This window comes from Lutra lutra, chromosome 12 (genome assembly GCF_902655055.1).
Source record: "Lutra lutra chromosome 12, mLutLut1.2, whole genome shotgun sequence".
Taxonomy (NCBI): Eukaryota; Metazoa; Chordata; class Mammalia; order Carnivora; family Mustelidae; genus Lutra; species Lutra lutra.
In genome coordinates, this window is record NC_062289.1 from 37706486 (window position 1) to 37838504 (window position 132019).

The following is a 132019-nucleotide window of genomic DNA, read 5'->3' on the forward strand; positions in this document are numbered from 1 at the left end:
GAATTGAAAATCTTATTCATTTTGTGCCCTCTTGTGGAAAAGAGGGCAAAGAACACTACGTTACCGCTTGGGAAGCTAGGGATTTACTTCTTTCCCTATCACATCCTTCTTCTCTAAATGTAGTTATTATAAGACAGTGTTAATGAATAAAAATATGTTTAAATATAAATGTACTATTCTATGTTTAATTTTAATGTAATATTGTTCTATATTTAAACATAACTACAGTATATCTAAATACAGCCTTATAATACAATATTAATGAATCATGATTACCAAATTATGATTTATGAGTTCAAAAATACTGTTCAGAGATGAACCAGGAAGTACTGTGTAATTATATGTTCTTTCTGGTAACATCCTTGTATGTTTTTGCTCCTGAAAAATCATTACATGGCTTCATTTTTTTTATTTGCTTAGTTTTCTAGGTACTTAACAAAATTAAAGCCCCAATCTATACTGAAGCTATAAGGTCCTTTAATTTTTTTTTTAAAACAAATCTGGAACCTCCAACAATACTACTTTAAAAGTTGTTGGAGCTCTCTTCAGTGCTGCCGCTCCGATGAGATTAATTACTTATCCTCTCCTTGTTGCACAGCAATAATCATCCTGGGATTCCACGCTTGCTTGCCTTTTCAGTCTTTTGAGGAATAGAAGTTCAGAATTTTATTAAGTCAAATTCATAATTTTTCCCTTTGTAACTGTGCTTTTAGTGTCCTATTTTTGTTTTATGGCTTTAAGATTTATTTATTAGAGAGAGAGAGAGCGCACACGCGCGCGCACACACACACACACACACAAACACACACACGAGTGAGGGAAGGGGCAGTGGGAGAGGGACAGAATCTCAAGCAGACTCCTCACTTAGTGAGAAGCGCGATGTGGGGCTGGATCTCACAACCCTGAGGACATCACCTGAGCCAAAATCAAGAGTCAGAAGCACAACCAACTGAGCCACTCAGGCTCCTATTTCTAAAATCACTCCCTATCCCAATACCTTGAAGACATTTTGCCATATTATATTCCAAAATCTTTATTGTTTTGGTTTCCACATTTAGGTCCACAACTGACTTGGAAATGATTTTTGTGTATGGTGAGAGGTAAGAATAAAATTTTATTTTACTTTTTCTATATATTTAATTGGGCCACATAATTTATTGAAAAGACCATCTTTCACCTACTATTCTGCAGTGCTATTCATGTCAATCGTCAAATAACTGTGTATGTGCGAATCTATTCCTGGAATCTTTAATCTCTTCTGCTGATATGTTTATTACCCTTACATTAATATTACACTGTTCTAGTTACTGCAGACTTTTTTTTTAAGATTTTATTTACTTGACAGAGATCACGAATAGGCAGAGAGGCAGGCAGAGAGAGAGGAGGAAGCAGGCTCCCCACTGAGCAGAGAGCCTGATGGGAGGCTCGATTCCAGGACCTGAGCCAAAGGTAGAGGCTTTAACCCACTGAGCCACCCAGGCACCCCTACTGCAGACTTTTTTTTTTTTAAGATTTTTACTTATTTATTTGACACAGAGAGAGAGATCACAAGTAGGCAGAGAGGCAGGCAGAGCGGGAGGGGAAGCAGGCTCCCTGTGGAGCAGAGAGCCTGATGCGGGCTCGATCCCAGGACCCTGGGATCATGACCTGAGCTGAAGGCAGAGGCTCAACCCACTGAGCCACCCAGGTGCCCCTTTACTGCAGACTTTTAATACATCTTGACAACCAATAGGGCAAACCCTTCCAACTCATTCTTCTCCTTCAATGTGTCTTGGCTCTTCTCAACTCTGCATTTCTATATAAATGTTAGTATTAGGCTTTTTTATTTTCCAGAAAAAGTATTTAAATTTTTATTGGGATTGCAATACATCTACAGATAAATCTACAGATGATTTTAGAATAAATTTTCATTTCACAGTACCGGGTTTTCTAATCATCCTAATCATTCCATTTATTTTGGTCCTCTTTAATTTTTCTCAATAATTTTTCACTGGTTCCTGAATAATCTTCTCTATAAATTTCATTTTATAGACTCTGTTGGATTTTTGAAAATTGTGATGAAATATACATAACATAAAATTTACCATCTTAACCATTCAGTGTATAGTTCAGTAGTGTTAAGCATATTCATATTGTGCAACCAATCTTCAGAATTTTTTCCACCTTGCAAAACTGAAACTGTACCCATTAAACAACAACTTCCCCCCACTCCCCCAGTCCCTAGCAATCTCCATTCTATTTTCTGTCTCTATGAATTTCACTGCTCTGTTGATTCCATTCATGTAAGTGGAATTATATAGCATTTGTCTTTTTGTGACTGGCCTATTTCACTGAGCATAATATCCTCGAGATTCATTCATGTTGTAGCATGTGTCAGCATTTCCTTCCTTTCTAAGGCTGAATAATATTACATTGCATGTATAATACCACATTTTGTTTATCCATTCATCTCTCAATGAACACTTGTTTGACTTCCATTTTCTGGCTATTGTAAATAATGCTGCTATGAACAAATACCTCTTCGAGACTGTTTTCAGTTCTTCTCAATTTGTACCCAGAAGTGGAATTATTGGATCACATTTTTAATTTTTTGAGGAACTACAGTATGTCCTTTTAATTCTTCTTACATAATTCTTTTTAAGTAATGGGAAAAGTCATATTAACAAACATTATAGAGTATATTTTTAAAAGAACTTTATGTTAATCCAAAGTAAAATATTTTATATAAATCACTGCTATATACAAAGCAAAAATTGATGAGTTTTTTTTTAATTCCCAAGTGGTTTTGAGACATTGACTTTTTTTTTTTTTGAGACATTGACTATTAATGTCACAAGTATTCGTTAGTTAAATTAGGTTGGGAAACACTGTATTACATGAAAGTGAATTTGCAGCAAGAAGCAGATTAACCAGTGAGGCAAGTGAGTAAGGACAGCTATTTAATTAAGATATATTTATTGAGTGTGTATTCATTTGCGTGTTTTTGATGGATAACAGGAAAAAAGAAAAAGAGATGTAGTCTTAAAAGAACTTAGGATCTGGTGGGTCGGGGCTGGTGGAAAGGCAGCATAACACATCAAATAATTGGAGGAAGATGATATTCAGAGTATAATTAGGTGCTAAAGGTGTGAGGTAGTCAAGTTGTACAGGGAGGAAATCACTGCGGGATGAGGTCATTGGGAGAAACTTCCTAGGGAAATAAGCTTGGGCCTCAAATTTGAGCAAAGAAGAGACATTTAAGACTCAAACAATCGGGGCACCTGGATGGCTCAGTGGGTTAAAGCCTCTGCCTTCAGCTCAGGTCATGGTCCTGGGGTCCTGGGATTAAGGCCCCCATTGGGCTCTCTGCTCGACGGGGAGCCTGCTTCCCCCCTTTCTCTCTGCCTACTTGTGATCTCTGTCACATAAATAAATAAAATCTTTAAAAAAAAACCAAACTCAGAGAACCCCTTTGGCAAAAGCACAGCAATACAACTGAGGACAGCCCTGCGGCTGTTTGGCTACCTCCTCCTACACAGTTATCGACTTCTGTGCATCAATAAAACAACTCCAATTTTTCTTGTAACAAAACACAGCTATCTGTCTTAAAGGTAAAGTTCTCACCTTCTCCTCAAAATACGGAGATACACAGCTCAACAGTCACTGTATTCATCAGTCACTGGTAATCTCAACTACTCCTCAAATTCAGGTGGAGTCCCATTGAATATTGTTAGCTAATGAGTACACTGTGAAGTTAACTTTTGACTCTAGGTACATGAAAGAGAAGAAACTGGTCAGCATATAAAATGAACACATATGTTTAACAGAAAATATACAATGCTAATGCTGTCCTGGTTTCTGCGACTTGCTGGGAGGCTGTCAGTGAGAACTACATCTCCCTTCTTCCACTCCCCAGTCCACATTTCCTTCATCTGGAGTGACCCAAGCCGTCACTCCTAGGCACCTCCAACTAACTCCCTGGGTTTCACAGTCCTTCTTGTCGGCATTTATAGGAGCAACTTGATTTCACCTCACCTAGAGTGACTTTTTTTTTTTGCCAGTTGGTTCAATGGTATAAGAAGTCCAAAATGTCCAGAAGGCATTCTCACTTTCTCGTTCAACTGAATCACTGTGTCTGCTAGTGGAAGCATTCCTCCCTTGGAGACTATGACTTTCATAACAGCATTGCTCAAGGTTTCTGGGGCAGGAAAAATAATTCTGCAAATGGGTATTGAGTTTAAGAGTGAGAAAAGCCACTCCCACTTCTAACCCCGGATGCCCGGATCCATATGTTCTGGCTATGGGGGCAAGAACACCCCGTAACAGTCACTGATTCGAAGCATGTACTGTATCCTGTGAGACAGAATCACATTGTTGGAGGGTATTGTCTCCCAACTGGCACCACAAGTGAGTCTTCAATAAGCCATTTCGTCTCTCAGGTAGGCCATCTGCTCCTAGGTGATGGAATATGTGGGTTAAGACCAGTGGATTCCATAAGCATGAGCCCCATGCTGTATTTCCTTAGCTGTGAAATGGGCGAGAAGCAGTGCTGTGCAGAATACCGGCGGATGGACAAAGTATTCCCTAAGTACACAGACGGTACAGCTGGCTGAAGTATTATGTTGAGGGAAGGCAACTCCACATCCAGAAAACATGTATATTCCAGGGAGGATGAATCTCTGCTCCTCTGTGAAGGAGGAGGCCCAGTGTAATCAGTCTGCCACCAGGTGGCTGCAGGTCCCCAGGAGAGAGGTGCCATAAAGGGGCCTAGTGTCGGCCTCTTCTGCTGCCAGGTCCGCTACTCAGCAGTAATGTTACATCAACACTGAGTAGGGGAAGCCCATGTTTTTGAACCCCAGGCATAGCCTCCAACCCCAGCACTGCAGCCACTTTGTTGAAGGCTCACTGAGCAATCACTGGGGTGACTTGGGCAAGAGACTGATTTAGACCCACGGAATGTCCCCCTGATTATTAGCAGCCTCCTTCACAGTGCACACTGCACAGCAGAGAAGTCTCTATGGTGCCGAGGCAATGGAACTGCTGGAAATCTTTTCTCCAGAGTGCAAGGGAAAGTCATTCACTGGGAGGTGCCTCACTAGTGGCACTCTGCTATGAACCTGCCCAAGAGGGTGTGCAAAGAGTCAGGGGAAACATTCTGCTGGGTCCTGGAGAGCTGCGTGCTGAGCTTGTCAAGCGAGCACACCAGAACCAGGACGGGAAGCCCCTTTCTCTTGTCCTGTCTTTCTGGAGCCTCCTACTGACAAATCTGAACATCACGCTTGTTGGTAAAAGAAAAATATTTAATAGGCCCATTTCAAGTTTACAGACCAGGCAAGGGGTGAATTTCAATAAACTGCTAGCTGGCAAAGGACTGTAATGGGTTGAATAGTGTCCTTCCAAAATTCATGTCCACCTGGAAACTCAGAATGTGACTTTATTTAGAAAAATGTACATTTTTTTGCAGATATAATGAGGTTTTTAAGAAAAGATTTTATTTATTTATTTGACAGAGGGAGACAGTGAGAGAGGGAACACAGCAGAGGGAGTGGGAGCAGGAGAAGCAAGCTTTCTAGTGAGCAAGAAACCTGATGTGGGGCTCGATCCCAGGACCCTGAGAGCACAACCTGAGCCGAAGGCAGGCACTGAACTGAGCCCCCCAGGCATCCCTGCAGATGTAATTAGTTAAGATGAGGTCACACTGGATGAGGGTGGGCCCTAAATCCAATGCTGGTATCCTTTTAAAGGGAGATGAGACACGGAGCCACACTTAAACACAGAGAGAAGGCGGCCACGTGATGACAGAGGCAAAGAATGCCAGCAATCATGACAAGTTGGAAGGATACAAAGAAGGACTCTTCTCTAGAGCTTTCTGAGGGAGCGTGGGCCTGTTAACAACTTGATTTCAGACTTGTAGCCTCCAGAACAATGAGATAATACATTCTTGTCGTTTTAAGCCACCAAGTTTGTTGTAATTTGTTATGGCAGTCCTAGGAAACTAATACAGCACCAAATCATTAGTTCCAGTTTGGGGAGAACCAACTCATACATGAATATCTAAAGCCCTATGCATCGGGAGAAAGGCGAGAAGCAAGACCCTATATGGACAATGTGCTGAACACCCGAGATTATAGCAGATTCCAAAATTCTACCATATAGCTTTCCTCTCATTAGGCTTTACTATCTTACCAGACATGGTTCTTGGTACTGCAGGAAATTTCCAATGTCCGTCTCTTCGCGTGAAAATGTCATGAAGCCATTATTCTTTATTCCAACGTATCCTCCTGCAGCCTCTCTCTGACCCACTGGGCTCTCCTTCTCATGGGTTATCTGTCTTCCCTGGTAACTGCTGTCCCTTGAAATCTATCTGAGCGGTCTATTAAATTTCAGAAACTGTCCCTTTTATCAGTTTGATCCTCTTTTTATTCATGTATTTATGGAGCATGAATTAACTAGAGATCACTGTGCCAGATACCTTAAAGGGAACAAATGACACAGAGAACACAAGGATGAACGGGACACAGACCCTGTATGACCTGCACCTGAGCGACGCAGACACATCTTGGAAGATCCAAGATTTCTACTGGGGAGATGGTGGTGCTCATCCAGGAGATCAGTAGGAAAAAGAGGTGAGTGGAGAGGAAGTGAGAAAGAGCTCATGTTTAGTTTACATTGCCTGTGAAACAAACAAGGAGTGTCTCATAAAGTCATCTCTATGGGGAGGAGGCTCAAGAAAACGCTCGGGCTTAGGATATAAACCGGAACTCATTTGTTTAGAGATGGTATTTGAAAGCATATATGTGGAAATAGAGAAATAGCCCAAAGAGAGCCTAAGCGTGAGAAATGCAGGAACCAAAGGCACAACAACGAAGAACATGAATAATATGCGGGATTGTCAAAGAAGAGGAAGCAGTGTAAGGAGGGCTCAGAAGAAGGAAGAGAACCTGAAGACAAAGGGGTAATGAAGGACAGAATTCAAAGTGGAAGAAGTACTGTAGTTAATAATGTGAAGTGCTGTGCTCCTGGGTGGCTCAGTTGGTTAAGTGTCTGCCTTCGGTTCAGGTCATGATCCTGGAGTTCTGGGATCGAGTCCCACATCGGGCTCCCTGCCTACCAGGGAGTCTGCTTCTCCCCTGACCTCTCTCCTCTCATGCTCACTCTCTTTCTCTCTCTCTCTCTCTCTCTCACAAATAAATAAAATCTTTTTAAAAAATAATGTGAAGTACTGAGAAGATAGGGACTAAAATAAGTGAATTGTATTTGGCAATAGGGAAGACAAGTGAAGGGCGAAGGGTGCAAGCTCCTTACAGAAGGCTTAAAGGGGACAGGAGGTATGATTGTGGTTTATTCCTGTAACTGATGTTGTAATACACATAATGGAAAAGTCAAATTGGTTTATGAGACCTGGAATGGACAAGGGCAGTCCCTTCCCCCATCCCACTACTAAATCCTGCTCTGCAGAACTACATCCAAACTTCTATTCTTATAGCTGTTTCTATGGGGATTTACTTACATGTTCTAAATAACTTAAGACAGCCATCTCTTTTGATATTTTACTTTTATGTGTCATTAAGTTCATATTATGGAATAGAAGGATTTAGCGCTCTTATACAGCCACATTACCTTCATACACAGAATTGTCAAGACCCCCCCAAACCCCCCAATATACTTCTAACTTATTTTGGTTAGATCAGATTTCAGTGTTCACATTATAATGACTACGTACGTATTATTCATAGCTAAGCCTTCCAGTGTACTATAATTAAATTTCTTGCACACCATTTTGTTTGCCTGGACTTAATGATAATTGAGTGTGGTTCCCCCCTTTGCTTACTCTTCTATGTACCCATCACTAACCCTGCCGACATTGCAAACTTTCAGTCCAAAGCATGTGTCAGCGATGGAACATAACAAACACACCAGTACTCTATCTGAAGTACTTTGCCGCTTGGAGGCATGTGCCTTGAGCTCTCCATCTTCTTAGCTCCAAAACTTTCACCTAGGGTCTCCTTTGTCACCCTCTCGAGAATTTCCCTCCTTACCTACTTTGTTGAATCCCCCATCCAGCTTTTCTTACTAGGATTACTCTCTCTTATAGGTAGACCTCCAGTAGCCTCCTGAGAGAGGGTGCATGGGAGATGACTTTTTTTTTAATACTTCACATATCTGAAAATGTCCTTATTCCTACTTTGAATATCATTCATCAGGGCTTAAGTTAGAAATCAATTTTCCTTAAGATTTTGATGGCATTGTCCATCATCCTCTAGACTGAGAAGTCTAATATCATCCCATTTTACAATTTTTATTTTGCAGTTAGTTAGATTCTGGAAGCTCTTAGGATCTCAAATTTGTCCTATATTTTGAGAAATTTCAGAATGATACAGGTCTTCATCCTTTGTGCTATGCATGCAAAAGTCTGGCCCTTTTAATCTGTGAATTCTCATGTTTCAGTTTTGGGACATTTTCTTGGAAAACCTTTACTTAAAACTCTGCCTTTACTCAGCACCACATCACCCACAGTGGGGAATGTGGGTCAGAACTCAGCCTTTATGGGTCATTCAAAGAACCCACACTAGGAAAGTGTATATCATCTTTAGGTTGTTTGATCATCTCCAGAATATTTGATAAAATGGTTTCTACTAAAATCTCAGGCAGACTTCACCTCAGAGACATTGCTGAGTGGGAAGTTAAAAACGTCTCCACCCATATCTGTGCAATAATTAAACTAGTTTAAATAGGAGAGGAAATGGGTGAACTAGCTGATGGGTATGAAGGAGAGCACTTGTGCTGGACAACTGGTGGTGTATGGAAGTGCTGAATCACTATGTTATACACCTGGAACTAATATTACTATTTAACTAACTGGGATCTAAATAATAATGCCCTGAAAAATGAGTGTGGGATAGAGATAAAAATAGAAAGAACAATTGAGTATCTGTTTAAAGATCGTTTAGAGTACCCATTCCCTTCCATGCCTCAGCTCAGTGGATGGCTACCATGTCTACTCACCTATGCAGAAGTCTACGATTTTCTTCTCTGGAAAGGTCTCTGAACTGTAGGACACCTTGCATATATAGTAGCCCTCACCCTCACCCTAACCATCACCCCAACCCAAACCTTACCCATAACTGGAATATCTAAGTATAACTCTTTCCCTAAACCTAACCATAAACCTAACCCTCTAGCAAAATCTCTGAACTACAGGATACCAGGCACAAACCCTTCCCCTAAACTTAACCCTTACTGTAACCCTAACCCTAATGCTAGAATTGAGAAAGTGGGTTCCTGAACACAAAATAAGAAAAGCTGAGAAGCAGCCAAGTTATTCTGGGGAAGATCTCAAACCTTTAAGAATTGGTAATATTTCTGAAAATAGATGGAAAGGTAGATACAAACTGAAGGAACAATTGAATTTCTTTTTAAAGAGTATTTATGGGCAGGTGGGTGGCTCAGTGGTTTAAACATTTGACTCTGCATTTCGGCTCAGGTCATGATCTCACAGTTGTGAGATCGAGCCCTGCCTTGGGCTCTCTGCTCAACAGGGAGTCTGCTTCCCCTCTCTCTCTCCCTCTGCAGCTTCCCCAACTCATACAAACACACACACACACACACACAAATAAAGAAATAAATATTTTTTAAAGAAACAGTATTTAGAGCTCTAAATTCCTTCCATGCCTCAGCTTGGTGGATGGATGCCATGTAAAATCACACTGAAACAGAAGTCTAGAGAGGCCTCTGAACTGCAGGATACCAGGCTCATACCATAACCCTAACCTGAACCCTAACACTACCCCTTTCCTCTAATCCCAACCAAATCCTATGGATAAGTCTCTGAACTGCAGCATACAAGGCACATACCCTCCCCATGGCCCTAAGCCTAACCCTCCCCCTTCCCCTAGCTCTATCCTGAACCCTAACCCTAGAGATGAGGGGGGAAAGAAAAAAAGGTAGGGGTGGCATATATATATATATATACACACAATGGAATATTACTCAGTCATTTAAAAAAGTATGAAATCTTGGCATTTGCAACGATCTAGATGGGGCTAGAAAGTATGATGTGAAGTGAAATAAGCCATTCAGAGAAACACAAATACCATATGATTTCACTTATATGAAATCTAAGAAGCAATACAAATGAGCAAAGGGATAAAAAAGAGAGAGAGAGAGAGATAAACCATAAAAGAGACTCTTAACTATGGAAAACAAATGGGTGGTTACCAGAGGGGAGATGGGTGGTTGGGAGGATGGGGAAAATAGGAGATGGGGATTAAGGAGCGCACTTATGTGATGAGCACTGGGTGTTGTATGGAAGTGTTGAATTACTATATTATACAAACGAAACTAATAGTACTCTATGATAAGTACTATAATACTACTCTATGATAAAAATAAAACCTTCCAAAAAATTTTAAAAAAATAAGTTTTTTTTAAAGATTTTATTTATTTATTTGACAGAGAGAAATCACAAGTAAGCAGAGAGGCAGGCAGAGAGAGAGGAGGAAGCAGGCTCCCTGCTGAGCAGAAAGCCCGATGCGGGGCTCGAACCCAGGACCTGGGATCATGACCTGAGCCGAAGGCAGCGGCTTAACCCACTGAGCCACCCAGGCGCCCCTAAAAAAATAAGTTTTAATTGAGACAAATTCACTATCAAATACCAAAGAAGCCACTCTAAAGATGGGAAAAGAAATTTCATTTACCAATTGTACAGTAACCTGTCTGACATTTGGACCAGGTTTCTAGCAGCTTGAATTTGGCTCTTCATTAAGTTAGTCCAGGAAATAGACATTGCGTTTGTTTCTTTGTTGCTAGATACCATGAACCAGCTCCTAGATTCAGTCAGAGCCTTGCTACTCAAAGCATTATTATCACCTGAGGATGTGCTAGAAATGCAGAACCTTGGGCCCTACCTCAACCTTACTGAATCAGAATTTGCATTTTAACAAGCTCCTCAAGTGATTGCTATGCACATTTAATTTTGGGAAGCAGTGATAATGGGTCATGGACATCTTTGAGAATCAGACAGATGATGCAGACCAGAGGTCTCGGACTAGAAACTAATCAGGTGATGGAACTGGAAAGGGGCAGGTGGGGGGACATTTAGCAACTGAGGAAAGCAGCCTCTAAGTGTCCACAGGTAGCAGCTACTTCGCTCCAAGAAACATTCACCCACAGGGGAGGCAGGATCAGTATTCTTAGATTTTTCAGTTTTCCAAAACTGAGGAGTGTGGATTTTTAAAATGTATTGAATTAAAATTTAAACTTTCAAATTGAATTTACAATCCAATTGCAAAACTGCAGGGCAACTAGAACACATCAACAGGCTAGTCTTTGTCAAGGTCAGTAGCTTGTGTCTTCTGTTAGACCCTGTCCCCAGAGAAGTACACATATACCCCTAGAAACACATAGTTCAGTGGTGTCTGTTAGAGCTCTGTACCATGATGCTTACGCTGTCAGTATGATAGTCATTGGCCCTATGGGGCTACTGAGAACTTGAAATTCGTAAAAGTGACTGAGGTATTGAATTTCTAATTTTATTTAATTTTAGTAAGTTTATACTTAAGTCGCCACATGTATTTAGTGGGAACCACATCAGGCACACAGATACAGAGCCCAAAGACCATGGGTTAAAACTCCTCTCCGGGTGACAGGAGGGGTGAAATAAAGGGGATTACGAGTGCACTTCCCTTGATGAGCACTGAGTAATGTATGCAATTGTTGAATCACTATATTACACACTTGAAACTAATCTAACAGTGGATATTAATTATACTTCAGAAAAACCCAAATAAATAAACCAAAAAACTTTTCCAAACAAGCTTTCCTTTTGAGGCAGCTCTTTATTTAGCTAGTATGGAGGTTCTCAACCTCAGCTGGTGTGGGAGACCAAAAAATGGTCACAAAGACATCAGGTCCTTATTCCTGCAACCTGTAAATGTTACCTTATTTGGGGAAAAGGTCTCTGCAGGAGTGGTTAAAATAGGGATCTTGGGATGAGGGGATTATCCTTGATATTTCGGCTAGGTCTTACATGCATTTACATGCAGCCTTACCAGAGGGAGAAACGGAAGACATGAGGATGCTGGCCTTAAAGACCAGAGTGAGGCAGTCACAAGCCACAGAGTGCTGGCAGCCACCAGAAGCTGTAAGAGGAAAGGACTGGATTCTTCCCTTGAGCCTCCAGAGGGAGTACCGCTCTGCTGACATCTTGATTTTGGCCAGTGCAACTGATTTCAGACTTTTGGCCTCCAAAACTGTTGTTTTAAGGCACCAAATTAGTGGATGTTATAGCAGTCCTAAGGAACTGATACAGCTGCCCACTGGAATTGCCTGGGGAGCTTTACCTACCTACATTAGTTTATTTAACCTTCTTCCAACAAGATGACTATTGTGATCCCTAGTTTATAAATGAGACAAGGATTGGCAAATTTTAGGAACTTACTCACAGTTAGCTTGGGGCAGAGTTGAGGAGAGAGCCCAGGTCTGTCTGCTCACTTCTGGAAACAGTGAACAAAGAAGAGGGAAATATCCAAGATGATTTCTAAGACTTCTGCCTGCAACATGGAGCCAAGAGTAGTTTCACTATCAAAGAAAGGAATCTGAGAAGTATGGCAGTTGAAGGTGTAAGTAGGGAAAGATAAACTCAGTCTGGGATGCTTCCTTAGTTGTTTTCCTAACTCAATACTTCATTCTTGTCTTCATGACAAGAATGGTTTGCATGGTTCGCTCATCCAAACTCCCACAGCTACTCAGTGTGCACCCACAATTGGACTTCCTACACACACTCTCCACCACTCTCTTGGAAACCATAGTTCCACTGCAGGCAAATTGCCTTTTATTTCTAAACCTCTAACTAACTCGGTATCCTTGTAGAAACATGGCAGCTTGTCTCTAACATACCTGCTTCATGAATCTCAAGGCAAGGAAAAAAATGAGTGTGTGTACAGATGGATAACAGATCCACACCCATGATGGTTTCTAACCATATGGAGAGGAAATATGTTGGGATAAAGAAATAGAGTGACTGGGGTGCCTGGCTAGTTCAGTGAATGGAGCATGCAACCCTTGATCTTGGGGTTGTGAGTTCGAGGCCCATGTTGGGTATAGAGATTAATTAAAATCTTTAAAAAAGAAAGAAAGAAAGAAAAATAGTGATGAAGAAGAAAAGTAGAAGAGTGCATATAATATTATTACAGGGATGACTGGGTGGCTCAGTCAGTTAGGCATTTGCCTTTGGCTCAGGTCATGATCCTAGAGACCAGGGATCAAGTCCCACTTCGGGCTCCTTGCTCAGCAGGGAACCTGCTTCTCCCTCTACCTGCTACTCTCACTGCTTGTACTCTCTCTCTCTAACAAATAAATAAATAAAATCTCGGAAAAAAAAAAAAAAAGAATCTCTGGGTGGGTCCAACAACCTGTATCTTGGGCGTACATTTTCCAAAAGTCCCTATGGAAAGTGGGTGGAAGAGGAAGCCAATATGTGGGGTTGTGGCCTTGTAGCTCATTCAGCCCCCAATTTTTTTTATTTTTATTTTTTTAAGATTTTATTTATTTATTTGACAGAGAGAGAGATCACAAGTAGGTGGAGAGGCAGGCAGAGAGAGAGGAGGAAACAGGCTCCCAGCCGAGCAGAAAGCCTAATGCGGGGCTTGATTCCAAGACTCTGAGCCAAAGGCAGAGGCTTTAACCCACTGAGCTACCCAGGCGGCCCCCAAATTTATTTTTAAATTGACTTAAGATTTACCTGAGGGAAAAAAATATATATGCCAAAATACGTGTGCAGGTGGGTTCTCACCTTTCTAAGGGCCATTAGGTTCTCCTGTGAAATCCTGGGGCCGAGGTGGGGGGGGGGGGGTCAAACCCGTTCCTTAAAACAGCACTATTTGGAGCATAACCCCAGGGGAGCGGATGATATTAGGGGAAAGTTGTACTTAAAGGTAGGAAGTGCAGGAGTCTTCCCCCTCTGTGATCGTGGGCGAGTCACGGAACTTTGGGGCTTATTTCTTGTAAACTGGGAATAACCTTACTGGGTTATTGAGTAAATGGAATAACCTAAGTAGAAGCACCTGGAGAAATAACAACGCCGGTTTATGTGAACAGTGACGCCGAGCAGCGCGATTCCTACCCGTCGGGGTTAACCCCTTCCCCTAACTCGCGTCACACTGAAAGCCGGTGGCGGCCGCGGCTCGTCTCCATGGCAACCGCCGCTCCATCTCCGGCTGGCCCCAGTCCGCTAAGGGGACCGGAAGCAGCTTCCAATCGAGCGTTTCCCCTGCGTCTTCCGGATAACGCGGGGTCGCTTTTCCCGGTCGGGAGGTGAGAACCGAGGCCTCTTCTGAGACTCTAGGCCGCGGGGAGAAGCGTCCTCACCCGGGGGTGGGCGGAGGCGGCCGCGGACGTCGGCACCGCAGCCAAGCAGCCCACCCTGCTCCTCCCTCCGCGCACGCCCACTTTATTCCCGCCGCGACTCCTGTCGCCCCCTGGCGCTTCCCGCGGCCCCTACCTGGCCCCGCGCCTCCATGCCCCTCACCTTGTCGGCAAGCTCTTAGCTCCGACCTGCCCGCGCAGCCCCGCGGCACCTCGGCCGCAGCCGAACCCGTTAGGTTCCCAGCCGGCGCGCGCTCACCTGCGCTCGGCGCAGCGTCCTCAGCGGCCGCGTGCTGCCCGCAGTCTCGCGGGGCCGGGACCCACGCGGGAGGGGCGCTGGCTGGGCAGGTGGGCGACGCGTCCGGGGGCCCTAGAGTTTCGGGCCTCAGCGAGCCGGCCCCCAAGGGGTGGGATTTTGGACTGAGAGTCGGTCCTCCGCGGAAGGACCCCGGATTCGGGGCTCTCGGCGAAGCCCCTGCAGGGATCCCGAGGGCTGCTGGCCCGCGTGCGGTGTTGGGGGCTCGGTCTCTCCGTCTCCCGAGTAGCGCTGAGAGCTAGTGTGCAGAAGGCATGTGTCGGCTGCGGGTGCTGAAGAGGCACAGTGCACCGCGGCCGCCCCTCTTCTCCGTGACTTCCCGAGGCTGCTTTAGTTTAGGGTCCCTCAATGTAACGCCCCCAAACGGCTTCCAAACTCATGGCCTCAACCCTCCCCGCCGTTCAGGTCTCCACCCTACATTCTGTCCTGGCCCAGTATATCATCCAGGTCTGCTGCTCCTTCTCTGCCCTGGGACGTCTGGCCTCCTGACCACGCAGCACCGTGGGTAAGTGGATGGCCTGGATTCAGACCCCTTGCCCGTGCTCTCGCTCCCTGAGCTTGCCTTGTTAAGTTCCTCATCTACAACGCGGGCAGGAAAATTACCGAACAGGGCTTTTGAGAGGATTTAAAGAAATTTATATTTAAGGTGCTGAGAAGCGTGCGTCGTAAATTCTCTGTGTGTCATTTGCTACATCGCAATCACTGTCGCATCATTTATTTGGTAACGTTGTTGTCTCTCCTGCTAGAATATAAACTTTAAGGAGCCACAGGCTTTGTTCAGGTCACTGCTGTATCACTGGTGTCCAGAACAACGCTTGATGAAGTCGGAGGGAAATGGTAGACTGCCTAAAGAGGAAAAACGGCACATACAAGATTTTTTAATTAGCCATCAGTTGCCAGTGATGCATATACTAAAATGGTGCTAAAAGTGTCTTTCAACCCCCCTTTCTGCGAACAAGCTAATGACACTTGGGGAAATTGCTGTCCTCATACATCACTAGGCTGCTGTTGACACTGTGGATGGATAAACAGTCTTTTCGGTAATTCACTTGATAATACATAGCGATGCATTTGCCACTCTGCTTAGAGCCGGGTAAGCCAAGTCCTTGGGATATCCTTGAATAACTTGAGGGAAAAAGAATATATTCCTGAAAATGTGCCTCCCAACATTATTTATGATAGTATTTATGCTAGTAATTTATGCTAGTAAAAATTTATGATAGTGAAAATTAGAAACAACTAAATATTCTCTGATAAAGGAAGGTAAGTAATAAAGATAGTACGGATTGGAAGCAGAACATGAATAAATGGAAGCACATTAAGATGGAGGAATATGCAATTATTTTTTAATAGTTCCTTTACGGTCAAAATAGTATTGTTTTAATACTATTTGATAGTATGAAACATGATGTTATATTTAATACTGTTTAATAGTAAATGTGGAAAAAAAATCCACACGAAATGACTTCTCTCATGAGACTATTTCTTAGCACTATTTGCGGCAGGCTAGAAAAAAATTAATTAGCTCCTTGAACCTGCCCCAGAGTCATAATTTTTCTCAAGCTTCCCTTATTTCTGCTCTCTAGGAGTTCCTGCACAATCCTGGCTGATCCCTTATTGTTATACTTAGTCAGCCTCGTGTGCATGATTTGCAGAATAAATTGGGAATTACTCATGCATATGAATTAATGCATCTTAGCTCTTCGATTCTCTTAAGGAAGGATTCTTTGGTGAATTCTTTGGTTTATACTAAGATTAAGGGCAGTACTTTCTGTATAGTCTGTTACTAATCTTAGATGTGTTGTTCTAGGAAACATTTGTCTGTGTCATGTTCCCACTTGTTTCTTTAATCATATTTAAGGAGTGTCCTTAAGGAAAACATCACCTTCTTGGAGATTAAAGCCTAGGTCTCTGTTCCCAGTCCAAATGTCTGCAGAGCTGAGAAAGTTATCACTCCTTCCACACACTTCAGAGGGGTCTGACAGCGCTCTGAGAGTGAAGATGGAAGAGGAAGAGCAGACCTGTGATCTGGACTCCCGCCTCCCCTGGAGCAGCTGCTGCAGCCCAGAGACCTTCCGCCAGTGGTTCAGGCAGTTTGGCTACCAGGAGTCCCCTGGGCCCCGGGAGGCCCTGAGCCAGCTCCGGGAGCTATGCCATCAGTGGCTGAGGCCGGAGGTGAACACCAAGGAGCAGATCCTGGAGCTGCTGGTGCTGGAGCAGTTCCTGGCCATCCTGCCTGACGAGCTGCAGGCCTGGCTGCGAGAGCACCGGCCCGAGAATGGAGAGGAGGCCGTCACTCTGCTGGAGGAGCTGGAGAAGGAGCTTGATGAGCCAGCTGAGCAGGTAAAAAGGCATCTGGTGGGGATGAGTGACCGGGTTAAGTCAGGAGCTCTGGGGCATCACTGGGGATATAACTCTCAAACTGTACTCCTACTTAACACACTAAACATGGAGGGCAGTGAATGTACTTCCACCTATGCCAGAAAACAGACTGTGGCTCCACTTCTTCCCTTTTCCTGAATCCCAGGGTATTTTCCATGTAGTATCTTCTCTATTATTTTTTTTAAAGATTTTATGTATTTATTTGAGAGAGAGAGAGAGAGCGCGCCCAAGCAGGGGAAGTAGACAAGGGAGAGGGAAAAGCAGACTCTCTGCTGAGCAGAGAGCCCAAGGGGGGCTCGATCTCAGGACCCCAGGATCATGATCTGAGCCGAAGGCAGACACTTAAGCCAGAATCACCCAGGCACCCCTTCTTCTCTATTATTTTATCCCAAGTCCCAACAAGATTCCCTTCTTCAGTCTCAGTTATACCTAACTGCTTCCAGGTCCTTTTTGGACAAAACGAGGATACTCTTGCAGAGAAACTGGCATCTTGGGAAATCACTCAGGAGTCACCATGTAGCCAGATCAAGCCCGTAAAGCAGCAGCTGCCATTGGCTTCAAGGGAGTTCTACTCAAGACAAAAAGGTGAGAGACGGGATTCAGTTCATGGGGACAACCCACCATGTGTCAGCCCACCACACACATCCCGGCTGCTTTCGGCAAGAGGTCTCCAATCTCCGCTCCTGCTTCCTCTCACTGTGGGGTCTTCCACCATTAGATGTTGTGCGAATGATCATTCTCAGTGTTTTGTTCTTGTTTCTTTCCCAGAGAGTTTCATAATCTCTTTCAGATTTTTAAATCCTTGACATCATCTCCATGGGGGTTTTCAAACCTTTTATAAAGGAGCATGACCCTTGGGGTTCCTGGGTGGCTCAGTGGTTTTAAGGTCTGCCTCAGTTCAGGTCCTGATCCCCATGTCCTGGGATCAAGCCTTGAGTCAGGGCTCCCTGCTCAGTGGGGGAGTCTGCTGCTCCCTCTCCCTCTGCCCCTCTCTCCATGTGTGCTCATGCTCTCGCTCTAATAAATAAAATCTTTAAAACAAAAAAACAAACATGACCCCTTTCTCAAATGAAATCTTGCACGGAGTTCCAGTACATAAAAAAGATGAAAACACAGCTACCCTCACTGAAGCAGGAGCAAGCAGCGTCCATCCACAAGGGCTCCAACTTGGCCTGTTCCCCCCCATGGTACCTTCGGGCAGCCCCAAGAGACCCCAAAGTTGCAATCTAAAGACCACTGGTCTACCTCCTCATTTTCTGTCTAGCTTCTTGCTTGGTTACTGGTGCCATGTAGTATGAAAATCATCATATTCCTGCTCAGATGACTTTGCCCTCTCATGATGACTTGAATATTTTCCTCTTCTCCCTCACATCCTAAACTGGCCTCGGTGGCTGCTCACATCACTTTTTACAAACGTGCTCCAAAACGGCTTGCACAGCAGTCTGTTCTTTTGTTGCAGATACTCAAAAAAATAAGAGCTGTGGGGAAAAAGCAAAGCAGAAGACGGGAGCGAGGTCTTACTAAATAAAGTAGGGACAGAGCCTTATTAAATAAAGTGGTGGAGAAGGCCTCTTTGGTGAGTGACATTTGAGCAGAGGCCTTTCTTCTAGATGACCGTGCTGGATGAAATGGGAGTCAGAAATGAAGAGGGAAACCCCACTTGAGAGGATCTCCCCTCCTCCCCCTCACACGGCTTCCATATTCCACAGGTTAAGCTAAATAAGGTTAGAGTTTTTCCAAGATACTTTTGGTAAGAAAATCCAGGGGGAAAGAAATACAAAAATTTAGAGACTTAGAAAATAGTTCTCTTAGTTGATAAGTACCTGCTCCCAAGAGGCTTGCACCGGGCACTTAACACCTCCAGTGTAGCGAGTGTCTTGGCTTAACTAGGAGAGAAATGAAAGTCCTTTCACACTCCATCAGTATTGGGAGGGAACCGCCCCTACCCCAGCAGCTTTTTCTGGTAATGACAACAAAAGTAATCAGCCTCAAAGCCAGGTCTTGGGACCCCATTTTTTTTTAATATTTTATTTATTTATTTGTCAGAGAGAGAGAGAGAGAGAGCGAGCACAGGCAGACAGAGTGGCAGGCAGAGGCAGAGGGAGAAGCAGGCTCCCCACAGAACAAGGAGCCCGATGCGGGACTCGATCCGAGGACGCTGGGATCATGACCTGAGCCGAAGGCAGCGGCTTAACCAACTGAGCCACCCAGGCGTCCCGGGACCCCATTTTTGACAAGAACTACATTCTACCTCTGAATTCCCTCACAGAGGCCTTATATTTGTTGTTTGTTTTGTTTGTTTTTAATTTTATTTTTTTCATCATAATAACTGTACTCTTTAATCACCATCCCCTATTTCCCCCATCCTCCCAGTCCCTTACTGTCTGGTAACCATCAGTTTGTTCTCTGTAGTTAAGAATCTGTTTCTTGGTTTGTCTCTCTCTTTTTTTTTTTCCTTTCCTTGTTTTATTTTGTTTCTTAAATTCCACATATGAGTAAAATTATGTGGTATTTGTCTTCCTCTGACTGACTTATTTCACTTCCCATAATACCCATAATACTCTTTAGCTTCATCCATGTCATTGCAATGACAAGATTACATTCTTTCTATGGCTGAGTAATATTCCAGTGTGTGTGAGTGAGTGTGTGTGTGTGTGTGTGTGTGTGTGAGAGAGAGAGACATCACATCTTCTTTCTCCTTTCATCTACAGATGGACACTTGGGCTGCTTCCATAGTTTGGCTACTGGAAATAAATGCTGCTCTAAAATAGGGCGTGCGTGTATCCCTTTGAATTAGTGTTTTTGTATTTGTTGGGTAGATATCCAGTAGTGCAATTCCTGGATTATAGAGTAATCCTATTTTTAACTTTTTGAGGAACCCTCATACTGTTTTCCACAGTGGCTGCACCAATTTGCTTTCCCACCAACAGTGCAAGAGGTTTCCTTTGTCTCCACATTGTCACTACACTTTTTCTTGTGATTTTGATTTTAGCCATTCTCACAGGTGTGAGGTATCTTACTGTAGTTTTGCTTGGCATTTCCCTGATGATGAGGGATGCTAAACATCTTTTCATTTGTGTGCTGTCCATCTATATGTCTTCTTTGGAGAAATGTCTATTCTTGTCTTCTGTTCATTTTTAAATTGGATTATTTGGTTTTTTGGTGTCAAGTTATGTAAGTTCTTTATATATTTTGGATACTAATCCTTTATCAGATATGTCATTTGCAAATATCTTCTGCCATCCAGTAGGTTGCCTTTTAGGTTTATGGATTGTTTCCTTTGCTGTGCAGGAACGGTTTATTTTAATGTACTTCCAAGAATCCATTTTTGGTTTTGTTTCCCTAGCCTCAGGAGACATATCTAGAAAAACGTTGCTTTGGCTGATGTCAGAGAGATTACTGCCTTTGTTCTCTTCAAGTATGTTTATGTTTTCAGGTCTCACATTTGGTCTTTAATGCATTTTTTAGTTTACTTTTATGTATGATGTAAGAAACTGGTCCAGCTTCATTCTTTTGCATATAGCTGTCCAGTTTTCCCAACACTTTGTTCAAGAGATTGTCCTTTTCCCATTGTATATTCATTCCTTCTTCATTGAAGATTAATTGACCATTAAATTATAGGCTTATTTCTGGGTTTTCTATCCTCTTTATTGATATATGTGTTTATTTTTGTGCCAGTACCATACTGTTGTAATTACTGTCACGTTGTACTATAACTTGAAATCTGGAATTGTGATACCTCAAGTTTTGTTTTTCTTTTTCAAGATGGCTTTGGCTATTTAAGGTCTTTTGTGATTCTGTACAAATTTTAGGATTGTTCTAATTCTGTGAAAAATGCTGCTGGTATTTTGATAGGGATTGCAGTAAGTCTGTAGATTGCTTTGAGTTGTATAGACATTTTAACAATATTTGTTCTTCCAACCCATGAGCATGAAACGTCTTTCCATTTCTTTGCATTGTCTTGAATTTCTTTCATCAGTGTTTCATAGTTTTCAGAGTACAGGTCTTCTACCTCTTTGGTTAAATTTATTCCTAGATCTTTTCTTCTTTTTGGTGCAATTATAAATGAGATTGTTTTCTTTTTTTTTTTTTTTAAGATTTTATTTTATTTATTTGACAGACAGAGATCACAAGTAGGCAGAGAGGCAGGCAGAGAGGGAGGGGGAAGCAGGCTCCCTGCTGAGCAGAGAGCCTGATGCGGGGCTTGATCCCAGGACCCTGAGATCATGACCTGAGCTGAAGGCAGAGGCTTAACCCACTGAGCCACCCAGGAGCCCATGAGATTGTTTTTTTTTTTTTTTTTTTTTTTTTTTATATAACGTATTTTTATTTATAACATATTTTTTTTAATTTTTTTATTTTTTTCAGCATATCAGTATTCATTATTTTTGCACCACACCCAGTGCTCCATGCAATCCGTGCCCTCTACAATACCCACCACCTGGTGCCCCCAACCTCCCAGCCCCCACCCCTTCAAAATTCTCAGATCGTTTTTCAGAGTCCATAGTCTCTCATGGTTCACCTCCCCGTCCAATTTCCCTCAACTCCCTTCTCCTCTCCATCTCCCCTTGTCCTCCATGCTATTTGTTATGCTCCACAAATAAGTGAAACCATATGATAATTGACTCTCTCTGCTTGACTTATTTCACTCAGCATAATCTCTTCCAGTCCCGTCCATGTTGCTACAAAACTTGGGGATTCATCCTTTCTTTCTTTTTTTTCTTTTTTTTCTTTTTTTTTTTACAGCTTTATAAACATATATTTTTATCCCCAGGGGTACAGGTCTGCAATCGCCAGGTTTACACACTTCACAACACTCACCATAGCACATACCCTCCCCGATATCGATAACCCCACCCCCTCTCCCAACCCCCTCCCCCCATCAACCCTCAGTTTGTTTTGTGAGATTAAGAGTCACTTATGGTTTGTCTCCCTCCCAATCCCATCTTGTTTCATTTACTCTTCTCCTACCCCCTCGACCATGTTGCATCTCCTCTCCCTCATATCAGGGAGATCATATGATAGTTGTCTTTCTCCGATTGACTTATTTCGCTAAGCATGATACCCTCTAGTTCCATCCACGTCGTCGCAAATGGCAAGATTTCATTTCTTTTGATGGCTGCATAGTATTCCATTGTGTATATATACCACATCTTCTTTATCCATTCGTCTGTAGATGGACATCTAGGTTCTTTCCATAGTTTGGCTATTGTAGACATTGCTGCTATAAACATTCGGGTGCATGTGCCCCTTCGGATCACTATGTTTGTATCTTTAGGGTAAATACCCAGCAGTGCAATTGCAGGGTCATAGGGTAGTTCTATTTTCAACATTTTGAGGAACCTCCATGCTGTTTTCCAGAGTGGTTGCACCAGCTTGCATTCCCACCAACAGTGTAGGAGGGTTCCCCTTTCTCCGCATCCTCGCCAGCATCTGTCATTTCCTGACTTGTTAATTTTAGCCATTCTGACTGGTGTGAGGTGATATCTCATGGTGGTTTTGATTTGTATTTCCCTGATGCCGAGTGATATGGAGCACTTTTTCATGTGTCTGTTGGCCATCTGGATGTCTTCTTTGCAGAAATGTCTGTTCATGTCCTCTGCCCATTTCTTGATTGGATTATTTGTTCTTTGGGTGTTGAGTTTGCTAAGTTCTTTATAGATTTTGGACACTAGCCCTTTATCTGATATGTCATTTGCAAATATCTTCTCCCATTCTGTCAGTTGTCTTTTGGTTTTGTTCACTGTTTCCTTTGCTGTGCAAAAGCTTTTGATCTTGATAAAATCCCAAAAGTTCATTTTTGCCCTTACTTCCCTTGCCTTTGGTGATGTTCCTAGGAAGATGTTGCTGCGGCTGACGTCGAAGAGGTTGCTGCCTGTGTTCTCCTCGAGGATTTTGATGGATTCCTTTCTCACATTGAGATCCTTCATCCATTTTGAGTCTATTTTATGAGATTGTTTTCTTAATTTCACTTTCTGCTGCTTCATTATTAGTGTAGAGGGATGCAACAGATTTCTGTACATTGATGTGTATCCTGTGACTTTACTGAATTCATGTATCAGTTCTAATAGTTTTTTGGTGGAATCTTGAGAGTTTTCTAGATAAAGTATCATGTCATATGCAAATAGTGAGAATTATTCTTCTTCTTTACCAATTTGGAGCCTTTTATTTCTTTGTTGTCTGATTGCTGTGGCTAAGACTTCAGTACTATTTTGAATAAAAGTGGTGAGAGTGGACAGCCTTGGATTTTGAAGGTAGAGATCAGACATTGAAGTCACTTTGGAATTTGAGCTATCAAAAATGAATTTGAGAGAGAATCCTTACCATTTACAAAATGATTTCTATTTACACCAATAATAATGCCATTCACCTAGTACTATAAAATACATATAAGAGTAGAAGTTTTTTGTAAGTGGGTACTCTGTGCTACCCTTGATTCATTTGAGGTGACAGTTATGCTAGTCTATAATCCTCCCCTTTTCCCCCCTAATTTGTATTTCTGACCTTATATTCCATATTCATTCTTGACCCCTTGGCTTTCTTCATTTATCATTATTAAACTTTTATTTATTGACCTTCATACTAAGTCTTGGCTATTACTACCCACTGCCACATCTGGCTCCTCTCCTTTGGTTGCTTCTCTGCTTCTCCCATAATTGCTCATCTTCTAGTCCCTTTTCTTCCAGATTTTTTTTCAGTCTCTGATATATATTCTTACCTCTAGCTTTTGCATGGAGATTTTCATCTTTATAATTGACTGTCTCCTCAGTATATAAATCTTTCCTTTTTGCCTTATGATCTTGTTAATGTTTTGTGACTTACCATCACAATCTTCCACATTGTGGTGCTATTTTATAAACACGCTAGCAATAAATAATTGGTATATATATTTTTTTGATCATTCTATTTGCCTTTCTTTCTTTCTGAACAGAGAACAGTGACATTGCTTTTCTGTGTATTATTTCAGCTAAAGACATGAAAACTACAAATGTGAATTCAGCTTCAACACAAAAGACTTCTCCAGGTATGGAACTGCATTCCACTGTTTCCAACACCCTTCATCTGGACGCTCCCCAGAGTTGCACGTATAGAAGAGCCTGTGAACAAGATGGCAACTTTGAAAGAAGACGGAGAAACCCTTTTGGAAAAAAACAACACAAGTGTGATGAATGTGGCAAAGTCTTCAGTCAGAGCTCAGCCCTCATACTCCATCAGAGAATCCACAGCGGGGAGAAGCCTTATGCGTGTGATGTGTGTGCAAAGGCTTTCAGCCGGAGTGCCGTCCTGATTCAGCATCGAAGAACACACACTGGGGAAAAACCCTACAAGTGTCATGAATGTGGGAAAGCCTTTAGTCAGAGCTCAAATCTTCTCAGACATAAGAAAAGACACACGAAAGAAAAAGCCCCATCGGTGTTGTAAGGGAATCAAAGCATTTGCTCAGAGCTCTTTCAGCGGGAAAAGACACAAAGCACAAACCCTCTTTTAGTATTTCAGTGGTTTTAGTGGGCACTAGTTTGCTTTCAAAAGTCATGAAAGCTGCAGGAGAGCATGTAAAATATCTTCTGTCAACATTGTTTGCTCTTCTGCCTGTCAATACAGTGTCGATTCAGATGTTCGAGATTCGAAAGCTTAATTCATATTTCCATCCCTAGGACAGCTCTTGAACAGACATTCCCAAACATGTTCTATCTCCATTACTAACACAAATCATGAACTAGCACATTTCTCTTTAGGCGAGTTTTCCCTGTTGAGAAGGAATGTGTGAGTTACTCAGTATAAAAATAAGTATCTTCCTCCATTCCATAACGAACATTGGAATTCCCAGACCAAAGATTAGAGCATGTTAAAAATTTTTACCATTTGTTTTTTGTTACCAGACTCAAAATATGAGAATAGGGTTGAGGAGGCCCAAAAGAATATGTATTTTCAGACCAAATTATTGTTAGGGGGTAGATGAATAAAGACATCTACTCTCTTATGAAAATTCACAAAAGCCTACACTATTGATGATACTAAGTAGTTTTTTTTTTTAAGACTTATTTATTTTTAGAGAGAATGTGTGTGTGAGTTAGGGGGAGGTGCAGAGGGAGAGAGAATCTCAAGCAGACTCCCCTGCTGAGCAAGGAGCCCACGACCCTGAGATGATGACCGGAGCCAAAATTAAGAATTAAATGCCTAACCAACTGAGCCACCCAGGGGCCCCTTAAGGAGTTTTCTATGTAGGAAAAAAATAATCTCCTTTACAATGTAATTTGGAAATAATTCAGTGAAAACAGTAGGATGGCTCTACATGTCTTAGGGAATGGCATAGGAATGTTGTAATAAACAGGGCTATCTATGGGTGCTTATATAAAGTTCATGAGCATGTTAAAATGAAAAAAGGGAGATGAAGAAAGACTGCCCAAATAAGACTGACAGAACACGAATATGAGCAAGCGTGGTCTGTAATGGAGACTTGTGCCACAGCTTACGTGGAAAAGGAAACCCTCAGCAGCTGACAGGTCTCCTTTGGTGTTCTTCAAGGCCCCTTTTCTGGCATAAATCAGCTGTGAGCATGTTTCAGGCATCTCAAGACAAGCTTTTCAGAGTCTTATGTACATTCTCAGTAAGGTCTGTTTCTAGACAAACTGTCTAGACACCAGCCCCTGGGTTTTGACGCTCTTCCACAAAATTCTAAAGTTTAATTTTAAGAGTCCACTCAGTTTTGCCCATATTTATGTCAATCAGATTTCCTGTTTAAAATGACTGATTATATGTTATTACAATTTATTCTGACAGTATACAATATGATGTTCCCTTTTCTAGGGAATCTTGATAGAACTGTATTATAAGAATACATGCATTAAAATGTGTTCTATGGGGCACCTGTGTGGCTCAGTGAGTTAAAGCCTCTGCCTTGGGCTCAGGTCATGATCCCGGGGTCCTGGAATCAAGTCCCACATCGGGCTCTCTGCTCAGCAGGGAGCCTGCATCCTTCTCTCTCTCTGCCTGCCTCCCTGCCTACTTGTGATCTGTCCCTCTGTCAAATAAATAAATAAAATCTTGAAAATGTGTTCTATGTTGCCACAGTTATCAATATGAAAGCAGATGTTAGAAATGAAGGTCCTTAGGAGAAGGGAAGAGGGGGCTCATAGTGGACTTTGCAATCTTTGTGATGTATTGTATTATCAGAAAATCCAACCACATCTAGTGCTTAGAGTAACTCCAGAAACAAATATGGGGTTACTGTGCTCTACTTAAAATATTGATAATGTAAGATTGGTAAGGGGAGAAGTGAATGTAAATTGTAATTATAGAATTTTCTGATAGTGATTATACTTTGTAGCTCTAGCAATATGTGAAAGTGTCTTTGGGCTCATTCTCTTTGTAATTAAAGGAACAAGCCATCTATGAAAGCAGCAAATGCCTCAGATATGTGTATTGTGAATTATTACTTAATTATGGAAAGACAGAATTTCTTGTTACTATGAATAAAATGACAGAATGTCAATCAAGTGTGCTGAGGAAAGTTGTCTTCACTTGGTGCTGTCATAAACCTTAAGAGATGACATTCTCTGCCTTGTGAATAATCTGAATTTCTCCCTGAGAAGGTGGTATGAGTCATATCTAAGTACATGACAAGTCTTTAAAGGGTGTTGTTGTGTCCTAGAAGTTACTCATGGACTTACATAGTCTCCTAATGCTAGTTCACTCAAATGGAGGTTTAATATGACTTGGGCTAACCTTGATTTGAAAAATTAGCATGATGTTAGCAACCCCATTAGATTTATTTCTGTAGATAGTAAATACTCCCAAATGAAATTGATAGTTTTATGAATTTCACTTCATCGTGGCCTTTAATATTAGCTATAATTCTATGCTCTCTCTTTACCTCTCTCTCATTCTCTTCAGAGACCAGATCACATGTTGGTCACAGCCCTTAAACCTTCTGGAACTGGGAATGCTTCTGGATGCAAAATCCACGTGTGATGGTTTAAACAAGTAAGGCTTTGTAGCCAGAAATCTGGAGGTGAGTTGCCGCTGGCTGTCAATCAGCAGGTGGACAACAACTGGTCTGGATGTGGTCTCTGTCCTTTTGGCCTTTCCCTCCTGCTTATTTTCTCAGGCAAAAGAGCTGTCCCAGCTCCAAGAATGACATCCTGGGCCAAGCCAGGAAGGAAGAGGAAAAGGAGCTCCAGTCATGGCCATCTCCTTTGCTAAGAAAAGTAAAAGTTTTCCATGAAATCCCAACAAAATACTGCTTACGTTTCCTTGTTGCAAATGTTTGGTAAAGCATGAGTTTTCAACCTCTAGAGGGAAAATGGCAGGGGAGATCGGTTTTGGCAATGACGCTGGGTCAGCCAACAGTGTTTGCCACACTCCTTGGCCACCTTCCTTTTCATGGGAAGATGGCTGTTTTTGCCTCCTGCATTATGGGAAAAAACCCAAAGGTAAGTTACAACCTCCTGCCATCAAATTTGTCAACGTACCTACACCCACCCCTCCTTTCCCCTCCAAATGAAAGGGGTCTCTCTTCTCCCTCACCATTCCTTCTCCCTCTGAAGAAGCTTGGCTGCCATCAGTTATTATCCTTCTATTTCATCATCCTTTCCCCTCTTTGAGGATGCATCTCTCAACATTTAAATATGGTGATGTGACTAGCCCTCCAAATCTATACTTTTCCGGTGTATCTTTACAAAATTTTACAAAATTCTTCCCCCTGAGTGAGGGGGAAGAAAATGGCCCTTAGCTTTGAATTCTTCATATGCATCTATTTCTTTCAACCAGAACAATCTTTCAAAAACAAACATTTGATCATATCCCTTCCTTGCTCAAAACATAGGCTTCCCATTGCTTTTTAAATTTTTTTAAGGTTTTATTTATTTATTACACAGAGATCACAAGTAGGCAGAGAGGCAGGCAGAGAAAGAGAGGAGGAAGCAGTCTCCCCGCTGAGCAGAGAGCCCAACGTGGGGCTCGATCCCAGGACCCTGGGATCATGACCTGAGCCGAAGGCAGAGGCTTTAACCTACTGAGCCACCCAGGCGCCCCCCCCCCCCATTGCTTTTAATATAAAGTTTTTGAGGCTTTTTGTGATCTGACCACAGCCTAGCCCTTCAGCTTTATCCCTTGCCATTGCATCCTTCATACTCTATGCCAAAGCCATTCTGGATTAGCTAAAGTCCTCCTGCCTCCAGGCCTTTGCGTGGGGTCCTTTGGAACTCTTAGGAGCTTCTGCACTTCTGAATACACTTCTCCTGTGTGTATTCTAGCTTAGATGCCAATTCTTCCAGGAAGCCCTCCACCCTAACACACCAACAATAGATTGGGGACCACTCCCACACCCTTCTATTCATTACATAGCAGTCTGTTCTTAACCGGTATTACATTTATCACACAAAATATCAAGCTGCAAATGTGTTCCCAAGAACAGGAAGATGAATGACACTTTGGAAGAAAGAAGTCATGAGATAGCAAAAGAAAAAAGTGAAAAAGCCCTCCCATCTCCTGGAAAGGGTGAGGCAAAGAGAAGGTCAGACACAGGCGTCCCTCTACCTCTGCGTCCAATCCCTGCAGAAATGCCAGAGGGGATTGGGAGAGAACTTGAAAGGGGAGAAGGCTGGGCCCACCTGCTATTGAGTGCATTGGCAGAGCAATTGCTGAACAGACCTCCTGTTCTCCAATACTGGACTACTGTAAAAATGGCAATGCAGTGTCGGGCAAAGGACCTCTCTACCAGCTAACATATGACTTAGAAGATCTATGGCAGTTCTCCATGCTCATTGGGAGCCCTGGAAAAGAGCTGATTGCACCAGCTGGAGAGTTGGGACCATCGCACAAAGGAACTTTGCGGATCTTACAGCGAACAGCTGCAGGACCCAGCTGGGAGTCTCACCCATACTTTAGAGGGTGGCTAGAACCAATGTAGAGATGACAAATGAAGGGAAAGATACTGGCCTCCAGCCTAGCCAAGAGAACAAATCACTGGTTGCTGTAGGTTAGGTGAAAAAGCACCACAGCAGACTACCTGCGAAGGCTAGAGACCAGAAAAGGACAGCAAGCCCATGTGAGACCCAAGCCACAGCATGGCCTTACCTAGGCGAAGGTAAAGCCCCTCCCCAGCTATCCAGATGGCAGAAAAGGGCAGAGGAAGTGGGAGCCATATCAGGGGTTGAACTTAAAATGGACTGAATAATTGAATTCTTTTGCCATCACCCACCCACCCAGTGGGGTGGGAATTCAAGCAGCAAAAGTATCAGTTCTAAGAAATTAGCTTCATTGTCCTCCGCATATTTGAGAAGAATTGTGAGAAGTTTTTACCCCGCCAAATGGGCACTTATATCTGCTTCTGTGTTGGTGCTATTTTATGTTTCTCGAAAACATGCACTGACCCATTCACTGGTGTTTCTGAAGCATTTAGCATAGTACCTGACCCATAACAGACACTTAGATACTTGTGGAATGAGAGGTGCCTGGGCGGCTCAGTCAGCTAAGCGTCTGCCCTCAGCTCAGTTCATGATCCCAGGGTCCTGGGATCGAGCTCCATGTCAAGCTCCCCACTCAAAGGGGAGTCTGCTTTTCCCTTTTCCTTTACCCCTCCTCCCCATCTGTGCTCTCTCTCTCTCTCACTCTTAAATAAATAAATTAGTTTTTAAAAATACTTGTGGAATGAAAATATTTGCAAATTGTATATCTGATAAGGGATCAATATCCAGAATATATAAAGAATTCCTATAGCTCAGCGAGAACAAAAACAGCAAAAACAAACAATTTACTTCAAAAATGGGCAAAGGACATGAATAGATATTTCTCCAAAGAAGACATACAAATGACCAATAAGCACAGGAAAAGATGTTTAATACCACTTATCATTAGGGAAGTACAAATTAAAACCACAATGAGATATACCCATTAGGGTGGCTTTGATTAAAAATAGAAAAAAATAAGGGATACCTTGGTGGCTCAGTGGATTAAGTGTCTGCCTTCGGTTAGGTCATGATCCCAGGGTCCTGGGATCGAGCTCCACATGGGGCTCCCTTCTCCTCAGAAGGTTACTTCTCCCTCTTTATCTGCCTCTCTCCTTGCTCATGCTCTCTCAAATAAATAATAAAGCCTTTTAAAAAAATACAAAACATAACAAATATTGGCAACACTGTAGAGAAATCAAAACACTTGTGCATTGCTGATGGGAATGTAAAATGGCACAGCGGAAACCAGTTTGATGGCTCCTCAAAAAGCTGAACAGAGAATTACCAAATGATCAAGCAACTCCACTCCTAGGCATATTATCCAAAAGAACTAAAAGCAGGGACTCAGATAGATACTTGTATATCCCTGTTCATAGCAGTATTATTCACAAGAGACAAAAGGTGGAAATAACCAAGTGTTCATTAATAGGTCAATGGAGAAGCAAGGTGTGATATGTAAGTACAATGAATGTCATTCTGCCTTAAAAACAATGAAATTCTGATAATGCTACAGATGAAACTTGAAAACATGCTACGTAAAATAAGGCAAACACAAAAAGAAAAATATTTTATGATTCCATTTATATAAGATACCTAGAATGGCAAATTATAGGGACAAAATAGACTAGTAGGTTACCAGGGCTGGGGAAAAGGAACGAAGAGTTATTTAATGAGTACAGAGTTTCTATTTGAGGTGATAAAACGGTTCTGGAAATCGGTAGTGTGATGATTGTACTACATTATGAATGTATTTAATATGACTGAATTATACATTTAAAAATGGGTAAAATGGTATGGGGCACCTGAGTGGTTCAGTCAGTTAAGCATCGGACTCCTGATTTCGGCTTGGGTCGTGATCTCGGGGGCGTGAGATCAAGCCCTGAGTTGGGCTCTTGCTCTCAACGTGGGATCTGCTTTAGATGCTCCCTCTCTCTCTCTCTACCCCTCCCCCTCACTCCTGCTCTCTCTAAATAAATAAATCTTTTTAAAAAATTGGTTAAAATGGTAAATTTTATGTAAATATTGCCACAATTAAAAACAAAAGCACTGGGACGCCTGGGTGGCTCAGTTGGTTAAGCAGCTGCCTTCGGCTCAGGTCATGATCCCAGCGTCCTGGGATCGAGTCCCACATCGGACTCCTTGTTTGGCGGGGAGCCTGCTTCTCCCTCTGCCTGCCATTCTGTCTGCCTGTGCTCGCTCGCTCTCTTCTCTCTCTGACAAATAATAAATAAAATCTTAAAAACAAAACAAAACAAAACAAAAGCACTGAAGGAAACAAAAAGGAAATTACTTTTATATAATCCCTGCCCTAATAAAATTTATATTCTAGCAAAAGTAGAAGCAAAACCCTACGGAATGAATGTTGTTGAAAGGCAGAGGATCTGGAAGACAAAATCCAGACAAATGTTTGGTGAAAGCACTGACTGAATGTGAGCCCAAATAATGCTGTCTTTGCCACTAACATTGAGGACAGCCAATGAAGAGATTATACCAGCAGCCCTAGAGGAAGATTGGGGTGGACTATATCTGTAACAAATCCTGGACAGTTAGTAAATAATATTAAAATTAGTTGTACTTTCCATCTTGAGTAAAAGTATTTCCTTGTGGGGCCCCTGGGTGCCTCAGTTGGTTAAGCGACTGACTACTGATCTCAGCCCAGGTCTTGATCTCAGGGTGGTGAATTCAAGCCCGGTGTTGGTCTCCACACTGGGCATGGAGCCTACTTTTTTTTTTTCCAAAAAGATATTTCCTTGTATAAAACTATATGCTAAATTAGTTTATTGATTCCTGAAATTTTACCTAATGGATGTATCTTATTATTTGGGTCTCTTAATCTTACTTGAATTTGAATTTAGCTCAGATTAACTAGCCTGTCTTCAGTTGAAGGATTATTTTTATTCAGAGGCCAGAATGACAGGGTTGGCAGCTTATATAACGTGTGCAACTCTAGTGTCCGAGCTAATGATCAGCTGGGTAAACAGCTGCTATCTTTTCCTATGCAGCTTGGCTGGCTCCAGTATATTTCAGGAATTGTCAGGACGTTAGGTAGAATATCACCATTTGGATGAGTCAGTGAGGCTGCATCAGAACTAGATTAATCCTTGGGTGCCTGGGTGGCTCGGTGGGTTAAGCCTCTGCCTTCGGCTCAGGTCATGATTTCAGGGTCCTGGGATTGAGCCCTGCATTGGGAGGGAGCCTGCTTCCCCCTCTCTCTCTGCCTGTCGCTCTGGCTACTTGTGATCTCTTTCTGTCAAATAAATAAATAAAATCTTGAAAAAAAAAAAAGGAACTGGATTTTTCCATTAGACTTTGCTTTTATTCACTGCCTATCAGCAGTCTTATCACCTAAGTGGCTTTACAGTTTGCCCTCTCAACATTCATTCAACTCCAAATGATTACTCAAAGCCAGTTATGGTAATGTTCTTCCACCTGCAAATAATTTTGATTTAGGAATGGGCATATCCGGACGCCTGGCTCAGACGGCTCAGCGTCTGCCTTCCACTCAGGTCACGATCACAGGGTCCTAGGATCAGAGCTCCTTCTGCTAGCCCTTCCTGCTGAGCGGCAAGTCTGGTTCTCCCTCTGCCCCTCCCTCCCACTCAAGCTCTCTAACAAATAAAATCTTAGGAAAAAAAAAAAGAAAAGAAAAGGAATGGACATATCACCCAATCTAGGTCAATGAAATGTGAGGGGAAAACTGTTTAATGGTTTCTGGGAATAGCTTGCTTTCTCTAAAAAGGAGACGCAGAAGAGATAATACCTTTCTATGTCCAGATGTTGCTGTGACTGGCTATGATGAGGCAATGCTGCGACAGCTGGCAGACAAAGCTGACACACGGAGGAAGGAGCTAAGAAATCTGCAGAGAAGAGAGACTCAAGTCCTGATGTCCCAGTTCCTTGAAATACTTACATTAGAAAATAAGAAAGGTTTAAAATCAGTGATCTAATTATCCACTTTAAGAATCTGAGGGAAAAAAGTTGAAGAGGATTTAGAACCAAATAAGAAGAAGGGACACAATGATAAAAATAAGAACAGAAGTTCTGGTTCCTGGGAAGGTAGAGTAAGCTCATTCCATTCTGTCTCCACAGAGAGATTCCCACAGAATGCTGGGCAGAGTGAGTGAAGCAGCTCCCTGAGGCGCCGTCAAAGTAAAGCCGTCAAAGCCAGCAAACTGGGGAAGACAACTAGGATGTGAAGTTCTACTGAACTGCATTGAATTTACCCTCTTTTTCTCCTTTATCTCCTAGCCTAGACTCTGCTTCCTAGTCTGAAACCCAGAAGCGCACACAGAGAGAAAACAGGAAGAACTCCAAGAGAAATGTAGACATGTTCTGTGTCTGGCCTAAGTGGTAGGAAAAAGGCTCCTAAGGGTCATAAAGATGGGGGGAGTCCTTATCTTTTTTTTTTTTTTCTTTTTTAGAGAGAAAGTGAGTTGGGAGAGGGGCAGAAGGAGAAGAACTAGAGAATCTTAAGCAGATTCCATGCCCAGCGTGGAGTCTGACACAGGGCCCGATCTCACAACCCTGAGATCACCCCCTTAGCCGAAATCAAAAGTCAGACGCTTAACTGAGCCACCCCGGCGCCCCAACCCCATATCTTTTTTTCTTCATTTAACTTCTCTCCTATCACAGCCTGCAGGCAATACTATGACCATGGCAGCAGCAACACAGCAATGGCAAGGGGTCCTAGGGAAGTCACCTTAAACTCAGAGGGAGGGGAACCTTTAGCTCTGATCAGAGGAGCTATTATTCCAAGAGTATGGTGCCAATCCCTGTGGCTTTTATTTTGTGTCCTATCACTGACTGACCAGAAAGCAGACATAGTTGAGAGAAGACAACAGCAGAGCAAGGAAACGATAACCTGATTTTCTAGCTGGAAGACTATTAACAGAGGTCTTGGGGAGCCAGAAAATGTTGAGTTTATTGCAAAGAACAGAGAGATGAGGTGTAATCCCTAAAAGTAATGTTTGAACACCTCTGCTCACCTCTAAAGTGCACATGCGAGGATGTGACCTTGAATTGCCTAGCACAGGCACTGAGCACTGAACTCCAGAGTAGACTACATCCCCAGATCCAGACTGGCCACCAGGTGGCAGGCACAAAGGACTGGAAATGTTTGAAAACTGAACTGACTTTGGAACCACAGCCCACACAGAACTTGTGGCCGGACCCTACCTGGGGCAACTGCCTACTAAAACAAGCAAATCAACTTTCTGCTTAGGATTTAAAATGATATCCAGAATCTGATAACATACTATCAAAACGTGCAGGATACAATGCAAAATTATTAGGCATAGGAAGAACCAAGAATATCTCAATTTACAAGGAAAAAGAAAATCATATTATGCCACTGCCTAAATGACACACCTTAGAACGGTCAGAAAAAGATGTTAAATTAGGTATTATAACCAAGTCTAAGAAGTAAGGGTGAATGAATGGAAAACGGAAACATCAGGAAAGAAATCAAAGATAAAAGAGAAGACACAAATGGAAATTTTAGAGCTGAAAAATACAACAACCAAAGTAAAATAGTCACTGGGCGAGCTCAGTGGAAGAAAGCAAATGACAGATGAAATAGTCACTTATACAGATCAATAAAAATTACCCAATTTAAACAACACTGGGAATAACAGATTGAAAAACAAAATTCTTAATAAACATAGGCACAAAAGTCCTCAAAAAATATTACCAAATTGAATTCGGCAATGTATAAAAAGAACAAACACCTGAACCAAGTGGGGTTTACCCCACGGCTATAAGGTTGCCCCGGTAGCAGTTTCAAAAGGAAAAACCACATGGTCATATAAATTGATGCAGAAAAAAATACTTGGCAAGATTAATCATCCATTTATGTTACAAATAGAGGGAAACTTCTCCAGACTGATAAAGTGCATCTGTTAAAAACCAAGAGTTCACCACACACCAATTAGAAGGGCCAAAATGTGAAACGTTAAGAACACCAAATGCTGGCGAAGATACAGAACAACAGGAACTCATTCATTGCTGGTGGGAATGCAAAATGGCACGGACACTTTGGGAGACCTTTTCGCAGTTTCTTACAAAACCAAGCATACTCTCAGCTTATGATTCGGCAATCACGCTCCTTCGTATTTACCCAAAGGAGTTGAAAGTGTACAATCACGCAAAAACTTGTACACAGATGTTCATAGCAGCTTTATTCATAATTGCCAAAACTTGCAAGCAACCGAGATGTCCTTCAGTAGGTGAAAGAATGCATAAACTGTGGTACACACAGACAATGGCGTATTATTCAGTCCTAAAGAGAAAGGAGCTGTTAAGCCATGAAGAGATACGGGGAAACTGTATGAGCATGGTACTAAGTGAAAGAAGTCAATCTGTAAATACTTCATACTGTATGATTCTGCTACATAGTGGACTTCCTGGAAACTATGAAGACAGAAAGATAAGTAGTTGCCTGGGGGCGAGGGGGATGAGACAGGCAAAGCACAGAGGTTTTTATAGAGCAGTTAAAATACTCCGTATGAGGGGCCTGGGCGGCTCAGTGACTTAAGCGTCTGCCTTCTGTTCAGGTCATGATCTTGGGGTTCTAGTACGGAGTCCCACAATCGGCTCTCTGCTCAGCAGGGAGTTTGCTTCTCCCTCTCATTCTCCCTCTGTGTTCTTCCTCTCTAAAATAAATAAAATCTTTAAAAAAAACACCAAACACCCTCTGATTGATATCATAATAATGGATGTGTTATAACATAATAATGGACATAATAGAATGTAAAATATTAAATGTGAACTCTAAGGTAGACCATGGATTTTGGGTGATTATGATGTGTCCATATAGGTTCATCCTTAGTAAAATTATTGACCATTCTGGTAAGTGATACTGATAATGGGGAAGGCTATGCATGTGTGGGGGCTGAAGGCATATGGGAAATCTCACTACCTCCCTCTCAATGTTGTAAACCTAAAATTGCTCTAAAAAAAATAAAGTCTTATACAAAACAGGGGCACCTGGGTGGCTCAGGGGTTAAGCCTCTGCCTTCAGCTCAGGTCATGATCTCAGGGTCCCGGGGATTGAGTCCCAAATCGGGCTCTCTGCTCAGTGGGGAGCCTACTTCCCCCTCTCTCTCTGCCTGCCTTTCTGCCCACTTGTGATCTCTCTGTCAAATAAATAAATAAAATCTTTAAAAAACAAAACAAAACAAAACAAAAATCCTAGAGTCAATATCATACTCAGTTATGAAAGACTGAATCCCTTCCCCTCAATGACTGGCAACAAAGAAATTATGTCCAGTCTTTCCATTCCTACTCAACATTGTATTGGAAGTCCTAGCCAGTGCAATAAAGCAAGAAAAAGTAAAGTAATATAGTTTGGAAATTAAGAAATAAACTTTCCCTGTGCTCACTTTGGCAGCACATATACTAAAATTGGAAAGAAATAAACTTTCCCTTTTTGTAGATAGCATGATTATCCACATAGAAAATTCCACTGGATCTATAAAAAGCCTCTAATAGAGTTGTGATGGTTTATTTGTGTGTCAACTTGACTGGGTTAAGGGATGCACAGATAACTGATAAACCATTATTTCTGGGTATGTCTGTAAAGATATCTCCAGAAGAGATTAGCATTTAAATCGGTAGAGAGAAGAAAAAAGTTTATCCTCACCAATATGAGTGGGTACCCAGTCTGTTGAGAGCCTGAACCAAACTAAAAGGCAAAGGGCGGGCAATTTTGCTCTCTTTGCTTTAGTTGAAATATCCTTCTTCCCGTCTCTAGACGAGCAACCAGACTGAATTATATCATCAGCTTTCCTGGTTCTCCAGTTTGCAGACAGCAGACTATGGGACTTCTCAGCCTCCATAACTGCACGAACCAATTTCCTAAAGAAATCTCTTTTATATATGTTATATATCCTTTGTTTCTATTTCTCTGGAGAACACTGATTAATACAGGAATTTGTCAAGGTTGTAGGATAAAAGTCAATACACAAAAACCAATTGCAGTTGACCCTTCAACAATGTGGCATTAGGGACACCAAACCTTCTGCACAGTCAAAAATCCATGTAGAATTTTTGACTTCCCAAAAACTTAACTATTAATAGCCTACATTTGACCAGAAGCATTACCTATAATATAGTCAATGAACACATATTTTGTATATGTATTCTATACTGTATTATGATAAAGTAAGCTAGAGGAAAAAAGGTATTAAAAAATCATAGGGAAGGGCGCCTGGGTGGCTCAGTGGGTTAAGCCTCTGTCTTCAGCTCAGGTCATGATCTCAGGGTCCTGGGATCGAGGCCCGCATCGGGCTCTCTGCTCAGCAGGGAGCCTGCTTCCTCCTCTCTCTGCCTATTTGTGATCTCTCTCTCTCTGTCAAATAAATAAATAAAATCTTTAAAAAAAATTTTTTTTAAATCATAGGTAAGAGAAAATACATTTGCTGTACAGCACTGTATATATATATCCATATAAGCAGATCCACACAGTTCAAACACATGTGTTCAAAGGTAAGCTGTATATTTTAAATATTGGCAATGTACAACTAGATATTTTAATATATCATTTTAAATAGCTCCAGAAACCAGCTACACTCAGGAATAAACTGAACAAAATATGGGCAGGATTTGTACATTGAATTCTACAAAGTGCTAATGAATAAAATCAAAGAAAATCAAGCATTGGAAATATAGTCAATACTATCATAATAACTTTGTATGACACCAGATGGTAACTACACTTATCAAAGTGAGCATTTCATAATTTATGTAATTGTTGAATCACAATGTTATACACCTGAAACGGATATAATATTGTATGTCAACCATACTTCAATTAAAATAGAATTTAAAAAATTTTTATTATTATTTATTTATTTATTTGACAGCAAGAGGCACAGTGAGAGAGGGAACACAAGCAGGGGGAGTGGGAGACAGAGAAGCAGGCTTCCCACTGAGTAGGAAGCCTGATGTGGGGCTCAATCCTAGGATGCTGGGATCATGATCTGAGCTGAAGGTAAACGCCTAATGACTGAGCCCCCCAGGTGCCCCTAAAAATAAAAATTTTTTAAATTTTAAAAATCAAAGATCAAAATGAATGGCAAGATACAGTGTATTAATGGATTGATGGACTCAATATAATTAACATGCCAATTGTCCTTAAATTGATCAATAGATTTAATGCAATTCTGATAGAAATTCTAGTACAATATTTTTGTAGATATAGGAAACTAATTGGAAGAGTTGCATGGAGCACTAAATGAATTAAATATTTGAAATAATTTTGAAAAAGTAAAACAAAGATGATTCACACTACCAGATTTTTAACTGTTATAAAGCTATAGTAATCAAGAGTATGGCATTATCAAAGAGACACATAGATCAGAATAATAGGCTAGAGAGTATGGAAACAGACCCACAGAAATATGGTTAGTTGATTTTTCATAAAGATGAGAAGACAGGGTGCCTGGGTGGCTCAGTCAGTTAAGCATCTCCCCTTGACTCAGGTCATGATCCTGGAGTCACAGGACTGAGTCCTGGGATGGAGCCCTGCATCGAGCATACTGTTCAGTGGGAAGTCTGCTTCTCGCTATGCCTCTGCTCTTGCTCTATCTCTTTCTCATTTACTCTCTCTCTCAAATAAATAAATAAAATCTTTTAAAAAACGATGAAAAGGTAATTTAATGGAAACAAAAGAAAATTCTTATCAAACAGAACTGGACATCTGTATGCAAACCTTCCCCCTCACACAGATCCTCAACTTATAATTCACACGTTTTACTAAAGTTAATGCAAAATAAATCATATATTAATATTAAATATAAAAATATAAAAATTTTAGAAGAAAAGATGAGGGAATCTTCATGTCCTGGTGTTATGTATTCTCAGCTATGACACCAAAAGCACTACTTCTAAAATTAAAAAGTGGATGAATTGGAGTTCATCAAAATTGAACATTTTTCTCTGTGAAACACACATTAGGAATAAAATTCAAGCTACAGACTGGGAGAAGTAATTGCAAATGACAACATAAGAGACTTGTATCTAGAATATGCATAGTACTTAAAAAATTCAGCAGCAAAAAATACATTTTTTTGAATGAGGTGACATGGGGGGGTGGAGGTACTTGAACAGACACTTCACAGAAGAGTATTTATGGATGGCAAATAAGCAAATGAGAAGTTGCTCAACATTATTAATCTTTAGGGAGATGCAAATGAAAACCTTGATGAGATATGGCCATACACATATTAGAATGGCTAAACAACAACAACAAAAGATAACAGCAAGTGTTGGTGATTGTAGAGCATCTGGAACACTCATACGTTGCTGATGGTAATGTAAAATGGGACAGCCATTCTGGAAAACACTTGGGCAGTTTCCTATAAAAGCAAGCATATAGTGTATAGTGTGTGTGTGTCTCACTGTGTGTGTGTGTGAAAGAGAAAGGAAGAGACATAGACTCTCCTTTCACTGTGGACTTCATTACAATGCTTAAACATAGCTATCAACATATTTCCAGTTGCACATTTTTTTTAAAGATTTTATTTATTTATTTGACAGACAGAGATCACAAGTAGGCAGAGAGGCAAGCAGAGAGAGAGAAAAAGGGAAGCAGGCTCCCCGCTGCCCAGAGAGCCCAATGTGGGGCTCAATCCCAGGACCCTGGGATCATGACCCGAGTTGAAGGCAGAGGCTTTAACCCACTGAGCCACCCAGGCGCCCCCAGTTGCACATTTTTTTAAAAGATTTTTATTTATTTATTTGACAGACAAATCACAAGTAGGCAGAGAGGCAGGCAGAGAGAGAGAGGAGGAAGCAGGCTCCCCACTGAGCAGAGAGCCTGATGCGGGGCTCAATCCCAGGACCCTGAGATCATGAACTGAGCGAAGGCAGAGGCTTTTAACCCACTGAGCCACCCAGGTGGCCCTCCAGTTGCACATTTTATATATTGTTCACCAACATTATTCTCTAGGCAGATTTTCTAGAGAAAGGGAAAAAGCCATATATAAAAAATACATTATATATATTATAGATATAATTTCTTATATATGTAATTTTTAATGCTAACTTTCCAAATTCATATTTTATGTGCCATATATTATTGATTCTGGCTCAATGTTTCAATTTATTTAAACTAAAATAAAAAATCATATGTATCAGTGAGCTCCAACTGCTATAACAAAATACCATAGACTGGGTGGCTTACAGAACAGGAATTTATTTTGGTTGGGGAGTCCAAGATCAAGAGGCCAGCTGATTTGATTCTCTGGTGAGAGCTCTCTTCCCAGCCTGCAGATGACCACCTTCTCACTGTGTCCTTATGTGGTGAGGAGAGAGAGGAAGCAAAGCTCCCTCCATCTCTTCGTATAAGTGCACTAGTCCCCACCTTCATAACCTCATATAAACCTAATTACTTCCCAAAGGGTCCATCTTCAAATACCTACACATTGGGAGTTAGGGTTTCAACATGTCAATTTGGGGGGTGGGCACAAACATTCAGCCCATAATACTATATTCAGCAATACATTCAGCAGTATAATACTATACTCAGCATACCCTCTTCCAGATATTTACTCTAGAGAGATCAAAACTTATGTTCACCCAAGGCCTGTCATGAGTATTTACAGTAGTTCTATTCATAATTGCCCAAATCCAGAAACAACCCAAAAGTCCTTCAATGGTTGAATGGATAAACAAACTATGAGAGCTGCAGTAAAATACTACTCAACAATAAAATGAAATGAACTGGGGTGCCTGGGTGGCTCAGTGGGTTAAAGCCTCTGCCTTCAGTTCAGGTCATGATCCCACGGTTCCTGGGATCGAGCCCCAAGTTGGGCTCTGCTCAGCAGGGAGCCTGCTTCCCCCCCCCCCCCCCCGCCCACCTATCTCTCGGCCTACTTGTGATCTCTGTCAAGTAAATAAATAAAATCTTTAAAAAAAAATAATAAAATGACCTATGGAGACATTCAATAACATGGATGAGTCTCAAAGGCATTATGCTGAATGAAAGATATGTACAAGCTTACATACTTTATCATTCCATTTATATAATACTCTGGAAAAGCCAAAACTATTTTTTTAATTCTTTATTTTTTAAGATTTTGTTTATTTATTTGATGGAGATCACAACTAGGCAGAGAGGCAGACAGAGAGAGAGGGGCAAGCAGTCTCCCTGCTGAGCAGAGAGCCTGATGCGGGGCTTGATCCCAGGACCCTGGGATCATGACCCAAGCCGAAGGCAGATGCTTTAACCTGCTGAGCCGCCCAGGCACCCTGCCAAAACTATTTTGATGGGTAATAAATTAGTTGTTGCTATGGGTTAGGGATGCAGAGAAGTTGTGAGTACACCCTGAGGAAGTTTTATGGAATGATGGAACTATTCTGCATGATTTTGGTGGTAGTTTCACAAATCATGTATTAAAATTCATAAAGCTATATGCCAAAAACAAGTGCCCATTTTTCTGTATATTGTTTTAAAAGAAGTAGAACTCCATGAAATAAACAAATAATTGAGCAAATAAAGCCCAAAAAAGTCGATTCTTCAAAAAAAATAGTAAAATTGGGCGCCTGGGTGGCTCAGTGGGTTAGAGCCTCTGCCTTTGGCTCAGGTCATGGTCCCAGGGTTCTGGGATTGAGCCCCAAGTTGGGCTCTCTGCTCAGCAGGGATCCTGCTTCCTCCTCTCTGCCTGCTTCTCTGCCTACTTGTGATCTCTGTCTGTCAAATAAATAAAATCTTAAAAAAAAATAGTGAAATTGATGAATTAGTAGCAAACTGGCAAAAAAAAGCAAACCAAAAACTACTGATTTTAGGAATGAAAGAGGGGACATCACTACTGATACAATAGACATTAAAAGGATATTAAGGAACTAGTATGAACAACTTTATGCCAATAAATTTGACAACTTACATGAAATAGAGAAATTTCTTGAGGGACACAAACTACTTCCTCTTACATCTCATTGACCAGAACTGAATCACATGCCCATTCCTAGCTGCCAGAGAGGCACAGTGAGTATATATATTATGGCAAAGAGAAACAGAATGGTCATGGAGGGCTTAGTTCAGTCACAGCTTACTCTCTACGGCTGGGCACAGTGTTGCCCACCCCCTCCCCCACATCAAAAAATCAGGACTATATTAGAAGTAATGGGGAGTACTTTTTTTTTAAAGACTGATTTATTTATTTGAGAGAAAATGAATGAACATGCACACCTGCAAGCAGGGGGAGGCGTAAAGGGGGAGGGAGACAAGCAGACTTCCTGCTGACCCGGCAGCCAGAGAAGGGCTCCACCCCAGGACCTGAGATCATGACCTGAGCTGAAATCAAGGGTTGACGCTTAGCTGACTGAGCCACCCAGGCGCCCAGAGAGTGTTTTATGTAGGGAGTTAATGCCTACCACATTTAGCTACTTGCAATCAAGACTCCTGGTACAGTGCACTTATTGGCTAAAACGGAATTTTAACCAATGTACTTTAAATACCCAGAGGGAAATACTTCTCAACTGGGCGGAAGGACTGAGACCTTCAAAGTAATTGTTGTAGAAAAGCCTAGAAAAGATTGTGATTATTCTTGAATGAAATCTGGTTAAGATTTCACAGGTCTGAGGACTGTGCTTTCCTTCCACTGTGAAATTTTTTTCTACTTTGCTTCCTCTATCTTTGGGTGCCTCTCTTCCCCTTCAGCACACTCCCTCATGTAGGTGTCCCTCCCCTGAGTGTATTGTGTTCTTCTTTTACTGGAGCACTTCTCTACTGCCTTATAAATACTTGGGTCTTTTTTTTTTTTTTTTTTTTTTTAGATTTTATTTATTTACTTGACAGAGAGAGATCACAAGCAGGCAGAGAGGCAGGTAGAGAGAGAGGAGGAAGCAGGCTCCCTGCTGAGCAGAGAGCCCGATGCGGGGCTCGATCCCAGGACCCTGAGATCATGACCTGAGCCGAAGGCAGCGGCTTAACCCACTGAGCCACCCAGGCGCCCCAATACTTGGGTCTTTTTGTTCATCTCCTAAACAAGACAGTAATATTAAAAGAAGGAATCATGACTTCACTGTAGTCACGTCCAGGTCTCTGGAATCCGGGTAGTATTTACCTGGGTTTTGTTTTTTACCATTAGTTAATGAGTGAGATGCTTTCAAAGCAAGGTTGAAAGATTTAGCTGGTAAAGAAACAATGAAGCTTTTTAAAATTGAGACAGATCAGTACTTACGTAGACCGTGAAGCCAAGAATTGCCAAAAGGTGCCAGTTCCCCATGAAGGATCGTCTCACATCAAAAGGATAACACCAAAACAGAAGGAGTCAGGTGACTTCAGCTTGAGATGTGGAATGCTTTGTCGCTAAGGGGCTAATGCCACACTGTATCTGAGCCTTTTAATAGTCAGCAGCTGTAGGCCAGGCAGGTGAGGCCGACACCCCCATCACAAACCAGCAAGCAATGAAGAACTGTCTCAGAACAGCGTCCTCCGAAGACAGGGTTGTAAGCAGCAAACGGCCTTATTGCAGCTCCTCGGAAGCCTCTCATGCTCTCATCTTCTGGGAGGATCATAAGGTTGTTCTGCCAAGACTCAAATCAGCTGCAGTTCAAGCCTCACCTACATGACCTATGTTGGTATGTGCAGCTGGTGTGGAGCTATTCCTTACTCAGGTTGCTCAGAGGAACATGATGCTATATCTTGACTGTATCTTTAAGATGGCAACAGGGGCTACCATTCAAGAAAGAGCCCACATAATGGGGCTCAGAAGGATGGTGTTTCAAAGTAGGTGTTGTGGGTCCTTGCCCTCAAAAGAATAAATTAAAGAAGGAAACCTCATTATGGTTTCCATTTATTCTCTCAGAATTAGGAATAACAAAATGAATCCCAGGCAAAGAGTTTTATAACATTTTGCAACACTTTCAATGACCCCAAGTATTTCTGTTTGGCACTGTTTATCTTTTTTCTTTTCTAACTTTAATTAGATGTAAAAACTCTTAAAGCAAAACGAAATAAAACAAAAATGCCTCGAGCTAGCCTTTAGGGTCTCTAAAGAGTGAAAAGCTGGGAAGAGCAGCCAAGCAGTTTGGTGGCAGTAGCCAAGTAGGAGAGTGAAGTGGCAAGATTTTGTAGCCTCCTAAATGAGGAAATAGAGAAGAGGCACCAGTTAGCAGGAGTTCTGGGGAGACAAAGTTCCTGTCAGGTAGTAAATTAGTGCTCTACCATCAGCAGCTTGCTTACTATCTCTCATTCATGCATCCTGCAGAGGCTGAGGGCACTTTATGAAGCCCTGAATGAAGCAGAAAGCTGAAGCCTGACGATCCTGAAATGTTTCTGGAAGGCTGGAACTGCACTTCTAACAGAGACCTTAAACAACAGGGCTCTTTTGTGCAATTCCTGATGCCTGACATGTGACCTAGCAAAAGGGGCAGTGTGGCAAGCCACAATTCATTTATTTAACAAATATTTATTGAGTTCTCTATGTACCAGGCAGTTAGCATCCTAGAACTAGGTGGGGATACTGTGGTGTACAAAACAAACAAGGTCCTTGACCTTACGGGACTTCCATACAAAAAAAAAAAAAAAAAGAGGAAAAAAAGTAAAGAATGGGGAAATGAATAAATGAGATCACTCTACTCTGGTAGGAAGGGTGGGGAGACTTCCAGTGAGGCTAAGAATCCAGGGTCCCAACGAGCCTAAGAGCTGAAGTCAGAGTCGGGAGGCAGGGAACAGACCACAGGGGCCCTTGCAGGCCAGTGTAAGGAGTTTTTATATCACACTGAAGGCAGTAGGGATCCTTTGAAGGCCTTTAAATAGGGGAATGAAGTGGGCTGGCTTACTTTTCAAATGAAAACGTCAGCAGCTGTTTTGTGGTATAAAATGTCAAGTCTGAAGTCAGAAGATGACCATGCACTCTGCGAATTCACTGAGATCACTGCCAAAGCTCTTAAGAGTCTCATCTTGCTTGCCTGACAGATAATTTGGTCAAAATAAAGCTGCGTAACAGGTGTGGGAGCCAAAGGTTGGAGTCATGCTCCATTTCAAATTTTGTCCCCTCCTTTCTAGTTATGAGCTCTAGGCAAGTTATTTACTTGTGTCTCAGTTATCTATCTCGGCTGTGAAATGGGGACAATAAAAGTTCTTGCCATCACAGACCTGCTGTGAAAACGACAATATAGGTAGCTGGTACAATGTAGTAAGCACTTATAAATACTCGCTTTTATTACTTCTTTCAGAGGGTTACTGTGAGCTTCGTATGAGATAATACCGCCTGTGAGACGGCTTATGAAACCGTAAAGACGATCTTAATGGCAGAATTCTCTCTTTCTTTTCTCTTAAGCGGAACACAGAACTCCTGGCTATCCGAGGAGAGAGGCGCGACGCCAAGCGCAGCCTCAAAGCGGTCATTGTCGTCGTGCCGCCCCTCCCCCGCCCGGAGCGCATCTCCATGGCAACGCGGGGCTTCGCCTCTCCCCGCCTCCTGGGACCCGCAGACCGGAAGCAGTCCGCGCCGGGGGCTTCTGGGAAACGGCTTGTGAGCGGCGTTTCTGCGTCTGCTTTGGACAGCGAAGCTGCTGCGGATCCTGAGTTGGAGGTTTGCGCGAGAATGGGGGGAAGTGGGTGAGGGGGATGCTGGGCTAAGAGCCTGCGGACCTCTTGGCAGGAGTCAGCGAAGAAGCTTGGCGGGGACCTTCCTCGGCTTCCCTGGAAGCGCGGAGGACAGGCCGCGGTCGCCGGGTCCAGTAGTTGGGGAGCGGATAGGTGTAGAAGGAAAGCCAGATTGGACTTTCAGCACCATCGGAGAATCCCCCATCTCCTGTGCCCTCCGCGACCCTCGGTTCTCCCCCTCCCCCATCGGCCGGTTTTGTTCTATTTCGAGGCCTGGCGTCTCGCGGAGGGTTCTGGGACTCGTTTTGGGCGGAGGTGGGAGAGGGCGGGCCTTGAGCGGGGGCTGCCGGGGCTTGTAGTTCCGCCGGACGCGGACGGAAGTGCCGTCGCCCCGACGCTGTTGGGACAGTGTGGCCTTTGGTCATCTGAAATCCGCCGGCGGGAATAAGGGGAAGAAGGGCTGGTGGGCGCCGGGGCGGGGGCGGGATTTGCAGTGGAACTCCGCGGAAGTGAGGCGAGATCACCTGGGACGCGGCTCCCGTCCCAAACACTGTAGCGACCGCGGGCCTTCTCTCCTTGCGCCTCCTTGACGGGCCAGGAGCAGGCTGCCGTAAGAGAACTTAAAAGGGAGAGAAATTTCTTTCCTGTAGAATGATTGAGTCTTTGATAAGGTAGGGTCCTGGAATAGGAACCAACGAATCTGTTGGCTAAACCCTATTTAAAAGGCCGCCACACTCCAGAGTAATTAAACCTGTCTGCATTACTTCTCTGATAAGGTTTATTCTGATAACTAACCTTGTTAGAGTTACAGGAGGTTTTGTGAAATCTTTGGTTTTCAGATTCTGGGCCCTAAATAGATACACGGAGTACCTGCATGGCTCATTCCTAGTATGATGGCATGGGCATGACTGTGCAAATACAAGGAAAGGATCAGAAATCGCAGCACAAGGTTTCCCTGAAGGTAGAAGCTGGGAAAACTGTGAGTCATCCAGTGTGAGATGATGAATCTGGGCCGGCCGATGCAAGAAGTTACGGTGTTACACTAGTCCCTTCTCTTCATTGAATTTGCGGTGATCGGTCTGGGTCATTATGGATTTAAATGTAGTAACGGTGTCGTGGGTGACTGAATAGTATTTGCATTTCATGGCACCTAGTGGTTAGATTTCTTTTCAGTATTAATCTGTTACTGAGCAAGTGGATATTTTTTCACAAATATTTTAAGCCCAGGGAGTTCTTGAACATTTAAAAGATCTTTCTTAACTCCTTAAAAAACATAACTCCTAAAAGCATTTTGTTAAATAATTTTTAAACAGTAACAGAAAAGCAGTCCCTGCTTTGAATTGACCTGCATGGGTCAGGGACCACAAGTCTTGAGTTGCAAGTAATGTGTTCCAGGGTCAAACGCATTTAAAAAACACTGAGTTGGACAGGTTCCTACTTGGACTCTTTTGATTATTGAAATAAGGTTTGTTGACTTAGCAGGTCACATATTGGCCAATTTTTTTCTAAAGGGCCGGATGGTAAATACTAGGTTTTTAATACTATTGTGTCTGTTGAAACTACTCAACTCTGCCATTGTAGCATGAACCGTGGACAAATAAAATTATTTATGGACTCAAACATTTTAATTTCTTATCACTTTCACATGTCATGAAGTATTCTTAGGGGTTTTTGCAACCATGTAATAATGAAAACTCTTAGTACGCATTGTACAAAAATTGGTAGCAAGTCAGATTTGGCTGTGAGCTGTAGTTTGCCAGCTTCTGTAGGTTATTGATTGGAATTTTTAATCTGGTAAAAAAAAAAAAGTATCTTTTACTTCCTTGTCCGTATATGTTCAGATTCTTCAGATATTTAGTTATTTATGTTTGTTTGTTTTAATTTCTTGTCCCTCAGGAGTGCCTGTGAAGAAAACAGGGTATTTCCCTGAGGCCTGTGTCCTGCCTTGATTGACTTTTCTTTAAGTATTATAAATCAGGATGTCTGCACAGTCCGTGGAAGAAGATTCAATACTTATAATCCCAACTCCAGATGAAGAGGAAAAAATTCTGAGAGTGAAGTTGGAGGAGGATCCTGATGGTGAAGAGGGATCAAGCATCCCCTGGAACCATCTTCCTGATCCAGAGGTTTTCCGACAGCGATTCAGGCAGTTTGGATACCAGGATTCCCCTGGGCCCCGTGAAGCTGTGAGCCAGCTTCGAGAACTTTGCCGTCTATGGCTCAGGCCAGAGACACACACGAAAGAACAAATTTTGGAGCTGGTAGTGCTGGAGCAGTTTGTTGCCATCCTACCCAAGGAACTGCAGACCTGGGTTCGAGAGCATCATCCAGAGAATGGAGAGGAGGCTGTGACAGTGCTGGAGGATTTAGAGAGTGAGCTCGATGACCCAGGACAGCCGGTGAGTCTGCTCATGTCAGAAGCACTGGCATAGCAGTAGGCAAAGCTCCTTAGTTAATTCTGCTCAAATTAAAAATAATGTTTATCCCCACCCTGCCCCCGCCCCACTGTTCCCCTCTAACCATGCTTTGTCATACAGGCCCCTGCAGTATGTGTGTTGTTATGGTTTCTCTTGCATTTTTTTAGTTCTGAATCTTGTAAGATTTCTTCTCACCTGAGCCAAACTTCATTTTTTCCAGGTTTCTCTCCGTCGACGAAAACGGGAGGTTCTGGTCGAGGAAATAGTTTCTCAAGAAGAAGCTCAGGGATTACCAAATTCTGAGCTTGACGCTGTGGAGAACCAGCTCAAGTGGGCATCCTGGGAGCTCCATTCCCTAAGGCACTGTGGTGAGGACCAAAACTCCAAGTGGGCTAGAGGGATAAGGGGAGTGTGGGCTTTTTGTCCAGAAATCCTTGCTTGTTCCCACTAGGGGATAGGGAATAATCACCTTAACCTGGTTTTGTAGACGTAGACACACTATAGGATCTTGATTCTTAACAATGGTTTGCAGACCGCAGTTTTTTTATTCTTAGGCATTAACATCATCAGCCTTTTCTTTGCTTTACCTCTTGAAGACCTGCCCATTTCAGGCTGACATTTGCCTTATGTTGAGCCAGCACCCACTTGTAGATTAGGTCCCTTATTTATTTATTTACTTACTTATTAAGATTTTATTTATTTTTTGGAGAGAGAGAGTGTGTGACAGAGATCACGAGCGGAGAGGAGAGGGAGAAGCAGGCTCCCCACTGAGCCGGGAGCCAGATGCGGGGCTTCATCCCAGGACCCTGGGATCACGATCTCAGCCGAAGGCAGACACTTAACCACTTAACCAACTGAGCCACCCAGGCGCCTCTAAGTCCCTTATTTTGCATGCAATATTCTCTGTCATCTGTTTCATATCCTTTCAGTCTCCTGCCTAATCCTCTTGGCATAATAGGCTTACCTGAAGCCTCTTCAAATCCATTCTTTTTGTTGCTGACCACTGAAGTCTTTCTAAATTTTTGATTATTTTTGTTTTTTCTTCAACATCCTACTTAGAGCCTTTTTTTTCCTAAGAAGCATCTTTTGTAGAAATGATCCTTGGATAAAACTCTTAACATTTTCCAGGTATTTATGCAAAAATAGGCTCTGTAGCTAAAATATGCTTTAAGTACAGAAAAATAAAAAACTCATGATTATAATAAGTCATTTAAACTAGTCTTTCCCAGTATATTGGCAATCGACACCATACACTTAGTGTACTTTGATACAACCCAGTATATTCCTAAGCCTGCTGGGTTTGTGTTCATATTTATTTGAGACTGCTTTGGGAATCTTTCAATGAGGTAGTTGTAAATAATGCTGGTATGTGCCACAGATGGGGCCTCATCACGTTTTCTTCCCATCTGAGAGGACAGTGCTAGGGAACCAGAGCTGGTGGGGTGAGGCTGACGTCTGCTGAGAGCCCATAGTTTTACATGTTTCGTGAAATAGTCTTCTCTGGAATGAAGTTGGAGAACCACTATCCTTGGTCATTGAAGGTGATATTTTCTTGGGTAGAAAATTTCTCCCCTGCCTGAATTTTAGAATAGTTTTCCCGTATTTGTAAATGGCCTCATTTCAGGGGTCTGGTCTCTGCCACACTGGGGAACTTCTTTCTTTCTGTGCCATTTGTCCCCACATAACTTTAACACTTGTTTATCTGTTGTTCATGTCTCCACGCCTCCCTGATCCACTGCACCCTTCAGTCTCTTGTTGTTAGTCTTCTCTCTTGACTTTATCCCTTTCATAATCATTATAGACTTGCTCACTGTTTACCGCTTTTCTGATTGCTGCTGCTCACCCTCTAACTGCACTCTTCAAGGCTTGAAGTTTCAGGAAAGTCTGAAATGAGACTTGCTCGTACTGCTTCTTGTAGGAGTTTAAGGGTACCATGTTGGTAGTTAATTCAGTTTTTTGTTTCACTGGACTCATTTAACTGAGGCTTAGAAATAATAACTCGTCTAAGTACCATGGCAAATACCAAGTAGGGCAGCCTACATTTACAAGAAAACTGTCACTTTGCAAGAACCTGTTGAATATATGTGTTATGTCCTGAGTTAACAGAGGACAGTTATCTTCAGTTTATCTTCAGTTTCTTACTAGGACATCTTCTGGGTTCTGCTTTTAGTGTAGTGTTGGCTGTAATCTGCCTGGTCTCGTTCATTTCAGAAATAGTCATTGCTTGTTATTTACACCATAATAATCTCATGTAATTTCTCCCTTCCTCAGAACAAAAGAATATTGTAATGACTTCCTGATGGCCAATTTTATATTTCTTAGGACGTTTCAACCAGACCTAGCTTGCATCACTTTGTCTGACAGTCTTAGAATTTGCCATTATTCTGCCCATTGTTTTCTGACTAGTATTGTATAGCGCACGTGCTTATGTTACCACTTTTATTCAGGGAATAACCTTTTAATTCCTCATTATGTTAGCATGCCATTACCTCCCTTAGCCTCTTAATCGGTCATTTCCCCCTTTTTTTTTTTTTTTTTTGGACTAGGCCACCCTACCACCAGTTTTCAGAGTGCTCTTTGTAGATATATGCAGGCTCTTTACTTTTAGTTCAGTTTTACTAAATTTTTCTTTAGGTCTCTCTCCTTCCAGAATAGAAAACGAGTGATAATAACATTTTTTCTTTATTTCAGACGATGATGGTAGGACTGAAAATGGAGCACTAGCTCCAAAGCAGGAGATTCCTTCAGCAGCAGAATCTCATGAAGTTCCTGGCACTCTCAATATAGGTGTTCCTCAAATTTTTAAGTACGGAGAAGCCTGTTTCCCCAAGGGCAGATTTGAAAGAAAGAGAAATCCCTCTCGAAAGAAACAGCATATATGTGATGAATGTGGAAAACACTTCAGTCAGGGTTCAGCCCTCATTCTTCATCAAAGAATCCACAGTGGGGAGAAACCCTATGGATGTGTTGAATGCGGGAAAGCATTCAGCAGAAGTTCTATCCTTGTGCAGCATCAGAGAGTCCATACTGGAGAAAAACCTTACAAATGTCTTGAATGTGGAAAAGCCTTTAGCCAGAATTCTGGGCTCATTAATCATCAGAGAATCCATACTGGGGAGAAACCTTATGAATGTGTTCAGTGTGGGAAATCTTATAGTCAAAGCTCAAATCTTTTTAGACATCAGCGAAGACACAATGCAGAAAAACTTCTGAATGTTGTGAAAGTATAAGAAATTACAAAAAAAAATCAGCACTCAGGTCTTTTTCTTCAGAAATGAAGACAAAATTAAAAACATGAAATGATAAATAATAGTTTTATTTCCCTATATAGACTGTTAGAAAATCCACTGGGAAATGTAGAAAATCTTCACCCACCATTATTTTATCTTGAAAGAAACGATGTCATACCTGCCTAGAAACTGAAATTTTCAACTTAATTCAGGTGTTAATGCCTAAATCTTCCATGTGATATTTATATTATTACATTTCCAAATAATGAACTACCTGATTCTTTGTCCCTTTAAAGTTTCCTTTTTAGACAGACATTATTTCTTTATTGATCATTAAAATGTTCTTTGCAAGGATACATTCCCTTCTACATTAAAAGGCAACATAGGAATTATAAAATCTGAAAACCGAAACCATTTTTAAAAGATTTATCCTTCTGCTTCCTTTTACCTAATTTGAATATGCATTTCAGAAAATAGAAGATAAAGGATGACCAAAAGCCTCAAAGTAAAATGAGCCTTAAAACTCATAAGAAGTGATGGTGATAAAACATCAAAAAGTGAATGGGACACCTAGATTGGGCAAGACAAATACTTTGATCCAAGAATTGAAGTATATTGAGAATTTATCTCAATGTAGTTATCTGCCTGCAGGGAAACTCAAACACCACGTATCCTAATTTGATGGCATCCCACTAATGAGAATAATGGTCTCCTGTGTTACCAGTAGAAAGTGGACAGTGAACAGTAAACACTTGTAAAACTATGAGAGTAGACATTCTAACACTAGGGAAGAACTTGTAAACGGCAGTGTTGAAGGGCAAATGTAAACAGGAGGGTAATGGTCTGTCTTGGCTTTTAGAAAACAAAAGAGACTTGAAGATCTAATTTATTATTTTGCCTTTTTTTGGTTAAAGACATAAAAATCCATGACAGGTGGGCAACAAGTATCAGGTTTGCTGTTTTATTCTTTTGGTACAAAAGGGTTGCACACCAGGCTAACAAAACAGCCATGCATTTATTATTAAACGTTTTCTACCGATAAGGCACTGTGCTAGGTACTGTAACCCTACCATAGGTAGGTAGATATTTCTTCCACTGTAAATCATTGGGGATTTGGTCTAAAGCTGTTTCATGTGGGTTAGCTGCTTCCCTCTGTCTGAGCAGTCCTGGGGGAGGTCATCTCTGAGATTCACAGAGCCATAGTTCTCTTACCAGGGTGTGTATTTGGGGGAAAAGAAGACTCCGCTCATAGAGCTAGCCAGCTCTCCAGCAATCTTCAGAGGTGAGTCCAAGATACTTTGAACACAGTTTGGAGGTTTGTGGGTCTTTTAAAAAAACTAATCAATCTCTAATAGCATTGAGGTTGTACTTACATGTTAAGTTGAATGGATTGTTCTATTTAAAAATAATAGGTTATTAACAACTAGTTTATTAACTATCAGAATTGATTGAACTATTTTTTTTTAATTTTAAGTCTTAACACATTTTAAAAAATGTATAAAAAGTAATACATTGTAGTAGTAGGATTATATACTCCTTGGCTGAGAATCCCAAGTACTGTGGTTTTACTGTTTAGTGGAAAACTCTGGAAGTTAAAATAGAGAATATGAGGAAAGACTTCTTTATAGTGGGCATTAATTGTGTGGAAAATGACCCATGTGAATAAAAAGATTTCATAGTTCCAGAGATTTGGGTTACATCTGGTGCTTGGATCAGATTTGAAAATGGAAGGTGAGATTTGCATGAGCCTGTTAAAAAGCATAGTAATAAATGCAAGGCCAGCTGGTGGAAAAGTGAGGCAGAATGGAGCTTGTTTATAGATTTCCTGATAACAATTAATTATAAGAAATGTGCTTTATAGATTAAGATTTATTGAAGTATAAATATGTAGTAATGATATAATGTATTTTAAGTTATACAAGAAAATGTAGGGACTTTTGTTTGGGTCTTTTTCTCTTTGTGGCTGAGAGGAAACAAGTCAATGTCCAATAAAGCTATAAACTCCTCCGCTCTAAGATAAAACAATCTTGAGTTGATTTATTTATTTATAACTGGCTTCTTTCCAGGTAGGTTTTGAGGTGGCATATTTTTACTACTTCTGCTGAAGTGACCGGAGTTCTTGTATCAGAGTAGGTAAGAAGGGAGCAACCTCTCAATAGCTAGAATTTCACCCCTTTTTTAGATCTTACATCTTTCCTGTATACAACGAAGCTTCCCTGTGGTACATTTGTCACAAATGCCAAAGATGTTTGGTATAATGTCAGAGCTTAGAAAAAGTGGTGTTAGACTTGGCAAATACGAGTTTATCTTGTCAGCTCTGATACCTGTGCATTGTTTAGAAGGGATTCTGAAGCTAAGGCAAGGCTCTGTGGGGAAACTGGGCTGGACCCAAAAAGACTGGATTGGGGTATATGGAAAAAGAAATGGTAGTCTGTGTAATCACCATCTTCCGTTAGGCTAAGTCCCTAGACCAATTGATTAAAAGTAACTCTTCAGTGATTTATTATTTCATCCAGACATTAATTTATATCCCCACAGGTAGTCATAGTTAGCAATTCTGGGGGCTGCCCAGCCTCTGATGAAGTGGTGAGCTGTCCGTTGCCAAGCAGTGCCATCTGTTTGGTTAGTAAAAGAGCAGTCATTGTTAATGGCACGCAGACCGCTGATAACTGCCCAGTAGCTACTGAGCATTTGCTCATTACTGCTAAAGTTTCTTTTGGTTTTCTTGGAGATTAAAGCCCCAAAATTTGATTTAGCAATGTGCGTATCACATTTAGTAAATTGAAGGGAGGGTTGTATGCATTGAGATAATCTGCACACCAGGCATCAGATCAGTCACTATACCTATCTCACTTAGATTGATAGGCAAGGAAAGAAAGATTCGGAGATTGTGTGACTTGCATGTGGCCAATTAGAGCTAAAACTCAAATCTAGTACTGTGAACTTAACAGGGATATCTGTCTTTTCACAGTGTAGTGAGTGATGGCTGTTCAACCTTGATTGCTAAATGTCAGTACAGAAATGTTAAATGGAAAAAGGACATTCCTCTTCACACTCTTCCTCAGAAGTAATACTTACTTGGTTTGCTATTCTTCCAGACTTAGGAATATACATATGTAAGCAAAATGTGTTAATAGTTGACACTGAGGTTGCTGCGCATGGGCACTGTTGGAAGCGCTTTACCATGGATTAGCTCTTAGTCCTCACAGCAACCGTATGAGGTAGGTACATATCCCCATTTTCCATGTACTGCACTGAAACTTGCCTCTCCTCCCTCTTACTTCGGTGTAGACATTGTTCTTTATGGCTGCACACTGCTCCATTGCATGAATATACTGTACATTTATTTAACCCCTTATTGATGGAAAAGAAGTTCTTTCCAATTTTTTATTATAAAGGGATAGGTACCATCCTTATCCATCTATTTTGCTGCCTGTGTGGATATTATTTCTGTAGAATAAATAGCAAGAAATAGATTTATCAGGTCAGAGAATGTGCATATTTAACGTGTTGAGAACTAGCACCAAAAAGATGGTACCAGTTTGCAACTCCCATCAGTAGAGTGCCTGTTTGCCCCCACTCCCACCAACCCTGAATCCTGAATGTTTTTACCACTCTGGTGAAATTTGTCTTTTTATTAATAAGGAGGAACATCTTTTTATGTTTATTGGCCATTTCCATTTCCTGTTGAGAGCTGTTTGCCATTTTTCTTTTTTTAATTATTAAAGTATAAATGACTACCATCTCATTATACTAAATACACAAGTATAAGAACAGAGAGGCCCTTTTCTCCAGCACTTCCAGTCACATTCCACCATCCACAGTTTGACATAAATCCATCTAGCTGCCTTTTCATACATTTCCATATGAATATACGTAACAATAAATGCTATTTTTACATAAAATCATAGATATGTATCCACCTTCCTTTTTTTGGTTTTTCCTTTAGTCTCAAAAATCCTGAGGTCTTAAAATTTCTTTAATGGTTGATTAGGATGCAATACTATGAAAATCCCATTATTCAACTATTCCCTTTTTCTCTTGCTATTTACACTGCCAAAGGAAACATCTTTTTCATATATTTCTGTGCATATGTGTGAATTTCTTTAGGATGGAGTTGTATGAGGTGGATAGTTGGGTCCAAGGATATGCTTTCTGATAGACCCATCTTAGCCTTCCCAAAGGTCTTTATAACTTTCTATTTTTACCCTATGTATGGAAAGTGCTCATTTCCCCACATAGCCTTACCTATGCTTGGTAATTGTTATCTGATGGGCAAAAAAGAAAAAAAAAATCATCTTGTATTTCCCTGATTAATGGTGAGGTTGAGGTTATTTTCATATGCTTATTGGCCACTTTTATCATGGATTGTTCATGTCCTTTACCTATAATAGCTTTTCTGTTGGGTTATGTGTGGATCTATGTTGTTGGGTGTCTTGGGGTTTTTTTTGTTGTTGTTCAGCATCTCTTTCCCCATTGTTTGGTAACAGAATCCTTATTTATTGTGGGGAACCCATTCCCTGTGGCTTAGATGAGTAGGTGACCCGGTTTGGCCTTCCTGAGTCCTGCAGCTTCTTAGCCACAGTGATTAAAAGAATGGGCATGTAACTCAAGCCAGGCTAAAGAGAGCTCTCAACAGAACTTCTGCTGGAACTATTGGAAAGAAGGCTCTACAGAGATTCCATGAACTAAGGACTGTGTAAGCCTGAATTTACACCATGTGGAGAGTCTGAGGAGAAACTCAGAGGCTGGCAGAAAGAAATGAGAACTCAGTTCTGATGTCATTTTTCTGGAGGCCCTAGATCCAGCTGTGCCTAAAGCCTGCCCTACCTCCGAACTTTAAAGTTTTGTGAGCCAATAAAGTCCCTTTCTTGTTTAAAATAACTGAATTGGGTTTCTGTCCTGATTAATATAGGTTCTTTGTATTTTCTTACTGAATTGTAGAAAAACTTTGTAATTCTAAACTCTAGAATTAACACTTTATGCACTATATAGATTAATAAAATTAGCATGGCCTTCCATGACTTGGCCTCTGTCAGCTTCTCCCATTTGTTACTCCACCCTGTCTGCACCACACACATAACCACAACAGTAACAAAGCATTGGCATTGGAACATCTGCGGATGAGAAGATTTTTGCACAACTGTGTCTGACATTTCTCTTCCGTCCTTCATACAGATTCATTAATCTAGGACTTAGGACTGGGGATTAGGCTGCAAAGTCTATGCTGCACCCACCTCCAACCATTGCTCTTTGAATATTCCCCTCAAACATCCCTTTGAAGCCCCTCCCCATGGCCATCATTTTACCCTCCCCTCCCCAAATACAATTCTCTGGGGCCCTAATTTTATTATCAGACCTGGGGATTTGAAGTTGCTAACATCCAAAACTTACAAGTTCATGTCTATTGCTTCTGTGTGTGGAAACTGCACACAGCAGTAGAAAAAGGAAATGCATATTCATATGTCATGTGAATGAATGATGAGAAAATATTGGGGAAAAAAGGGAAATTTGAGGAAAAATGGGAATAAGTATAAGAAAGCAAGCCATGAGACTGGAAAAAAGACATTCCATACGTGGGAACAGCAAGTGCAAAGAGCTTGATGTGGGAGCAATGCCTGATTTGTTCAGCAAACAGCAAGGAGGCAGAGTCACTGACGAAGAATAAACATGAGGTAAAATAATGGGTTAGCCTGCAAATAAATGAGGGAAAGGGGACCAGATCATGCAAGACCTGGTTAGTCATTGGTAGGGCTATGACTTACTTTGAATGAGATAGGAGACCATTTTTGGGCAAAGAAGTAGCATAACTAGGTGCTAAGAATAGAACAAAGTGTCCAGTTCCATATGTAAATTCTTCTTTGCATATTTTCTTTATGAAGGTAATAATAGAGTTTAGAAGTGAAAATCACCCAAAAAGTGACCCATGAGTCTACAATCTTAGTAACATCCCATTAACATTTTAAGTTTCTCTATACACGTATATAAATGTTCTCTCTATGCCTATCCCCATCTGTACCTATTACACTGATATTTACAACAGGGGGGGAAAAAGAGAAGAGTAAGGTGCCCATATCTTGGTTTGTTAATGCCTTCTTTCCTCTTAACTTTGGATCATCTGCTTCTGCCTGAATCCTCCACTGGCTTTAAGCTGTCCTCTCATACTTACTCAAAGGATGTTTCCAACATTCTCCAACTTGCATTATCAATTTTCCTCTCCTGGATTTTTTATGATGCAAATTTGTTTTTAAATCATGAACACAAAAAATCCATTGGGCCAAGATGAGCAGATCTAACTTTCCTGAACAAATGTAAAATATATACCATAAAGGATCAGAGAGATGGGATCCCTGAGAGATGGGAAACAAGTGAAGCAAACTTGGGTTGTCTCAGTTTACTACCTGGAGAGAGTTTCTAGGCCTCAGCACAGGAAAGGAGAACTCAAGCGGAGCCTGGCACACTCCCTAAGTTGAGAAGATAGAGCAAGGGATCCTGGGAGGCCACAGTGGTGGCTTTTGCCGGGCGATGTACCAGATAGGAAAGAACTAGACAGGGAACACTGGAGAGCTGCAGAGCGCCCCCCCCCCCAACTCCAGTTGAGTACTGATGAGCACATTTGTATAGGGAAACTACCTGAGGTGAGGAAAAAAAACATCCATAAGGATGAGAGAGAAAAATCACTGGAGCTCACCAAGGGTACCTGTTAGAAAATCTCATAATTCATAGGACATCAGAACACTGGTTCTCAAGTGCAGTTTTGCCTGCCACTACCGCCCTCTCTCCCCAACATTTGGCAACATCTGGAGATGTTCTTTGATTGTTACAACCAGACAAGATGAGTCCTACTGGCGTCTTGTGGGTAGAGGCCAGAGATGCTGCTAAATATCCTACAATACATAACAAATTATCCAGCCCTAAATAGCAATCTTGCTGACGGTGGGAAAATCTGGATTTGAACAGTAGGAAGGGTCCTGCCTCCTTAGCAGAGAAAAATTGAATCCTAGACTCATATTCCCTAAAAGATACTTCAGAGTAAAACCTGAGAGGATAAAACTGTAAGCAAATAATTTAAATACATCCCAGAACAAAACTCAAGAATATATATAAAAAAAGAAAATCCAGCACCTGCTAAGGCACAATTCATAATGTCTAGCATCCAATCAGAAATTATAAATCAAGCAATGAACCAGGAAAATACAACCCATAATAAGAAAAATCACTCAATTGCCCCAGAAATGACAAAGAATTAATAGACAAGCACATTAAGACAATTATAACTACATTCCATATGATCAAGAAGCTAGTGGAAACACTGAACATGTTTGGTAGAGACATGAAAGGTATAAAAAAGCAACCAAACTAAACTTCTAAAGACAACTACAATGTCTGAGATTTAAAAAAACAAAAAACCAACAAACAGATGCGATTAATTGTAGCTAAGGCATAATAGAAGAGAGGAAGGAAAAAAATTATATAAGACATACCAACAGAAATTCTCCAAAATGAAAAATAGAGGAAAATATTGAGAAAAAATGCGTAGAGCATCGACTTGCTGTGGTAAATATCAAGTGCCTGATATGTGTAATCATAGTCTGAGTCCTCAAAGGCAAGAGAAGTATAGAGAAATATTTGAAAAAATAATCTATGGATTGCAGTACTTATGGGGAAATTTATAGCAATAAAACAGAAAAAGCTGTGGGGCACCTGGGTGGCTCAGTTGGTTAAGTGCCCAACTCGATTTCAGTTCAGGTCATGATCTCAGCGTCCTGAATCCAGTCCTGCGGCAGCCTCTGTGCTTGGTGTGGAGCCTGCTTGGGATTCTCTCTCCCTCTGCCCCCTGCCCCCACTCCTGCGCACTTGCTTGCTCTATCTAAAAAAAGAAAAAGTCTGGGGAGGAGTCAAGATGGCGGAGAAGTAGCAGGCTGAGACTACTTCAGGTAGCGGGAGATCAGCTAGATAGCTTATCTAAAGATTGCAAACACCTACAAATCCAACGGGAGATCGAAGAGAAGAAGAACAGCAACTCTAGAAACAGAAAATCAACCACTTTCTGAAAGGTAGGATTGGCGGAAAAGTGAATCCAAAGCAATGGGAAGATAGACTGGGAGGGGCTGGCTCCCGGCAAGCGGCGGGGCAACGGAGCACAAAATCAGGACTTTTAAAAGTCTGTTCCGCTGAGGGACATCGCTCCAGAGGCTTAACCGGGGTGAAGCCCACGTGGGGTCAGCGTGGCCTCAGGTCCCGCAGGGTCACAGAAGGATCGGGGGTGTCTTGAGTGTCTCAGAGCTTACAGGTATTAGAACGGGGAAGCCGGCTACAGAGACAGAGCCGAGGAGTGAGCTCTAAGCTCGGGGTTACCTTGAACCGGTCGCAGGCTCGGTCAGCTCGGAGCGCGGCCGGAGACCAGGGTGACGGGAGTCATTGGGCGCTGTTCTCTGCGGGCGCACTGAGGTGTGGGGCCCCGGGCTCTTGGCTTCTCCAGGCCGGAGACCAGGAGGCCGCCATCTTCATTCCCGTCCTCCGGAACTCTACGGAAAGCGCTCAGGGAACAAAAGCTCCCGAAAGCAAACCCGAGCGGATTACTCAGCCCGGCCCCGGGTAAGAGCGGTGCAACTCCGCCTGGGGCAAGACACTTGAGAATCACTACAACAGGCCCCTCCCCCAGAAGATCAACAAGAAACCCAGCCAGGACCAAGTTCACCTACCAAGGAGTGCAGTTTCAATACCAAGGAGACCAGCAGAATTCCAGAGGAGGAGAAAACAAAGCATGGAACTCATGGCTTTCTCCCCATGATTCTTTAGCCTTGCAGTTAATTTGATTTTTTTTTTCTTTTTCAGTTTTTTTTCTCTTCTTCTGCTAAATTTTTTTACCTTTTACCCTTTTCTTTTTTAACGTTTTTTAACTAGTTTATCTAATATATATATTTTTTCCTTTTATTTTTTTCTTTATTGGTTTTCTTTTTTTAATTGTTTCTTTTTTTTTTTTTCCTTTCTGAACCTTTTTATCCCCTTTCTCCCCCCTCACGATTTGGGATCTCTACTGATTTGGCTAAAGCATATTTTCCTGGGGTTGTTGCCACCCTTTTAGTATTTTACTTGCTCCTTCATATACTCTTATCTGGACAAAATGACAAGGCAGAAAAATTCACCACAAAAAAAAGAACAAGAGGCAGTACCAAAGGCCAGGGACCTAATCAATACAGACATTGGTAATATGTCAGATCTAGAGTTCAGAATGATGATTCTCAAGGTTCTAGCCTTGGCTCGAAAAAGGCATGGAAGATATTAGAGAAACCCTCTCGGGAGATATAAAAGCCCTTTCTGGAGAAATAAAAGAACTAAAATCTAACCAAGTTGAAATAAAAAAAGCTATTAATGAGGTGCAATCAAAAATGGAGGCTCTCACTGCTAGGATAAATGAGGCAGAAAAAAGAATTAGTGATATAGAAGACCAAATGACAGAGAATAAAGAAGCTGAGCAAAAGAGGGACAAACAGCTACTGGACCATGACGGGAGAATTCAAGAGATAAGTGACACCATAAGATGAAACAACATTAGAATAATTGGGATTCCAGAAGAAGAAAGAGAGAGGGGAGCAGAAGGTATATTGGAGAGAATTATTGGAGAGAATTTCCCCAATATGGCAAAGGGAACAAGCATCAAAATCCAGGAGGTTCAGAGAACCCCCCTCAAAATCAATAAGAATAGGTCCACACCCTGTCACCTAATAGTAAAATTTACAAGTCTTAGTGACAAAGAGAAGATCCTGAAAGCAGCCCGGGAAAAGAAGTCTGTAACATACAATGGTAAAAATATTCAATTGGCAGCAGACTTATCCACAGAGACCTGGCAGGCCAGAAAGAGCTGGCATGATATATTCAGAGCACTAAATGAGAAAAACATGCAGCCAAGAATACTATATCCAGCTAGGCTATCATTGAAAATAGAAGGAGAGATTAAAAGCTTCCAGGACAAACAAAAACTGAAAGAATTTGCAAACACAAAACCAGCTCTACAGGAAATATTGAAAGGGGTCCTCTAAGCAAAGAGACCCTAAAAGTAGTAGATCAGAAAGGAACAGAAACAATATACAATAACAGTCACCTTACAAGCAATACAATGGCACTAAATTCATATCTCTCAATAGTTACCCTGAATGTTAATGGGCTAAATGCCCCAATCAAAAGACACAGGGTATCAGAATGGATAAAAAACCAAAACCCATCTATATGTTGCCTACAAGAAACTCATTTTAAACCCAAAGACACCTCCAGATTTAAAGTGAGGGGGTGGAAAAGAATTTACCATGCTAATGGACATCAGGAGAAAGCAGGAGTGGCAATCCTTGTATCAGATCAATTAGATTTTAAGCCAAAGACTATAATAAAAGATGAGGAAGGACACTATATCAGATTCAAAGGATCTGTCCAACAAGAAGATCTAACAATTTTAAATATCTATGCCCCTAACGTGGGAGCAGCCAACTATATAAGCCAATTAATAACAAAATCAAAGAAACACATCAACAATAATACAATAACAGTAGGGGACTTTAACACTCCCCTCACTGAAATGGACAGATCATCCAAGCAAAAGATCAACAAGGAAATCAAGGCCTTAAATGACACACTGGACCACATGGACATCACAGATATATTCAGAACATTTCATCCCAAAGCAACAGAATACACATTCTTCTCTAGTGCACATGGAACATTCTCCAGAATAGATCACATCCTCGGTCCTAAATCAGGTCTCAACTGGTATCAAAAGATTGGGATCATTCCCTGCATATTTTCAGACCACAATGCTCTGAAGCTAGAACTCAATCACAACAGGAAATTTGGAAAGAACCCAAATACATGGAGACTAAACAGCATCCTTCTAAAGAATGAATGGGTCAACCAGGAAATTAAAGAAGAATTGAAAAAATTCATGGAAACAAATGATAATGAAAACACAACGGTTCAGAATCTGTGGGACACAACAAAGGCAGTCCTGAGGGGAAAATATATAGCGGTACAAGCCTTTCTCAAGAAACAAGAAAGGTCTCAGGTACACAACCTAACCCTACACCTAAAGGAGCTGGAGAAAGAACAAGAAAGAAACCCTAAACCCAGCAGGAGAAGAGAAATCATAAAGATCAGAGCAGAAATCAATGAAATGGAAACCAAAAAAAACAATAGAACAAATCAACGAAACTAGGAGCTGGTTCTTTGAAAGAATTAATAAGATTGATAAACCCCTGGCCAGACTTATCAAAAAGAGAAGAGAGAGGACCCAAATAAATAAAATCATGAATGAAAGAGGAGAGATCACAACGAACACCAAAGAAATACAGACAATTATAAGAACATATTATGAGCAACTCTACACCAACAAATTTGACAATCTGGAAGAAATGGATGCATTCCTAGAGACATATAAACTACCACAACTGAACCAGGAAGAAATAGAAAGCCTGAACAGACCCATAAGCAGTAAGGAGATTGAAACAGTCATCAAAAATCTCCAAACAAACAAAAGCCCAGGGCCAGACGGCTTCCCGGGGGAATTCTACCAAACATTTAAAGAAGAACTAATTCCTATTCTCCTGAAACTGTTCCAAAAAATAGAAATGGAAGGAAAACTTCCAAACTCATTTTATGAGGCCAGCATCACCTTGATCCCAAAACCAGACAAGGATCCCATCAAAAAAGAGAACTACAGACCAATATCCTTGATGAACACAGATGCAAAAATTCTCGCCAAAATACTAGCCAATAGGATTCAACAGTACATTAAAAGGATTATTCACCACGACCAAGTGGGATTTATTCCAGGGCTGCAAGTTTGGTTCAACATCCGCAAATCAATCAATGTGATACAACACATTAATAAAAGAAAGAACAAGAACCATATGATACTCTCCATAGATGCTGAGAAAGCATTTGACAAAGTACAGCATCCCTTCCTGATCAAAACTCTTCAAAGTGTAGGGATAGAGGGCACATACCTCAATATTATCAAAGCCATCTATGAAAAACCCACCGCAAATATCATTCTCAATGGAGAAAAACTGAAAGTTTTTCGCTGAGGTCAGGAACACGGCAGCGATGTCCGTTATCACCACTGCTATTCAAAATAGTACTAGAAGTCCTAGCCTCAGCAATCAGACAACAAAAGGAAATTAAAGGCATCCAAATCGGCAAAGAAGTCAAACTATCACTCTTCGCAGATGATATGATACTATATGTGGAAAACCCAAAAGACTCCACTCCAAAACTGCTAGAACTTGTACAGGAATTCAGTAAAGTGTCAGGATATAAAATCAATGCCCAGAAATCAGTTGCATTTCTCTACACCAACAAGACAGAAGAAAGAGAAATTAAGGAGTCCATCCCATTTACAATTGCACCCAAAACTATAAGATACCTAGGAATAAACCTAACCAAAGAGACTAAGAATCTATACTCAGAAAACTATAAAGTACTCATGAAAGAAATTGAGGAAGACACAAAGAAATGGAAAAATGTTCCATGCTCCTGGATTGGAAGAATAAATATTGTGAAAATGTCTATGCTACCTAAAGCAATCTACACATTTAATGCAATTCCTATCAAAGTACCATCCATTTTTTTCAAAGAAATGGAACAAATAATCCTAAAATTTATATGGAACCAGAAAAGACCTCAAATAGCCAAAGGAATATTGAAAAAGAAAGCCCCAAAGTTGGTGGCATCACAATTCTGGACTTCAAGCTCTATTACAAAGCTGTCATCATCAAGACAGCATGATACTGGCACAAAAACAGACACATAGATCAATGGAACAGAATATAGAGCCCAGAAATAGACCCTCAACTCTATGGTCAACTCATCTTCGACAAAGCAGGAAAGAATGTCCAATGGAAAAAAGACAGCCTCTTCAATAAATGGTGTTGGGAAAATTGGACAGCCACATGCAGTAAGATGAAATCAGATCATTTCCTTACACCACACACGAAAATAGACTCAAAATGGATGAAGGACCTCAATGTGAGAAAGGAATCCATCCAAATCCTTGAGGAGAACACAGGCAGCAACCTCTTCGACCTCAGCTGCAGCATCTTCCTAGGAACATCACCAAAGGCAAGGGAAGCAAGGGCAAAAATGAACTATTGGGATTTTATCAAGATCAAAAGCTTTTGCACAGCAAAGGAAACAGTGAACAAAACCAAAAGACAACTGACAGAATGGGAGAAGATATTTGCAAATGACATATCAGATAAAGGGCTAGTGTCCAAAATCTATAAAGAACTTAGCAAACTCAACACCCAAAGAACAAATAATCCAATCAAGAAATGAGCAGAAGACATGAACAGACATTTCTGCACAGAAGACATCCAGATGGCCAACAGACACATGAAAAAGTGCTCCATATCACTCGGCATCAGGGAAATACAAATCAAAACCACAATGAGATATCACCTCACACCAGTCAGAATGGCTAAAATTAACAAGTCAGGAAATGACAGATGCTGGCAAGGATGCGGAGAAAGGGGAACCCTCCTACACTGTTGGTGGGAATGCAAGCTGGTGCAACCACTCTGGAAAATAGCATGGAGGTTCCTCAAAATGTTGAAAATAGAACTACCCTATGACCCAGCAATTGCACTGCTGGGTATTTACCCTAAAGATACAAACAGTGATCTGAAGGGGCACGTGCACCCAAATGTTTATAGCAGCAATGTCTACAATAGCCAAACTATGGAAAGAACCTAGATGTCCATCAACAGACGAGTGGATAAAGAAGATGTGGTATATATACACAATGGAATACTATGCAGCCATCAAAAGAGATGAAATCTTGCCATTTGCGATGACGTGGATGGAACTAGAGGGTATCATGCTTAGCGAAATAAGTCAATTAGAGAAAGACAACTATCATATGATCTCCGATATGAGGGAGAGGAGATGAAACATGGGGGGTTAAGGGGGTAGGAGAAGAGTAAATGAAACAAGATGGGATTGGGAGGGAGACAAACCATAAGTGACTCTCAATCTCACAAAATAAACTGAGGGTTGATGGGGGGAGGGGGTTTGGGAGAGGGGGTTGGGGTTATGGACATTGGGGAGGGTATGTGCTATGGTGAGTGCTGTGTAGTGTGTAAACCTGGCGATTCACAGACGTGTACCCCTGGGGATAAAAATATATTATATGTTTATAAAAAATAAAATTAAAAAAAAAACAAACTAAACACACACACACACACAAAAAAAAGAAAAAGTCTTAATTCAGTTACCTCACCTTCCATCCTAAGAAACCAAAATAAGAACAAATGAAACCCAAAGTACAGTGAAGAAAGGAAATAGCAAAGATTAGATTGGATATCAACAAAATAACACAAAAGTTAGAAAAAATTTCTATATTCTTTTTAAACCAAAAGTTAACTTATAAAAAAGATTAATAAAATTAATAAACTTCTAACCAGATTTTTGGGGAGTGGGAAGGGGGAATATGGGAAAAGAGAGAAAATATATATTATGTCAGGAATGAGAGATGTGACATTACTGTATGTTATACATATTCTTATCCACATAAAGAGTTGTAAAGTTGGCTCACCTCCGTATTGCTGATTCCAATACTCATTACTAGACATCTATTGGTTACACCTTCAGCAGTATTTTGCATAACTGACATATTTACATTTGGCTTCGAGAACAACATGTTTGGTTTTCTCTACCTCATGGGGCATTTCTCCTCAGTCTCAATGCAGCTCTCTCCTCATCTCTGTGGACTTCTATATACTGTGGTGCCTGAGGGTTCAGGGTTCAAGTCTCTTTCCTTTTCTATCTATATGCTCTTCCTGGGTGATCTCATCTGGTCTTATCTCCTTAAATTTTACCTATGACTGCAAAGTCTGTATCTCAGCCTAGACCTCTTCTCTGAACCACAGGCTCATATATCCCAGCAATAGCCACTCTGATGCCTGCTTTAGTCTGATTTCCTAAGGAAATAGGGCCTAAGATAAAAACAAAAACAAAAACAACAAAAACAAAACCTATTGCTAAGACTTTTTTGGGGTAATGCAATCCCAGAAGAGGTTGAGGAGGGTAAATGAGAGGTGAAGGAAGGAAGGAGAGCACATACAAGTGGGTGTTGGTGGGGCATCTCATAGCTTCCCAACAGCTGTTTGCTTAGTCTCACTGCGTGTTCTGAGCACCAGCGTGGTGGGGGAGCTCACCATGGCGGCAGAGGAGGAGGGAGAAGATGTTTTTGCAGACTCTCCTGCCCTCTAGTCTGTTTCTACCACTGAATGAGAATCCCTCCACACTTCCAGGTGGTGCCATTCAGCCTCACACAAGAGGAGCCGCAGGCCAGAGGTCAAGTGCAAGTCAGTAGCTCCCTGGACCCGCAGTTCTGTGGCCCGGCAACCACAGGGGTGGATGGTGCAGGCAGTGGTCTTAGAGGGTTATGGGTCTCAGAGCAGAACACCCACTCTGCAAATAGGAAGCAGCTTGTAAAGTGTTTGGAACAATGACTAATTAGGCATCTTAAACCTAACATACCCCAACGTCAAACCTTTAATTTCTCCCACACCTGTTCCTCTCACAGTCTTCTTTATCTTAGAGAGTGGCAGTTTTGTCCTTCCAGTTGCTCTGGCCAATAGTCTCCCTGCTTCCCTGTTTGCCCTCCTTCACTCAGTTCACAGCACAGCAGTCAGCTCATAGAGAAGCTCATAGAGAATGCGGACCACATCACTTTGGCTTAAAATCCTCTTCCTTTTTGCTCCATTTAAGTGTCAAAGAGGCACTGCATCTGCCACTTACTCTTAAACTATTTGGAAAAAAACTCTACGGATGATAGATAAGCAGGTAGATAGATAGATACCTGGTTAAACAAAACAGGTAGAGAATTATAAAGAAATTATAACAAAATGCCAACACCTGGGGGATCCGGGCGTAGGGTGTATAGGAATTCTTTGTACTTTTCTTGCAATTTTCTATAAGTTTGAAATTATGTCAAAAGTAAAAATTAAGGAAAACATAATGGCCCAGTAATGGTGAATTACTAAAGGAAAATCAGGGTGGGTGCTATTATTGAGAAAGCTTGGGGTGGGGCCGGGGTGGGGGGAATACTGAGAAAGCAACTATAAATATCCACCATAGCCATAATTTAACGTGATGCTGTAAAATGTTACAGACATGTAAAATGTTATTAACAATGGAGAACATTCAGTTTACCGTTACCAGTATTATTTTTGGAAAAATAATACACACATACACACACACACACATATATAGAATGGCACACATCAAATTTCTAGGTTCACAAAATAGACTTCTTGAGACAGTGACTTTTATCTTCATTATTTTGCATATTTACATATTTTTTGCTTTTTACAGTAAGTTAGCAGTACATTTATAATCAGCAAAAAAATCAAAATCAATAAAATTTAGAAGGAAAGTTCTCATTTAGGTCAGGAGTCAGCAAATGTGGCCCTTCTGTAAAGGGCCAGATAACAAATATTTTCAGCTTTGCTGACCCTACAGTTTCAGTTGCAACTCTGCAACTCTGCCATTGTAGCAGAAAGCAGCCATAGATAACACATGAACAAATGGGCATGGTTGGGTTCCATTAAAACATTATTTACAAAAACAGGTGGCAGTACCTAGTACTTTGCTGACCTGTAATTTAGATGGGTACCCTTTTCCCTAAAGAATGGCTTACAGGCAGGGTGCCTGGGTGGCTCAGTTGGTTAGAAGTCTGCTTTGCCTCAGATTATGATCCCAGGGTCCTTGGATCAAGCTCTGCAGAGACCCTGCTTCTCTCTTTCCCCTGCTTGTTCCCTCTAGCTCTATCACTCAAGTGGATAAATAAAATCTGAAAAAAAAAAAAAAAATGGCTTACAGGCAAGAAATATTCCCCTTCCTATGGAACTTCGTATGGGGCCCCCTGGACCAACTAATGGTCTGAGAATTCCACTGGCTCCATGCTCTATCATTGAATAAGAAGGTTAAATGAAATTCAGTGAAAATATCTAACTCAAACCACGTTTATAAACAAGTAACAAACCCTTTGCCTAGAGAAGTGTAATGTGATAAGTATGCATTGTATGATATTGTAGATGGATTTGGTCTGTCAGAGAACTGGATCCCAACTGTCTGAAAAAAATAGTCCTTTTAATATGCCCTGGGGACTCAGCGGCACCTCCCTGACTGCTGGAGTGATCAAAGGCCTGAAGGGAGTGCGAAAATCTAGAAAAAGCCGGGGTCCTCCTGGTCTCGTTCCAGGAATGAAATCTTGCTCTGTAAGGAGCATAATCTACAGCTTCCATAAAATTAGCTGGGTAATGTACCATCTTTTGCTATTGTAAGGGCCTATTTAGGCAGAGCAATTCCATCTGGTTAAACAGTGATTTTGTTGTTTATGCAGTAAAACTTAAACTGACCCTGCCACCACCACCCCGCCCCCCCAGGGGAACTTACTTAAAAGCAAGTCCGGGCAACTAGTAAAATATGGTTGACCAGTCCCAGGTAACAGAGCCCAAACACAAGAGCGGGTCAGGCCAGGTGGAGACATCCAATCATGGAGCGCACATACTGTCTCCCTAGCTAACAAGGAGTGTGGGCCCCACCTTTTGGGCGCCTTTTGGGTGCCAATTCTGACCACGGTGATAGACTAGTTCAAATATCTACTATACAGTAAATTGTAATTCAATTGGCCACCCGTGTGTGACCTAGCTTTCTCTGTGTGTTACAATCTCATTGGCCACCTGTGTGTGGCCAGGCTCAACCACATAGCCTTTGCCCTTTAAAAGGTAGTCTGTAAGGCAGGGAGGGGTTGCCCTCTCTGTAAGAGGCAGCCCCGAACAGTCGGTTTGATTCTTGATGCTTGGCGTGAAATAAAGCTTTGCTTGACCTTCACTTTGTATCAGTCTCGCTCCTTTGATTACGGACCCATCACTATTACCTTGAAGAGACTGTGGAAGATTGGTTTACTTCTTCCTTTAAAATCTGAAAGTATTCCTCACTGTGGTATCTGGCCTGGAATATTCTTTATAAGAAAAATTTTAAATTACAATTTCCTTAGTAGATCCCAAATTGTTTAGATTTTATATTTCTTCTTGAACTAATATTGGATAACATTTCAAAATTTTTTATGAAATTATTAGCCGTATCCTTTATATTCTCTCTGTAACAGTTGTAGATGTGCATTGATGGCCACTTTTGTGCTCCTTACACTGACAGACGGTACTTCTCTCTCTCTCTTTTTTTTTTCTTGATCAGTTTTGCTGGGGCATTCTCAATTTTATTTCTTTCAAAAGCTGAACCAAAATATTTGTTTTCTGTTTCATTAATTCATGCTCTACAATTTCTTTCGTTTCATTTTTTTTTTTTTAAAGAAACCGTGTATTGTCTGTCGACCATATTTCCATTTTCTGTTTAAGGGTCTGTGGAAGCACAGCTTAAAGCCACTCAGGAGTTAGTCATTCCTCTCCACTCAGGAGCCTGAGCAGTGGGAACCGCAGACCACCCTTCAGGAGGGATCCGCTGACAAGGCACCGAGGTCACCCGCATGCCTTCAGACCGGTCTGCGACCTCAGGTTGAGGAGTGGTAAATCCAGGAGGCGGAGCCGTTCGTTCAACTCTGAAATTCCTCTGTGGTCACAGCCTTTTCAGCAGCGGTCTGCTCTGCCACAACAATCTCTTCAGAATCTCTGGAAGGAGAGGTCTGGGAGGACCTCCTCTAGCTGTACCCAGGACCTGGTGCCACGCATGCGCAGACCTCCCTGGGTGGCATCCTCCACTCAGACCCACTGAGTGAGCTCCCTTGCCTATGGGATGGCGATGACCACGTACAGCAGATGGGTTGCACTAGCACGGCTATGGTGGGCAGGTCAACACCAGACACGTCAGTGAGAGGCGGGTGGTCAGCCCTGGCAGCAGTAACCACCAGAAGTCTTTGTTCCTGGAACACTCCCTGGATCTGGTTAATGAAGGCTCTGGGAGCGAAGGGGCCAGCCATAGTGGGGGGTCCAAGGATGGCAGCAAAATTCCGCACAACTCATTGGCCAGTATTCTGAAGGTCATGACCCTGACATCAGTTGGGTTTCCATGGCAACAATGGCCTGAGCTGCCAACAGAGGCTACTCCTAGGTTCTCTCCAAATTTATGCTAAAGATGCCATCACTTTTCCTTTTGTAGATGTACTGTTCGGCTTAGAAGTCAAGTTGGTACCACCTGAGTGGGTTCCTGCTGCAAGGAATTTGAGAACACCCTCTTCCTTCATTTGCAGAACATCAAATATTCTGGACATTGTGAAAATTTCCCTTTAAGCTACGATGGGAACCCAGAACAGCACTCTCTCTACATTCTTTCTTTAGATTTACTTACTATTCTTTTTCTAACTTCTCGCAATGGATATTTAAATCAGTGAACTGTAGCCCTGTCTTTCCTAATATAGGCGCTAAATGCCATAAATTTCTCTTTAATCAGGGCTTTAGTTCTTTCCCACAATTTTTACTGTTATCCAGACAAAGATACCTTCCAAATTTCCACTATGCTTACTTCTTTTACCTATAGGTGATTTAAATTGTCTTGATTTCTAAACATTTGGGAATTTATTTTTAGTGTGCGTGAGTTACTGATTTCTAGCTAATTTTATTGTTGTCTGAAAACATATGCTAAGTCTTCCTGTCCAATGTGGTAGCCACTAACGAGATGTGACTATTTAAATTAATTAGAATTAAATAAAATGTTGTTCATCAGTCACATTAGCCACATTTTAAGGGCTCAGTAGCCACATGTGGCTAGTGACTATTAGCTATGTGATTACTGTACTGAACACTACTGACAAGAACCTATTAAGTTCTATTGGACAGCACTACACTAAATTATTTCAGTCTGATGAAATTTGCTGAGGCTTGCTTTATAAACCAGCACATGGTCAGCTATGGTAAATGTTCTTTGTACACCCAAAAGCAGTTTTCTGCCAGTGTTGGTTGCACTGTTTTCTATATGTTAAGTAGATCATTTTATTAACATATTCTGTATGTCCACATGTACTATATTCTTAAACATTTTTTTCCCCTGCTTGTTTACTGAGAGAGCTATGTATGGGAAAGTCTTCCACTAGGATTGTAGATTCATCTTTTTCATTTTAGTTTTGCTGTCAATTTTAGCTTTATATACTTTGAAGCAAAATTATTAGATGTATATACTTTGGAATATTTGTATTTTCTTGGTAAACTGACTCTTTTATCCATAAAAATGTCCCCTTTGATCTATAGTAAGCCTTTGGGGTTTTTTGTTTGTTTGTTTTTTTTTTTTTTGCAAGTAGACAAGTAACTGTTTTTATTGAATACAGAAGATCCTTGAAAACTGCAATTCCTTTCATTCCCAAAGTGCTGGAGCCAAGCACGCATCCTACGTAACTCCCTCCCATTTCTTCTCGGGGATTTTCAAGCCTTTGGTTTTAAGGTCTACTTGTCTAATATTGGTACAGCGATTAACAGCTTTCTTGGTTAGTATTTTAATGGAGTATCTTTTTCCATACTTAATTTTGAATTCCCTGGATCCTTGCTCTTATAGTGGGTTTGATCGAGCAAGTACCCTATAAACTATAAGAAATGCAAGAATTTTCTTAAAGTTCATTATATGTAATATAATTACTGATGTAATACAATTACTGATCTACCATGTTCCTTCTCAACACTTGCTATTGTCAGACTTTTAAAAAATCATATTTATATATATGTAGTGTTACTTTTGTAACTCGTTTCTAAAACCTAGTGAACAAGTGGATTTAGAAAACTGGGGAAAGTGAGAGTGCAGAATGGCTGTACGGCAAGGTGCTTAGCAGTGCAATTCGCCAGGATAGGGACTTCAGGAGGAAGATATCATGGGAGTGTGTAGTAAGCAGTTGGCTCTTAAAATTTATCCTCAGGAGAGAGGGGTAAACTTGATACAAATTTCATCATCCTATTTCTTCACTTTTTAAATTCCCCAAAGAATAAATGCTAATTAATTATACCTTTTCCTACTCCCTTCTCAACTTACTGTCATGTCAATGCCTCTTAGCTCTTCTGCTTATGACCCTCACGCTTTTATTTTCAGACTTCAAAAGTTTTTCTTTCTGCTCCTTCCCCATTTAATTTTACTCTTCTGAAGGCAGTAAGATGATCATGCCATTCCTTGGTTCAAAGACCTCAATGGCTTTCCATTACCTTGAGAACAAATACAGAAATATGAAACTCAATCCTATCATAACTAGTACTCTTCCATTTTACGTGATACTAAATGCCAGAAAGTTGAAGTGCCTGCTCGTTTAGCATCATACTCCTTAACAGTCTTTTCTCATACTTCACTCTGATTTCCACCTCATTCTTACCCTCTTAAGTACATGTTTTAGTCATCATTTGCAAAAACACTTGAGTATTTTTGGAGAGGAACCCTTCTTCTCCCCTTGAGTAGTACTCTGTAGTGCCTGACACTGAATGTGTATTGAATGCATTAATGACTAAGCACATACTCCACATCATTTCTTTCACTTTCTTGCTTCTGTGACTTTGTTGACTACTCCCTTCCTGCCTCTAATCCCATCCTTCAAAACTCAAATCTCAGGAGCTCCCCAAACTTTTTCTTTCCAATCAGAATTGAACCCTACTTCCTCTTATAAGCATCTTGTCTACCTCTATGATTGTACTGAACCATGTGTTTTCTTTATACATCAGACTTTATCACATAAGCTTTGTATATTCTGTGTATACCACAAAACCTAAAAAAAAAAAAATGCCTTGCACATTGTAGATAACAGTAACTATTAAAGTGATATAGTAACTGGATGATTATAGGGAATATTCAGTGTATAGCAGTGGAATCTTAACAAATGGTTAATACTAGAAAAACAATTTTAAATTTTTATTTTTAAATGTTTCTATTTTTCAGTTGAAAATTTTGCATATAGTAGCCTATTACCATACGTATATCAGAAATCAACAAACCAAAGTCTGATAAATGTTGCCACTTGAAAAAAATCAATGTCTTTATTTTTAGACAGAATATGGTATACAAATTAGTCATGTGGGCACTACTTCAGCTCTCATTTTTGTTTATAGATGACATAGTGCTAGACTCTGACATATGGAATTAAAAAAATTGTCTCATATATTTAAGAAACTGTGATTAAATTGTAATATGGAAGAAGTGATTTCAAACCACTGGTCTATGGGCTGCATTACTGAAAGCAAAATAATTCCATATTCTCTGTCCCTACTGCAGGAACCTGAAAATTCCTACTCTTTAGGAAAACCAAAACTAGGGCAAAGAAAAAATTTTTTTTTTTCTGAGAAAATAGGGCACTGGAATTATGTAGTTAATAAGTTTAATACCAGAATAGCATAGCCATGTTCACACACAGGGAATTTAATGAGATTAAGTAATGTGAGCATAAGGTAGAACTCGCTGTTGTCAGGTTGTAAGTGGCATGCCGATTATGAGTGAATGCCAATTAGGATATAGAAGGGATTTAAGTTTTCCCCACATTCTCTAATGTAACTTCTCTGATATGTAATAATTAGGGCTCACTAAAGGTTTGAGATAATGACACTAATAGATTTCCTTTTGAGCTGACTGCACACCCCATCACACGGATCTTTAAAGTATCTGATAAGGTTCTGCATTAATATTGTTATTCATTTCTTATAATGATAAGATTCTCCCCTTGTAGATTATATTTGAATAAAAGACCAGAGGCTTCTTTTGTTTTTTCATTATAACAGACAGAAATTTCTTTCCATCGTTGCTGACATTCAGTAATATTTATTCATATTGAAGGTTTTCTCAATTACTCATGGAACTCAGAATCTAAGTTTCGTAATGTCTGAATTCTCAAACTTTCATTGTAGAACTTAAGTGTTTTCTGTCCAGTGTGTTTCCTTTTAATGTAGCACAAGAGTTGAGCACTGATTAAAACCGTTTTCATAATCAATAGCATTCCTAAGATTTTTTTCTGGTATAGTGTCCCTGGTATGAAATAAAGTCTGCGAATACTCTAAAGGTTTTCCCACATTTATCACACTTAGCCTGTCTTCCTCAGAATGGACTGTCTCATGATTAATAAGCTCAGAGAGCTGGCTAAAACTTCTGCTGCACTGGACACACGTGTGGGGTCTCTCCCCAGTGTGGACTGCCTGGTGTTCAGTAAGCTCAGAGCATGTGCCGAAGGCTTTCCCACATGTATCACATTTACATGGATTTTCCCCTGCGTGGATTCTTTGATGGTTAATGAGATCAGAGCGCCGACTAAAGCTTTTGCCACACTGATCGCATGAATATGGTTTTTCTCCAGTGTGGATCCTCTGATGTAGGATAAGAGCTGAGCACTGACTAAAAGCCTTTCCACACTCAGGACACTGATAGGGTTTTTCCCCAGTGTGGATTCTCTGGTGTTTGATCAGGTCTGAGTTCTGGCTGAAACTTTTGCTGCACTGTGTGCATGGGTATGGTTTTTCTCCAGTGTGAATTCTCTGATGAAGAATAAGGTCAGAACTCTGGCTGAAGGCTTTCTCACAATGATCACAATGATAGGGCTTTTCCCCAGAGTGCACTCTCTGATGTTTAGTGAGGTCTGAGCTTTGACTGAAACTTTTATTGCACTGGTTACAAGCATACGGTTTCTCTCCAGTGTGTATTCTTTGATGTTTAACGAGGTCTGAATGACGACTAAAACTTTTAGTACAATCACTGCATGGATAGGGTTTCTCTCCAGTGTGGATTCTCTGATGGAGAATAAGATTCGAGCTCTGACTAAAGGTTTTACCACACTCATCACATTCATAGGGCTTCTCCCCTGTATGAATTCTATGATGTTTAACAAGGTCTGATCTTCGACTAAACATTTTGCTGCACTGGCTACATGGGTAAGGTTTCTCTCCAGTGTGAATTCTCTGATGATTCATGAGATCTGAAAGTCTACTGAAGGTTTTGCTACACTGATTACATGGATAGGGTTTCTCTCCAGTGTGAATTCTCTGATGCAGAATAAGGACTGAGCTCTGATTAAAAGCTTTACCACATTCATTACACTTATAGGGTTTCTCTCCAGTGTGGATCCTTCGATGTTTAATAAGATCTGAGTTCTGACTGAAACTTTTGTTACACTGATTACATGGATATGGTTTCTCCCCAGTGTGAATTCTCTGATGCAGAATAAGATCTGAGCTCTGACTGAAGGCTTTTCCACACACATCACATTTATATGGTTTCTCCCCAGTGTGGATTCTTTGATGTTTTATAACATCAGAACTCTGACTAAAATGTTTGTTACACTGGTTACATGTATAAGGCTTCTCTCCAGTATGGATTCTTTGATGCTTAACCAGATCTGAGCGCTGGCTAAAACTTTTACTACAGTGACTGCACTGATAGGGTTTTTCTCCTGTATGGATTCTCTGATGGATGATGAGATCAGAACTCTGACTGAAGGCTTTCCCACATTCATCACATTTATAAGGTTTTTCACCAGTGTGGACTCTTTGATGTTTAATAAGGTCTGAGCTCCGACTGAAACTTTTAATGCACCAAGTACAAGGATAGGGTTTCTCTCCAGTATGAATTCTCTGATGCAGAACCAGAGCTGAGCTCACACTAAAAGCCTTTCCACACTTATCACATTCATAGGGTTTCTCCCAATGGGTTCTTCGATGCCTAATAAGGCCTGTACTCCAAGCAAAGCTTTGCCCACATTCATCACAGTTATGCTGTCTTCTTTTAAAGAAATTTTGATCCTTCTCATTTAATTTATCCCCAAATTCACAAAATCCTCTGCATTCAGAATCCTGGAGAACATCATCTCTGGGGTTGCCAGACTCTCCAGGCAATGGTTCAATTTTTGTTGTAATTTCCTCCTCTGAAGTCACCTCTCCAATCTTGGTCTTAGTCTCACCACCTAGAACAATAAAAAATCCAAATGGAATGTATTCTTCATATTGTATATCACAATATGAGAGTGCTCTAAAACACTGAAAATTATCCTCTGAAAGAGCAACTAGGAAGAATCAATAAGTAATGGATCATAATAACCATGTATTCAAACGGTTTACCAGATATGTCCTGTATATGTTTGTCACAGGAGATCTGGGAATACTGAAACCTAGTCACAGTAATTATGAAAGTTTTGACTAAATTAAAACTAATACACAAGCAACTTATTAACATAAGTAAGGTAAGCAATATGAAAGAGTACTTGAGGGATAGGGGAGAAGGAGAGAGAGAAGGCGGCAGTGGCAGTCTGGCTGTCACTGGGAAGACCACCAACCAGCCTGATCAGAGGCTACTATTGGGGGTTAAGCAACCTCTGTTCAGTATTACTAGCCAATGCAACAAGACATGAAAAATAAATGAGAGATACAAACAAGAAAAAAGTCAAACTGTCTTCACTTGTAGACTATACAGTCATGTATATAGAAGATTCTAAAGTATCTCAAAGAAGTTATTAGAGGGCCGCCTGGGTGGCTCAGTGGGTTAAAGCCTCTGCCTTCGGCTCGGGTCATGATCCCGGGGTCCTGGGATCGAGCCCCACATGGGGCTCTCTGCTCAGCGGGGGGCCTGCTTTCCCCACTCTCTCTCTGCCTGCCTCTGCCTACTTGTGATCTCTGTCAAATAAATAAATAAATAAAATCTTAAAAAAAAAAGTTATTAGAACTTGTACATGAGCTTATTAGAATAACATACAAAACCCAACTCTATTTTAGTATACTACCCATGAAAAATTAGAGCCTAAAATTAAAAACATTTTTAATTACACCAAAAATAAAATATTTAAAAACAATTCAACAAAATACGTGTAATGTTTATAATGAACACTACATAACACTGCTAAGAGAAGTTAAAGAAGACATAATAAACAGAAATATATGTCATCACTTATGGAGAGGAAGATTTAATATTGTTAAGATGGTGGATTTCTTCCCAAACTTTGCTATAGGTTCAATACAACTCCAATCAAAACCTTAGCAGGATTTTTTCATGGAAATTGACAAACTGATTCTAAACTTTATGTAGAAAGGCACAGAAGAGTCTAAACAATTTTGGAAAAGAAGAACAAAATTAAAGAAGTTACACTACCAGATTTCAAGCTTTATTGTAAGGCTACAGTAATCAAAGCCGTATGGGACTGCATAAGGACAAGCATATCCACTAATGGAAAAAGACTGAGTCCATAAATAGATCCAAACATTTATGTAAAACTGATTGTCAACAAAGTTGCTAAGAAAATCAATGGTGAAAGGACAGTCTTTTTTCAACAAAAGATATTGTTATATCTTTTCAGCTGTAACAGTAACACAAATTAACCCTCTTTCCTTATGCTATATACAAAAATTAACTAGAAATGTAATATAAACATAAATATAAAAACTAAAACTATAACACTTCTAGAAGAAAGCAAAGCACAGATGACAAAAGTTAAGGCACAGAACTATGAGAAAATAAATTGCAGTTTAAGCCACCCAGTTTGTGATACTTTGTTATGGGAGCCCTAGCAGACAAATAAAGCATATTTCTGAACTGTACACATTTATGGAATTATATCACATATATTCTATGATTTTTTTTTTTTTTTTTTTTGCTCAACATTATGTTTGGAAAATTCATCCATATTCAATCGTGTAACTGCAGTCTATTGATGTTCACTACCATAGTGTGACCTATACCACAATTTATTTAGCCATTCTCCTTCAATGGACAATAATTTTGTTATTTCAAACAATGCTCATATGAATCTGCTGGTACATTTATCTTTATGCACATATTCAAGTGTTTCTCCAGGTTACATAAACTTAGGACCAGAATTGCTGGGTCTTATTGTTGAGTTTGAGTTCACACTGCTCTATATGCTAACCAATATTAAGTCTATCCTCTTTTTAACCCACTGCAATCAGGCTTTTATCTCCTTAACTCCATCAAAACTCCACTTATCAGAATCCCTAATAAGCTCTATCTTAACAAATCTAATGGTCAATTCTCAATCTTCTTCTGTATTTATCTGACATAATTGACTACTCTCTTAAAACATTTTTCTTCTAACTTACCTTTCCCCTACTCTCCATAAAACAGTATACTTTAAATTTTTTATTTATTCATTTGTCAGAGAGAAAGATAGCAAGAGGGCACACAAGCAGGGGGAGTGGCAGGGAGAGGGAGAAGCAGGCTCCCGGCTGAGCAAGGAGCCTGATGCAGGACTCGATCCCGGGACCCTGGAATCATGACCTGAGCCAAAAGGCAGATGCTTAACTGACTGAGCCACCCAGGCATCTCCAGAGTAATCTTTATATGTTATTATCATGCATAAAATGTTCCAGTGGTTTCCTATTACACTGGGAATAAATTCCATGTCCTTACTATGGCTCAGAAGGTTCCATCCCGTCCTTTCTCTCTCTGCTCTCATTTCATTCCTGTTTCCTGTCTACCCCATACTGACACTGTTCCTGCTACATTAAAGGGCCTCTGGCATTTGTTGGTCCCTGTGCCTAAAACACTCTTCTGTCAGATAGCCATGTGGCTTGTTTTCTCACTTCCCTTATATCTCTAACCAACTGTTACCTCAGAAAGACACAATACTTGGAGAGCTCTGCATTTTTGAGACAACAGATATCACAGTCGAATGTGCTGAAACGACCAATATTAGTACCCTGACTCAAAATTTAAAAGAAGGCTTTGCATGGGTCCAGGTTGCAATGTAAGCTGTCCTGTCACATGACTTTATTAACCAGGATAACCAATGGTAAGAAATGTCTGCAGTAGTCAGGGATGCTGTATTAAGGCTTCTGCAAGCCTCCAGAAGAGAAGGACACCGGAGTAAGGCCATACTCTCTCTGCCAACAATTTTCTAAGTGAAAAACAGATGCTGGCTTGCTCTTGGGCACTAATAAGACCTAATGCTTCACAACAGAACACCAAATGACTATTACAAGCTGATCATTGTGAGCTACCTAGTTGACCCACCAAATCCTAAAACTAGACATACAAACCAGCGTTCCATTATAAAAGCAAGTATGGAAGACAAATAAATTCAATGTGCTAGTGATGTGGGTTTCCCTATTGCTCCACTAATCCCCTCCTTATTAGCCAATATTCTTGGCCTAATGGGAATTCCCTCTTATCAGTTAACAGAGGAGGAAAATGTACAGAACTGAGTTATAGATGGGTCTGCTCAGTGTGTAGACACTAGCAGAAAACGAATCTTTCACTTACACCTTGACTCTGAAGTGACCTGAAATATACTGGTAAAGGCAAATCCTCCCATTAGACAGAATTTCAGGTATACACCTGGCTGTCCACTTTCATGGAAGGCAACAGAGCCTAAGATACACATCTGTACTGATTCATGGATAATGACTAATGAGTTATTGGTTGGTTAGGTAGCTGAAAGAACAAGCCTGGAAGATCAGAAATAAGGATTATAGAAGAAAATTATAACAGACCTCCTACGATGGGCAAAGAATGAATGTATCTGTGTCCCGTGTAGGGCATCCACTTGAAAGAAGCCTCTCAATCAGACGGACGTGGTGATCCACGTTGTGAATGTCAGTCAGCCTTTTTACTAATGTTTGCCCAATGGATTCATGTACAAAGTGGTCATGGAAGCTATGTGTGGGCTCAACAATATGGGTGTCTATTACAAGGCTGATATACCTATTATCACAGCTATATAGCCATGCAGCCAACTGTTGGGACCAACCCTGAGCCCCTAATATGCTACAATTCTCCGGAGAGGAACGAGCCCACAACTAGGGGGCAGATTCATCAGACTTGGCTCCTTCTATCATGAAGAGGGCAAAAATTTGTTTTCAAAGGACTAAATATATAGTCCAAATACAAATAAATGTGCACTGACCTAAGAGAATGCTTTATTTATTACCATGGTGATTCTATACAGTAATACCTCCAGAGGAGTAGTTTTACAGGGAAGGAAGCATAGCAATAAGCTCACACACATGCAATTCACGGGTCTTACCACACGTCCCATCATCCAGAAGTAAGTGGATTCCGATAATAGTGGAATGATTTACTGAAGGCTCAGTTACAGCTAGGCAACAACACCCTAAGTTTGGGGTGCTGTCCTACAGGATGCAATATATGCCTTAAACCAGAGGAGAATAAACAGTGTTGTCTTATCTATGGCCAGAGTACCTACGCATAGGAGCCAAGGGTAGAGGAGTAGTAAAATGTCTCCTTTCACTTATATAACTAATAATCCATTCATATCATGGATTGTATTATATTTATATTCTTAAAGATGTGAGAGAGCACGTGAGCATGTGTGCACACGTGGGTGGGGGCAGACAGAGAGGGAAATAATCTCAAGCAGACTCCCCACTGAGCAGGGAACCTGATGTGAGGCTTAACCCCATGACCCTGAGATCACAACCTGAATTAAAATTAAGAGACAGACAATCAACTGACTGAGCCACCCAGGTGCCCCCATATTATTTTTAATTCCTATCCCCATAGTCTTGGGCTTGGTAAGTTTGGGGTTCTGGTTCTCAAAGAAGAAATATGTCTACCATGGAACAAAGTCATGATTTTGTTAAATCTGAAGCTGAGACGGTCTGCTGGCCATTTGGGTTCCTCATGCTGCTGAACCAACTGGCAAGAGAAAGGGTTGCTCTGCTGGCTGGGATGACTGATACCAATTGACACTGGGGGTTGGCTGCTGCTACATAACAAGGGCAAGGGAAAAAAGGCATGGAAATCAGGTAATTCAATGTGGGTGCTTCCTAGTTCTCTCCTGTCTAAAGGCCCAGTCAATGGTACACTGAAATAACATGGAAGAGACAAGATCATCAAGGACTCAGATCATCCAGGAAGAAAGGTTTATATTACTAAACTAGGTAAAGAACTCTGCCACTGAGATCCTGACAGAGGGTAGAGACAACATAGAATGGGAGATGAAAGAAGATGTTATGATCATCAGTTTTGGCTTTATGAAGAGTAAAACCTGTAGCAGTGATGTTAAGTTAATTATGCCTTCACCCCCTTTACCTCACTACCTAATATGAGGAGCATCAATGGCAGTGAAGTTTCATGTTTTTTGGGGCGGGGAGAGTATAATTTAATTACAAGTCAACCTGTGAAGCAGAAGCTTAAGAGACTGTTTTTCTCTGTGTTAGGAGCAGGATAAACCAAACAAAGGACAAAAGTAAACATTATAGGTTAAAAAGGGGTGCACTGTAATGGGATATTCTCCTTTTGCCCCTCTAGGTCTACTGTTCATGTTTCTCTGTGCTCCAAGAGGCTGATACTAATTTATGGACTGCAGCACTTGGGATTCTGTGTCCTGTGGCTTGCAATTAGATTTGGCCCAAAGTAGGAGGAGAACTGTAGAATGACCAACTATCCTGGTTTGTCCAAAACAGATGGGGATCTTGGGATATGGGACTTTCAGTGCTAAATCCCAGGGGAAACCAGGATGAGTTCTTCACTCTACATCCTGACTCCCTTCTTGCTGGGCCAGGAGTTGCAAGTGACTGTGCTTCTTCTAGCAAAGGCTATGGCTCCTACTGGGTAGCTCTACCCTACAGCTATACTCTCCAGGATCTGGTAATCAGTCTCTCCCTTTATAACACTAGGCCTAAGGGTAGTAACTGCTTATCATTTTCTTGGTCCCAAAGCTGTACTCTATCCCTTATTAATTTCTGTAATCCTGCACATCTTCTTCATGAAATGTTGAATTACCAATTTGAATGAACCATCTGTTTCCTGCTAGAATCCTGACTGATATATCCTGGTTTATTTTCTTTGTAACCATTACCACTATCTGATGTTCTACCATATATTTATTTATTTCCTATTTCCCCCACCAGACTGTAAGCTCCTTAAGGGCAAAGGCTTTTCTGTTCAGTTCACTGCTATATGCCCAGCACTTAGAACAGTATAAGAGTAGCCCCTCAATAACTAACCATATTATATGGTCAGCAATAATTAATAAGCTATAATCTGATTAACTAATAAACATTTATCAACAATAAATATTTGTTGAATAGGCGATTACTTATTAGAAGGACACATTGTTAGTAGTGACTATCTTTTTTAATTTTTTAATTTTAATTTTAATTTTTAAAGATTATTTATTTATTTATTTGACAGGCAGAGATTACAAGTAAGCAGAGAGGCAGGCAGAGAGAGAGAGGAGGAAGCAGGCTCCCTGATGAGCAGAGAGCCCGATTCCGGGCTCGATCCCAGGACCCTGGGACCATGACCTGAGCCGAAGGCAGAGGCTTTAACCCACTGAGCCACCCAGGCACCCCTATTTTTTTGAAGATTTTATTTATTTATTTGTCAGAGACAGAGAGAGAGAGAGCAAGCACAAGCAGGCAGAGTGGCAGGCAGAGGCAGAGAGGGAAGCAAGCTCCCCGCTGAGCACAAGGAGCCCAATGTGGGACTTGATCCCAGGACTCTAGGGTCATGACCTGAGCAGAAGGTAGCTGCTAGTTTAACCAACTGAGCCCCCCAGGCATTCCAGTGACTATCTTTAGATGGTGGAGCTGTATGTTATTTAAATTCCCTGTTTTGTGTCTTTCTGTATTTTACAAATGTACTTTAGTATAATTAGATTATTCTATAGTAAAAAAATGTTCTTTCACACACACTCTAAGAGACACAAACACATGCAATATGTATATTAATTTATATAAAACTGCAAGAAGGAGACCCAATTCTGTAGTAATTCTCATGAAAAATGAGAGCTAGATGCCTTACAATAGATTCTTAAGGAAAGACAAGTTCTAAATATAGAAGAGAGAAACAAAACAAAATAAAAATACTTCAAAACTATAAAGAGGCAGAAGATCTGGAGTTAAAAAAAAAATGATAGTAAAATTTCACAGGCAAAATAGCAGCAATGAGAGGGCCAAAATCAGAAAACAGCAAATATGATGTGAAAATGAGACCCTGCAGAACACCTGAATAAGAATGGGATTAAAGGGGCGCCTGGATGGTTCAGTGGGTTAAAGCCTCTGCCTTCGGCTCAGGTCATGATCCCAGGGTCCTGGGATCGAGCCCCGAACTGGGATCTATGCTCAACAGGGAGCCTGCTTCCCTTCCTCTCTCTGCCTGCCTCTCTGCCTACTTGTGATCTCTGTCTGTTAAACCGATAAATAAAATCTTAAAAAAAAAAAAAGAATGGGATTAAAATTATCTAACTAAAAATAACAGTGCCTACCATTTATAAAGAATTTACTAACAGTCTGGTTTGTGTGCAGAGCTTTATATAATGTAATATTATTAGTGCTCGTGGTGTTTGTTATAGTAATAGGGGATCCCAACAAACCCTATCTCCAAATAACTATATCCTTGTGTAGCTCTTTTCCACAATGACTCTGGAACGTCAATATAACACAAACATAAGTTAGAAAAGTGAAGTGCTTATGCATCCCAAGGCTTGCCCTCTCTCTGTATGGGAAACTGGCTGCCCTGTGAGAAAGTCTGGGCTGGACAGCTGCAGGTGGGTGACCCCAGCCCTGACCAGCACCAACAGCCAGACATATGGCTGATACTCAGACCCTGGCCCTAGTTGAGCCACTAGATGACGCACAAGTGATCCCAGACGAAACCAGGAGAAAAAACTGCCAGCTGAAACCACCCCAAGTTGAGGACCTACAGAACCATAAGAAAATAACATGGTTTAAAAATGTCTGATGTTTGGGGCGCCTGGGTGGCTCAGTGGGTTAAGCCCCTGCCTTGGACTCAGGTCATGATCTCAGAGTCCTGGGATCGAGCCCCGCATCGGGCTCTCTGCTCGGCAGGAAGCCTGCTTCCTCCTCTCTCTCTGCCTGCCTCTCTGCCTGCTTGTGATCTCTCTGTCAAATAAATAAATAAAATCTTAAAAAAAAAAAAAGTCTGATGTTTAAGGTCACTAAATTTTGGGGTCCTTTATTATGGAGCAATAAACACAACCCTCAAAATAACCTCCAAGGTATGAGTTACTACATACTTATAAAATGAGGAAGCAGAATCGTTTAAAAAAAAAAAAAAAAAAGAAAGAAAGAAAATACAAGTCATTTACTGAAGCTAGTACATGACAAAGCTAGTATTTGAATCCAGGGTGTGAGACTCCAAAACTTTTAACTAGCCCCTACCATACCTGAAAAAGATGACTTGAAAAGATTTTAAAGGGAAAATATCAAACACTGACACACTGGTGATAAAGTGATTATAATGGGGAAAATGGGTAACTGGGAACTTAAGGAGAGGAGGGAACTCCATGAGAATCTGACTGCCAGAATTCACAATAAAGTTATGTGACTGTGCTTGTAGCACTCAAGAGATGATACTGCCCAATACAGTGAGGGATAGGGAAGGAAGAATACCAATAGCCCTGGAAGACACTAACACAGCACCATTAACAACCCTCCCCACCACCTGAACCCAAGAAAGATAGAATGCACTGCTTCTCACCTGACAGAAGGTGGTGTTCTTGAGATTCAAAACTGAAGTGGATCTCCATGGGCTGCAACTGGACGCTTGGCACCTCGGGGAGCAACTGGAGAATTACCATTTCCTCAGTAAGCTTTTCTGGTCGGCATAGGAGTCTGAAACCTGGAGGCAACGGGGTACCACTGGGCTTGGAAGGCAATCATCGTGGAGACCGGAGATATAATTTCGGAGAAACATCCTCTAGATATAAGAGAAATGAAGGAGAAAACAAATCTCATTTAATTTCCAAGTGGTTTTCTCCGAGAATTTATTAGGCTTCCTCCCTCATGATGAGGCTCAGACAAACCATTTTGGACGTGCAGTCTCCATTCCAAGGCTAGAGACCTTCAAACATAACTGGTGGTTAAGGCTCCTGAAATAAGGATGTAACTGGGAAGATAAGGCAGGGGAGGGCATTGTAAAATTTTGTTTCAGCGGTTAACGCTGTATTCGCTGCCTCTCCTATACCGCCCCGGCACTACTAGTCACCATCATTATCCCTCTTTCCCTCCTTCCCCTTTTCCAGCGCTCGCACATTCAGGCTGCTTTTTCCCCCACGCTCTGCGGATCTGCTAGGATGCAGCCCCCTTCCTGATTCCACATGCCCCCAAAGTTTCCGGTGTTCATTCGGTTGAACCCAAGGCCAAGCAGGCGCTACCCGGGTATCCAAAGCACGCTAGGCCGAGGACCCACTGCCCCAGGAGCAGCGCCTGGGGGCGACCCGGGGCGGCCGGGACTCTCTACGGACTTGAGGAAACCCTATAGGGTTTCCTGGAGGTGCCGCAAGGCACCCCAGGAGGCGAGATCACCCGAGGTCCCCTGGCTCCCATGACCTAACATCACCCCTACCTCGACGTGTCCTTCAGGTCCCTGTAAAGCCCCACGCGCTGCGAAACCGCCATCGCCGCGTCCGCTCTAGGAAACTGGGAGGATTGCTCAGCTCTATGGCGCGAGGGGCGCCCGCCCGGGCGCAGGCGCAAGGGGTCGGCGGCAGGCTGGGGGCGGGTTGAGGAGATTTAACCCCTGAACAGCCGCGTAGCTGATCCAGCCCCGCTGTAGCGAGCGACCTGGTCAGCCAGCGACAGGTCCCTTGCTGCCGTACCTGCCGGTTCTTGACGTGAATGTCGAAACATCTTTCGGGAAAGCTCTCTGGGGGCAGGGTAGGTTTTCTGACTACATAATGAGTTCTTCCTTATTATCTCTCTCTTTTAAAATCCCCACGCCACCCCTTATTCTTCCTCGCTGGTGTGCTTCCATTCTAACTTTCTTCCTGTCGTCTCTGGTTTTTTCCCCTAGAACAGTGGTGTGCCTCCAAATCACCCGGAATCCTTGTTAAAAATTTTTACTGGGCCCCACCCCTAGAGTGAACCTAGAACTCAGGGTCATAGGTACTGCTGCTGTTGGCTCTGGACCACACTTTGAGAAGCATTGCCCTACGAATTAATTCCTGACTTGCCAGGAAGCTGGATTTTGATGTACTTTGCCATCACGGAAGGCCATAGGGGTCTGTTTCTAAACAGCTTGCTTAAGAGGAAATTTAAAACAAAACAACAACAACAAAAAACATGGAGACATATGAAAATGAAAATACAACAGCCCCAAAATCTTTGGGATGCATCAAAAGCTGTTCTAAGAGGGAGGTTTATAAAATACCAGCCTACTTCAAGAAGCAAGAAAAATCTCAAATAAACCAACCAAAAAATACACCTGAAGGAGCTAGAAAAAGAACAAACAAAACCCAAAACCAGTAGAAAGAAGGACGTTGATAAAGACAAGATCAGAAATGAACAAAATAGAAACTAAACAATTTGCTTGCCAGTGCAATCCTCATTGTGGCTAAAAGATCAGGGTGAGAAGGACCTGAAATTTGGAGGAGCAGGGTGCACATTGGGGTAGGAAAGGATATTGTTGTGTCCTTGGAAATTTCTTGGGAAGTACAGGGCGAGTAAGGAGAAGGATTGAGACATACAAGATGTTGGGGAGAGGTACAGGTTTGAGAAAGTGGTGGCTGGCTGAAATGATGGTTGAGGTGGAAGTAGAGGGCTTTGTGTCCCAGCCCAAGACACTCTTCTGATATATGAAATCTTAGAGATGTATAAATGAGACTCTGATATTCCTTGTAAAGAACTTGTTTGGGTCCAGCCTCCCAAGAATGGAGTGAAGATACTTTAGAAAGAAGGCAAAACAGCTTCACTGTGATATAACAGACATACAATAATAAGCAAATATTAGAGTATATAATTTGATAAGTTTTGCATATGCACATAATTGTGAAACCATCACCACAATGAAAATAATGAATGCATCCAGCAAATTCAGAAGTTTTCTGTACCTTTTGTATCTCCTCCCTCTTCCCACAGCTCCCAACCACTGTTCTGCTTTGTGTTACTAGAGGTTAGTTTGTTAGTTTGCATGTTTTAGAGACTTATTTAAATGGAATCATACAGAATGCAGTCTTTTTTTTGTCAGACTTCTTTCACTGAGCATTATTTTTATTATTATTTTTAAATGATTATTTATTTATTTATTTGACAGAGATCATAAGCAGGCACAGAGGGGGTGGGGAGGCAGACTCTCTGCTGAGCAGAGAGCCCCATGCGGGGCTCCTTCCCAGGACCCTGGAATCATGACCTGAGCCAAAGGCAGAGGCTTTAACCCACTGAGCTACCCAGGCGTCCCCACTGAGCATTATTATTTTGAGATTTATCATATCACGGTTGTCTATCAGTGGTCCACTGCTTTTTTTTTTTTTTTTTTTTTTTGCTGAATAATATTCCATTAGCTATATATGTATCACAATTTGTTTAACCACTCACGAGTTGATGGGAGTTTCGGTTATTTGCAGTTTTTTTTTACTATTACAAACCAAGCTGCTATGAACATTGTTGTCCAAGACTTTATATGGACATGTACTTTTTTCTCTTTCATGGTAGTTGTATGTTTAACGTTTTGAGAAACCGCTACACTGTTTGTTAGAGTGGCTGAACCATTTCGCATTCCCACCAGCAGTATATGAGAATGCCATAGCTGATATACTACCTTAAACAGGTGTTGAGTAAAAGAGAATGAGAAATGTAACCAGAGGTTAATTCTTTTGTACAAAGGTGAGGGTTTTGTTCACTTTTTACCTGGAAGTGATGATGTGACTGTAGATTTTCTGAGTGTTTAACCAAGGAAATCAAACTTTTTTTCAGATTGTGCTAGATTTGTGGCTTTGTGGAGTTTTACCGAAGATGTTGCATTCTGAGGCTGAGAAGCCAGCTTGGAATCTAATTGTTTGATCAGTCGGCCAGAACAACCCAAGACCCAGCTGTGGTCCACACCGACACTGAAGGCGTTCCTCTCGGTAAGGTAAAGGAATTCAAAGGTTTCCAGAGAGATCAGGAGTGATAATATGGGCATAGGAAATGATAAGAGATTCTCCAGAATGAAAGTGATAGGTCACCCACCAATATTCTACCTGATTTTCATTTGCTGTTCCATTTCCTCTTGGGGGAAACTAGGCCAAACTAACAAATGTCTGATTTATACATAGATTCTACAGCAGTGGTTCTTCATCTTTTTGGGGTAATATAACTACTTTGAGAATATGGTAAAAACTACAGACCTCTGGGGCACCTGGATAGCTCAGTGGGTTAAGCCTCTTCCTTCCGCTCGGGTCATGATCTCAGGGTCCTGGGATCGAGCCCCGCATCGGGCTGTCTGCTCAGCAGGGAGCCTGCTTCCCCCCCCCACCCCCACCTGCCTCTCTGCCTACTTGCAGTCTCTCTCTCTTTGCAAATAAATAAATAAAATCTTAAAAAAACAAAAAACAGGGGCACCTGGGTGGCTCAGCTGGTTAAGCGACTGCCTTCAGTTCAGGTCATGATCCTGGGGTCCCGGGGTTGAGTCCCACATCGTCCCTGCTCAGCAGGGAGTCTGCTTCTCCCTCTGACGCTCTCCCCTCTCATGCTCTCTCTCTCTCACTCTCTCTCTCTCAAGTAAATAAATAAAATTTTTAAAAAACAAAAAACTATAGACCTCTTCCTCACAAAGTTGGACTTGAACTACTTCTTATCCTGTATTGCTTATCATGTATTATATTGTATTAGAAATTAATTTCCCTTGATAGTTAAACTTCACAAAGAATGAACTTCTATCTAAAAATCAATCCCCAGGTCCAGGTAAAAAAGGGAAATAAATCCAAACTGTGAAGCCAAATGAAAAATTTAACATTGCTTTTGATCAAATAAATATTTATATGTAGGCTGCTGCTGTTTGATTTTGAATGTCTAAATTATGGGCAACACAACAACTTTGAGATATTAATATGCATGTCCAATTGACTGTGTCTTTTTAAAAACAGAACAAACGCTGGGGCGCCTGGGTGGCTCAGTCTATTAAGCTGCTGCTTACCGCTCAGATCACGATCCTGGAGTCCTGGGATCTGCTCAGCAAGGAGTCTGCCTCTCCCTCTGCCCCTCGTTCCTGCTTGTGTTCTCTCCCTCACTCACTTGCTCACTGTTTATCTCTCTCAAATAAATAAATAAAATCTTAAAAAAAAAAACAAAAACAGAACAAGTGCTGAAAACTGAGATTCAGAAAGCAAAATAATGGCCAATAGTATCAGTTCCTAAGGTTGACTTTGACAGAGATGAGTAGGCTTATATCCCAAATACCAGAATTCTCCAAGACCTCTAGAGTTGAATTCCAATCAGATCATTTATTTTATATTCTATCAGTGAGGTCATTGGCATCAGTTTGAAAAGTTTTCAACTTCAAAACCAAGTCACAGTCATTTAAACTCTTGGTCTGTACTTAACACATTGTTGTGGGTTGAATTGTGTTCCTCCCAAAAGATATGTTCAAGTCCTAACCTGTGGTACCTATGAATGTGACTTTATTTGGAAATAGGATCTTTACAGATATAATCAAGTTAAGATGAGATCATACTTGATTAAGGTAGGCCCTAACCCAACAACTGGTGTCTTTATAAGAAGAGGTAAATTCAGACACAAAGGAGACTCATGGAGAGGAAAGGACACCATGTGAATGTGGAGGCAGTCATTAAAGTGATGCATCTACAAAGCAAAGAACACCAAAGATTGCCAGCAGTTACTGGAAGTTAAGAGACAGGTGTGAACCTCAGGGTCTTCAGAAAGAGGATAGTTCTGCCAGCATCTTGATTTTTGTATTTGTAACCTCCAAACTGTGAGCGACCTCCAAACCTCCAAACATTTCTGTTGTATTAAGCCACTCTGTAGTACCAGAAGTGAGGAGCTGCTTTAACAAATACCTAAAAATGCTGATGTGGGTTTGGAGTTGAGTAATGACTAGAATTTGGAAGGGTTTTGAGGCTTATGACAGAAAATATCTGGTTGCCTTGAAGAAATTGTTGGTAGAGGTATGGATGTTAAAGGTGACTCTGGCAAGGGCTTGGAAGAAAGTGAAAAGGAAAATAGAGAACTTTTCTGTCATCTTAGAGAATACATATATTGTCATGAAAAGAATTTTGCTAGGACTAACGAGCATTAAATATACTGGTGAGGTCTCAGACTGAAATGAAGAAAACATTATTGAAAGCTGGAGAAAAGGTGATACTTGTAAAGTAGCAAAAACTTGACTGAATCATTTCTCAGCCTATCCTTGCTCTGGAGACAAGGCCATGGAGCTGGACAACCTTTTGGTGGATAGATTGGGTGTGTAATTCATGGATCCAACCAACCACCTCAACAGAAACCAGTAATAAAGTGCAGTGATTCAGGAAGGATCTGAGAAGAGCCCCTGCATATAATTGTGTGGATCTCCTTTATATTCACAGACACCAGCATGGTTCTTGAGACCCTTATATCACCAGAAACACTGCCGGTATGAACAAAATAAAGGAAGCTTTCTGGGAAATTGCATGCAGGAAATGGGGTGACCAGTAGGCTGGTCCACTTGAGGGCTGAGGACCAGGGCCACCTTAGCTGAGAGGGACTGATGGGGCTTCCATTGGCCCAAGGGACATATTGAGCCACAGAATAATTTGGGAACTCTACAAATATTTGGAAGTTAAATAGCCCATATCTAAATAACCCATGGTTCAAAGAAGAAATCACAAAGGAAATTAGAAAATATTTTAAACTGAATGAAAATGAAAACACAACATAAACAATTTTATTAGATACAACCAAAGCAGTGCTTAGGGGAACACTTAGAGCTTTAAAATGCTTATATTAGAAAAGAAAATCTCTTATCAGTAACCTAAGTTTCCACCTTAAGAAGCCTAAAAATGGGCAGCAAACTTAACAACAAAAAAGCAGAAGGAAAGGAGTAATAATCATTAGAGTAGTTATGAATGAAATGGAAAACAGAAAAACGATAAAGAAATATCAATGAAACCAAAATTTTGTTCTTTGAAAATATGAACAAAAATTGACAAACCTTTAATATGCTAACCAAGAAAAAGAGAGATTAACAAAAGCAGAGAAGAGGGGACATCACTACCAACTCTATAATAATTTAAAAGAATATAAGGGAATACTATGAATAACTTCATGCCAACATATTACACAACGTAAGCATCATGGACAAATTACTTGAAAAATACAAATTTACTAAAGGTGACTGACGGACAGACGCCTGGGTAGTTCAGTCAGTTAGCTGTCTGTCTTCGGCTCAGGTCATGATCCAGGGTCCTGGGATCGAATCCTTTCTTGGGTTCCTTGCTCAGTGGGGAGCCTGCTTCTCCCTCTACCTGCCTCTCCCCCTGCTTGTGCTCTCTGTCCCTGACAAATAAATAAATAAATAAATAAATAAAATCTTAAAAAAAAAGTGACTGAAAAAGAAATAGAAAATATGAATAAATGTATGAAAAGTAAAGAAGTTGAATTAGTAACGAAAAGTTTTCTAACAAAGAAAACTTTGTTCGCAGGCTCAGGTGCCTTCACTAGTAAATTCTGTTGAATAGTTAAAGAATACCAGTCTTTCACAATCTCTCCCAGAAAACAGAAGGGCCAGTAATTACTTTGATGCCAAAGCAGACAAAGACATCACAGAAAAAGACAGCTACTGACCAGTATTTCTAACAATATAGATGCAAAAGTCCTCAATGAAATGTTAGCAAATTAACTTCATTAATATAGGGGTGCCTGGGTGGCTCAGTTAGGTGCCTGCCTTTGGCTCAGGTTAGGATCTCAGCTTCTTGGGATGGAGCTGTGTCAGGCTCCCTGCTTGGTGGGGAGCCTGCTTCTTCCTATCCCTTAGCCCCTCCCTGTTGCTTATGCACACTCTCTATCTCAAATAAATAAATATATTTAAAAATTAACTTCATTGATATGTAAAAAAATTATATATTGCAACTCAATGGAATTTATCCTAGTAAGTTGGTTTAATATTCAAAAATAAATTACTAATATTCAAAAATAAATTGTGGTCAGAGATATAAATAGATAGAGATATAAATATCTCTTTCAATAATGTTTAACAATAATAGAATGAATGAATATTGGTTTAATCATACCATGTAACATTATTAGAAATATATACAGTGTACATTTACATAAAACAGTATGAACAGATTTCACAATGATGAATTCATCCTGACTTTAAAAAAGTACATATCAAATTCCATTTATATACAATACAGAAATTTAAATACAATACAGGCAAGACCAACTGTATCATGTCAAAGTTCAATGTAGTGGCTATCTTTCAGGCCTAGAGGAGGGTGGTGACTTGAAGAGAGCACAAGGAGACTTCTGATGACAGATAATATTGTTTCTTCATCTTAGTGCTGGTAACATGAGTATGTTCAAAAATTAGTATGTGCACTTATTTACTTGTAAAATCAGCATTACTGAGCAATTCTATTTGGCTGTTCTGTGTTCACAGCATCAAAACACAGACCAAAATGCACCATTTTTTATTAAAATGCTTCATTTTATTTTCTGAGACTCCACCTACCTATCCTGTCTCATTCTCTCCCCATCAGGTCTGTATTCCTCTTTTCTTCTATCTTCAATTTTTCTTCCTACTCACATTTTACCCTTTTTTCCCTACAAATATAATTAGGGGCCTAGTATTTTTTTTTAAAGATTTTATTTATTTATTTGACAGATCACAAGTAGGCAGAGAGGCAGGCAGAGAAAGAAGGGAGGAAGCAGGCTCCCCGCTGAGCAGAGAGCCCGATGCGGGGCTCAATCCCAGGACCCTGGGACCATGACCCGAGCTGAAGGCAGAGGCTTCCACCCACTGAGCCACCCAGGCACCCCAAGGTGCCTAGTATTTTAAAAAACAAATACCTTTCCAATCCTGTTGCCTAGTCCAAGTGTCCTTTCTTTTTCCTTCTTGCGCAATCGCATTTCTCAGAAGGAATTACCACCTGTTTTCCGTCTTTCATCCTACACTTCTTAACCCGTGGCAAGTAACATTCCACCGATAACATCTCTCAAGCCCTTCCTCTATCCCTTCCCTTAATTCCACATCACCAAAGCTCTGGCCTCCTCCCCTTCTCTGCCCGACTGCTGGTCACCTGTTTTCTCTCCTGAAACACTCTGTTGGCTTTTATGATTGAACCATCTGGGCTTTCCTCCTTCTAGAAGTTTCTCTTTTCTATCTCTTCTTGCTCATTCCACCCCCAAACATAGCTATTTTATAATTTCCTGTTTATTTTCCATAAGATTTCCTTTGGATCTCATCCCCTTCTCCATTTTCAGTCATATTTTTAGATACTACCAAATTCTAAGTTCACATTTCTAAACGTCTTTTTTTTCTCATCCGTTTTGCCCTTCAATCCAATCTACGCAGTATGTCAGATACTGTCCCGAAGTATCATTCTTTTTTTTTTTAATTTTTTTTTAAATTTTTACTTATTTGACAGAGATCACAAGTAGGCAGAGAGGCAGGCAGAGAGAGAGGAGGGAAGCAGGCTCACCGCCTAGCAGAGAGCCCGGTGCGGGGCTCGATCCCAGGACCCTGAGATCATGACCTGAGCCGAAGGCAGAGGCTTAACCCACTGAGCCACCCAGGCGCCCCCCGAAGTATCATTCTTGCCATGGCACATGAAAATGGCCTGCCCTGATTACTAAAAGCATTTCTAATTCCCGAGCCTGGCATTTGAAACTCTTCAAATGACCCACCGCATCCCTCAGCCAAGGTTCTAGCCCACGAAGATGGTGGGCTAATCCACCCCCCGCCCCCGCCAATGTCCTGAACTTCCCACTGCTGTGCTCTCCCTCAGGCCACTCCTCTAAGTCAACAGTTGTCCGGTAAGACTCAGCGTGAGTAGCGCCTTCTTTGATCGAATTATTCTGACTGTCCCGCTACGTGTTCATGCCCTTGTCCACGACGGCAGGGTCGATCCTCCGCCTGGCCCCCTGGCCAAACCTGGGCTGGTTTCCCCTCAACCTCCACGCACTCCTCTAGTTAGCTTCTAGAACTGCCACTGGGGATAGAGTGTTTGTGGTGTACGAATGCAGTTTTGTCCTCCTCTTCCCCAGATTTACAGAGGAAGGGTTCTATTTTTTTCTCCTCGGAGTTCCACCAGGCGCGTGCTCTCTATATCTTTCTTTTGTCCTCCTTCCGTCGCCTGTCAACCATTTTGAATCGGGGCTGTCCCCACCAGGTCCCACCGGAGACACACTCCCCTCAGCTTCGCGTCCCTCCTCCCAAGCCTCGGCGCCCGGCGCCTGCCACAGAGCTGCAGTCCTCCCGGCTTCCTAGAGGGGCGCGCCCGCCCGCACTTCCGGCGCGCGCGTCCAGAGGTTGTTCTGTCGCTCCCTGGGGTCCGTGCGGCAGCCTGCCGAGCCGGGGGTGAGTGAGGCGGTCTGGCAGCGCGGCCGCTGGTGCTTCCCAAATCGCCCCCGTCCGGCCTCAGCCCTCCTCGCCGCTTTGCGTCGGCCGTTGTTGCCGCAGGCAGAGCCTGTGGCGGTACCAGGTGGCCGCCCCTCCTGGTTGCTTCCGTCCGCCCGTCCGTCCGTCAATTGGTCCATTTCTTCATGCATTTGTCTGTGTGTCTGCTCACCCACCGCCCTAGCGTCCTTTGACTTCTCAAGCACTTACCCGGCGCCTCCTGCGTCCCAGGCCATAGGCCGAGCAGTCGGAGAAGAACTGAGGCAATCTTTCTTCCCGCTTAACGCGGCCAGAATTCGCTCTTGAGTCAGGTCTCAGCCGTTCTTCTTAACTTCCCCAGTCTAGCTAGGTTCGACCCTCACAGCCCTTTCCACTTTCCTGTGTATCGTTCTTAGCAAGACTAAGTTATGTAATTAGGTGTCCTTTCTGTTTAACGTCTGCCTCCCTACGAAAATCTTAAGTTCTATAATGGCAAGGACACGGACTCATAACTCTCTGCTCGGTGCCTAGCGCAGGGCCTGCACAAAGTAGGCATTCTGTAAATATTGTTAAATGTGTGGAAAAACACAGGACCTCCTCCACAGGGCCACTGGTGTGGTGGGGAAGGCAGTGCAGCAGACTACGTATCTAAGAGCGTGGACTCTGGAGTCAGACCGATTTGTTTGAGAGCAGTCCAGACTACATCACTTTCCAAACCATGGGACCTGAGAGAAATTATGCAACTTCTCAGTTTCTGTTCAGTAAAACAGTAGAACCTAGAACATAAAGTGCTGTGAAGAGGAAGTGAACAGGTAGACTGTGCTTGATTGTACAATAAAAGCTCAGAGTTTTCTGTTACAACTAAGTAAGAGAACGGTGCAGGTATATTAAATAACAGCCACACCGCCGAAAGCAGTTTTTGTCCAAAAGTGTCCTGGAGGTTCTTGGGTTGCTCAGGTTAAGAGCTAGCTGGGGCCAGGTTTTCACCTCCCAGAGGGAAGGGCCATATTTAAGCTCAGTGCTTCCAGCCCTCCACAATGGGTTCCCTAGACAGCTCTGTAAACACGGACACTTGGAAACACAGTTCTGGTCCCAAGCAGTCGCCTATGGCCCCCACTGATAAGGCTGCTTTCTCATATTTACACTATGAGAAGGTGGAAGGGGCTCTTCCCTGAAGCAGCAGCACCTCCCCAGGATTCTCTTTTGTGGGGTGATGGAAGAATCACAGGAACTGTGATCATTTTACTGAGCCTAGCTGGTAAGTTTCCCCCATAAAGCCTATTCTATAACCCATGCCTTGTGATGTGGAATTTGCCTTTTCCTTGCACCATGTCTGTCATGCATTGAAAACCTGTTCTGGGCCCAGTGTTTTAAAATAGGGGTTTTATTATCACATATGGTGAGGCCAACAGATCAGGAGATGATTGCCGTTCAAAAGATAGTTTGTTACTCATAGTTCTCAAGAGGAGGAAGAGGAGGAGGCATGCCATGTCCCACATGGTCATATGGCAAAAATCACAGGTTCAGTCAGGAGACCGGGTGAGGGGAAGTTGGGAGCGAGCCTTTTTTGTGGTTTCCATGGGAAGGACTGTGAGGCAGGGTCAGCAGGCTTAGGATTGACTAGTTTGAATAGCTTAAGTGATAAACTAGATAATAGATAAACTCTCTGGCTTGTTCCTGACTTTTTGGCATGTGGCCCTGGTTGATTAGGGCAGGGGAATGGTGGCCCTGGATGTGAAAGCCCGGTGCAGGAAGTGGTGGGGTGTGGGTTGGGGTTGGTGGTTTGCGTATGAAAAGCACACTTGAGTTTATTATCTGTAGGAATCTGCTAGCCCTGAGAAGGACCATCCCTCCAGTGTAAGCAAGGCCCAGATGTCAAAACCCCAGAATAAAATCTATGCTTAATACACTAAGCACTACTCTACCTGTCTTATGTTACTTCCAATTCCTGTTAATAACAGTGCAATGAAAGTACTATTAACTCCATTTTTAGGAGAGGACATGGAATCTTAGAAAGGTTTGGTTGGTGACTACTGTCACACAGCTATTAAGGTAGTAAGAGGGCTGTACTATGATTCCAAACTGTTGGGTCACTTGACTCCAAAGGTGGTGTTTCTCCTGTGAGCTAAGTCATTTTTCTGCAGTCTGAGAAGTGCCATGGAAACATCTTTCAGTCCTTATTAGGCATTTGACATGTTGACCACTTCCTCTTTGAAACTCTTTTTTTTTCCACTATAGTGGTATTCATTCATGTATATATGGCACCTACTCTCTGCTGTGCATTGGGTTGGGTGGTAGGGAAGGGTGAGCAAAAATGCTGATGTAACTTAGAGTTGAATCATGGAGAAGACATGTATTAATGCAATAGTCTCACTAAAATATATAAACTGACAAAATGAGAGCAGGGCTCTGAGAGAAAGGAACATAATTCTCTTTAACTGTGTCTCTTATGACTCCTTGACTGACCCAGCCCCGCCTGCACATCAGAGTCAAAGAACGTTTTACAAATATAAAACCAGAGGTTCTGACTCAGGCTGGGGTATAGCTCAGGCATCTGTAATATGAGATTTTGCCCCCCTGCATTTGCTTTTTAAAAACCGGTCAGAGGAACAGGGTCAGATTTGCAATTTTGAAAAGGTTGCTCTGGTTATAGTATGAGCAGACAGTGTGTTATTGTATAGTGTGACAGGACAGTTAAAGGGATGAAGATGGTAGTGGCAGAGATGGGGAAGAGCAGATTCTGGAGACAGGCAATAAGTCAATAGGACTTAATTTGCATTAAATACAGGAAGGAGGTGTTAGGGATGCTTTCCGTTTTCTAGAAATGCAGCCAGGTGGATGTTCCTAATTCCCGAGGGGACCACTGGGAGAGGAGCAGAATTGGAGTGGGAGGAATCATCAATTGGTCATGGATGTGCTGTTTTAGGTCCTTTCGTGAAATTCAGAAGGCATTATGGGAGTGAGGGACAGTAAATAGGGCTTGTGCTCAGATAAGAAGTTCGGAGTAGAGATGCCTGTGAGACAGTGAAGACAGTGCCAGACTTAAGGGCTAACCTATGGAACTTGGGCCTGTGAAAGATGGAAGAAGAAAGAGACAAGCTTTATGATGGAAAATTTCCTTCGGCCGCATAACATAGAGGTAAGTTGGTGAGGCATAATATTTATAATAGAAATTTAGTATCACAAACATTGAAGTTAAAGGGCAAGACCCATGACATAGACCAGTGATCATTAGGCAAAGCACACATATCCATGTGATGTAGCCCTTGGTAAATGCTGTATACACAGTGATACATAGATCTGATGATGCTTTGTTATGGGATTTCTTAAATGGCAATAACCACATAGTAAGAACTAAAGAAATGTATTTAGTATTTTTCAAATACTAAAAAATTAAGAGGAAAAATATCCCAGGTTTCTCTGTGTTTATATGTATATGGCAAGAACACAGTTTAGAAAATGCTCCTTTGTAGTATCTCACACCTAATTTCATCATAAATAACTCAGGAAATGATAACCACCATCCTTTCAATCACCAGCGGCAGGGGAAAACCTATCCTTGACTCCTCTTCCAAACCCTTATCCAGTGTGTCCCCAATTCCTGTCAAATCTCTCATCTTTATCTTTGGCTCCCATAGCTTAGGCCCTCTCGCCCAAGTGGTTGCCATAGACCCTTCCTCTGCCTTCTCCATACCCATTCCTGAGTGGGCAGATGGACCCTCCAGCCATTCTCATGGCTGTGGGGCTCAATGCAAACTCTGCAATACAATCTTTCAGACCCTTGGCCTCCTCTCCCTCTGTGGGTGCCTCCTTTCTCACTATTCCTGAACTATGCCCCAGGCTCTGGCCTATTTTTTGTTGTTGTTGTTTGTGTTTTTTGTTTTTTTTTTGTTTTTGTTTTTGGCTTTTAAAAAAAAAAAAAAAATGGGTTCATATCAGAAGCATTTGGAGGCACTTATTGAAGTCTCTCCCACAGAGATTCTGACTCAGGAAGTCTGTTGTGGGGTCCCTGCTCCATGGCTGATTCTGAGCCAGAGGGGACAACCACGAGTCTGGCCTCCCTAAACCACCCGCTCCCCGCCTCAGTGCAGTCCTCCCACTGTTGTCTTTCCCTGAATAACCTGATGTGACATCTTCACCTGCTCATGCTTATCAGACTCTTGCTGACGTGTCTTCTCCCGGCAGGCAGCTCTCCCTGGTCTTAGTTGTCTCTGTGTCTGCTACCGTGCTTGCTTCCCTCTATCCTTGTATTTATCACACGGCATTTGCAGGTTTACTCTAAGGAGTCTTTGAGGACAGAGCTTTTAATCCTGAGAATCCTGTTCAGTAAACTGCCTAGCATGTAACTCAAGTATTTGTTGAAATAATGGGTGAAGGAATTCATTCTCTTTTCTTGGTACTGTCTTAGAACTTGTGACTTACAGGCAGGAATTCTTTGTACATTCACTCTGGCCATTCTCCATGACACTTTCCTAACATTTTCACCATCATTTAAAATGTGTAGTATCAACCAAGATGATCCTGGGCTAACCCATTCTGTAATAAAAAACAAGTGCTTTGGAATTGGGCAACCCTAGGTTCGTGTCTCAACTTTGCTATTTACCAGGTTGAGGCCATGGGTAAATTAAATTACTTAACTTTTAAAAATCTCAGTTTCCTCATCAGTAAAATGGGGATGATAATACCTCATAGTATTATTGTCAAGCCCCAGTAAAATAGTATTTGTAAAGTGCCTGGCCCATAGTAGGTGTTTATTAAGTGCAAATTCCCTTTTGGGGAGACCCCATGGCATAATAAAACTCAGTACTTTCGTTGCAGAGTCTGGTTCTGCTGCTTACAGGCTGTGTATCTTTGGTTAACTTATGGATCTCAGGAGCTTCATTTGGAAATAGGTATAATTATGATTGTTCTTTTGGAATTATTAGGGAAATTATATAAAACATATGTAAAATGTCCAGCTAGTGTTGGCATCTAGTAGATACTCAATAAAATGGTGATGATGATGATTATTATTCTGCAGTTTTTCCTGCTTTCCATGATCCAGATTTTATTATCCCTGATACTGACCCTAACATTATCTCTAATGGTTCTGTTGATTTCAATGATTCTTAAATTTTCTATTTCCTATCCTGAAAAAATCCTAAATCATCTATAATATATTGTTTATCTTGGTAGCTCCCTTTTAGTCATTTTTCTTTATAGAACTATACTCTCTGGTGACTTGTCTTTGAAAACCTGCATTATTTTTCTAAGCCAATTTTTCCCCCCCGTGTAACATTAGCATTGTCTATCTCGGGAGTCCCCTGAAGAATCAGAATTCAGAAGGAATCTCTTAGACAAGGGAATCCATTGCCTTCCTGACTCAACTGGGCAGCATTTTCAGACGGTCTCTGCCCAGAATGTCAGGAAAAGCTGCAGGCCTGGCCTCCCATGCTCCAAAAGAACAAGAAGGACTTATAATTGTGAAGGTTGAAGAAGAGAATTATGTTTGGGGGCAAGACCATGGCCTTCAGGGAAACACCTGTAGCCTGGAGACCTTCCGCCAGCGTTTCAGGCAGTTTGGCTACTCTGATTCTGCTGGGCCCCGGGAGGCCCTGAGCCAGCTCCGGGAGCTTTGCCATCAGTGGCTGAGGCCAGAGGTGAACACCAAGGAGCAGATCCTGGAGCTGCTGGTGCTGGAGCAGTTCCTGGCCATCCTGCCTGACGAGCTGCAGGCCTGGCTGCGAGAGCACCGGCCCGAGAATGGAGAGGAGGCCGTCACTCTGCTGGAGGAGCTGGAGAAGGAGCTTGATGAGCCAAGGCAACAGGTAAGAAGTAGGTGATGTGTTTGCTTGTTTTATCAATTTTAAGTCAACGGGGAAGCCGTTACGAGTGGCCTTGACGTCACGGCTATCAGAGTTATGAAATTTCTGTCTTTTGGGTTATTATTTGTGCACTGGGATCAAGGCACTGGGGCTTTTAATCCTGTTGTTTTCTGTCTAATCATCTGAATTGAGTTTCTGGCTCTAACTGCCTTGCCCATTGTTCTAGGGTTTTTTCCTTCTGTATCCTCAGAATCATAGTGCTGGTACTTGATTACTCCTAGGACACGGTTCATGGCCAAGGAATGATCTGGAAGGAAATGACTTCCATAGGAGCACTGAAATCTCTGAGTATACAGCTCCAGCCTTTGGAGAACCAGTGCAAGAGTGAGACTCAGGAGTGCCAGACTTCCCCTGAGAGAGGTGAGGAATTGCAGTCTGTTTGGGGTTGAGGATGATGGTACGGATATCAGCTGTGACATAGTGCGTTTTCTTGACAGTCACTTGTGGCTGTCATTAAGTATGGTGGAAAGGCCCCCTCCTTGCCTTGAAATATTCTTCCATTGGCTGTGCCTAGAATCTAAAATTCCAATATAATTTCTAACTTTGGGTTAAGAATTAAGGTCTTCAATAAAATTCTCTAATACCAATAATAGTCAAAGACCAATATACTGTGTTTTTAAGTATTATGGACCACTGGCAAGGCAGTACCCAAGAGGGAGATGAATTATGTATTAGTAACTGAAATACATAGTAATTTAAACAAGGAAGTTCAATATTAAGAATTATGGACTATAAAAAAAAAAGAATTATGGACTATAATGGGGTTAATTACTGAGTGGTTAAAAAAAAAAAGAAGAAAGAAACAACTCTAAAGAATACAGGAATAACACATGTAGGGAATCTTCAGGGCTGAGGCCAAGCACCCAAGGAAGGCACAAATCTGTAAGAGAGTACCACATCTTCCTAGACAGCATCTCGCTGCCTCGGATTCAATCTGCTTCCCATGTCTCTGGTCATCTTAGCACATTTCTCTCGACATGTTTCAGTTTCTCCACATTCATTTGAAATAAAGGGATCAAAAAAAAAAAAAAAAAAAACCACCAAAAAACCCAAACCTCTAGTGAGGATCTGATTAATTTAAAATACATGATAGGTTCATTTCCCAACTCTTATCTGTTGTACTTCATATGCTTTTGTTCCTTCCCAGTAGCACGTTAACTGTTGTGGACTGATAGATCTCGTTGTGCTCATCTCTTTTTAGTCTGAGGGGTCTTGGTTAGCCCTGCCTCTGAAGAATTAATGTAGAGCATGTCACATCTTTCATCTAGATTGTGAGGTTTAAATCACTGGGAGGATCCACCTTGCAAGGATTTTAAGAGTCACCATGTCATTTTTACCACCTTATATCCTTGGTTATAATTTTCCCATAGGTACTTCACTATCCTAACATAGATCTTCCTAACAATAGATCTCCTAGATCTCCCCAGAAGAAGATCCTGAGATACGGAGATTTGGGTGCATGTGATTTATTTAATTATTTTTTTAAAAAGATTTATTTATTTATTTGACAGAGAGAAAGAGATCACAAGTAGGCAGAGAGGCTGGCAGAGAGAGAGGGAGAAGCAGGCTCCCTGCTGAGCAGAGAGCCTGATATAGGTCTCCATCCCAGGACCCTGGGATCATGACCTAAGCCGAAGGCAGAGGCTTAACCCATTGAGCCACCCAGGCGTCCCAAGGGTGCATGTGATTTAAAGGAAGCAATGCTCTTGAGGAGAAATCTGTAAAGGAGTGAGAGAAGCAGGGTTAGGAAGGGAAGAGAGCAAGCCATGATGTGGTCTTGGGTAAAATCTAGCCTTGGCTTAATATCTTAATCCCTGCCCCACTCCCCTGGAGCATAATGGCACTGCTGAGTTGTCCCTTCTGAAGGTGTGGGTGGGGTGGGGGAGAGGCAGTAAGGATATAAATAACATCCTGGGCCAGATGGTTCTCATCAGCCAGGACAACTTTCCAGAGAAGGCAGCAGCTGTGGTATTAGGAACCAACACTCCCAGCAGCTGGGGGAAGGAGGCACCAAGTTCATAAAGCAGGTCTGGATGGGCAGTGCAGCATACATCTGCATAACATTAAGGCTAAAAGCATGTTTGTTAATGTGCATTTAAAGCCACGTCCCTGGGCAAAAGGCTTTTAGACCACAGGTCTCTGTCAGTACTAGGGGGACATAGGGGAAAACTGCAGCCTTGATGTTGAGCATCTTTGAATCCTGGCTCTTCCAGTTATGAACTCTGGTCTTACAAAGGTGCTGTTGCCCCTCTGCGCCTTCGTTTCCTGATCTGTAAAATGCAATCAGGTTTAAAGGACTACTGGGAGGATAAAAGTAAATGAACAGTTTTTTAGGTTTTCCTCCTCAAAATAATTCTGGTTTCCTCAGTCATCATCTAGTAGTCTCCTTCTGAGTTACCAGAAATCTAGAAACAAGAGGGGCTGGTTGTGAGAGCTGAAAGTTTGGCTCCAGGTGTTTGTATCTGTCTCTTTGTTTCCATCTGCCTTTGACCATTTGCACATAAGACAGTGAACATATAAGACTCCCACCTGACCCCAGAATGAGTCAGGAAACCACAACATTCCTTTTCTTATGCACTGAGTGTCTTATTCTATTTGCTTATAATTGTTTGATCTAGAACTTGCAATTGCTCTAATGCATTCTTGTTCCTGCTTATGTACCTCTGCTCAGTTTACCCCGAAAGAATTTCCTAGTCATATATTCTGCTCTCCTACTTTTCTAGGAGCACCATTTATTCAGGTTTCTTAGACTTGTTTTTTCTCCTGAACACTCCCTATTATCTCTTTTCCTTTCCCTCATTACCAAAAAACACATCTCCTCTAACCCAGGATTGTCTCCTAGCTTCTTGGTCTCTCACTGCTACTTCTCTTTACCACCATCTCCTCTAACTAATGTCTTACCCTGCTCACCATCCCTCCTCTCCACTGCTGACTCTCATTCTATGTCTCCCTTACTCTCTGAGGGTGCCACCTCTCACTGCCCCAGGCGACTTCTCTAAATTCTAGATTGGGAAGCTAGTTCTTTTTTTTTTTTTTTTTTAAGATTTTATTTATTAATTTGAGAGGGAGAGAGACAGACAGAAATAGAGACAGAGAGCGTGAGTGGGGAGGAGAGGGAGAAGCAGGCTCCCCACTGAGCAGGGAGCCTGATGCAGGGCTTGATCCCAGGACCCTAAGATCATGACCTGAGCTGAAGGCAGACACTTTACCAACTGAGCCACCCAGGTGCCCGGGGAAGCTAGTTATTAAGAGTTTTCCTCCTTTTTAGGAAATACCATTTCATTTGGGTAACTTTCAATTCCAGTTATAATAGATTCCTTTCTTCCAGTATGGGGATCCAATGACACTAGTATTTCTGTTCACATTTTTAGATGGCAAGCTGGCAAGTGACAAGGTATTAACAACAAAACAAGAAATTATTGAATGTGTAGCGTCAGCGGCCATGATATCCCCAGGAAGACTTCCTGGGGAAACTTCATCACAACAGGTAGTTGGAGAAGCTTTGGGAGGTCTGGACAACTTTGAGAAGCCAAAAGGAACTGCTGCAAGGAGCAAAATGAGTCCACTTCCTTCCCAGGAAAGACATCTTAGTCTGGCAACCTTCAACAAGAAAATCTCCACTGAAGAGTGTGTCCTTGAATGTAACCAGAGTGAAAGGGCTCTCAGTGTGAACTCAAATGTCTTCACACGACAGAGAGTTCATGCTGGAGGAAAGGTCTACGAGTGCTTGGACTGTGGGAAAGCCTTTTGCCAGAGCTCGAAGCTGATTAGACATCAGAGAATTCACACTGGAGAGAGGCCTTATGGATGTAAAGAGTGTGGCAAAGCTTTCAGTTTGAGCTCGGACCTTGTTAGACATCAGAGGATTCATAGTGGTGAAAAACCCTATGAATGTTGTGAATGTGGTAAAGCTTTCAGGGGCAGCTCGGAACTCATTAGACATCGGAGAATTCACACCGGAGAAAAACCGTATGAATGTGGTGAATGTGGGAAAGCCTTCAGCCGGAGCTCAGCCCTCATTCAGCACAAGAAAATTCACACTGGAGACAAAGGCTATGAGTGTACTGAATGTGGTAAGGCTTTTGGTAGAAGCTCTGTCCTTATTGAACATCAAAGAATTCACACTGGAGAAAAACCTTATGAATGTAACGAATGTGGAAAATCATTCAATCAGAGCTCAGCCCTCACGCAGCACCAGCGAATCCACACTGGGGAGAAGCCTTATGAATGTAGCGAATGTCAGAAAACATTTAGGCACAGATCAGGCCTTATGCAACACCGGAGAACTCACACAAGAGTTTAACTCTTGAGTAAGGATTATACAATTGTGTAATACCAGGGATTTGGTGAGGTTCCCACCAAAGTGAGAAGTCTCCTGAGAGCAGAGTTTCTGTCCTTCCAGTCTAAGTCAGTACATGCTGTACAAGGAGATCCACACAAAGATGGTTGTTGATGTGCTGAATGGGCACCTTCACAGTAAAGCCAGGTCTGGGGTAAAGATCCTGAAAGAGCTCCTTATAAGATGGGCTGAGAGGTGGTGCCTCCAATGGCAAGGATCTCTGTGCAGCAAGAAGAGCGTGCATTTGGCAGCTGGAGGCATGTGCTGAGAGTCATTCGGTTCTCTAAAGTGTTCAATTGTGAGGCTGTGAAATATTGAATCATGCCCTGGATCAATTTATAGTTCATTCTGCCCCCTTGCCAGTTCTCTTCTCGACCCCGAGCTTCCTGAGGTCAGTTTGTTTATTGTGTACCTGCTATGTGCCAGCCATCGGGGCAGACATAGCATTGCCCTCCCAGAGTTGAGAACTAATGGGATACAGATAATATATATATATATATATATATGGCAAGTAATTACAGTAAAGAGTGTTAAGTGCTTTGGTGGAATAATCTAGGATTCTGTCAAAATACATGGCAGGGGCACCTAACCTGGCCTGCAAGTTATTGAAATCTTCCTCAATGTGATGAAATCTTTGTTGGGAAATAAAAGGTGGGTATAAGCCGGGTCAAGGTGAGAGGGAAGAAAACATTACAGACAGGTTATGGCACATACGAAGGCATGGAGGGAGGATCTAGAGATGTCTCTTCACGAGGACTCCTCTAGCAGGAATGTGTTCATGTAGACCCTGGTTTGGAAGCTAGGACATGTGTTGGTTCCTCACTTCCTGTTCATAATCAGTGAGTTGGGTAGCTTATCCCAGACCCAGAGTTACCTAAAGACCTTGAGGGACTCAGGACAGTTAGTGTGATGGTAGACTTTGCTGCGTTGTATGGAAAAAGGCATGTAGGTACACCAAAGAAAGAAAAAATGTTGGAGGCTAGAGGGACAGCGTTGGTGTCCCATAACCCTAGGGCTCAGGAAATGGGAAGCTGACAGGAGCCTGGGAGTGGGAGGTATGCCTTCCCAGGATCCACTATTCCTCATTTCCTGTCTTCTCCTTACATCAGGCTGGAAGATACTAAGCTACTTGAAGGCAATGGGTACTTACTGAATTGCCTCCTTAGATTCCTTAAAACTCTGTTTCTCTGTTAATTTTTATTTTGGCAGTTTTAATTAGCCCACCATTAACTGCTGAAGGCAATTCATATGTAAGAGATTTGATTTCTCTTCTAAGATATCCTGATTTCCCTTCCAGATACTGTCTCTTCTGAAGACTTGGTGATCAAAGCTGTTGTGGGTAATAGGGAGGTGAAATTGGGCCAGGGTGGGGTAGGGGGGCAGTATTTGTATCTGGTTGGACGATTTTCATTGAGTGAGGTCAGTCGGAATTCTGGAGAGACCCTTCAAATGGATAGAGTTGCTTTTACTCTAGGTGACAATCAGATGATTTCATGTTTTTAATTTTATTTAATAGGTTTTTTTCTAGATTGTAAATTAATTGTAAATGTTGATAATCTAGAAAATGAGAGGGGTGCCTGGGTGGCTCATTGGGTTAAAGCCACTGCCTTTGGCTCAGGTCATGATCTCAGGGTCATGGGATCAAGCCCCGAATCAGGCTTTCTGCTCAGCAAGGAGTCTGCTCCCCCTGCCCTCTCTGTCTGCCTCTCTGCCTACTTGTGATCTCTGTCAAATAAATAAATAAAATCTTAAAAAAAAAAGCTTTTAAAAAAATATAGAAAATGAGAAAGTAGAAGTCACCTTCAACCCCACCACCCATAAAAATACTGTTAGTATTTTGCAGTTCTATAATTTTTTTTCTTTCCCCAATCCTAGTATTTTTTGGTAAAAATTGTGTTTGGTAAATCATTTTTAGTAACTGATTTTAACATTTATACTTTGAGTATATACTTAAACTGTTTAGTATTAGAATGTAATACAAGATGTATTATAATAAAATTGGAATCTTAAGGTTTGTTTTGAAATGACTTGTTCAGGAATAGGAAGCCTAGTAACACAAGTGGAGGTTGTGCTGGGAGAAAGGGGGAGGGAATTGTGGCAAGAAATCAGGGAATGGGTGTGCTTGGCTTTTATTTTCTCGTCCAGGTGTCTGGAAACATGGCTAGTCCCTTGTGCTGCAGTTCACCAAGTGAAGACGCAAAATTTGGGGGCAGCTGGTTGAGAAACCATGGTAAAGAGAACAAATAGCCTCTTTAATCACACATACACATTGTGCGCGCGCCCCCCCCCGTTTAGGAGCAGGAGCCTCAGAGACTGCCATGGACCTCCCCTTCTCTCTCAGCAGGTCATCAGAAACATGTGCAGAAAAACCCTAAAACCCTTTAGATTTGTGATCATTTGCACCAGCCAAGACTGTTGCAGATGGTAAAGTTACTGAGTAGCAATGTGTGTTTCTGACCCCTAGGGAAGCAGGGAGCAGATGGTATCAGTGGGGTCTTCCCATAGAGCTCACCCTTCCTCTTTGCAGAAATGCTCTCCAGGTCAGTTTCTACTGCATGGGAAATATTCTAATTGGCAATCCCCCTGACTTGGAAGATTCACTTAATAGGGCAAGAGAAGCAGAGGATTTCACAGGAGAGTTTGGAGACCCCCAAGGTCAGATTTGCTTAAATTTCCAGTCTCCAGCTGAACAGAATTGCAGTCTATGGAAATGAGGAGGGAGAAGGTGAGAGGTAGTAAAGTGGTATTAAGCACCCTGCCTAAATTGCACATCCCTTTTTTTTTTTTTAAAGATTTATTTATTTATTTATTTGACAGGGGGGGGAGAGAGAGAGAGATCATAAGTAGGCAGAGAGGCAGGCAGAGGAGGGGGAAGCAGGCTCCCTGCTGAGCAGAGAGCCGGATGTGGGGCTTGATCCCAGGACCCTGCGATCATGACCTGAGCTGAAGGTAGAGGCTTAACCACTAAGCCACCCAGGCACACTAAATTGCACATCTTTTAAAATCACCTTTGACATCTACCTTATATTGGTGCCTGCTCTCTTTCATAAACACGTAGAACTTTGAAGTTTTAACTCTGAAAGGTCATCTACTTCAGCTCCTTTAAAGTGAGAGTTGAGTTGTGAGGTGACTTGCTCTTGGCTGCAGAATTATGGAAAAGCACCAACATGAACAAAGGACTCTATTTCAAGGTTATTGCTTTTCTCAACTATAGATATCCTTCATGCAAATAACTTGTATTTGCACAGAGATTTATAATTTGCAGGACTTTTCTGTACACTAATGTGAGATGGTTGTGTCTGGCACTGTCACTTAACAATGAAGTCGTCATGGATCAGGGACGCCTGGGTAGTTCAGTGGGTTAAAGACTCTACCTTCAGCTCCGGGTCATGATCCCAGGGTCCTGGGATCTAGCCGCGTATTCGGGCTCTCTGCTCAGCGGGGAGCCTGCTTCCCCCTTTCTCTCTGCCTACTTGTGATCTCTGTCAAATAAATAAATAAAATCTTAAAAAAAAAAAAAAAGTCATGGGTCAGAGTTAAGTTAGACAACCTCCTAGGACTTGGGAGGGACAGAGATGCTACAGAAAGCATGCGCTTTCCTTAGTATTTAGTATTAATTAATTTCTTGTTAATTAATTAAGAAATTAATTAATTTCTAGTATTTCTTGACTATCCTGGGTACTCATTCCTTTTAGCCTTTTTTTCCCTCAAAGTTTAGAAGTATTTATTGTAGGCAAGTTTGGAAGACAGAAAATCACAAGGAAAAAATTCGATCACCTATAATTCTATCTATAGCACTCTGAGATTACATATTTCCAGGATTTTTAATGCATAAATATATTTTTACATGGAGTCATTCTGTACATGTTCTATTTTTACTTAAGATATGCTGTCATTTTCTTTTGACATCAATCAACATCACTTTTTTTTTTTTTAAACAGCTTTTAAGAGTTTGTATACATTCATGATGTTTTCTGAAGCATACGTTTCCAGGTAGGATTTTAAAGTCAAAAGGCAATGGTTAAGGCTTCTGGTACTGATTGCCAGAGATCCTATCTATTCACAGCTTACCAGCAGCATTGGAGTCCCAACTTCCCTGAATCTTTATGAGGGGGAAAAAGTGCCATCTCAACTCTTGCTTTAATATACATTTTTAATTCTACCAAGACTGCCCACTTGTCACCCATTGGCACTTGTTCTTATGTGATTTGCTTACTGAAGTACCATTTTTTCTACTGGGACTTCTTCATGAGGATATACTATAGAGAGATGGCTCCACAGAAGGGAAATTTTGTTTTCCTTTTGCCTGGATTCAAAGTCTGACCTCACCACTTTTTAGCTGTATGACATTGACTAAGCCATGATTCTAAGCCTTCATTTTCTCATCTGCAAAATATGTGCTGTCAAAGAAACAACAAATATATACAAAGCCCTCAGCAAAGTACCTGTTATGTTTATTTGTAGGTTAAGAACTCTCTGTAAAGAATCTCTCCCTTTTGTAACATGCATTGTATCAATTCCTACTTAACAATTGTCCTACCCTTTTCAGTTTGAGTCTTTATCTTGGGAGAGGAAAAGGAGAGTTGAATATGAGTAACTCTTATATGTTACTTTGTTATCCTATCCCTTTCTTTTCTCACCTTCTTTCTGGAAGCATGGGGATTTAGCCCACTGGCCATTCTTACTGGTTAGTATCTGTTATCTATGTATGTTCCAACAGGAGCATTCTCTACTTATCCTCCTGAAAACTCTTCTTTTGCTAAGCTCAGGATTCTAAATTCCCATAGATTTCTATTTTTGGCAAGGTGTTTGAACTCTGACCGGTTGGGTATTTTTTAATAATAGGTTTTTCTGTTGCTAACTAACCTATATCCCTTTTTGCATTGCACTGAGAAGCACCAGACTAGGGATACTTTTCCTGCTGGGTCCCCCAGAAGACGGTAGTCTCTGGATGGACCAGGACTGTTACCTTTTGTTGCCCCTTCCCTTCAGCATTGTCTTTAAAATGATTAAGACTGAAATACTGCCAAATGACAATGACATAAGGCAAAACTGAACACATGTGAGGTGCCTGGAGGCTACGTCACAGACCCAGGGACTGACAAATATTGTTTAGCACCTGAGCCCAAGGGAGTGCACCAGAACTGTGGGGGTACAGCCCCAGAAACAGATGTGGTAGCCCATAGCCGCTTCTGACCCAGAGCCTTGCCAGTGAGCAGGAAGCGGACAACAGCTCTGATAGCTTCAAGGACCAAAGGAGCTCTTCCGTTCAGGAAAGAGAAGATTTAGAATTTTAACAGGTACTTAAAGTTGAGGCTAGGCTGGGCTCTTTCAAACCACCTGCCTTCCCCAAACACACAGAAGGTCTAGTGGAGCCTATAGGCAAAAAACGAGTTATTAACTCTTTCCCTTGGCTCACACCAGACCACAACAAAGCTCCACTCTACCCTGTGGCCCAAGGACTCAAGATTTTGTCTAGTAACAGATGCTTCTCTGCTGGCTCCTACTTTGCTACATCCACGTTTCTTACACACCTGACTCCACTTCAAAAGGAACTCAACAGCAACACTCCACACAAAATGGCCTTTTCTCAGAAAATGTGCCAGACATTCTTCCTGACCTTTGTCTGTTCCCTCTGCTGGAATATTGTTCTCTAGCCTGCCTGCCTACTTCCCTGGCTAACTCCTGTACATTCTTCAGTTTGTTTTTCTCAAACTTTCCCTGATCCAAGGCTGGCTCAGGTACTCAATGTCACAGAGCCCTTGCTCATGCCATGATGCGTTTGCCTTGCCCACTCAACCACAGACAGTCTGATTCCCCGTTGTATTCCTAGTGCCTGGCACAAGACATGCCTTCAAAGAGTTAACTGCTGGATAAATTAACTTGTATTCTTTCCACTACCTCATTTCCGGACTGCCCTGGGCTCAACACCTCATCTATGCACTGCTTCCCCATCTCTCTTGCTGCCTTGTCACTGTTCTTAATTGGTCAGTAAAATTCTATTATTCCTGAGACAAAATGTCCCTCATACTGTCCACAACATATCCCAAATCTGGCATGTGGACAATCAGATGTGGTTGACAGCCCGGGTTGCTGTAGCCCCTTTATGACATTCTCATGGAAAATGAGGTTCAATGTTATATTCCCATTTTTCTTATTTCCTGAGTATTCCTCCTAATGGTAAGAGGAAAGCTGGAAGCAGTGATTCTTCCATCTGCTGCTCTGATTAGTCCTAGGAAAAACTTTCAAGGGACAATTTGCAGTAGCATTGGGAAGTGCTGCTCAGTTAAGTCAGTATGACTCCAGGCCTGGGTGATTACCGGCCTGGAGTCTTGTTCCAAAAAGTAAACCCTTTCCACTAACAAAGATAAAAATCTGACCAAAATATTTACAACACCCATTGTACTGCCAAGTTACTTGACAGTGTGCACCCTCTGATGGCGCAGGAGGACTGATCTGTGCCTGAAAGCCTTCCCACATTCATTACATATGTAAGCTTCATCCCCAGAATGGATTCTCTGATGCTGAACAAGGGCGGAGCTCCTTTTGAAGGTTTTGCCACATTCATTACACTGATAGGGTTCCTCTCCGCTATGAATTCTCTGATGTCTGATGAGGTTTGAGCTCAAACTGAAAGCTTTTCCACACTCATTACATTCATAGGGTTTCTCTCCACTATGTATTCTCTGATGGGTTATCAGCTCTGAACTCTGCCTGAAAGCTTTTCCACATTCATTACATTCATAAGGTCTCTCTCCCGTATGAATTCGCTGGTGTCTAATAAGCTTTGAGCTTTGGCTAAAGGTTTTCCCACACTCGTTACACTCATAGGGTTTCTCGCCAGTGTGAATTCTTTGATGTATAATGAGATAGGAACTTTGACTGAATGCTTTGCCACATACGTTACATTTACAAGCTTTCTCCCCAGTATGAATTTTACGATGTCTAATGAGGGCTGAGCTCTGATTGAAGGCTTTCCCACATTCACTACATTCATATGCTTTCTCACCACTGTGAATTCTCTGATGAATGATAAGGTATGACCTCAGACTAAAAGCCTTCCCACACTGGTTACACTTATAAGGCTTTTCTCCAGTATGGATTCTCTGATGTTGTGTTAGAGAGGAATGCTGTTTGAAGCTGTGCCCACATACATCACATCTATAAGGTCTCTCTTCTGTAGGAACTTTCTGGTAAGTTATAGAGTTTGTACTTAGAATCAAGCTGCTTTGAGGCTCAGGATGGTCTCTCTTTCCCAGAGATTTGTGTGTGAAGATTACTTGACTAAAACTGCCCCCTTGGGTAGGGAATCTTCTTAATTTCTCCCCTGTAGGACTTTCTTGTTGCCACTTTAAATTGCTGTCATGTTCACTAACTCCTCCAGATGAAGGCTCCTGGGGACGTCCTTGTGATTTTTCTCCTGAAATGTCCTTCTTGGTCACTGATTCGTGGTTCTCACGATCTGAAATGATAACAGCAAAAACCGACGGTTTTATTTCTCTAGTCACTCTCAGTACCCACTTTTCACGTGAGAGAAAACAGAGGCTTCTACCCACAAGAGGTCGAGGTCCACACCCATCTTTCTTTAACTGCCCATACTGGTCCCTCTTCCTTTCTAGTATGAAGGCCTACACCTACAGTTTGAAGTTTATTCTTTCCTGCTCCCTCTGAAATTTCACTTGATAGATTAGCTACTATTCCTTTCCTATTATTTTCACCCTTTTTCTCTGCTGACTCCTGTTCATTAGCATTTAAATAAGCCCAAATTTCTCATGTTTCAAATCAAGCTCCTTGGCTACACATCTACTTTGTGCAGCCTCACTTCCACTCAGAGTAAAGCTTTTTGAAAAGAGTTATCTGTACTCCTCTCTGTTCTGCAATCTGGTTTCTGCCTTCCCTGGACACCCCCTCCCTGCCACGCCACTCTCATCAAGGTCACCAACTTCATAACTGCTTAATCCAATAAATACTTTCTGGATCTTATTTAGTTAGCTTTAGCTTCTCTGTAGCATGGACACTGAGGACCACACCTTCCTTCTAGAGACATTTCTCTTCCTGCTGTATTAGCCTGAATTCTGGGGCTGTTCCTTCTTAGATTCAAGGCCTATCACTCAAACACAAGGTCCTTCAGATTCTGTTCTGGGCTCTCTTGTATCCTCAGTCTTCAGACTCTCTACCACCTAGGTTTCAGTCACTACTTATGTGATAAGCTAATGTCTCTTCAGATCCCCCAATTCTATTCTATTAAGCTCTAGACTCTCATCTCCAATGCTAATTGGGATATTACTCGTGAATACTCCACAAGCACTAAAATGGCCCAGACAAAACACATCATATTTTTTCCCCTTGTTTCCCACTTCCATTTACACAATAGCACTATCATTAACCAAGTTTTTCAAGACTAATACCTGAGTATCATCCCCAACTCCTTTCCTACATTCTCCACTTGTAACCATGACCAGCTACTGCAATGCAATTTGAAATGCTGGTGAACAGGAGGCAACTTTGATCTTCCTTCTCACCAGAATACATCTTGACTTATTCACTGGGGCCATTTAGATTACAACGGTCTCTAACAGGACTTCACTCTTGCCTTCCTCAAATTCATCCTCCACTCGGCAGCTAAGTTCTAAAACACAAGTCCAATCAACTACTCTCTTGTCCAAAACCTTTCAACTGTGCTCCACTGTCCTATCCAAACTAATTAGGATGATCTCCAAGTTTTCACAACCTGGGTCTCATTTCCCTCTCTGGTTATGTTTCGCCATCTCTCCCCTATGAATTCTCTATTCGAGTTCAACTGAATTACCTGTGGTTCCCAGAATGGGTTGTATTCTCTCACCTTCAGGACTTTGTGGCCTTGCTTGTGTGATACTGTAATACAGGAAATATGGATTTGGTCTGCATCCTTAGTTCCTGGCACAGAGCTTCTAAAAGCCCTTGCAATCTCCTAATGGTAGAGGTGAGAGGCGTATCTTTTGTTATTCATAATAAGCCCCTATCAACTAGTACCTCAGTTCATGCTTATGAGGTAACTCCGGAAGGCTGGGGGCTGGCTGCCAAAGGAACAAACTGTGTGATTAGAAGGTTGAACTTTCTGCCCTACCTTTAGACCTCCACGGAAAGGGACTGGAGGTTTAACTATCAATGGCCAATGATTTAATCAACCATGTCTATGTAATGAAACTTGTACAAAAACCTTAAACAAAAGGGCTTAGAGAGCTTCCAGGATGGTGGATGCATCCAAGAGCCACAACAGTGGTGAACCTCTAACTTCACAGGGACAGAAGCAAGCTGGATCTTGCCCTGTGTACATCTCCATCTGGCTGTACGCTTGCATCCTTTATAAAATGGTAAGAGTAAGCAAGGTGTTTCTCTGAGTTCTTTGAGCTATAGCAAATTATGAAACCTGGAGAGGTGGTCATGCAATGTCAAATTTGCAGCCCAATCACACAGAAGTGTGGGTGAACTGGGGATTCATGACATGAGACTGGCTTCTGAAGTGGGGGGTAGGGAGGGAAGCAGTCTTATAGGACCAAAACCTTAACCTGTGGGGTTTGCATTAATTCTAGGTAATTAGGCTCAGAATTAGAATTGCTTAAGAGGAGGGAAAACCGCACATATCCAGTGTGAGAAGTGCTTTGAGTAGAAAAAAGTTTTTTCCTTTAGGATGGGACACTTCCTCCCGCTTATTTACCTGGTTTTCTCCTTAGTCATAGTTCAGATCTTAGTTTAGGTGTTTCCTTCTCCAAAAAGTACTGCTTGAACCTCTAAGGTTGGGTTAGGTGTGTTCATATGTGCCCCCACAGTACCTATGGCCTACTTTTATTCTGTAATTTATTATACTATATTGCCATTGCCTTTTTGCTTGTCCACCACCCCATCTAGATGCAAGGTCTTGAAGACAGAGACCCAGTGCCTCCCACAGTACCAGACATATGTTAGCACCCTATTAAATTATATAATCAAGGAATAAGTTAAGAAATGACAGGGAAACTGAAACAGGAAGGGCTGACTGCACTTCATGAGGGCTGCTGAATACAAAGTTGCTGAAGAGGGTACATCTGGTCTAGATAAGACAAGTGAGATGCTCACATGCATCATCTTTGTAAAATGCAATTAATTCTGTACGCTCAAAACCAGAGGCCTGATAGTGGTTCCCAGACGAGTTCCTACTTTCTTACCACTTTTGGGGGAAAGGCAAGGTTCCCAGGGTTTCAGCTGTGTCTTTAAAGGCTGGAGTTGGATGTTTGTTAACTCCTGGGATGTTCCAAGACCTGTCAAATCCTTCCATGGCACTGCTGGTCCCTGAAATCAGGAAAAGTGGTTAGCTTTCTGAGAAACTCCCTAGGGAAAATGCTTAGTAAAAATTTCGAAGAGGGCAACAAAGACAACTCCAGGGATGAGTGATAGGGAAAAAGAACTATTTAAGGACAGAGATAGGTATAACCACAGTAGTCACTGCAGGGTATGGTTCGGTGGAGACAACTTTCCCTTCCACTGCTGTGAGGATGCCACATGCTCTAGTCTGTACATTTCTCTTCCCCCAACATATCACATCTCTCTGTTCCCACCTGCTGCTGCCCTGCATCATCAAATTCCCTCTCCAAATCCTCCAACAGGGTCACAGCTTCCTCGCCGCTTTTTGGACTATGTTGCTGAACCCAGATCTGCAGCTCCTCAGGCAGGATGCTCAGAAACTGCTCCAGCACCAGCAGCTCCAGGATCTGCTCCTTGGTGTGCAACTCTGGCATGAGCCACTGATAGCAGAGCTCCTGGAGTCGGCCCAGAGCTTCCCGGGGTCCAGGTGTCTCCTGGTAGCAAAACTTTCTGAATTGTTGGCGGAACAATTCTTGGCAGGATCTGGTGCTCCCACCCTGCTTACATTTCTGACCCCAGGAAAGGCTTTCTTCTACTTTCACTAGTATTAGTTCTTGATCCTGAGGACTCTGAGGTACCAAGGTTGAAACTGTTCTGGATTCCATAGCCATTCTGGCCTAAACAACAGAGCAAAAAGCTCAGTACAACTGGGTACGGTATTTCAGTATCTTTGAGTAATCTCTTTGTTCCTGAAAGATATAAAAGCACTGTTAACTTAGAGCAGTGAGAAAAAAAAAACTTGTAAGAACTTAAAATAAAGGTCAGTCATCCCAGTAATGTACTGAGAGGGAAGAAGTTTGAGACTGTAAAATAATCAAGTGACAAACTAAAGATCACTCGCCCATTTATCATCCATTTAGAATTTTTACCACTAATAATAGAAGAAATTATTTTAGAAGCAAAAGAATGCAGTATTACCATGAATCACATAACATGAAATCTCCTTTTCAATTCCTTCAATCCTGATGGTTATCAAGGAGAAAAATCTGTCTTTAATTTGTAGAACTCCCTTTTTAATAAAGTTTAAGCCTCTAGACTTATAAGGGTAACAATATCCAGCTAGGATTTAATTAATGCTGACTTTCAAATATTTATTTTTAGGGATGCCTGGGTGGCTCAGTGGGTTAAGCCTCTGCCTTCAACTCAGGTCATGCTCTCAGGGTCCTGGGATCAAGCCCAGAATTGGGCTCCCTGCTCAGCGGAGAGCCTGCTTCTCCCTCTCCCTCTGCTTGTGCTCTCTCTGCCAAATAAATAAATAAAATCTTAAAAAAATAATAAAAATTTATTTTTAGTTACCTTCTATCTATGGCAAATAATGTTGACTTCCATTTGCAGGAGTAACAACATTTTTAAAACTTTATATTAAATATGAGTTGATTTAAATAAAAACTTTCAATTGCCATTTGATCAAATTTAGTTTTCAATGCATTTCTTCAACAAACGCTGAGGCACTTACCGTGGGCTCTGTCGTGAGCCAGGAATAAGAATACAAAGGTCTTTGCTTTTGAGTAAATGGATCTACAGAGGTATTAACCAGGTGTTTGTTAAATGCTTACTGTGTGCTCAAAAACACGTCCGTTATCGGAGAGACACAAAAGCAGCAAAAAGGTCAATCTCCGTTCTCAAGCTTAGCATATAGGGGAATAAACATTTTTTAGAGTGAAATATGGCAACAAATAATTACGTATTCAATTTTGTGATATAGCTCACACAGGACCTGATTCGAGGATGGGTGAGTATCGACCGGAGGGTATGCCCTTGAAACTGCGGGACACATCAATACCATCTGACCCTAACACGACAGTTAACTTTAGAGATTAGAACAGTTAGGCTAGGCATCAGCCCATTTCATAGCCCGGCTAAACGACAGCATTTGCGAAGTCACGGCGGGGAGGAGTAACTGCCCTTTCCCCTGGAAAGTAAGGGCTTGAGCTGGCCTCCGCGGGCTCCCAGGACGCTCGGAAACACCGCCCGGACAAGGGGCCGCGCGACCCAGGGATGGCCAGGCCCGGGGAGCAAGGCCCCTTCGCCTCGCGCCCACCGTCCGGGCCACGCGCCCTCCCCGCCCTCCCTCCGCTCGGGGCCCGCGTCCCTCACCGCGAAGCCCAGCAGCGGCCAGAGAGCAAGCCGCGGACTTGGAGCGGCGAGCCACAAAGACCGGAAGTGCGCTCTCGCGGCCTTCCGCTCGCGCGTCCTGCGGAGCCTCCGCGCGCCCCACCCCGTGCTCCTAAGCAGCCAATCGGCGCCGCTAGTCCTTCGTTCCCACCGCCTTCCGTCTCCGGCGCCCCGCCCCGCGGAGCGCAGAGGCCCAAGGAGGGAGAGCTGGGAGGGGGGCGTTCTTGGGAGAGGTCGCTGGGAGCCCGAGGGCTTAGCTCCTCGCCTCGGCTGCCTGCTACCCAGACAGCCACCGCCACCCACCTCCCGTGCACCACTCCCTATCGTCTCATCTGCAGTTTTCCAGAAAAGTATTAAGATTTGCCTGTAACTCTTGTGCGTTTCCATCACCTCCGGCAAAAATGCATGAACAGGCTGAACAAAAAATGACAGCCGCTCCTGTTGCCCTTTCGTGTGCATACCGTTTCAGCCTTACGAGGGCTCTGTGCGTAGCTCTGTTATGCCCGCTGTCCAGCCGTAATCACTGCCCAAAGTCAAGGCCCGTCGAAGTCCCCGTAGCTCAAGAAGACTTTGGTGTCCCAGGCTGAGACTCTAACGAGGGGTATTCCCATTTTTCACTGGAACCTAGTTGGCATTAAGACTTAGTGATTACATTTAGTAGGTGAAAATGATGTTTCATGTTGTTTTAACTTGCATTTCATTTAGATCAGAGACCTTGAGATTAAGGTATTTTCTTTCATGTCTTTGCACCATTTATGATTTTTTTAAAAGATTTTATTTATTATTTATTTGACAGACAGAGATCACAAGTAGGCAGAGAGGCAGGCAGAGAGAGGGGGGGAAGCAGGCTCCCCGCTGAGCAGAGAGCCCGATGTGGGGCTCGATTCCAGGACTCTGGGATCATGACCTGAGCCAAAGGCAGAGGCTTTAACCCACCGAGCCACCCAGGTGCCCCACCATTTATGATTTTTTAAGGAAATGGCTTTTCCCATTTTTTAAATTGAGGTGGAACTATTTTCCTTTTATATTTGCCATAGGTTTTTTTTGTTTTTGTTTTTGTTTTTGTTTTTTTTACTTGCAAGGTTATCAACTCACTTGTTAAAAATACTTCCTTTAATTTTCTTTAAAGTGTTGGTACAAGGTGGTGTATATACATGGAAACATTATCTTTTGTAAGCTGAAGCTATTGAGACATATTTGGGAAAAAATAATTAGCTTTCAGAGTGCTTAAATCTTAATCATTGTGAACCAGCTATGGTAATTTTACAGATCAAGAGGACAAATAATATTATTGTGTGTTTCAGTTATCCGTGGCTGCACAAATCAAGCAGCAGATGTTTTATTGTTCCCAGTTCTGTGGTCAGGAATTCAGGCAGGGCTTAGCAGGGGTGCCTGGCTTCTGCTCTCTGAGGTATAAACTAGCATGGCTTAACTGGGACTAGAAGGTGCAAGAATGCAAGAATGCTTCACTCACATTGCTGTGGTCTTGGTGCTGCCTATTGGCTGGGATTACTTGATTCTCTGTAAAGCTTCTCTCCATGTAGTCCCTTCATCATTCAGGAGGTTAGCTGAAGCTTTCTTACAGGGTGCAGGGGTTCCAATAGAGTGAAGGAGAAAGGGAACAGGCTAGTTCTCTTAAGGCCTAGGTTTGGAATTGGCATTATATTAATTCTGCTGTATTCTATTGGTGGAAGGACAGGGCTCATGGGAAGGGGAAATAGACTCCAGCTTTTAATAGGAAGAACAGCTTAAACATAGAAGGAAATTTAGACAGTTATCCTTGCATCCAGTTTACTTCAACTTTTTATATAAAGAGGGCTACTACTTAGGAGTGGAACCGTTGAAAGAAAGAAGGAATGCTTTCAATTGCAGTAATAGAAAACCTTACTAAATATCCATATTTAAGCCCTTTTATATTTATTTATTTAGCCACAGAACAGAATCATTTTATTAGAACCCTGCTGTTTGTTTGTTTTTTTAATTAACATATATTATTTGTTTCAGGGGTACAGATCTTTGGATCACCACTCTTACACAATTCCCAGCATTCACCATAGCACACACCCTCCCCAATGTCCATCCCCCAGCCACCCTATCCCTCCCACCCCCCATATCCCAGGGCAGCCCTCCATTTGTTTGTTTCCTGATATTAAGAGTCTCTAATGGTTTGTCTCCCTCCCCAGTCCCATCTTATTTCATTTCTCCCCCCCCCACCCCCCATGAGTCCCTGCCCTGCCTCTCAAATTCCTCATATCAGAGAGATCATATTCAGCCTTTTTATTATCCCACATAGCTACATGTGTGGAGATAAGGCCATCCCTAGGGTTGGTTATTAACTAACCAAATAGGTCAAATATGGCTTGATAATATTGTGAAGGATGCAGGTCCTTTCCATCTTTCTGCTCTGCCATTTTTAGTGTTGTTGGCCTGTTTTCCAATCTGGCTTCCCTCGTGGTCCTAAAATGACTTAGTTTCAGATTATAGATGATACCCACAAGCAAAAAAAGGGAACCCCCTTATGTTCTGCCCATTTTTAAGACTAAGAAAAGCCTTGGCCCTCAGCTGATTTCTTCTCACATCTTAATTACAATTACTTCAACTGTCTATGCCTATCACTAACAAGGGGTGTGAGGCGTCCATAATGGGCTCAGGCCAATTGAGATTCATATCCTAGGTGTGAGGAGCGGGTCAGCCTCTCCTGAAAGACAATCTGGGGGAGGTAAACAAAATTAAGATTATGTTAAAAAGGCAAAAAAAGGTTAAGGGCAGTGTAGGAGTGCTGACAACACTGATTCCATCTTTGGCCCGCCATCTTTCATGCCCTCGCAATGACCTCCCCTTCAGGCTATAGGCTTCAGGCCCTGTGGAGGTTAATGCATCCCCGGACCTGAATGCAGGAAGGCTTGTTCTGATCTCCCCTAACATGACACACAGAAGGCACCACTTTAGATAACTAGTAAAGATGACTGGCGTGCAGAAGATTCCACTTGAGATAACTACCCTGTGACCTCCGCACCACTCAACTCGCTGTCTAGAAGGTGGGTATTGAGGTCTGGATTCAGCTGGGGAATAGCTGCCTCGTGTGCTGGATCCTGTCTGCCTGATTCTCCCTGTAAGTTCCCGTAAGACTGTGAAGAGTTATGGTGTCACTGGGGCTCCTGGGTGGTGCAGTCGGTTATCCATTGGACCCTTGGTTTCAGCTTAGGTTGTGATCTCAGGGTCGTGAGATTGAGCTCTGTGTCGGGCTCCCCACGCTCTGCGCCGTCTGCTTGAGATTCTCTCTCTTTCTCTAAAATAAATATATTTCTCAAAGTGCCTTCTCAGTTTGGAGGATACTTTACTAGCTCTCCTCTGCCTTCTAAAGGCTGAAAAAGGGGATAGGTTGATGAATGCTGAATGTGTTATAGTAGCATTTACTTCATATAGGTAACATGATTTACCTCTGTATAGGTACTAGGAAGAAAAATATTCCTGTCACTCCTTATAATAGGGGGTGTATTTAAAATATAAACCAGTTTTTTAGTTGCAGGAGATGTAAGCTGGGGATTTATGGGTAGGACTTGGTTAAAATTTCTGGTGGGAGAGTAATTCGTTACTCTTAAGAAAGAGCCTTAGACAACATTTTCCAGTTACATGATGTCTTAGTCCGTTTGAGCTGATAATAACGAAAATACTGTAAACTCGGTGACTTATAAACAACAAATTAATTTTTCATGGTTCCACAAGATGGAAAGTCCATGATCGAGTTGTGTAGGTTCAACTTCCAGTGAGGACCTACTTCATGAGCTTCATAAAGTCGTGATGGGTGAGTAAGGCTATTTATTCAGTAAATTTTAACTGTTTGAATTACTGTATCACATTCAACAGTGCTCTCCTTCAACTTCATCGGGTGAGATAAACTCGTTGAAAGTCTCTTCACTGTAAACCACTGTTCAGTCACAAATGACAGAGAAAATGGCTTCTTGCTGCTTCAGGGAAGTGGATAGAAGTATGTGAAATACTAGTAAGAAAAGCGAGGGATTCAAATGAAATACAAGAGAGGCTTTTTCACTTGAGTTACCACTATGAATCCTGGAGCATAAACTCCATTGGGCTTTGGTTTCCCACATTGTCTCTCTAGTATGGCCCAGCACACCGCCATACAAAAGAGAGGAGCAGGTCTATTCAAGTAGTTAGACAAGGAGCCGCTGAGGTGGCCCTAATGCCTTAGCAGCTTATGTAAGTAAACCAAAACCTGAGCTAGTGTGGATGCCTTTAAAAGCCTCAGAATTAAGAACTAGAAGCTTAAGAATAGCTAATCACAAATAGCCAACTAAGCCTTCTCAAGTTAGGCAACAAGTTGTAGCCAATCAAAGAAATTTCTTTGATTTGCTTCTCCATTTTTGCTATTCCGCCTTTCCCTTAGCCCCGGCTGGTGGAGCGCCCCATGCCAATCCCAGTTTGGTGCTGCCTGCTGTTCCTTGATGTTTGTGCGAAAAAACTTCAAAATGGGGGCTTTTGGGTGACTTAATTGGTTAAAGGTCTGACTCTTGGTTAGGCTCAGGTCATGATATCTGGGTCATGGGATCGAGCCATGCATTGGGTACCATGCTCAGCAGGGATTCTGCTTGAAGACAGTCTCTATCCTTTTCCTCTGCTCCTCCTGCTTGTGGTTGTGCCCTCTCTTTCTCAAATCTCAAAAAAACAAAAAACAACAAAATCTTTAAAAATTTTGATGTGAGGGCAATCTGGCTGTCTCCCCGGTGATGGAGAGGGTTGATTCGCTGATCTGGCTGGCTAGGCACATGTCCTGTTTCTCCCTCACCCCTACCCGTGTGTCCATCCCGAAGTTGTGCAGTTGGTTGAAGAGGATGACCCTCCCTGATAACAGAGGACTCTTCCTGGGTCAAGGGTATTTGAGTAGCTACTCGCTCCCCTGCTGGAACCTCTAAACAAGTTCTCAAGGTCCATTAGTAGGAGAATTAGGGTGGTCAAGCTTCAAGGATTCCAGACCCTTCCAAATGAGGCACTGCACGGAGCAGTCTGCTTTTCTTTAAAAACAAAACAAATGAAGAAAAAAACCCACAAAACTTCAAAACTTTCATGTACCTCCATTTACTTTTTAGTAGTGCTAAAACTAGTGATTGTAGGTATTTAAAGTGTTCAAAGATGGCAAGTGTTCAGAAAGAAAAAATATTTTTTTAAAGATTTTATTTATTTGACAGAGAGAAATCACAAGTAGGCAGAGAGGCAGGCAGAGAGAGGGGGAAGCAGGCTCTGGGCTGAGCAGAGAACCCAACGCAGTCCTCAATCCCAGGACCCTGAGATCATGACCTGAGCTGAAGGCAGAGGCTTAACGCACTGAGCCATCCAGGCGCCCCAGAAAGAAAAATTTTGAATAACAGACTTTTTTAAACCCAGAATTTATTTTAGTCGGGTATAGTAAGAGGCCAGACATAGTGATAACCACCTTGGGGGGGAAAAGTTCATTACAGTTCCCTAGAGGGTGGGGGCACTGCATGCCATGCAGGGCCACGTGGGGTTACAGGGAGAATCAGACAGAGAGAGAACCGGAACTAAATTTATTTTTCCTTTCTTTTTTTAAATACTGCTGGGAAGTAGCTGGGTGGGGATGTTCCCTATCGAGGAGAAGGCAAAAACGCCTGGATGAGGCTCGCAATTGGAGGGTTTGTAATAGATTTCCTGAATGCCTGATGATGGAGATGTTTGTAAAACAAAAGAAAGCCTTGGACTGTTAGCATGACCTTGCATTTCCAAAATGCCATATCTTCAGCTACAAAATATCAGAAATACGTACTACACCAGCATATTGTTACTGTTACCCTGATGTCACCCCTTCAGCTTTGTATTATTTAGAGGCCGATAAGGAATGAGACAGTGCTCATTTGTAGTATGCAAAACAGTAAACAAAGACCTTATTTACCAAGTTGTTTCTTTTTGCATCAATGTAAAAGAAAGCCCTTGAAGTTGCTCATGAGGTGCGTGTTTACTTACCATGCCTAGCAGAGTTAAAGCTACAGGTATACTCTTCCTGTCCTACTTTTCCCCCTTTCATTTCAGCGTAACCACAATCACCAGTCTCCTCCTGGTTTTTAATCCTGTCCGTCACTTCAGAAAGATCTTTCCTTAGGATTCTGTTCTGCCTTGAACAGAGTGATCATTGAGTGATTCAATGAAGATAAATTCTTAGATAAGTTTGGTGGGTGAGATGAGGGGGAGGTGGTGCCTTTCTAAATGCATAGAGTATGAGTAATAAAACCAACAATTCAGCTAAAAGCTGAGTGAAACATTTCCTGATGGTTTCATGAGCAGGAAACAAGAGTCTGGAGAGAAAGCTTTTTAAAAAAAAAGCTGTAGGACTTGGGTACTAAAAGACTTCACCTCATTTCGTTATAACTGTTATTTGTGGTAAGGTGGAAATGTTTAAAAATCTCATCTGATTGCCTTGAGCTTGTAGTATTTGTCTAAATTCTTTTGTTGTAGCAATCATTTAGAAGGAAATCTAGGTTTCATTTGAATTTTTCTACAGAACAGTGAATGTATTGAATACCCATTGGGTTTCTCTCTGACCCTGCCTAATGATAAATTTAATTAAAAAAAAAAGATTTATTAGAGCATGTGTGTACATACACACACACACACACACACACACACACACGGACGGGATGGGGGGGTGGGGGTCGGAGGTGGGGGAGCATAGGGAGAGAAAGAGAAGCTGACTCCCCTTTGAGTAGGAGGTCCTCCCTGGGGCTCCATCCCAGGACCCTAGGATCATGACCTGAGAAGGCAGGTCTCCCAACCAACTGAGCTCCTGAGAAATTAATTTTTGCTCTTGTCAGGCATTATGGTGGTAAGTGACTAACAAGTTCATATATTACCTAGTATTTAGGCCTTCTGAGGGCCATATATGTTATTTTAAATTATATTTGAATTCTATTAAATTATATTTAAATTATTATTTTTCAGAAGGTACAACCTAATTTGCTTACCTTTTCTGGATTTGTTTTGCTTTTAAAAATTACATTATGTGGGGCACCTGGGTGGCTCAGTGGGTTGAAGCCTCTGCCTTCAGCTCAGGTCATGATCCCAGGGTCCTGGGATCGAGCCCTGCATCGGGCTCTCTGCTCAGTGGGGAGCCTGCTTCCTCCTCTCTCTCTGCCTGCCTCTCTGCCTGCTTGTGATCTCTGTCTGCCAAAAAAAAAAAAAAAAAAAAAATTATGTTATGTTTTAGTGGTTGGGATTATACTGCTTCAGGTAATCACACTTCCCTTTATAAATGGTGACTTCTTTTGTTGGTTATTAAAAAGATCCAGTTGAATAGCTATTTGGATTTGCCTGATGGTAAGAATTATTTAGGGTCTTTTTAAGGCTAAACATTTCTAAACCTTCAGTTAGAACACCTAAGCAGGGTTCTTAGAATTTATGTTTTTGACAAACACCCCAGACAAACACTACCAAAATCCCTTTTACTTTTGTCCTTCTTTATAGGCCATCTGCATTCCTATCCTAAGATGCCAACCAGGGCCTGTCAGGAGAGACTTAAATGAACTATGGAAACAGTAAAATCTCCCCCCACCCACCCCACATTACAAAAGCATTGATTTCATTTAAAAAAAAAAAAATACACCAATGGGAGCCTGGGTGGCTCAGTTGGTTAAGCATCTGCCTTCAGCTCAGGTCATGATCCCAGGGTCCTGGGACTGAGCCCTGGGGACTCTCTACCTGCTCAGCAGAGAATCTGCTTCTCCCTCTTCTTCTGCCACACACTCTCTCTCCTCTGTCTCAAATAAATCTTTTCTTTTCCTTTTTTATGATTTTATTTATTTATTTGAGAGAGAGGGAGAGCGTGCATGTGAGAGAGCACACAAGTGGGAAGGAGAGGGAGAAGCAGGCTCCCTTCAAGCGGGAGCCCAATTCAGGGCTGGGGACTGGATCCCAGGACCCTGGGATCATGAACTGAGCTGAAGGCAGACACTTAACAGACTGAGCAACCCAGGCACCCCCGTCTCCAATAAATCTTAAACAAGATCAGAAAACCTATGCACCATAGCCCAGTGAGGTCATGTTGGAGAGGGAAATCCTCAGCTGCCCAGAGGCCTGATGTTAAATTAATACTGAGTGAAAGCATTTGGCGGGGGTGGGTGGGAGGGGAGGGGTAGGGTGGTGGCTTGGTGGTGGCGAAGATGTCCAGCTGCTTTTACCTTTAAATGGGAAACTGAGGCGCTTGACCACAGAAAAGCCAGTTGGACCAGATCTAGCTTGCTTGGCTTTTGGGTCTTTGTATTTACCATCTGATTGGTTGGGTGGCAAACTGAATAGTGTGTTTTGACAAATCCCTTCAAAGTTGCCCTTTGAAAGGAAAATTAGGGCAGCTGAATGTTAGTTTGCTCTTCTCCAGAAAGATATGATCAAACACTGGAGAATATGTTTTTTTTTTTTTTTAAGATTTTATTTATTTATTTGACAGAGAGAGATCACAAGCAGGCAGAGAGACAGGAGGAAGCAGGCTCCTGCTGAGCAGAGAGCCCGATGCGGGACTCGATCCCAGGACTCCGAGATCATGACCTGAGCCGAAGGCAGCGGCTTAACCCACTGAGCCACCCAGGCGCCCCATGTTTTGATTGATGGCTTCTTTACATACTAACCTTTATAACATATTTACTTTTGAAAAGGGTTTTGTTGCTGTATTATCAGGGGATACCGAGAACTGCTTGACAAGAGGTTTGAACTGGAGTTGAATGTCCCATAACCAGTGTCCTGTTTGCTCCTAGGGTCCAAGCAGGAACAGAAACTCTATTTTCAGGTTTTCAGAAAATTTTATTATTTTTTAAAAAGATTTTATTTTTAAGTAACCTCTACTTGAGTGGAGTTCAAACTCACAACCCCGAGATCAAGAGTCACACGCTCCACCAGCTGAGCCAGCTAGGTGCCCCTTAGTTTGTTTTTTAGTAAATGAATTAAGGACTACTAGGTTTAAGATTGATTCAAGAATGCTATTTAATTCTATGAAAATCAGATAAAGGATAAAATACTGTTTTCTTTGACTCTCTTGAGTATCTGTTTTTATCCTTTGATTTGCATGTTCTGGATTTATTTCACAGGGGCATGGAGTTTTATTGCTCTCTGCTTTGGTGCTTAAGCTTTAAGGACAGTATAAAAATCACTAAACAAAAATACATGTTGGACATGGACATGCTGTTGGGGAAATGGAAGTGTTCTCTTCAGTGACAGTCGAGAGTGCTTAATGCTTGCTCTTTAAGAGCAAGTACATTTCTAAATGTACTGCGCATTACCATTCCCTTTGAAAAAGAGTGTACTGAAAAATGTTAAAGCTGTAATTTATACTAATATATGATTTTTGGAAATTATGGAACTATGGAGATAAAGATACATACTTAATCCTTACTCCGCCTGACACAAACGTTTCTTTATATCATTCCTCTAAAGTTGAACTTTTGGAGGCAGTGACTTTGTAATTGCCAGCACCTTGCAATGGCCTCTCATCAATCCTTATGTATTCTGAACAATAACATTTGTCGCTGTTGACAGCCTATCCCTCCCCTCCCCCTGGCCCATCCACACTTGGCCTAGCTAGCTCCTCTTTACTACCTACTTTTTTTTTTTTTAAGATTTTATTTATTTGAGATAGGGCATGTGTTCATGGGGGGGGGGGGGCTGCTGCAGTGGGAGAGGGAGAAGCAGGCTCCCCACTGAGCAGGGAGCCCATCGCAGGGCTCGATCCCAGGACCCCAGCATCATGACCTGAGCTGAAGGCAGACGCTTAACCAACTGAGCCACCCAGGCCTCCCATTACCTACTCCCTTTATACCTAGTTCTTTAGACCACTGCCAAGCTCATGTTCAACACTCTTCTCTTCATAAGTATTCCTTCTCTAGGAGAGTGATTGCACTCTATTTGTGTGTAAGTGATACCCAAATTTGTTTTTCCATCCCTGACTTGTCTACTGAAGGAAAATGGCTTGTCTCCTCCTCTCCCTTCTGATACCCAGTGTGTGGGTTTTCCACATCCAGTGATTGTCTAGTCCCACACCTGGGTGTGCCACTGTTCATTCAGCTCAGCCGCCAGGCCCTGCAAGTTAGGGGCTCAGTCCCATGACCGTCTCCTCACTTCAGACACCAGTCACAAGGAGCGGGTACCCAGCTTGCCCACACTTCTCTCTAATCTGACCACAAATTGGAGGTTCCCGCAGCCCCCATAAGGTTTGGGCGTTTGTTAGGCTAGCTCATAGAAATTGGGGAACACCTGACTTACTATTGTTGGTTTCTTACAAAGGATCCAGATGAATAGCCAGATGAGGAGTTAGGGCGAAGTCGGGAAGAGTCCAAGTGCAAGAGCTTCTGTCCCCACAGAACTGGGGTTGTGTCCCCAACCTGCAAGCTCTCTTCATTGGTGTAGAGTTCCCGTGGAGGTCCCATTTCGTAGTTACAATTGACGAAGTCATTGGCCACTGATGATTCACTCAATCTCTATTTCTCTCTCCTCTTCCTGGAGGTTAGAAGTAGGGTGCGGGACTGAGAATTCCAGTTTTTCTCATCATGTGGTTGGTTCCCCTGGCAACCAGCCCTCCTGCTCCCTCTCATTAGCTAGCCAGTGTGCTGACAGGGGCTTCTTGTGAAAAACAAAAGCCTCTTCTCTTGCACCTAGCTCAGAAAATCCCAAGGGTTTTAGGAGCTCTGTGCCAGGAACCAAGAATGAAGACCAGATAGTGGTTTCTTCTTACATCACAGTATTCCATCTACCAAGCACCAGATCTTAATTTCTGGTTTGTACGAACATCTATCCGAGCACGGTGAACAGTCCAACAGTGTTTCAATATTCACACAGCCAAATCCCATTCAACTACCTTCCTTTATTTTGAAATCTATTGATAATGAATTGTTGTGGAATTATTATAATAGAGTAATTGTCTTTATCAGCTTTTTTTTTTCTTCCCAATGTCATGACTAAATCTAGGGCCAGTGTAAGGGCAAATTAATCATTTTAAAAATCTGGCCCTATTGAATTATCATCCAAAATAGCTCAAATTTGTTGTTTTTACATTTCCACTATTTCAGTTCAGGCCTTTATGGTCTGTCTTCTAATAGGTTTTTAATATCCTTGATTTCTTTCTGGCCTCTTTTTTTTTTTTTTTAAAGATTTTATTTATTCATTTGACAGAGAGAAATCACAAGTAGGCAGAGAGGCAGGCAGAGAGAGAGGAGGAAGCAGGCTCCCCGCTGAGCAGAGAGCCCGATGCAGGGCTCGATCCCAGGACCCTGGGATCATGACCTGAGCTGAAGGCAGCGGCTTAACCCACTGAGCCACCCAGGCGCCCCTCTTTCTGGCCTCTTATCCTAATGCATCTTTCAGATTGTTGCAAGAATCTCAACATGAATCTGATGGATCATCCTATTTGTAAATCTTTGCTGCCTCGCTATACCCTCTACTGTAAGGTACACACCCTTACCATTTCATTTAACCTTTTCTTCCTTTGGACCTATATTAACTGATGTAGAAAGACATTAAGGTTCACAGCCTATAGCCAAGAAAGGATTCTTGAGAGGTCTTTGGTGCAAATAAAGGTGGTTTTATTAAAGCACAGGGATAGGACTGATGGGAAGAAAGAACAGTACTAGGGTTATTAGGAGTGACCTGTTACACTCTTTCAAGTTGGGAGGTGGTTAGGGATGGAGTAAGCCTGCCAAGTGTTTTGGAAACAAGGTTTCCAGGATCCTCAGGGGGCTAATTATTGTTAGGAAAAGGTCATTTATTGCTGCTGAGTAAAAACTCAGTCCTGAGACTCTTCAAATATATACGGGTGGGTCATGTGCTTGGGGACGATTGCCAGCATGGATCCTGGGGAGGGGAAGAGGTGAAGTTTCCAAAGGAATTTTTATATGTTAAAGTAGACATACAGGATCCTGTGGGTTGGGGTAACATTGTCTTTTGCCCCTAGCAAAGTATTAACATTGAGGCAGCTGAGTTCCTAGAGGAAGGTCACCCTGCCTGTTTCAAGGACTTGTCAATGGGTTGTGGGTAGTAAGGAAATTTACTAATTTTTTCTTCTGCCCTAGTTCCCACATCATTACCCATCTGTGTACTTCGGCACCAAAGCTGATGTTCCATTTCTCTCCTGCTACTGTCTAGTTTCTTTACTTTCGTCCTGACTTCAATAACATTTTGCTTTTGGTTGAAATCTTCAGCATTGTTCAAGGACCGTGTATGTTATTTTCCCTATGAAGCTTTGCTTAGCCCTTAGGGCTCTGTTACAATCTGCTCTTCTTGACTTAAAATAGTATTCCTTGGATCTGCAAAGCACTTGAACATATTATTAAATTAAAAGTACTTTTTAAAAAAGTTATCCTTAAAATGTTTTTATTACCATTTAGTTTTTTGTTTTGCCGAGACGTGGAGCAGTAGGGCGCCTGGGTGGCTCAGTCGTTAAGCATTTGTCTTCAGCTCGGGTCATGATCCCAGGGTCCTGGGATGGAGCCCCACATCAGGATCCCTGCTGGTGGGAAGCCTGCTTCTCCCTCTCCCACTTCCCCTACATGTGTTCCCTCTCTTGCTGTGTCTCTCTTTGTCAAATAAATAAAATCTTTAAAAAAAAAAAAGTGGAGCAGAGAAAATTGACTAAACTACTGTCATCATCATTGTTATCCTCGCTTTGACACACATTGAACAGATGTCTGGATCACTTACATAATATTGGGGTAGGTGGGGCAGAGAGCTCTAACAATTGGTCCTGCATTTAGCAACTCCGTGAACTCTACAGTAGACCTGGAATGATGGGAAGCGACTGTGCTTCTCCTAGTGAAAAGATGATCTGTAAGTCTCCACATTTCCTTTGAAATTCAAGGTCATAATCAGATTCATACTCAACATACTAATTTTTCTTAAGATTTTATTTGAGAGAGAGAGAGAGAGCAAGCAAGAGAGAGCATGCATGACCAGGGGAGAGAGCAGGAGGAGAGGGAGAAGCAGAAGCAGGGAGCCTAATGTAACTGGACTCCGGGCTCAGTCCTGGGATGCCGAGATCATGACCTGAGCTGAAGGCAGATGATTAACTGACTGAGCCATCCAGGTGCCTCCACACCCAACACATTTCTAAGCATAGTGGCTACTCCTTTACAGAATTTTAAACAAGTCTTGAATAAATTGTGTACAGTTAAACAAGTCTAGTCAGTTTAGTCTTGTGTTTAAATAGCAACTGATTGCTCAGTCACCTAGGAAACTGGATGGAAACCAGGGACTTGAGTAAAAACCCTCTAAATAGAGAACATGTCAGGATCTCTTAAAGCTCTCGAATCAAGGATAGTATTACCCGTTTGTGTAACTAAGCATGACAACATGGCAGAATGAGATAAAATTAAGAAAGCACATAAGTGAATACATTCTGCTAATGACCAAATCTAACCAAACCAACCAAAAATCAATTCCAACAAGTAGTCGTTAATTTAAAAAATATAACTTACCCAACATTTTACTATAATTTTATTGGTCTGTGAAAGGATCCCATGCTAGTCGCATCCTACAGGTATAATAAAATACATGAAGATGTTGAATGTCAGTCTAAATAGACATACCTATGCCGCGGGATAGATACCTCTATTTTTACTGACGTGTTTACTTGTACAAAGGAGGAATAAATTAATCCGCCTTAAAATCCTCACTGGTTTTTGTAGTTGATTGTATTATTGTTAGTATCTGTTAATGTAATTGTATATAAAGGGTTAATAATATAAACAGTAAAATACATCCCATATTAATTGCTTATGAGACCAAAAGCTCATCAAATGTGCATATTAGAGATATTCCAGAATATTCAAGCAGTTTTCAATGTTTTCCTTCCCAAGCTCCCTTTGTTCCTTTACCTCTTTGGCTTCGCAACAATCTTGCTAGTGTGTGTTGTTACACTTGTGAATTAACAAGCAGGTGATAATGAGCGATAGCGGTGACCTTGGATCTAGTTGTAAAATGGATGAAAGTTTCAATTACCTTTACAGCTTTGGGAATACAATTTGGCTGGAGCCAGTTCAGTAAACAGATTTTGTTTATCCACCGTTTAGTACCTCAGTTTTAAGAGGGGAAATACTCTGTTGTGAGTGGGGGAAACTGCTGGGGGCGGGGTACTGTCACAGGATTCTTGAAACCGTTCCTTGGAGCATGCTGCCACCTGTTGGCCAGATAAAGCAGGGCAGCTGCAGTGGGATCCCAGGGGAGGCTGAAGTGTTATTTCTCATTCCCATTAACATTTAACACTTTTAGGAGCCCCGGAAATTTGGATTTTCAACATCTAGGGGATTCATCAAATATTGGAATTATAGAGAAAAATACTGTAACAGCCTAAGGAACCAAATAATCTGGAGCACTTTGCCTAGAGTTACATGAATACAAAGATGCTATAAAAAACGAATACACCTACTTTTGAGCTGTATAAAGAAGAAAAAAAAATCAACCTTAGGAAGTGTTCTGGTGAATCTCTTAAAATTCAACTTATCTCATGCTTACTCGGTCTTGTAAATCTGTCATCACTTTTTAAAAGCGATGGCATATACGAAAACTAACTTCGGCCTAAATGAAGAAGTTGTACATTTAAAATGTCATTAATAAATAAAATCTCTGTTATGACACCTAAATTTTTGATACTTAGTTTAAAAACCAATGTTTATTGAGCACCACTGAGCCAAGAAGTCTACTAGGTTCTGTGACTTGTACAGTGAATCAAAGACACAGGGTCTGCTCTCTGGAAACCTGTCTAGAGGGTGATACCAAGGCATCAACAGAATTCTAGAAAAGCAGAATGAGGAACAGTATGTACAGAGTGCTTTGGGAGTATGGATGAGGTACTTGAAACCCCAACTTGGGTTATGGAAAATAATCAGATAAGAGCA

The 132019-nt window shown here is 41.9% G+C and overlaps 4 protein-coding genes across 22 annotated transcripts; 3 read left to right on the forward strand and 1 right to left on the reverse strand.

The window, feature by feature from the left end:
• Positions 1-14187: 14187 nt before the first annotated feature.
• ZNF396 (zinc finger protein 396) lies at positions 14188-25903 on the forward strand. 2 transcript variants are annotated; one of them, XM_047697721.1, is made up of 5 exons: positions 14188-14292; positions 15065-15164; positions 16521-17002; positions 17485-17626; positions 24009-25903. In XM_047697721.1, the coding sequence occupies exons 3-5, from the start codon at positions 16586-16588 to the stop codon at positions 24461-24463; spliced, it is 1014 nt and encodes a 337-aa protein (XP_047553677.1). In that variant the 5' UTR covers positions 14188-14292; positions 15065-15164; positions 16521-16585; the 3' UTR covers positions 24464-25903. The 2 variants fall into 2 exon arrangements, with proteins under 2 accessions (XP_047553677.1, XP_047553676.1); XM_047697720.1 differs by having other exon boundaries at positions 16581-17002.
• Positions 25904-45383: 19480 nt separating this feature from the next.
• ZNF24 (zinc finger protein 24) lies at positions 45384-56218 on the forward strand. Of its 8 annotated transcripts, none has more exons than XR_007121939.1 (6): positions 45384-45533; positions 47444-47946; positions 48185-48332; positions 50656-53327; positions 54293-54415; positions 55685-56218. XR_007121939.1 is itself a non-coding variant. In XM_047697717.1 (4 exons), exons 2-4 carry the CDS (start codon positions 47527-47529, stop codon positions 51192-51194), a joined length of 1107 nt encoding a protein of 368 aa, XP_047553673.1. In that variant the 5' UTR covers positions 45384-45533; positions 47444-47526; the 3' UTR covers positions 51195-56218. The 8 variants fall into 8 exon arrangements, 2 of the variants coding, with proteins under 2 accessions (XP_047553673.1, XP_047553675.1); XR_007121937.1 differs by having other exon boundaries at positions 50656-52476; positions 53261-53327; positions 54293-56218; XR_007121935.1 differs by having other exon boundaries at positions 50656-54415.
• Positions 56219-73178: 16960 nt separating this feature from the next.
• Positions 73179-117196, reverse strand: ZNF397 (zinc finger protein 397). 3 transcript variants are annotated; one of them, XM_047697707.1, is made up of 5 exons: positions 116467-117075; positions 115205-115699; positions 114815-114938; positions 111048-112092; positions 73179-75857 (listed from the first exon to the last, which is right to left on the reverse strand). In XM_047697707.1, exons 2-5 carry the CDS (start codon positions 115619-115621, stop codon positions 74099-74101), a joined length of 3345 nt encoding a protein of 1114 aa, XP_047553663.1. In that variant the 5' UTR covers positions 115622-115699; positions 116467-117075; the 3' UTR covers positions 73179-74098. The 3 variants fall into 3 exon arrangements, with proteins under 3 accessions (XP_047553663.1, XP_047553661.1, XP_047553662.1); XM_047697705.1 differs by lacking the exon at positions 73179-75857 and adding an exon at positions 117108-117168 and having other exon boundaries at positions 108479-112092; positions 116467-116528; XM_047697706.1 differs by lacking the exons at positions 73179-75857; positions 116467-117075 and adding an exon at positions 117108-117196 and having other exon boundaries at positions 108479-112092.
• LOC125082267 (zinc finger and SCAN domain-containing protein 30-like) lies at positions 85638-105102 on the forward strand. 9 transcript variants are annotated; one of them, XM_047697711.1, is made up of 6 exons: positions 85638-85795; positions 87830-87986; positions 95579-97566; positions 99709-100234; positions 100513-100651; positions 103663-105102. In XM_047697711.1, the coding sequence occupies exons 4-6, from the start codon at positions 99827-99829 to the stop codon at positions 104592-104594; spliced, it is 1479 nt and encodes a 492-aa protein (XP_047553667.1). In that variant the 5' UTR covers positions 85638-85795; positions 87830-87986; positions 95579-97566; positions 99709-99826; the 3' UTR covers positions 104595-105102. The 9 variants fall into 9 exon arrangements, with proteins under 9 accessions (XP_047553667.1, XP_047553664.1, XP_047553670.1 ...); XM_047697708.1 differs by having other exon boundaries at positions 95582-97566; XM_047697714.1 differs by having other exon boundaries at positions 87830-87981; positions 97354-97566.
• Positions 117197-132019: the final 14823 nt, after the last annotated feature.

Bases quoted from the DNA above. Each gene is read 5' to 3' on its own strand.
- ZNF396 (XM_047697721.1), top strand. From the start codon at position 16,586: ATGTCTGCAGAGCTGAGAAAGTTATCACTCCTTCCACACACTTCAGAG. The intron at 17,003-17,484 runs GTAAAAAGGCAT...AACTGCTTCCAG, and splicing joins TTGATGAGCCAGCTGAGCAG to GTCCTTTTTGGACAAAACGA. The intron at 17,627-24,008 runs GTGAGAGACGGG...GTATTATTTCAG, and splicing joins GTTCTACTCAAGACAAAAAG to CTAAAGACATGAAAACTACA.
- ZNF24 (XM_047697717.1), top strand. From the start codon at position 47,527: ATGTCTGCACAGTCCGTGGAAGAAGATTCAATACTTATAATCCCAACT. The intron at 47,947-48,184 runs GTGAGTCTGCTC...CATTTTTTCCAG, and splicing joins TCGATGACCCAGGACAGCCG to GTTTCTCTCCGTCGACGAAA. The intron at 48,333-50,655 runs GTGAGGACCAAA...TCTTTATTTCAG, and splicing joins CCATTCCCTAAGGCACTGTG to ACGATGATGGTAGGACTGAA.
- LOC125082267 (XM_047697711.1), top strand. From the start codon at position 99,827: ATGTCAGGAAAAGCTGCAGGCCTGGCCTCCCATGCTCCAAAAGAACAA. The intron at 100,235-100,512 runs GTAAGAAGTAGG...GATTACTCCTAG, and splicing joins TTGATGAGCCAAGGCAACAG to GACACGGTTCATGGCCAAGG. The intron at 100,652-103,662 runs GTGAGGAATTGC...TCACATTTTTAG, and splicing joins CCAGACTTCCCCTGAGAGAG to ATGGCAAGCTGGCAAGTGAC.
- ZNF397 (XM_047697707.1), bottom strand. From the start codon at position 115,621: ATGGCTATGGAATCCAGAACAGTTTCAACCTTGGTACCTCAGAGTCCT. The intron at 114,939-115,204 runs GTGGGAACAGAG...TCCTGATTTCAG, and splicing joins ATGATGCAGGGCAGCAGCAG to GGACCAGCAGTGCCATGGAA. The intron at 75,858-111,047 runs GTAACTTGGCAG...TAGGCATCGAAG, and splicing joins CAGAGGGTGCACACTGTCAA to AACCCATTGGGAGAAACCCT.